This window comes from Sitophilus oryzae, unplaced genomic scaffold (assembly GCF_002938485.1).
Source record: "Sitophilus oryzae breed Bouriz unplaced genomic scaffold, Soryzae_2.0 scaffold_1274_pilon_pilon, whole genome shotgun sequence".
Taxonomy (NCBI): domain Eukaryota; kingdom Metazoa; phylum Arthropoda; class Insecta; order Coleoptera; family Curculionidae; genus Sitophilus; species Sitophilus oryzae.
Window position 1 is genome coordinate 3,663,679 of NW_022145920.1, and position 126,708 is coordinate 3,790,386.

The following is a 126,708-nucleotide window of genomic DNA, read 5'->3' on the forward strand; positions in this document are numbered from 1 at the left end:
TTATCTATTTTCAAATTGGATTTTAAAAAAATCATGAAATATCATTTTGTAGTTTAAGCGTTTTCTTGTCGCCTAATTACTTAGAATTCATATCATGTAGAGTTTGTCTGCTCCTACTTGCTCTTTACTTTTTTATAAACGGTTTTATCTATTTTTTTTTTGTTAAATTTAGTAATTCAATTTTCATCAACTTGTTGTCGACCGACTGATACAAAATTTGGTACACACCTTTAGTTTTGATGACAATTCAATTAGTTAGGTGCCTATATATTCATATGTATTCAGTATGTTCAAAATGGCCACCACCACAAAATGGCGTACTACATATTATTTTCAAACCCCATTATCCAGTAAAATTGTATGGCCGTATAGAGCATGAAAATAAAAATAATCCGGACAACCTGATTTTTTCAGGGTTTGTCAGCGACTGTCTTCTGAGTGTAAAATTAGAAAAATCGGAAAATCACTTTTTAGTGCGAAGCGAAATAAACGAGTTAAAGGGGGGTTCAATTATGATGAATCACCCTGTACGTGGATTTTTTTGTCTTATTTATTTTTTTCTTAGAAAAGGGTCTTGTTTTATAACTTTAAAAATAAGATAATCTTTAAATTATTTTTTTCAAAAATGATCTGGTGATCAAGATTTACCTAAATTACTAGTTTAAAAACTTACAATAGGGCATTTTGAGTTAGTTTAGAATATTATATATTGTCTGAAAATATATCCTTTATGATTTTATATTAGATATTACATTTTATTTTATTTATTTTCAAAATTATGGAAATAAAAAATATCCAAAATTTTCTGACCTTAATTTTGACCTCAAATTCTTGATCTACAACCTCAAAAACCTTTGGGTACTAAATTTCAACAAAATCGGATACATAGTAATAGCGCTGTGATTTTTGTCCCGTCATCCTATATAATTTATGCACTGTGCATCGGTTCAAAACGTCGAAAGCGTCATCATGTAGCCGGTCCCCAAATATGCCGAAATCGACCCACATTTTTCTTCAATATCAAATCGTTAGTCCACCCTGATGAAGACGTAAACGAAAGGTCGCGCGTTGTATCAAACTTTGCAGGGTAAAACCGTGTGCACCGTCGCTCGCATAGCCTACCCACCATATACCAACTGTGATACCAACAAAGTTTTGGTCCCGATCGGACGACATCAATTCTTGGCGTTTCTTACGTCAAAATTTAACTGTCACAATGACAGGTATCGTACACGGTCAAGATGGCCTTGACATGATATAAAAGATTACATGATTATTAAATTGCGAACAGATTCCGAGTTTCAACCCTCTTGCCTAATAGGGTTTCAGTTACCTGACGCTCCAAAGACCCATTAAATCGGACGATTTTTTCGCCATTGATGATGGATGGACGCATATTGCATGAAACGTCGTCAAAATATGAAAATATCATGAAAAGATACGGCTCTTTGAGCTCCATCTACATTCCGAGTTTCGGCCCCTAGCTCACATAGGGCCCGAGTTACGACGCTCCGTCTTAATCTCCGATCGTTACCACTTTTCCTGACGCGTCTCGTCTAGAGATAAATTATCATATCAAATAATATGATATTATCATATCATATTATCTCTAAAAGTATCAGGCCTTCAATTTTTACTCCCATCGCGTGTAAAGAAGTTTCACTTCTAAAAGATAATACCCTTTGAAACCTACACCGTTATAGTACTATAATATATCGTACTATATGTATAATATTATCATATTATGATAATAAAACGTATATTAAGCCGAGGATACATGATACACGTCACAAATATTAGCATTCTTTCTCATTGTAGCCATTCGCACCATTTTGCTGTCAGCTCACACGTTGGACGACCAATTATTCGCGGCTTGCACTTTTCTTTAGCCGAGAACTACTGGCGAATGGTTCCCATTCGTTCGCATTGTAGCCATTCGCACCATTGCTACCCGCTCGCACCAATAAAGTAGCATGACAACGGTGACACATTTGAACGAATCCTTTTCAATCGCTTTAAGACCGGTTTACACGCTACGCAAAATCGTGGCATCGTCTGGAAACATTGAACTATATAACTAACGTAGTTCATTGTCTGGAAACGTTGGTCTGCGTCTAGGGCGTCGGGTATCCTTTATGACGTCATCAACCTCCACTTGATGACGTCACGATCTTTTTACGTCAAAGCTGGCATCTTCTGGCGTCTGGCCTTGTTATTTCGTATGGTGCTGCTGTGTGGTGCCGGCTAAAGCCATTCAAAAGGTGCTTTGAAAATGTTTTCATAGAAACACAAAATTCTCCATAGCAAGAAAGTTTAGTGAGCGATTTTTACTATTATTTTTTTGATAAAAATTATATAAGCTCTAGACTCCACACACCGACTTAGTTTTCCTAGTTTTGCTCCATCTCCTCTCCAAAGGGGAATGTGTCTTTAAATGTCCAATTTGGTCCACCCTGTACAATGATAAAAAACAACTGTGTATGAATAAAATCTTAAGGCTGCCATTCACTAAACGATAAACGAGCAAACCGATCGAGCGACCTAGTCGCTTTCAATCAAATTGTCGAAAGATCTCCATGTTAGTGCGTCATTTCAATCAAATTGAAAGCGATATTGTGGTTACCAAGAAATCTTTTGATTTACAGTGCGGAAGGTGAATCGGGTTGCAATTGCCAGCAATTTAAAGAGGTTGTACGAGGATCGCCCAATCAGTGGACGTCGGCAACCGGGTTGCTCAACTACTTTTATTATTTAGTACGTGAACAGGAAAGTGTCGGTCCGTCGCGGACGGTCCGGTCCATCTAAAATCTGAAAGCGATGTAAATCATCCGGACGGAGCATACGCGACCCATATGAAATTGTTCATATAAACTCATGGTACTTGATCGAAGTCGCGGACGGTCCGCTCCATCTGAAAGCGCTGTACCTCTACTAAAAAACAGCATCTGAAATTAACCAAACTTCCAAGAAATTTAAAAGCAATTTGGTTGCTAGGAAATCGCCCACTGAATGGGGGCCTGTAGGAAAAAGTACTATTTACTATTTCAGCTATTGCAGAATATTGCTATTATTTATATTTTACTAGTTTAAGCCTGGCGCATTTGCCACGACATCAGGAAAAAAATACCTTTTTTTTAATTAAATGAAAAACAAAAAATCCGGCGACGACAGTTTTTAGAAGAGCCAATTAGCTATTTTTTAGTAAAAAAGGCAACTTTCTAAAGCAAGTCGTTACTTCAGTAGAGACGACACAGATAAACATTAGCATTTTATAGGTATACTAGTTGAAGCCTGGCGCATCCGCCACGACATCATGAAAAAAAAATACTTTTTATTTTTTATTTTTAATTAAATGAAAAACAAAAAATCCCGCGACGATTTTCTAGAGCAAGTCGTTACTTCGGTAGAGACGACACAGATAATCATAAGCATTTTATATAATATGTAGATTATTTTGATATTATGGATATTATCAAAGGATATTATCATTATTATGTAGAAGATAGGGATTCTTGATCCAACTTTAAATTAATTTTGTACCATCTATCTCTATCACTTTGTACTTTCTTACTCTGTAAAAAGTACACTATAATTTTGTGAATCACAAATTAATTTTCCAATTGATAGATGGCAGTATAAAATATTCATGCTCTCTCCCATAGATTATAATTCTCTTGCTACAGGTGACATTGCGTCTTGCGTCATACGTCAATGCGTGCGTCGTAGTTGCAAAATGTCAAAGAATCATGTCAAAAAATTGTCAAAAAGTCAATAAGTATCAGATCTGTGTATCAGATTATATCAGTATTTATATTAGTTTAAACCGTTATTTTGTATTCTTTTCCAAGTGTTTCTCGTATTTAGTTCCTGTTTAAAACTGATACTATAAAATCCAACTTGATTTATACATGATCAATTCCATATAAAGGATAACAGGTACAGTTGCATAGGTACAGTTGTTAAGTGAAGGTTTATGAATGTGACTCATGTTTACTAATCTGACATTTGTAGTTAACAACGAACATACTCTTTCGCGATAAAAACATCTCTCCCTGAAAATAAGATCAGTTTGTTGATTCTCGCTACAAATTTTTTAATTTTAGAAACATTCAATGGTAGTGTAGAATACTGTTATGACAGTTTCATTGTAAGACTCAAGACAGCTGATAAAATGAGTACAATTATTGAGCCTCCAAAGTTCGGAAGCAAAGACGAAGAAATTGATTATTGGAGAAATCTAGCTCATGAATATATGCAAGAGTAGGGACAGATTGTACAGATTTGTTGTATACTTAATATGTTTTTATTTTTGTTTAGAATTGATAGAGTTCAGAAAGATGCAGACGAATTTATGGTCGAGTCAAAACAGCTTGAGAAAGAATATGAAATGACAATAGATCAGAATGAAAAGAAAATTAAAGAACTGAGTATATCAAACAATCGAACACAAAATGAAATTGATGCTTTAAGGGTTAGTTTATAAAGTTTATAATTTTTTTTTTAATTTTTCAAACATATTATAGGTTAAGCTTGAAATATGTTATAAAGAAACAACTAATCAACAAACTGAAATAGAATCACTAAAGGCAGAAAAGAAACAGCTGTTAACAAAAATTCGAGATTTAGAACAATTAAATGATGATTTGGAAAGATCTAGGAGAATAGTTGAAGAAAGTATTGCTGGTTTCGAACAGGCACTTAATTCAGCCCTAGAAAAAAATGCTATTTTAGAAAGTGAAGTTGATGAAAAAGAAAACTTGAAAGAAAAATTACAAAGACTTGCTGATGAAACAAGAGGTAAATTACATTATAAGCCATGTTTTCTTATTCATTTTTTTTAATATTTGTGTATATTTCACTTATAGATCTTCAGCAAGAATTACTTGTAAAAGAAAAGGAACGAGCACCAGACAACGAACGATTCTTAAATGGATTCATTGATAATAGACTCAAAGAGAATGAGACCCAAACATCACCATCAAAACGTAAGCTAAATCGTTTTAATAAAGCTTACAAAAGCTTTTCTGCATTTTGTCGCAGAAATACTTCTGCTTGAATTATTAGCATGTTTATGTATGTTTGTGATGTGTTTAAACATGTGATTCATCTTGCTAGTAGATGTTGCTGCCTTATTTAATTTTATTTCTGTTGGAATTAAATAAGGGTCAACATTTCTAACATACCTAATGCATCCAAAGCCTGAAATTTGCAAAGTGCTCTTACATAATAATAAAATATGTATAGTATTTTTAATACCTATTTAGAGGTACCAGCCGTTTTAGTAACTTAACTTATGCGGCTTCTTGCACCATCTGAACCCCCATGAAAAAAATTAGGTTATGATGTTTGTCGTGTCAAATGTGGATTCTGGAACTTTTAGTGCTTCGGACGCTTTTTGAATTGCCTTAAATCGAGATTCTAAAATAGTTACTACCTCGTTTTCAAAATAGTTTACTACATTAAGCATAAGTTTTTTGGGTTCATCAGAATATCGCATTTTTATATCTTGTTTTGCGTTATGACATTAACATGAAATCAAAATTTGACGTAACTTCAAAAACGTGACATCTAACAAATTATTAGTTATTGACGTTCATTTTTGTTGGTAATTTTTTGTTTCAACTGATTTATTAATAATAAATAAGGATGGTGTTATTCTAAATGGGTATTAAAAATACTATAGTTACTGCCGTCCAGTATCTAAAAATAAGACATTTGAGCCTTAATGTAGTTAAGTTTTGACAATAGTTCCTTATAGAAGCAATAAAATAAAACTAAAGTGCAATAAAACAAAAAGTGGATTTAATATTTTATGATGGAATTAAAAATTTAGTATACATATACTTGAATCTATGATGTTACATTAAAGATATTGTTTTTACTATTGTAAATAGGAAACATTTATTTTCTAAGAAAATAATAAAAATTTAATTTTGAAATTCTAAACTTTTTGATAGGAATATTCGAATGTAGGTTATTTTTCTATTATAATTTTCTCAGTAATTAGATTTATAACATCTTTTTCTAGTTAGTAAAAGTTCCTTAACATATCATTTTTAAGTTTTTAGTTTTTCTAGTGTAAGTAACAAGACTCAATTAAGTTGTTGTAGGACTTTTGTTGACTAACCACTATCTTACCTATTATAATAATTTTTGGGTGTGTGGTATAGTTATATCAATAATTATATAAAATCGTTAAGTAATATTTATTTAGTTTGAATTTGTGAATGGTTTGTATCAAAGTAACTAACATTCAAGCCGCCATATTATTAGGGCAAAGACATACATTTGGTTCATGAAAAATAAAGAGTATGACCTAATATTATTCCATTCTGTTAATGTAATTACTAAAAAATTGTTGATCTAACTCAATTTTATAATGAAAGCAAATAAAGAGTTTATTTGAATTAATAATTGTTTTATTTTTAGTGTTGAGTCTTGTACACTTGCATGACCTGACCTAGTTAACAGAGTCCTTGCATGTTTCCCCCTGATATTTCCTTTTGTTGTGCATTAATATAAAGGCAAATAAAAGAGAAAAAGACATTAAACTAAAGACAATAATAAAAATCGAACTGAATACTTATTTGCATGTTGAAATGAAATGTTTATGATAGAAAAGAAAAATTAATTTTTTTCTAGGAGAGTACCAGCCACCTCTTTCGCCGGCTTCAAGAGTAATGGCTATAAATATCGTCAGTGATTTAATTAGAAAAGTAGGGGTAAGTAAACTTTAATAGCCGTTATTGCTTGGTTAACAGAGTGTGAACATTTTTAAGGCTTATTTTTCTTTTTGGTTGGTATACAGTCAAATTATATGTCTTAATTATGGAGAAATGGATTTATAGTTTAATCTAAAAAGTGAATGTTTCTTTCAAATTTATTGTAATACAATATTATACGTTTATCAATGATGGATTTTATCAGTGATAAGTCAAAAGTTGCCACTGACTGACTCATTATTTAATATAAAAAATAAAAGTTTCATTATCTACATATATAAAATGCTAATGTTTATCTGTATCGTCTCTACTGAAGTAACGACTTGCTCTAGAAAGTTGTTTTTTTTTACTAAAAGATAGCTAATTGGCTCTTCTAAAAACTGTCGTCGCCGAATTTTTTGTTTTTCATTTAATTAAAAAAAAGTATTTTTTTCGTGAGGTCGTGGCGGATGCGCCAGGCTTCAACTAGTTTAATATAAAAAGCTTGCTATTTAAAGGACTTATTTCCGAATTTTTTGTGAATCAACATTTCTTAATTCAGATAATTTACCCTGTTTTCTGAGGGGATAGTTTATCTATCATACCTATAAGTCTTTAGCATGAAATATATGTCAGTATGGGGTGTTGTAAAATTGAAGGTGATTGTTGCGATTTTAGAAATTTAAAAAAGATTTAGAAAATAATGCTAAATTGCGTCAAAAGTTTAGGTGCTCAGACAAGTGCCGTTCCAAAAATGTATCACTGACGACTTTTGACATAGGAAAAAAAGGTGAAATCTTGATAATCCTTTATTATTTTTTCTGTTCCAAAAGCTCTCAATACTTTATTTGCTACCTATGTTATACCATCCTGGACAGTTCATATACGTGGTCTGTTTTAGTTTTAGTGCATGCGACAGATATAAATATAAATGACCGATTGACAAACAGAGAGACAAAATTAAAACCGACATACGATGCTGTTGCCGATTTTTACGTGTGTAGGTAAATGTAGTTGAAAAAAAATATATTTTAAAAACTTTCATGTATAGTACTAAAATGAAGATAATGTAAATATGTTTAAGCTAAATATAATCTATTACACCTGTAATAAAATGAGTAACTAATAGTGAAAAATAAAGTTCCAACCCTAGATGAAACCCAGGTTTCAAACACTAGGTATGAAATTTTGATGCAAAATCCGGCAATACCGGCAATAATATAAATGTATCAACCGAACTTTTATCTCTTGTCAATACATTAGATTTGTCATTAAGCTGTCTAGATCATTATCTTACACAAGTCTTTTTTTAATTGTCTTACACGTTAAAATTCAGACGTTAAAATCCAATTTCGATGACCAGATCAGTATATGAATCAGTGATGGTGAGGTAAATCTACCTATTTCAAAATTACTATCGATATACCGATTTTGTACGCTATCTACCAATTTTTTTTTTAATATTAAAGTAAACAAGTTGATATCGATTGATACACCCTGTACACTGAATTTGTTAGGTAATTGCCTTCAGGGATGTTCGTGGGTGCACAACAGATAGACCCAGAGATATAAGTGTATATCTCTAGTGCAGATTCCTGCATCATATGATACATAGCTTACACTGAATACAGGGTGTCCCAGGCTGAGCGTGCATTAGAAGTTTCTGGAGAACTGCAACATCTGGCTCGGAGATTTTTTGCACATCATAGTTTGACAACGGGATCTATCGATTAAAAATATTTTCAATGCACAGCAACTTTCTTATGTTAAATGGGTGCCCCCATTTTTTATTACATACTTAAATTCTCTGTAAAATTTTATGAATTTTGATATTAAACACTCTATATCTAACATTGACCGTTTTTGAGAAAAAAAATATTTAAAATTTTTGAACGAAAAAACTGCCTGTCAAAAATATGTGTATAGTCTAAACGTCAAATTTAGTGATTACCACAGCCACTGTGCCATAAAGAGAAAACATGTGGCTATCTATTTCAAAAATTAAATTGTTCGAATGTCATATAATAATGGCCGCAGCTGTCAGAATTGAGCGATTTAAAAATTATCATAGGTCATTTTTTTCAAATGGGAACCCACTCTTTTTATTTCACTAATGAAAAGGCTTTTTCAATTCGTTACTTTTTGACTATACATGTTCCTATACCTAAAATAAATCGTTTTTAAGTTATTTAAGATCTAGTTTTTTAAAGTGTATATTTTCCTTGATTTTAACCAGTAGCCTATGACTTTAAGCGTCAAGTGATGTAAAACAATACATCTGGCCATTTCATATTGTGACGCTTTGTTCAAAAAGCAGCATCATTTCCGAGCCAACTTTGCGCTGTTTTTTTTTCGATCATACGGAATATTATTAATAGTATCAACTATTAGATATCACTAAAGACAAAGCTAAAGAGCGAAAATACGAGATATATTTTTATAAATACACTTTTTAAACTCTTAAGCAGGCAGTATGTATAATATAGGAAATTCAAATAATTCGTTTTCTGACTGTAAATTTCTATAATTTTTTTCATCCAAAAATTTTAAATATTTTTTTTCTCAAAAACGGTTAATGGTAGGTATAGAGTGTTTAACATCAGTATTCATAGAATTTTACAGAGAATTTAAGTATGTAATAAAAAAATGGGGGCACCCATTTAAAATAAAAAGGTTGCTGTCAACTTCCGGTATTTCCGGAAGTGCCGCCATATTGAAAATATTTTTAATCGATAGATGTCGTCGTAAAACAATGATGTGCAAAAAATCTCAGATTTAGATATTGTGGTTCCCTAGAAACTTCTAATGCACACTCAGCGTGGGACATCCTGTATATTTATACGAACTTTTTTACTTATTTTTATCTGTTGAATATGCTGCCAAAGTTTCCGGAATACAGTTCGGACCACACTGTATAAAATTTTAAAATACATGAAAATTTTAAGGTCTCGTTATTCGTGCCTGTGAGTGTAGTATCTTTTCATATCGACAATATCCATAATCAAATTTACAACATACATTAGTATACAGGGTTACTTACCTTAAAATTTTCACGTATTTTAAAGTTTTATATATTGTATTCCAGTGGACCGCTTTTGATGATTTTTTAAGCAATTTGTAACTAAATTATTTGACTTTTTAGTAGCTCTTTCTAAATAAAAAATAAAAGTTTTCATCTGTCAATTATACGACTGAAAACAAAATGTTAATATTTTGGTGAAAGTTTGAAACACCCCATGGAATATACAAAGCGAGGAATTTAAAAATAATTTTATCATCTTGGTACGTCTTTTCCCGATAGTCTGTTTTTTTACACATCTCGATAGTTTTTTTTTGTTGGGTTGAAGATATTCGCATTTGAATAAAGATCCCATTAAGCCGGGTCCACATATGTAGCACTCTATTGTATCAGGATCATGTATCACGTATCAAGAGCTTGTATCGTAAGTATGGACGTTTATTTGGGCTGTGTCGACTGAATATGCATTTCGTGCCAAAGTAAGCGTCCATACTTATAAAATTCATACGTATCAGCGTACAAGCGTGCGTATCAGTGTATGTGGACGGCACACCAAATCACCTTGTATCGTCGTATCATGTTCATTAATTCTCATTTATATTATCAGGATGGAACCCTCGATGCCCCTTTGATGATCGGAGAAAAACCGCCTCAAGACGGGTCAAGGCGTATCAAGTCAATTGTATCGTTATACTGTATTAAAACACGCCCAAATGACAGATCGTGATACGTGTATCCGATACGCAGTGTTAAGATACGCGCCAAAATTCGGATTGGCATGTATCAGATACAGTATCACAAAGGTGTACCATATGATCGCGTTAATTCGGCGTCCAAACTAACGATCATGATACATGTTCGTGCAACGCGACGGAGATATGATACACCAAGATGCTACATATGTGGACCCGGCCTTACACGGCGCGTGGAGCGCCGATCCATGCTTCAGGCGCGTGGAGGGCCGCGCCAAGACGCGCCAAGGCGCGCCGCACAATGCGGCGGATGGTAATTCTAGCGGGGCAAAACCTCAAGAGCGATGTTTGGGACTTAAAATCTAAGAACGTAGCAAATAGCAAATGATTAATATATGTGTAGCATCCATATGGGTTAAATTTATTTATTTATTAACAACTTAATTTATTAATAAATAAATAAACACAAGATAATACAACTATTATATTATTCGTACGTGACACACAAAAACCGTACTGTAAACTATTGCTAAATAAATAAAATTATGATATCAGGTAAATACTTAAAAAATCTTTATTTTAGCCGTTATTTTTTAATTATTTTGCGATCTTGTAACACCCTGTATATTTTATTTTAAAAAAATCTATTTTATTTAAAAATAAATAAAATAGTTATTTTAATTTTAATTTTAACACTCTGTAATTATAAATTCATATATAGTAAGTATCTAAGACAATTTTTAAAACTTTTATTAAAACTAGTAATAATCATTTAGTTCTTATTAAAAATTATGAGAAATTAAAAAAGGCTTTTGCATATAGTCATGCTTTATTTAACTACAACATCATTTGGATGTTTTTGTCTTGAGAAAAATTGCCGAACGGACTATTGGTGTCATTCATTGATTTTTTAAACTCAGTGTCTTTCGATGGAGTTTCAATTAGGTTTCAACGATTACAGCAGCATCCCTACTCCCACTAGCCCTAAAGCTCATAATACTTGCAAAGCGTAATTCTTATTTTCAATGTCCTTCAATTAACCCTTTAATGATTCTTTGTTTCGTTATTATACTAGCCAATTGAAATAAAACTTTTGGGCGTCCACCTTTTAAGCTTGAACTCTAAAAAAACAAGGGAAAATGATCGCAGATGGGTCTTAACACATTTCTTTTCTTCGTTGTTGGGATCTAAAAATTGCATCTCGATATCCCACAAAACGGTCAAGAGATGATGTTGGTTCTAAAACGCCTTTTTTTCCTTGAGGGCTTCAAAAAATTCTTGGCAGCTGAACCGGTGCGAGACTCCTAAAAATTTTGTTTTTTTTTTCAACAATTTGGCAACACCCGGTAAAAATAAATATGGGCATTGAAACTACAAACATTCTAGCATCAAAATTGCTTAATACTTTTTGGTAACTATTGGTAACTCAAAAGATCTACATCATTCAACATATCGATTTTTGAAAAAAAAAATGGAAGTTTGATATCTGCAGAATAAAGGCACGAAGAATTTTAACGAATAATATACGTACAGTATAAAAGTACATACCTTTGGCAATCTCCAACATAATTTGGTTTTGGAATAGAATGTATATAAGCACTTGTAAATATTTTGTTTTCGTATGGCCTCTGCCTGGCTGAGTAACCTAGCCTAACCTAACAGAAAATGATCAAATTTGGTTGATAAAAATGATACGACCAAAAAATAATTCATGCATTTTTATATCAGTTGGAATGAACACTATTTATTCTTATCAGTACACATTTTTTGGCTTATTTTTACAAACAAACCGGTTTTGTCCCGCTAGACTTATCATCCACCACAGTGTGCGCCGATGGAACGACCAACCGGCAGGCAGAATACAAAAAATGTATTAAGCCGGGTCCACATATGTAGCACTCTATTGTATCAGGATCATGTATCACGTATCAAGAGCTTGTATCGTAAGTATGGACGTTTATTTGGGCTGTGTCGACTGAATATGCATATCGTGCCAAAGTAAGCGTCCATAGTTATAAAATTCATACGTACCAGCGTACAAGCGTGCGTATCATTGTATATGGACGGTACAACAAATCACCTTGTATCGTCGTATCATGTTCATCAATTCTTCTCAGCGAACCCTCAATGCCCCTTTGATGATCGGAGAAAACCGCCTCAAGACGGGTCGCGGCGTATCAAGTCAATTGTATCGTTATACTGTATCAAAACACGTCCAAATGACAGATCGTGATACGTGTATCCGATACGCAGTGTTAAGATACGCGCCAAAATTCGGATTGGCATGTATCAGATACGGTATCACAAAGGTGTACCATATGATCGCGTTAATTCTGCGTCCAAACTAGCGATCATCATACATGTTGGGGCAACGCGACGGAGATATGACACAGCAATTTGCTACATATGTGGACCCGGCCTTATATAACTTTTTAACATAGATTATCGGTTTAAATTGGGTTTAAATACAATCCAATAATTTATTCCCCAACTTTATTTTCAGTGCAGTTTATTAGATAACAGGGTGGAAAGCAAAATCATCTGGTTAAATTAAATTAAATAAGATAATAATACTTTTGTAAACTAGGTGTATTTATATTTATGTTCAAAAGTTAAATAATTTGTTTTTTACCTTAATTATGAAAATAATTAGAGTATAACGTATTTTCAGAAAGCCCATAACAAGGCAAATAAAATAAAAAAATAATACACTGGGTGTCATTTACAAATAGAAGTCAGATTTCGAAAATGAGAGTTACGAGCGAAACTAGTTAACGTCACTGGATTCTATATAAAAAACTCAACGAGACTAAGTTTTCACCTTTTCGATTAGGTAGCCAATATACGATGGGATCGAAAAATGCAACATTTTAAAATTCGCCCTGTATTTTAGGAACTAATAAGACTAGGACAACCATAGGACAACTCTTGTAGCATCTTTGGTTTCATAAAAAAGTAGCATAGTGATGTGAAAACCGCATCTTTAGCAGTATAAATGCAATAAAGAATATTCAAAAATACAGTAATTATTACTCATACATACATAAGTCACCTCAGCAAAATTTATCTAGTGTTCTTACCCTTTATATAACATTTAGAATAAATAATAATAATTATTTTAAACAATAACGTAAAATAAAAATTAAACAATATTTAGGTATTTATTTTTTATTTTCTGAAAATTTTTCAGAATAATATTTTAAGATTTTTTAAAAATGTATACAGGGTGTTTTGAAAAATCTGGTCATTGATTAATCACGATCCTGCTTAAAGCCCTTGACGTAAAAAGCTGATTTTTGGAAAACGGATTGACTTTAGCTACACACTAAAGTCAATCCGTTTTCCAAAGAAGGGATTTTTCGAAACTCGAATTCTAAGGGGATGAAACTACTCTGAAATATTAGAATATTTTTTATTTAAAAACCGGTGAGTTTTTCGGAAAAACTCTTAAAACACGTATATTTTATTATGTTGTTTTACATATTTTAAGGTTTTTTAAAAATATATACAGGGTGTTTCATAAAATATGACCATTGAGTAATCACTATTCTGCTTAAACTGCTGGACGTTTAAAGCTGATTTTTTGCAAGCGGATTGACTGTGGGGTTGAGGTTCGATAAGGAGGGGTTTCTCGAATCTCAAATTCCAACAGGGTGAAAACGCCCCTCAAATATTACAATATTTGTTATTTAACAAACAGTTAGTCTTTCAGGGGAAAACGCCTGGACACGCATAATTTATTTTGTTTTTTTTTACATATTTTGAATTTTTTTAAAAAATCATACAGGGTGTTCCCAAAAGTTGAGTAATTGATTAACGACGATTCTGTTTAAACTGCTCGACGTTAGAAAGCTTATTTTTGGCAAATGTGAGAAAATTTTATCCAGTTTGTATGTTAATGGAAATTCTTGTTTTGCTTTATCATCACCATTTGAAATTATTAATTCGACGCGAACAAAGTCCCGGGTACACGCTAGTTTAAGTGTAAAATTAATTCGAACTCTAGTGTGTAGTTGGTTTACTTATGAAGAATATACTACACATTTTCTTATATTGCTATTTTTTTACCGCAAATGGTAAAATCATAACTAAGAGCTTCTCGCCCGTCGAGTGATAGGCACCCTGTACACTGCTACGCAATTCAGGATCTACGCGGATCGAGGGGCAGGGCGTAGGTAGATCGCAATGTGTAGGTATAGAACGAGTGGCGGAATTTTGGCTTTATATCGCAATTTGTAAGCAGCGCTTATTTGTAAACAACCACCGTTTTTAGAGAGGTATTTTAGATAACAATCGATATTTAGAAATGTTTTGACACCCTGGAAATACTACCACCGAGCACGTCATTGTTGCAACTTGCAACTGCGTTAATACGCCTGGCGGTGACCGTCTCATAGTGATGGGCAAAACTGTTATTTTTAGATAACAGCTGAAACTGTTATAGTTATTTATAAAAAACAGCTTAAAATAACAGCTTAAAAATAACAGGTTTTTTTATTTTACTGCTAAATATCTGAAAGAGTATGAGACGGTCACCGCCGGGCGTATTAACGCGGTTGCAGAACTGCAGCAATGACGTAACTCGGTGGTAATGACACCGGTGTCAAAACATTCTAAATATCGATTGTTATCTAAAATACCTCTCTAAAAAAAACGTTTGATTGTTACAAATGAAGCGCTGCTTACAAATTGGCGATATAAAAAAAGCCAAAATTCCGGCCACTGTTCATATACCTCACACATTAAGATCTACCTACGCCCCTGCCCTCGATCCGCGTAGATCCTGAATTGCGTAGCAGTGTACAGGGCATATCACTCGACGGCGAGAAGCTCTTAGTTATGATTTTACCATTTGCGGTAAAAAATAGCAATATGAAGAAATGTAGTATATTTCTTCATGGGGCAACCAACTAATAATAATTAGAGTTCGAATTAATTTTACACTTAAACAGCGTGTACCCCGACTTTGTTCGCGTCGAATTGCTCAATTTCAAATGGTGATGATAAAGCAACAAGAATTTCTATTAACGCACAAACTGATAAATTTTCTCACATTGCCAAAAAATAAGCTCTAACGTCGAGAGCAGTTAAGTTAGAAATCGCATGTCAATTATCACTCAACTTTGGAACACCTGTGTTTAAAAATCAAAATCAAAATATGAAAAACAAAATAAATTTCATGTGTCCATTATCGAAAGGCTAACTGTTTTTTATAACAAATATTGTAATATTTGAGGGGCGTTCACCTGTTGAATTTTACATCATGAACCCTCCTTATCGAACCTAATGTCAATCCGTTTGTGAAAATCAGCTTTAAGAATCCATTTCACTCAATCGAAAAAGTAGCAAAATAAGCGTTCGGCATTTAACGTTTTATGTCAAACTGGCTAGGTATTTTTACACAAACGAAGAAGAAAATTAAAGATAAAGGATTATACTAAATCCGTCGTGTGGCACATTTTTAGATAACTTGTTCATTTTTAAGATTTTGATGGTCAAACATCAACAAAATAAACCTTATGTTTGGACTAAATTTTCTCGAAAATAAAAATATAATTTAAAATTCTGTTACAGGAGGGATATAGATTGAAGTTTTGTGATTACAGTGATATATAATTTATATGGTTTTGTAACAAATTGCTCGCTATTTTATGGCAAATGCTGAAGCTCTGCAAGCCCTAATCTAAGGAATTTAAAAATTATATTTTTTCGCTGAAAGCACGTGCGTTTGGAATTATGGGTGTGGCTTAACACGACAGGATCGGGCTAAGGTTTAGGCAGATTTCTGAAATCTAATACATATAAAAAATTGTCTTGTCACAGTTTTAGATACCGTACTCCTCCATAACGGCTTAACCGATTTTGATGAAATTTTATATGTATATTCAGTAGGTCTGAGAATAGGTTGTTATCTATTTTTTATACCCTAAATGACAAGATCCTGACATGAACCTTTCTCAGATCTGCAAAATTGAGTGTACAAAGTTGGAACAGAAAAACAGCGACAGAGTGGCATCGTTTAGAATTCGCGCACCATTCGACAAAAAGGACGAAATCATGGATGGAAATATATGGCCCAATGGAACGTGGATCAACAGATTCTACTTCCCATCAAACAAAACAAAACCGCAGGACTTAAGGAAACTACGGCACAGGTGTTTCCGACAACGAAGACGATTTTTTAAGCAGGACCATGATCGAGATACCATCAACATAATGCATTTTAATATTCAGGGGTTGACCCCAGACAAGCTGATAAGCCTGGAAGCAATTCTGGATGAATCAAAATCGATGTCTGCTGCCTGTCAGAGCATTGGACAGAGGAGTAGTATTAGCTCTTTGAGTTTTGGTAATTATAGAGTGGTTAGCTCATTTTGTAGAAAGGAGGAATTCAAGAGAGGTGGAGTCTGCATCATATTAAAAGCCGGCCTTGATTGTATAAATATTTCAGTGTGAAAGATCTGTATCGAAAAAGAATTCGAAATATGCTCAGTTAAAATAAATATTAATTCTCAAACATTTTTTAGTCTGTACTGTTTATAGATCTCCAAATGCAAATTTTGATATCTTTGTGAATGGATTGTCATCATTTTATGTACTTATTATGACAATCAAGTAAATTATATAATTTGTGGCGACGTGAATGTGAACTTCTTGTCTGCGGTGAATGATAACAGCAAATCAATACTGACCAACCTATTGTTGGAGTATAATTTAAAGCCTACGATTTTGTGCCAACTCGTATAACAAGTAATACCGAATCATGTATCGACAATATATTTACTGATATATTAGAATTTTCGACTGCAGACTAATGATAATGAACTTTCGGACCATACATATCAAATTTTAAAATTTAAAAAGTTAAACAAGCTCTTGTTTATCCTATGTCGGAGAAAAAGAAAATTTAATGCGAATTCGATTTTTACTTTTAATCAATTAATTTCTAATACTGACTGGTTTTCTGTAACGGATCTAAACATGGAGAGCTAATTTGATTTTTGAATCATTTTTAACAATTTCTTTCACATGTTTGATTTTTGCTTTCCCACTGCAAATGGTCAAATGAGGCCAAAATCAATAAAAATCAGTGGATATCAAGGGAAACAAAGGAACTATCAAAATTAGTAAAAGGAAATGGCCTCAATAAACAAACATATAAATAACGCTATGTATAACGAACGCTACCTGGCATGTACGAAAAGCTCTACCGGCAAAAATTAAAATATGAAAAAGAACGTTTAACGATAATCGTATATCTTCCTCAAAAATATAAATAAAACGGCATGGAGGGTCATAAACGAGAATAGACAAGGAGGTAGAAATAGTTTATCCGTATCGCATTTATATGACCCACTCTCCGAGAATGTTATTATTTCAGATACAAAAACAATTTGTAATAAATTAAATAAGTTTTTTGTCGATAATACCACACAAGACACAGAAAATCTAGTTTTTTAACAATAATTCTTTAAATAGGCCATTTTTTCTATATCCAACCAATCCTGAAAAAATTTTGAAAGCTATACACAGAGTATCCAATAAACGATCATACGGCGTCGATGGTCTTCCGGGCACTTTATTAATCGAAGTTGCGGAAATATCATATCCTTTGTCGGTGGTCATTAACCATAGTTTTGCACAGAGGATATATCCCGACATATTTAAAAAATCTCGAATTTTGCCAATCTATAAAGGTAAGGGGGATAAACGCGAAGCAAAAAACTATAGACCTGTAGCCCTTCAGAGCCAGTTTGCTAAAATTTTTGAATATTTTAATCAAAGGCTTTGTAAGTTGTTAGAAAAATACCATCTTTTATCTCCCCATCAAAATGGATTCAGGGCAAATTTCTCCACAGAAACGGACTTAATAATGCTACAAAAAATATTATAAAAGGCTTAGAAGAACGAAAATTTGTTTGTGGTTTGTTTTTTGATATGACGCGTGCATTTGACTCGGTGAATCATGAACTTTTAATTCATAAATTAAACTGCATGGATATTCGGGGTTCTCCTCTGATCTGGCTAAAATCGTATCTGTCTAGCAGAACTCAGTTAGTTGTGATAGACGGTACTAGATCTGAGATGGAAGTAATTAGCCTAGGAACACCTCAAGGCTCTTGTCTATCGCGAACGTTATTCAATGTATTTATTAATGATTTACCATAAAAAAATATCCACGTATGGTATACCAATCCAATACGCGGATGACTGTAACGTCATAATACAGGCAGATACCCACAGGGAGCTAACTGACAAATATAACTGGACAGTCCAGCAAATGCTGAGCTGGTGTTACCATAATGGACTTAAACTAAATACTTTCAAGTCTAATATAGTAGAGTTTGCTACAAAGAATAGATCCCTCGACTACAGCTTGTTAGTGAAGGCCGAAAATCGGTCTCTTGAGAGTGTCCACTGCAGTAAATTCCTGGGCGTACATCTAGACCAGAAGCTAACATGGACAGATCATACCAAGTCAGTAACTGCAAAGTTAAGTTCTGCTTCTTTTTTGATTAAAAACTTGAAGCATACAGTTTCTAGCGAAAAAATAAAACTGATTTATTATGGATTGGTACAATCTGTGTTGGCGTATGGTCTGGTGTACTGGGGACACTCCGGTGAGGTGGGTTCGGTTTTTGTGGCTCAAAAGAAAATAGTAAGAATCATGGCTGGGAGGGCAGAAAGACTCATGCAGGCCATGTTTTCAATCGCTAAATATTATGACTTTATATTCTTTTGTACTTATATTCAATTATTGCATTTACAATTAAGAATGAGGAAAATTATCCCGACGGCGGGGAAGTTCACAGTCACAACACCCGCTACAAAGATGAATTTGATATCCCATATACGCGCCTTACTGTAGGGCAACACAACCCATCAATATTTGGGAGAAAGTGTTTTAAACAAAATGAGAAGAGTGTCCGTAGAGTTTAACTCTCTAAACCTAAACAAAAAAAATAAGTTTAATTTAAAGAAATTTTTTATATCAAAGGAGCTATTACACTCTAGACGAATTCTTCCGGAATAGCCGGAAATTCCAGGCTTGTCAGCACATATATAATAATGATTCTTCTTTACATTGTTTTTGTTTGTGTATAAAAACATGTATAGTTGTTTTATATTTGTATTTGTATGATTTTCTGTCAAAAATTGTTGTTTTCTGTATATATATTTATCGACGATCCTATAATCTAAGTACCATGTATTTATATTAAAAGGAATTAATAAACTAAACTAAACTAAACAAGGGGGGCCCACCCCATTTTTTTAAATTTTTTTGGACAAAATTTTTAATTTTTGTTTTTTTTACGATGTGGCATTAAAAAATACATACAACACTAAATTTTCACTTTCAAATAGTTTTTTTTTTAATTTTTTGTTACGTACTTCTCCGTAACAGGCTTGACCGATTTTGATGAAATTTTTATATGTATATTCAGTAGGTCTGAGAAAATAGGTTGTTATCTATTTTTTTTATACCCATAAGTATGGCAAGGAGGGGCCCACCCCAATTTTTTTATTTTTGGACTTAAAATATTTAATTTTAGTTTTTTTACGATGTGGCATTAAAAAATACATTTAACACTAAATTTTCACTTTCAAATAGGTTTTTTTAATTTTTTTTTGTTACATTACTACTCCGTAACGGTTTGACCGATTTTGATGAAATTTATATATGTATATTCAGTAGGTCTGAAATTATTTGTTATCTATTTTTTATACCCTTAAGTGATGAGGGGGGGGCCCACCCAATTTTTTTTTATTTTTTGGATAAAATATTTAATTTTTTGTTTTTTACGATGTGGCATTAAAAATACATTTAACACTAAATTTTCACTTTCAAATAGGGTTTTTTTATTTTTTGTTACGTGCTTCTCCGTAACGGCTTAACCGATTTTGATGAAATTTTATATGTATATTCAGTAGGTCTGAAAATAGGTTGTTATCTATTTCTTATACCCTTAAGTGACAAGGGGGCCCACCCCAATTTTTTTATTTTTGGACAAAATATTTAATTTTTAGTTTTTTTTTACGATGTGGCATTAAAAATACATTTAACACTAAATTTTCACATTCAAATAGGGGTTGTTTTTTTTTTAATTTTTTGTTACCATACTTCTCCCGAATATCCGGAACGGCTTGACCGATTTTGATGAAATTTAATATGTATATTCAGTAGGTCTGAAAATAGGTTGTTATCTATTTTTTTATACCCTTAAGTGGCAAGGGGGGGCCCACCCCAATTTTTTTTATTTTTTGGACAAAATATTTAATTTTAGTTTTTTTACGATGTGGCATTAAAAAATACATTTAACACTAAATTTTCACTTTCAAATAGGTTTTTTTAATTTTTTTGTTACGTACTACTCCGTAACAGCTTGACCGATTTTGATGAAATTTTATATGCATATTCAGTGGGTCTGAAATTATTTTTATCTATTTTTTTTATACCCTTAGAAGTGACAAAGGGGCCAACTCAATTTTTATTTTTTGGATAAAATATTTAATTTTTGTTTTTTTTTTTACGATGTGGCATTAAAAATACATATACAACACTAAATTTTCACTTTCAAATAGGGTTTTTTTAATTTTTTATTTACGTACTTCTCCGTAACGGCTTGACCGATTTTGATGAAATTTTATATGTATATTCAGTAGGTCTGAAAATAGGTTGTTATATATTTTTATACCCTTAAGTGATAAGGGGGCCTACCCCAATTTTTTTTTATTTTTGGGTAAAATTTTTTAATTTTGTTTTTTACGATGTGGCAATAAAAATACATACAACACTAAATTTTTCACTTTCAAATAGGGGTTGTTTTTTGTTACCATACTTCTCCCGACTTCACCGTAACGGCTTGACCGATTTTGATGAAATTTTATACGTATATTCAGTAGGTCTGAACATAGGTTGTTATCTATTTTTTTATACCCTTAAGTGACAAGGGGGGCCTACCCCAATTTTTTTTCTTTTTTAGGTAAAATATTTAATTTTTGTTTTTTTACGATGTGGCATTAAAAAGTACATACGACACTAAATTTTCACTTTCAAATAGGGGTTGTTTTTTAATTTTTTTGTTACCATACTTCTCCGTAACGGCTTGACCGATTTTGATTAAATTTTATATGTCTATTCAATAGGTCTGAGAATAGGTTGTTATCTACCATTTTTGAGATTTTGATGGTCAAACAAAGTTGTATTTATTATACTTAAAAAATATTGATTGAAATAAATTTAATAGTTAATTTAATTATAAGCGATACTTTCTTATAATTTAAAAATAAATTTTAATTTAAGTTCAGGGTTTAATATTTTTTTCTTCAAAATTAATCGGTACCCCACATCGTTCAACACGTCATTTAAAAATATAAGGTTTATAAGACATGTCTATATTGGAAAGAGTATTATAAGTTAAAATTCCGTTCAATACAGACATAAATTAAAGGTTTTCTGATTACAGTTATATTTAATTTTATTTTTTTAATAAATATTTTTTATGCTGAATTGTGAAGCTCTGCAATTTGTTGTCTGTAGTCATATCGTCAGTTTCGGCGTAAGAATTATATGTTACTTGTTCTATTTAAGCAAACTGATGGCATATTCTATTTTTTCGGTATTTTTTACTTTATTCGATAGAAAATGACACTCTGAATAGAATGACATATCATATGTCAACTTTTGACATTTTCGCATATGGTTTATTTGAAATTATAAAGGAAATTATAACATGCGGTTCATAATGATAATTTGACTCAGTACTACCAAGTGTGAGGTATCAAATTATTCGTAAAAAATGCTTTTCCCAAATATGCTAATTAGCCACCCTCGTTCTATTTGAAAAAATTGAGATATGATTAAAAATACGATTTGAGCATTTTCTAACTGGCCAGGACAAGGCACTAAAAACATTAGACGATCAAATCTATTTTTCCAAGGCTACTTGATTGAAATTTAAAATTCAATTTCGTTTTAAGCGAAAATTTCAAAAGTTGACATATGATATATGATATGTCATTATATTCAGAATGTCATTTTCTATCGAATAAAGTAAACAAATACCGGGGGTGCCATTTAAGAATCAAAAGTTGTAGTCATTTCCGGTGAAACAAGAAGTGACCAAAAACAATTGAATACGTCAATCAATCCTAATTTATGTCATATACTAACATACCAAATCTCGTTTTTTTATCTGAAAAAATAAGAAAGTTATAGGGGTGAGCCACTTTTGAGACGCACCCGGTGTAGAAATTAAAATAGACAAAAATTTCTTTGAAAGTCAAATGTTGCCAAAGCTGGAGAATTTTTATTTTAATTGTCTTTATCGGAAATGAATAAAAATTCTTTTTTTTGAAACCTTTGAGCACACTTTCCTGATTAAATAAACGAATTGGCAGATTAAAAAAGCTTTATGTTGGTAGTCATGGCAAATATTACCGATTGCATTGAGATTTTTCTTTAAAAATCGGATATTTTATCACTTTCGACTGTAATATTTTTTTTCTATTTGACATATGACATTTTAAATTTTGCTCTGAGTTTTTAAAAAAAAATTAAATTAAATCTGCGTTTTGTGTACGTAAAACTGCGATTTTCATTGCAATAAAATATGAAAACCACTAAATAGTAGGAATCAGCGACTTGTCTCATTATACTAATCAATTAATTTGAACAGGTAAAAGGATTACAGGGAGCCCCTTTTGTCATTAAACCACGCTAGATCGAAAACATTGTTGCCTAAGTATTGTCGCTTTTATTGAAATACATAATATACCGTATGATCGAAAAAAAAACGGCGTCCAGTTGACTGGGAAATGACGATCAACAATATTTCCCATGCATATATAAATTTACATATAATAAAACAATAATTAATAATAACCGTCTATCAAAGAATATAATCGAAATTATATTACCATAGAAACGCCCCTTGATTTTTAAGACTGAAAAAATTCAACAATATACAAACGGTATGGAAATTTGGAAAAGTATAAACGGGATTAACCATTTTAGAACAAGCAAAATTTTTTATGAAGAATACATTTTTCTCAAAATGTCAATAATAAAAAAGTTTTTCCACTTGTTTTTCCACAAATCCGGGGACATTCTGTAGAATTATATAGAATTATTTATGTAATGGAATTATATTATTATTATTTTTATATTTACGGTAAATAAGAATAATTAAAATTATTCTGGTTTATGATAAATTATTCAGCTCTATTGGCAAAAAAAATACTGACTATGGAATTTTAGCGATCATATCAATTTTATTATCAATGAATTTATTAAAAAATCTTATTAAAATAGGTTACAACATAAGATACCTGTTTGTCTAGATGTTAATTTGTGATGTTTGCCCTTTTTTCCTATTTTATCACATATCAAAAATATTATAATATCAAAACCGTTCTATTTATCTAGTTTTCTTTTTGTTAATATAATATATTAATAATTGTTAATATAATATATATACAATTATTAATTAATATATTAAGCATACATCATTTTGCCTTTTTCCGCAGCATTTATGATTATGATAGTTTTTAGGTTTCGTTATAATAGGATTTAAAAAGCCTATCATTTTTGTTTATAGTTTTTCTGCAAATTAAAGAGTCGATAACTAAATAATTTATAACGTACTGAATTAACTAAATTTCAAACTGCAGGTACAATACAATAATCAGAAATAGGCCTACGGAACATCGCGTCCGCCGTGTCGCCATATAAAATCAAAGTCTCGGGCGGCGAGGCCCGAGTGGTCTCGCGCGCGGCCTATTCGTAAACTTAATTTAGGATAACAAGAAAAGTATTAGCATTAGAAAATTGTACCAAGTTTCAAAAACTTTTTCAATATTTTTACTTTATTTCATACGCAGATACTATGTAAAAATTCCTTCAAATAAAAAAGTTTCTCGCTTACCGAAAATCATGATACAATAAAGTTAATGTTTGAAGTTTAATCCATTTTCCAAAAAAAATACACTCACTATGGAATTTTAATTACCTCAGCTATCACCGCCTATGTGTTCTCAATCGATTAAAAAAAAGAGTTTGTGAATAAGTTGATTAGTTTAGGAGTTATCGCGTAGGAAAGATAAAAAAACATGGTTATACATTTTTGACATTTTGCTAGTTAAAAAATTTCTGACACCCCCAAAAAGGTCGTAATTAGTTATTTCACATGCACAAAGGCCTAACTGATAATCCTGTATAGATATCATGTAGTTATACCTCCAAAAAAATTTTTGACACTTTTGATATCGTTTTTACTCCACTGAAATAAATATGGGAAATATTCAGATGTGATTTACACTGAATGCGTCCGACCAAAAATCAGGCGGTGGGGATCGTGAACGGACCGCCTTCCACAGCACACCCGCTCTACCCGACCCCTGAGACCGACCCGAGCGGTGTAGCGCAAATGGACTCTTAAACGCCCAGCAGTTTAAGCAGAATATTACTCAATGGTTATATTTTATGAAACACTCTGTATATATTTTTAACAAATCTTAAAATATGTAAAACAACATAATAAAATATACATGTTTTAAGAGTTTTTCCGAAAAAATCACCGGTTTTTAAATAAAAAATATTCTAATATTTGAGAGTAGTTTCACCCCCTTAGAATTCGAGTTTCGAAAAATCCCTTCTTATCGAACCTCTACTCACTAAAGTCAATCCGTTTTCCAAAAATCAGCTTTTTACGTCAAAGGGCTTTAAGCTTGGGATCGTGATTAATCCATGATAGATTTTTCAAAACACCCTGTATACATTTTTAAAAATCTTAAAATATTCTGAAAATTTTTCAGAATAAATAAATACCTAAATATTGAAACTTAATAAGTAAGTACTGAAACATACAGCGCCATAATATCTCGACCTCCGCCCGTTATGCTCGTAATAGGTTGAAAAACAATGTAACTAAAACAACTGAATCGTTATTCTCCAACCTGTTTCGACCCTCCATCGACAATCGACCGATGCAGCAGCGTTCCTTTCCCACTCCGATTATCTCGACCACCGCCCTGTTATGCTCGTAACAGGTTGAAAAACAACGTATCTAAAATGACTGCTTCTCCAACCCGTTGCGAGCCTCCATCGACAATCGACCGATGCAGCGGCGTTCCTTTCCCACTCCTGTTATCTCGACCGCCAGGCGTTATGCCCGCAACTGTTTCAAAAAACCTGCTTCTTTTATATCCTATTATTTTTAAGCTGTTTAAATACGACCATTGACGGTATCGACCGAAGCAGCTACGTTCGCCGTAGCGCTTTCCCCACTCCGTTGTCCGTTGTCTCGCCGCCTGTTCAGACGACACTAAAACTCGAAAACCTCAGGAAGCATTCGGATCCTACACGGAGAGTTCGGTTTTGTTCGGCGAGAAGCGGGAATTTTGAACATTATGAATAATCGAGAATCGAATAATAATCACAGACAATAATTTTATTATGCGAAATTGCTAACAGTAGTTGACTGTTTTGGTTGTTCATTTTGTTTTTTATAGTTTTTGACTATTTTTAGAAATATGGCTATATTTAAAAACTGATCTGCATTCATATAAAACATACAAATGCCATTAAAGTTACGAAATGTAATTTGTCATTATTTGCTCATTTTAAAGAAGGAAGGTGGTTAATGTATATGGCTGATATTTCGTTATATACATATATTGCCTACATCAAGTGATTTTAGTCAAAGTTGCATTGATTATTGGTGTAAATTAAAAATTGTTTCATTTGCAGATTCATGATCACTATCTAATTTGATGCATAAGTGAGAACCATAGCTTTACTTGGAGAGAGCTCATTATTCTCAAATTCTACTCTCAAATCTTTTATTAAAATATCAGTTCTTAAATTGAATCACATTTTCATGGGGAAATAAACGTTTTGGGAAAATTTGTTAGCTTAATTACTGTAACATATTAGAAATAAAAAAACAAATTTATATTCTACTTTTATTAGAATGTTGCAGTTTCGATTACGGCCTATAAAAAGAAACTGCAAGAAACTTATGGCTGTTCTATGTCAAGAAAATACAATAATTACAACAATACAATACAATAATTTTAACAATAAACAATACCACATTGTACAGGTTAGTAGTAAGTAGTACAAAATAAATATAAAACCCTTACCCCAACAGTCAATACATATTTACTTAAGTAAGACCAAAAACAAAATAAATAAAGCCTTAAACCAATAACCTCTTTCACTTTGTTGGGAATAATTCTTGCTTATCCATTTTCCTTTTATGGCTCATTATATGGTCTTTTTATTGAACTACTGGCCTTCTCTGTTCATTTAGAACAATAATTGCTGACGTGTCCTAAAAATAAAAAGAGACTATTTGGCATAGTGTTTTTTTTTCATTTCTATTTTACCTACCTGGCTGATTTACTATGATTACGATAATAATTGAAAGTTTTTTTCCACGCAGTCATTATATTTTCTTGGCTTGGCGAATGCATAATTTATCTTGATCTTCTGTTTTTCATACCACAGTTTATAACTTTCCTTTGTAGCAAAGTCATAGGTAAAGTTATGTGTTTCCATTTTCAATTTATTACTTCATGGTGTTTACCTTCAAATGTTGTTGCAATATACTGCAACTTCCACAAACTATATAGACTACCATATTTAGAGTACACAGTGGGCAAATAATACGTTTCTTCTTATTATAGTGTTTTTCACAAAATTAAGTGAAACAACACAAATTAAAAATAATCCAGTCTGTAATATTAATTTTCTAAACTAGTTCTAAACTTTTCTTACTAGTTATATGAATCGCTGGATCCCCAAAACGCATTCACAAATTGTAAATCTTCTTTAAATGCTTTTAGTATTTTTGGTATTGTTTAAAAATACAGGAATGCTGTTGAGTTTTTACCTTGTTTTTTAAATAGGCCATATTTACTCTGATATTTATAAAAGTGCCGTTGTTTACAAAGTCCATCAGCGGCAAAGATCAGCTGAGTTTGACGTAGACCGCGGTTGCGCGGTTCAGCTTCCGAGTATTTTGTCCTTAGAGAAGGAAAGAGAGATTCCCTTTCCTTGTCTAGGGTATCGTGAGTTTTAGTGTCGTCTGCCTGTATCGATGGTTGACGAAATAACATGTTTTCCATCCATACTAGTTGTTTTTTGGAATTGCTTCGAGCAGCATAGAATTTCGTGGTGATGCAGAGCGCCGACTTCGTTTTTCGTTTCACGAGCGGCCGATCTCTACGTGTCGTTATTTTATATCTGTTATTTTTTAGAAGTAGTAACGGTTGCGTTATGTTATTTATAAATAATTGTTATAAAATAACAGATAGTTAAATAACAACCCATCACTACCGTCTCATACTCTTTCAGATATTTAGCAGTAAAATAAAGAAACCTGTTATTTTTAAGCTGTTATTTTAAGCTGTTTTTTATAAATAACTATAACAGTTTCAACTGTTATCTAAAAATAACAGTTTTGCCCATCACTACGATTTACAGCAATTTTGGCATTGATTTTGGGTCCTCATCAACATAAAATAGTGTTTACTGATTTTGTAATGTTACTGTCATTGAAAAGTCATATTATTATTGTTTGTTAGCGTTTACTCTAGTAGAGACGGTTTTACGTTCTGAAGTATCGGCTGTTGTTGATTTAATTGATCAAGGTAGAGATCAACTTTTGGACTTAAAACCATATCTGCTCAACAGACAATAATAATATGATTTTTCAAAGATAGTGACATTCAATAAATCATACACACTATTTTATAGGTCTGTTGACTAGGACCAAAAGCAAAGGCATGGCTTTAACGTAAAAATTCTAAAAAAAATATTACTGTGTTATTATATTCGTGGCTTCTTTAAAAGCGAATATCTAAAAAAAATAAAGCTATTGATATGAATCAAAAAGTAAACTATCGAGAAAAGAGACGTCTAGATAACAGAACGATTTTGAAATTTCTTGCTTTGTTTAACGTACTCCACAGAGTGTTCCAAACTTTCACCAAAATAGCAACATTTTGTTTTTCCTCGTATAATTGACAAATGGCAACTTTCATTTTTAATTTCGAAAGAGATACTAAAAAGTCAAATAATTTACCTACAAATTGCTTAAAAAATCATGAAAATCGGTCCACTAGAACACAATATACAAGAATGGTCCGAACTGTATTCCGGAAACTTCGGTAGCGTATTCTGCAGATAAAAATAAGTAAAAAAGCTCGTATAAATGTATATCCTAAAATGCTTAGTTTCGGAGATAGAGGATGTAGAAGTTTCATTTTATTTCGATTTTTTCCAAATCAGGGGTGGAACTCTGAAACGAAATAGCGATCGGTAGCGATGAGGAATACTGTCGCTTGCCATTTAGTTTGCACGGCCAAGATCAGTATTCTTTATCGATACCGATCGCTATTTAGTTACAGAGTTCCAGCCCTGGTAGTTTTTTGACATGAGAAATTTGAATTTGATGTCAATATAACTCCTATTTGTAGAGGGCGACATCTGCATATTTTTTAACTGGTTTGAAAGAGTAATAACTTTTCGTCTGTACCTGTATAAAACTACTGAGTAAAAACATATACATTTACGATATTTCTTACGTAAAAAAGGTCTCTTGGTAAAAATCGCTACGAGAAATGGTTCTGGAGATATTTGGAATTGAAATTATCAGTACCTGTCATCATTGACATAAATTAAACATGTTCACTAAATTAAGTTATTATACTGAAATCACAAATTTGAAATATTTTTGTGCCAAAAATTCAACAGGATGCTGTTTTATCATCATTTTTTCGAAGAAAAATTTATGATTAATTTAAAAAAATAAAAATTTCCCAAATTTATTATTATCTACCCGACGCACGTGTTTATTTTTTTGTCAATAATGACATGTGTTGACTATTTCCATTCTAAATATCTTGAGAAAGGTTGCTCGTAGCGATTTTTCCCAAGAGACATTTTTTACATAAAAAGACACGGAAATGTATAATTTTTCACTAAGGTAAAAAAAAGGGACAAAAAGTTAGTATTTTTCAAAATAGTTAAGACACATGTAGGTGGCGCCCCCTACAAATAGGAGTCATATCGACATCAAAAAGAAGTTTCTAGAAAACTACAATATCTAAATCGGAGATTTTTTGCACATGACTGTTTCAGAACGAGAACTATCGATTAAAAATATTTTCAATATGGCGGCACTTCCGGAAATACTGGAAGTTGACAGCAACTTCTCTGTAAAATTTTATGAATTTTGATATCAAACACTCTTTATCTAACATTAACCGTTTTTGAGAAAAAAATATTTAAAATTTTTGGAGGAAAAAAACTGCCTGTAAAAAAATGGTAAGCCTAAACGACAAATTTATTGATTACCTCAGCCACTGTGGCATAAAGAGAAGACATGTGGCTATCTATTTAAAAATTTAATTTTTTCGCGCGCGTTTGTCATATAATATTGACCGTAGCTGTGATCGAATTGAGCAATTAAAAAATTATCATAAATAATTTTTTTCAAATGGAAACTCACTTTTTTATTTCACTAGTGAAACGGTTGTTTAATTCTTAACTTTTTGATTATACATGTTCCTATACCTAAAATAAATCGTTTTTAAGTTAATTGAGATTTAGTTTTAAAGCGTATTTTTTTCTTAATTTTATCTAGCTTCTTTTGACATTAAGTGTCAAACCATCAGACAATTTATTTCCTTCTGTCAAAAAACTAATTATTTCAATTTCATATATTATAAATACTGCTGGTAAAACTTTTTAAAGTGTAGGTATTTATAAAAATATATCTCGTATTTTAGTGATAGCTAATGGCAATATGACATGGCCAGATATAGTTTTACATCGCGTGACGTTTAAAGTCATAAGCCTACTGGTTAAATAACAAAAAATATACCCTTTTAAAACTAAGTCTTAAATAACTTAAAAACCAGTTATTTTAGGTATAGGAACATGTATTATCAAAAAGTAACGAATTAAAAAACCTTTTCAGTAGTGAAATATAAAAAGTGGGTTTCCATTTGAAAAAAAAATGATTTATGATAATTTATTAATCGGTCAATTTCATGACAGCTACGGTCAATATTATAGGACATTCGAACAATTTAATTTTTGAGTTAGATAGCCACATGTTTTCTCTTTATGCCATAGTGGCTGTGATAATCACTAAATTTGTTGTTTAGGCTATAAAACATTTTTTGACAGTTAGTTTTTCTTCCTCCCAAAATTTTAAGTATGTTTTTTTCTGAAAAACGGTTAATGTTATGTATAGAGTGTTTGATATCAAAATTCATAAAATTTTACCTAGAATTTAAGTATGTAATAAAAAATGGGGGTATCCATTTAAAATAAGAAAGTTGCTGTCAACTTCCGGTATTTCTGGAAGTGCCGCCATATTGAAAATATTTTTAATCGATAGATCTCGTTGTAAAACAGTGATGTGCAAAAAATCTCTGATCTAGATATTGTAGTTCACTAGAAACTTCTAATGCACGCTCAGCCTGGGACACCCTGTATATTTATACGAACTTTTTTATTTATTTTTATACAATTTTAAAATACATGAAAATTTTAAGGTCTCGTTATTCGTGCCTGTGAGTGTAGTATCTTTTCATATCGACAATATCCATAATCAAATTTACAACACCCACTTTTAAGATGGCACAGTTAGCTATCATTTTGATTTAATAGTTACTTGTAGTATTGCCATTCTCCCATGTAAAATATGTTCACATCTTTATTTGGACATCTCTCAAAATCATTTACAAGGTGTACTATATCAGCAGTAAAGTAAAAATGGTGTTAGTTTGTGTCAAAAATTACCTCAGAAATATTTCTTGGACATTTTAGGAATATCATGCATTTCATTATTCATTCTCGATAAATATAAAAAATATTTCCCCAAATGGGAGATAATCTTCAAAATTAAAAAAAGGCAAATATTATTAATACTTTAACGACTTTTAAAATGTGTGCTTTTGTGTAAAAAATCTAAATTGTATAACTTTATAATAATTAATGACTTTTATTAATTATACATTATTAGTGTATGGAAATAAGTTAAAATAAGCCATGTCTCCTGACATTCATAAAATTTGACAAGAGAAATACGACTTAGTAGACGGTAGTTTTGGTTTCTGTTAGAACACCACTATTTAAAGACAAAATTAGACTGCTTATACCGCACACAAATTTTTTCCAGCATGGCATGGGGTTTTAGTATTTGATGCACGATACCTCTTTTGTTGTGCTTTTTAGCTGACCCGGTTCCTTTGTTCAAATTGTGGTCAAATTAAATGTACCATGTGCAAACCGGACCGTACGCGGCTTAATAGGAATAGTTGCAATTTGTAGTGTTTGGTATGGTTTGGGTGAATAGTAAGTTTTTATTTTATTTTTTTTAGTTTATATTAACCTTTAACTACAATAGTTGAAACACAGAATTATTTTAATCTTATACTAGCTATCTACAGGGTGGCGCCTCTCATACGCCGCGAGCGGAAGCTCCACAGGGGAACGACAGTTTGTACAGAAATGAAATTTTGTTAGGTTAATTCAGAGCACTTTTTAAAAATATAAAGAGTTCTACAGGGTGTCCCCAAAAAAGTTACGTATCAAAGTTTGGCTACGTTGTAATGGAACACCCTATTCCGGGTGCGTCTCAAAAGTGGCTCACCCCTATAACTTTTTTATTTTTTCAGATAAATAAATGAGATTTGGTATGTGTGTATATGACATAAATTAGGATTCATTGACGTATTCAATTGTTTTTGGTCACTTCCTGTTTCGCCGGAAATGACTACAACTTTTGATTTTTAAATGGCACCCTCAGCATTTTTTACTTTATTCGATAGAAAATGACATTCTGAATAGAACGGAATGGAACTCGTTTATTTAACTGAAAAAATAAAAAAGTTATAGGGGTGAGCCACTTTTGAGACCCACCCGGTATATTAATTGATTTTCGAATTCGGGGAGAAAAATAAAGGTGAGTTTTATAAGGTCAGTTTTATAAGAGATAATATGACTAAAATGTAAGGTTTTTGACATATTTAACATTTTCTAGAAATAACGAACAATTTTTAAGTTACTGGAATTCACCCGGTATAGCCTAATATGTAGTTAAATTAACTATTGTACTTTAAATCAAATTAAAACTTGATCCAAAAAGTTATACAGGGTGAGACAAAATTAATATTGAACATTGGTCGCCTTTGAAAGCATGTTACTCTTTTATTTTAAATAGAACACCCAGTATATTATTCTGATATTCAATGGAGAATTCATGTCTCATCAAAATACTATTAAGGTTGCCTACCCCTCCAACAAAGATTTTCCTAGATATTTTCATTTACATGATTTGATCTGAGTAGATCTCTATTATACATATTTGATAAAATCTAGGTGACTGTGATATGCCTGACGTTACTTCAACATAGCTGTCTAATTAGTCCAACTTTAACAACAAGTTATCATTTTTTTGTCAGTTAAAATAAAAAATTTCTCAGAAATTTGCCTAAAACGCAAACTTATCCTACATCAGAGAGAATTAATATGATTCTATTAATCGGTGAATGCAGTGTGCATTCACCAATTAATAGAATACTTAAGTGCTCCTAATTTTATCTAGTCTGTTTTTTTTATGGGAACATGTTAAAAACAGTGTTTACAAAAGTCGACCAACTATTGTCAACAACTTGAGAGAAATTATTGTAGCTGCTTTTCGAGGTAGAAGTCCACATATGCCGTTTAAAATGAAAAGATTCTTTTGAAAAGACAATCATTTTAGCAGTTAACAAGAAAGGAAGCATTTTGAGCATTTGATTTCATCTGGCTAATTTTTGTCACATAATTATAAGTTTATATCTAGTTTTAATTCTGTAATAATTAAAATATGTTTTAAACGTGTTTGTTTTTATTACCGTTGAGTTTTTTACTCTACAATCGTTAATTTTTGTTAAATTAACAAAAGGTATCTCACACAGCCACCTAGATTTTATCAAATAATAAAGATCTACTGAAGCAAAATCATAAAAATTAAAATATCTAGGAAAATCTTTGTCTGAGGGGTAGGCAACCTTAATAATATTTTGAAGATATATAAATTCCCCATTGAATACCGGAAAAATATACTGGGTGTTCTATTTAAAATAAAGGAGTAACTTGCTTTTAAAAGTGACTAATGTTCCGTATTAATTTTGTCTCACCCTGTATAACTTCTCGGGTCAAATTTCAATTTGGTTTAACATACGATGGTTACTGTAATTAAATATCAGGCTATACAAGGTCAACTAAATTTTGGGTAGCTATTATCAAAATTTAAAATTTACTCTTCATTTTCACAAAATGTGAAATATGTCAAAATCCTTAGATTTTAGGTATATGCTTCTTTAATAAAACTCAGATTTATTTTTTTCTAGAATTCCGAAAATCAATTAATATATAGGGTGTTCCATTAGAAAAAAAACACTTTGATGTATAACTTTTTTTGGGGACACCCTGTATAATTCTATATATTTTTATAAAATGCTTTCAGTTAACCTACATATGCTGCCAAAATTGCATTCCGATATAAACTACCGTTCTCCTTGGAGCTTCCACGGCGTATGAGAGGCGCCACCCGGTATAAGAGCTATCCATTACGATTAATTATAGTCTTATATGTTTAACTACAGTCAATCAAATATTATGTACCATGCGAGATCATACATCTTCATATTCTTTACTGTCTAGTTCTAGTTATTAAAAACTAACGTACAATATGATCGAGACAAAAAACGGCGTCAGCGATGGCTATGAAATGATTTGAATAAAAAGATTAAGGAAGGTGTGTAATACTATCCATGCATTTCTATATGGTAGACGGAGGTGGGGCCTAGGGTGGGGATCCTTGACAGTTCTTTTTGACGATTCGTTTGACACATTTGAATTTGATTTGACATTTTGTGGATTTACTGAGCTTCTCTGCTGAGCTTATTTTATGTTATTTATAATTTATTCTATAACTGGTAGAATAGACATAGTAAATTTTTGTCACAGAACTTAAATTAACAGTGACACTATTGCGAATTATCGAAAAAGACTGTAAAGTAGTTGGTTGTGTAACGTGCGGTTGATCTCGGTCAAAAATCGACGGAAATAATGGAATAACTTTTCACTAGTAAGTAACTATACTAAGAGCTGGGGGGCAAAGGTTAGTCTTGGGTCGATATTTCCGTATGTAAAAAGAGTACAATGGCGTTTATAATGTACTGAACAAAGAGAGAACAGTAAAAACGTTGCCAAACGTATGAAATAAACCCAGAAACTGTGCACATTGCTAAGAGACGTGGAGGAGGATATAGCAGGTTCGTCGCGGTCGACGCAATCAGTACCATATCAGTACTTAAAATTCTAGGGAATAGTGTACATCATGTGTTGAGCTTCACGATTTAATTACGTCTCGTAATACCATATTTGTTTATTTATTAACGAGTCGTTGTAATTTTCTCTATAGCTTGTAAATTTTTAAGTGCAAGTTAGAAACACTTGCACTTTTGGTAGAAAGTGGAATTGAGTTGGTGTTCGACAGTGGTCGCGCTATTAGAACTCTTACTTCAAAATTCGATATCTCGAAATTCGTTAAAAATAATTGATTGTAGTTTTTTTCAAAACTTTCTTAATATTTCTGCTATATTTTCTCCGCAGGCAGTATGTGAAAATTTTTATAAATAAAAAAGGTAACCCGACTTCTGAAAATGACAATGCACTAAAAGTAAATGAATGGGTTTCTTTTAAATTCTGAATGGAAAAAAACAATCCTATCGATTTTTTTCTTATTTAAACATCTTGTAAAAGATCCGAACTTCAACATAAAAAAGTTTCAATATCTAAAGTAGTTCTTGAGTTATCGCGTGTTATGTGTTAAAAGGTTGAGTTTTTAAATTTTCGCGATTACTGACTTTTCCTCGTTATCAAAAAAAATGGACACCCTAATGATATCCTTATAATTCCATTTCAGATGCTCAGAAACATATATCTAATATACTGTATAAACATATCTTATCTACCTGTCTTTTCGAAAATAAAAGTCTTTTAAAAATAAACGAGAATAGAGAATAGAGAAAGGCGTACCGAATAAATGTGGCAACGCCGCAACAGCACACCGTCGCATTTCTCTCACTCCGCCTTAACAAAATCCCTATGCGATTTATTACTTCCACACATGTAAATACCAACCCATAAGTAGTAAGAGTTGCCAGCACGGTATAATTTTTATATTAATTATTGACAACGTAAAATAAAACAACATATTATTGAGTCTACCCTACATCATATTTTTACACGTTTTAAATAAAATTAGAACAGCACTGATAAACCAGAATTTAAGTCGACCATTTTTAGCCCCCATCGCGCTCGACATAAGTTTTTTGATATGCTCCTTCCTTAATCCTTTTATTCAAAGGTAAAATTATATGGGGAATATCATCGATATTCATTACCAAGCCAACTGGACGCCGCGCCGGTTTTATTTTCGATCATACGGTATCTACATTTCGTCGCGTGTACATAATATGGTGCCTTCAGCGGGCTATTTTCACAGTTCGTAGTGAAGGTTGTATGAAACAAGTCCATTTTATGCAGACGTCTTTACTAAATAATCGTCTAGTATAGTCTATCCATTGCATAAAAAGACGAAATGAATAAAGTAAGGAGTATGGTAACCTAAACAGTTTTCTTCTTAATTCATAGGTTTACTACTTATATCAATTATAAAACTACTTGGGAAAACTAGTGAGAAGTCATTATTTTGATATGTTTTAAATTTTGGTGTGTTTGGCATTTATATCTCATTTGGAGGAGATTTTTTTAAATATATTTTAATTAAGATAATATCTGAAATAATTATATACATTTTTGCAGGGTTTAGAACGTCGTTTAGATTTTAGGGATCTCCAAACTAGTGAACTGAGGTAAGTAAATTTAATTAGTTAATAATTTTGTTTAAAACATAGTACAGACATATATATATATATATATATATATATATATATATATATATATATATATATATATATATATATATATATATATATATATATATATATATATATATATATATATATATATATATATATATATATATATATATATATATATATATATATATATATATATATATATATTGTTGTTTTAATGTTCTAAAGTCGACATCAGATAGCACTGATTTAATTTTGTATAGTATTTCCCAAGTCAATTGGAAATTCTGAGACTCTTAATTCCTTTGTTCAGATGATGCCAACAAAGACAGTGCCGAAATTAAGTCCCAATTTATTCCTACTAACTAGATAATCTATACTTATATTTTTAAATCAGATATTTATATCAGCAAAAATTGGAGTATGTCTACTAGCCTAACATAAATTAGAGGTAATTAATTGTAAAGGAATATTTCCTATGAATTAACTAGCTAATTACCAAAATCTTATTATTACATATGAAATAACAACGATCTTCATTTCCAAGCCAACTCTGGCGCCGCCGTTCCTTGTTTAATCACATAATATTATATTAAATTGTTTAATGATAGAAATTTCGTATTATTAATGCACTGGACCCAAAATCCGTAAATATAAGGATTAATCCGTAGTTCTGGCAACACTGCCTCCGGCAACCAACCACTCGAATAAGTTTTCTCCATATTATGTTACAGAAAAATTTATTTGATACTTTTTAAAGAACTTCTTAAATTGAAGCAAATTGTTCACATTTCAAATTTAATACTTTATAGGCCAGTAAGCGAGGATGAAAATAGGGTATTACCTCCGAATTCTTGACACCCGCACCGATTGACGACAAATTTTAACAGTGAATAGAGATATATGTAAGAATCAAAAGTTACGTAGTAGCGATGTGTGCTTTCACCCTGGAGGTGAGCGCCACCCCTTCTCGGGGGTGAAAAATAAATCACCCATTTTAATTCATTAATCACCAAAAATCAATAAAGGGATGAATTCTAAGCAAAAAATGTTCTATAACATTTTTTCACAAAATTGATATTTTCCGAGTTATTTGGGATTGAAATTGAAGGTCCTTTTTTGTAATATTTTTGCTTTCTTTCAATTTTTCTGTAGATCTCTTTATTTCGTAGATATTAAGTGTTTTTAGTTTGACTTCCACCTTCTTTGAGCCCTTAAAACCCAAAAATCTCGTGAAAATGAAGAGTTCAAGACTGTTCCGATTCAACTGTAGAGGTTAATTTGTAGCTCGTGTAATTTCCTACAAATTGATAGTTTTTATTTTTATGATTTTAGTCATAGATTTTGTTATTAATTTTTTTCTGAAAAAATGAGCCGACCTTTTTATTTTTATCATAACTCCGCGAGTTTTTGAGCTACAAACTTGAAAATACCTTAAAAAAAAGACATTTAAAATGTCTTTTCAAGCACTTTAAAAACGGCCATATTCATTTTCTTCGAAAAATGTGTTCTTTCGCCATTATTTTACGGTAAAAGGTTGCAATTAAGTTTTCGAAAAATAAAAAATCACTTTTACAGAGCGATAACTCGGCTATTACTACACCTACGGTAATCAGCAAAAAATGAATCGATTCGTTATTCCAAAAGCTTCATTTTTGGTTTATATGAGTTTTGTGATAAAACGCAAGACTTTCGAGTTTTTTTATAAAAGATGGCTGAAAAATATGCAGTTTTAGATGAAAAATCAACATTTTCAATCCTAAATAACTAGGAAAATATTAATTTTCTAAAAAAACCGTTATAGAGAATTTGTTGCTTAGAACTCATCCCTTTATTGATTTTTGTAATTAAAATGGGTGATTTATTTTTCATCCCCGAGGAGGGGTGGCACTCATCCCCAGGATGAAAACACCCATCGCTACTTTGTAACTTTTGTTTCTTACATATATCTCTATTCACTGTTAAAATTTCACGTCAATCGGTGCCGGTGTTCGGAATTCGGACCTTAAAACCCTCGCTTACTGGCCTATTATACCAAAGATAATTCTACTACGAATAGATAACCCACGTAAATGGGACGGCTGGAACCGGCCAGAAGACATCAATGCACACGTAAACTTTAATATTTCGTGCGGAAACCCTCGTGAACGAGACGCGGCGTTGCCAATAACTGTATTTTAGAAGACATCTATATATTTAATTAGAAAATTATATTGAATGCATTTATCTTTAGAATTTTTTTGGAAATTTGATACAAGTTAACTTGAAATAAAAAAAAAACTAAAACTAAACATATTTTAATAGATAACACTCATTTTTACAAAAAGCTACATAACAACATTTGACAATCAAAGAAACAAAATAAAAATTTGTCGAGTCAAATCTAAAAATTAGTTAAATGAAAAGTTTTAAATATATTGACTTATAGATGAGAAAAAAATTTATGTTTTTTTCATTTTGATATTTATAGTATATACAGAGTGTCCCATTTTCGTGTGTTTTACAGGGTTTCTCATTTATGAGTAGAGGTACAAAGATGAGGTTTTCATTATTTAGTATTTTATTATTTTTTCGTTTGATTTGCCTTCCTATGGGATTTCTAAAAATATAATTTAGGTAATCTATATTTATTTTTATAAATAAGGTAAAAAATGCATTATATTTAACTTTTTCACATACGCGGCTTGTTTGAATTGCGTAATCAACACAATCGAATATTTATTCGACTTTTGTTTCGACGAAACAAATTTTAGATGTTGGTTATTCCACGCTTCTGTGTGTAAACTTATTGCACAAGTGCATCAACAATTTCTGTAACTCTGATTGACACCCGTGTTATGTAAAAATTACTCAAGTTCATTTTCAGTGCAGTTTATTAAGATAACACCGTAGAAAGCATAATTATCTGATTAAATAAAATAAAATAAAATAATAATATTCTTTTAAACAAGTTTATTCATGTTAAAAAGTTAAAAAATGCATTTTTTACCTTGTTTGTGAAAATAAGTATATTATATTTGTAGAAAGCTCATAACAAGGCAAATAAAATAAAAAAATATACAGGGTGTCCCTTTAAAAACTACCGAACTTGAAACAAATTACATATTAACATTGGTTTATATTTTTTTCGAATTTCGATAAAACTGTTAAAAGAAAGAACATGTGTGATTCATTTAATTTTTATAACAGAATAAAAATGTACTATACAGGGTGTTTCAAAAACATGTGCCATCTCTTGTGGGGAGATTCCTCACATAAAAATAAGACTTATTTCTCGTATCAACATAGGTCCGATTCTGCTTTGTTTCGTAGCTACTGGGTGTTAAAGTCTTAATAATCTTTCGATTTATTATAATTTTCTTCCAAGTACTTTTAGTGATTTGAATTAAATTTTTGGGGTAAAAGTTACTATAAGTGTTACATATTTTAATGCTAAAAAAGCGTCAATAAATTCATCAGGGCGTGCAAAAAAACATGTGCGCCTCCGACTTTTTTTTGATATCAAAACTGTGTAGGCCGTTTAATCCCAATTAAAAGGCATCTCTTGATATTTTGTCCAATTCGGCCTCCTTAATGAGATAAACGCAATTTTATTAATCACAATAATTAATAAAATTAAAATAAAAATAAAAAAATAATAAATTATATATTTACCTAATTTATTATTAAATATTATTACTATGTCATTATTCTACTAGTAATAATACATCAAACTAATCCAACATACAGCTATTTCAAATAAAAAAATATTGGTTATTAAGATAACAACAAAAAACCTAATTTTAAAAAATTTTAACATCCTGTAACTCTAAAACTATGCATTTCCATACCCATGTTTATAGGAACTTTTTTTCATATTTTTTGATGAGAATATCGTTTTGCGTTTATCTCATCAATGAGGCCGAAATCGACAAAATATCAAGAGACAACTTTTAAATCGGCATTAAACTACTTACCTACACTATTTCGCTAACAAGAGAAAAAAAGTCAGTGGCGTACATGATTTTTTAAGAAAATATTCCAGTGATAACCCATATGCACGTCCCTGATGAATATGTCCACACTCTTTTCGCATTTATTAAATTTTACCCTGAAAATTTAATTCAAAACGCCAAAAAGTACATGGAAAGAAATAATATAAGAAAATTATAATAAATCGAAAAAATATTAAGACTTTAACACCCTGTAGCTACGAAACAAAGCGGAATTGAACCTATGTTGATATGAAAAATTAATCTTATTTTTACGTAAGAAGTCTTCCCACGAGAGATGGCACATGTTTTTTGAAACACCCTGTATAAATACACTTTAAACATACTGGGTGTCCCATTTAAAAAAATAGTTCATACCAATAACGGTGACCTTTTGGAACTATAATGACATTATTGATTATAATAAACAATAAAACTTGACTAAACCCCCTAAAATTTGTTTTTTAATGAATGTTCTATACAAAAATAGAAAAGTTATAGCCTGGCAAAAATGGGACAAAATAAAATGCTAATACTGTACATTATTTACATCAGACAATAAGTAATTACTGGTTAAGTTAAGTATCTAAAAACGAAATCTACAATTATTCTAAAATTTATGCTAACAAATTAAATAATTTTATTTTACTAAACAAATCAGAAATAAGACAATCTAATTTTTCATAATAAACAAGATTTGGCGGTAACAGTGTAAATAGTAAAAAGGGAATTTTTTGCAACAAGTAACTAAAATCAATTTTTTTGAAATGAATTGTTTCGTATCCCCAGATGAGGCGGATCTAGATTGTAAAGCAGAACCAACACAAAAAAGGCCCTAAAATATCTCATTAACGGGTTCAAATGAACTAGTAAAATTGTTATTTCTGTAGGGTAGATATGCTAAAATTCTACTTATTTTTTAAACTTTTTGGTTTTTGTTTGTCATTTTTTTTAACTTCTTTCCATTTGCAAAATTTGAAGATATTAGTAATAATTAAATAATTCATTAAAAAAAGTTTGTGTGGGTAGCATGTTTTTTCCTTACTACCTAACCAAATCGAAATCTCACTTTTCGCAATAATTTTGCTATTTATTTTAAGACCTAAATATTCTTGTTCTTTATATTCATTAAAATATTTTTTCGACAAAATAAACATCTTTTGGACTAAGTCCGAAATTTCTGTACATGGCACAATTAGGAAAAGTCTGTCCACCTCATAATTTTTGTTCAGTAAAAAGTTTTTTTTTAATCAAGTTGATGAGCAATAAGGTCTTGGTTGTGAAATTTTGAACTGCACTCTAAACAAATTTATCTTGCATTCTTGGACTATCTAAAACTTATCTTGCATTTTTTTTAGAAGACAATCCCCGTGACAATCCAGCATAATATTCAGTCACGCCTCTGCTTACCCGAATTTAAAATCCAATGTTCGCATATACTTCGATTTTTATAAGGGAACCTAAACATTTTTAAATTAGGATTGTCCCTCCTTGATAGTCTGCAATTGTAATATTGACATACATTGTCCGACATATTTTTAAAACACGAAAACTTAAATCAAAATATAATAATTCAAAATAATAAAGCAAAATCCACAATTCAAAATATAAAAAACGAGCACACCACGAAGTCACAAATTACCTATAACAGATGCGAAAGAACACCGAATTACGCGTTCAGGTTTCTGTGACCTTCAGAAAGAGTTCATAGACAATCCGCATCAATGTATAGTTTGGGTTATTATTTGTTTGGGTGAAAATAATCTGCACCAATATGTTATCGAGGCATACAAAAAGGTCCACAGACTTCGAGACATACGAAAAATCAAGTCCATTTAGCGTGTGTCGCAATTTTCACACCTTAAAAAATTAGTTTTTTATAGCTATAGCAACTGCAGCGACTATGAAAAAAGCTGTGTGAATTTCATAGAAAATAAGGGCACCTGTAATTCATTTGAGAATGTTATAAATCGCTAAAAGAGGTTTCAAATCTCTTGGATTTCTATTAATATTAAATAAATGTTATTAAAAATTGAACTAAAATTGTTAGTATCATTAAAAACAATTCAAATTCAAAAATTGTATCAGTCAAATTTCCTCATTTAAGGTGAATATTAAAGTAAATATAAAAACAGCTCATTCTAAGCTCTACTTATCTTTAAGAAAAATTTAAATCATTGTTGCAATTGGGCCTTAATGCCATTTCGAATGAACAATAGTATTAATAATGTACATTATAATAATAATAAATTTTATATCATAGTGTGTATTAAAACTACCAAAACACTTTTAAATTGGTATATATTAACAACTTTTGTTTTTTAATCCAAAAAAAAGTTACCAATTTTCTCAATCAAAATATTTGTGGTCCTGAAAAGGACCTTCGTTTTCCCATGTTCGTCAAGGTAGGTAATGGGTAAACGGTAAAAAAACAGGATAATGAAATTTAAAAAATTACAAAAATTGTTCAAAAGTGCCTCCCTCTTGCATTAAACAATAACCCAAACGATCATAAAATCCCCTCCTCACATTGGATAACATATCAGGGGTGACAGTGTCAAAGGCATTAAATATTTTCTGCCTTAACTGCTCCAAGTTTTGAATTTCTTCATGGCCGTAAATTTTAGATTTTATGTACCCCCATAAAAAGAAATCATTCACCGAGAAGTCAGGTGAAATTAAACGTCAGTCTAAACAAAACTGTCATTTTTGAAAACTTGTCAAAATTTGGACACACGCTAAATGGACTTGATTTTCCTATGTCTCGAAGTCTGTGGACTTTTCTGTATAATCTCACAGTAATTTAATAGATTGCTCGTCATATTATATCAGCTCGTAGGAGATTAGGAAAAAAAAAGATATTTATAGTATAAAAAATTAATTTATTTAACAAAATTTAATTAAAGATGTGACAAAATAGTTACATTTCTATTGGTTCTATCGGACTTTTTTCGACTATATAAATCTTTATTTTTTGTAAACTTTAATGCATAAAATATTTTCAATCTAATAAATAATTTAATGATGTAAATTAGAGGAAATTTCTCACATGGGTGGTCAAATTCTATAGTTTTCATTATATCAAACAGCCTCTGAATGTTTTCTTCAGTGCAAAACTCATCAAAATTTAATATAAATAATTTTCCAGCCTGTAAATAAAATGAACAAATTTTTCCACTTTCATGATCAAAGGCTTTTAAATGGGTAAATAATTTCGAGTTATCCAGAGATTCGGATTCTTTTGCAAATTTTAGACAAATATCACATTGATGTATTTGAAGACTCTTTTTAATGATGTAGTCAAACATAATTAAAGGCATTTTGAGTTGAAAACATTTCTCAGAGGCTGTTTGATATAATGAAAACTATAAAATTTGACCACCCATGTGAGAAATTTCCTCTTATTTACATCATTTAATGATTTATTAGATTGAAATATTTGATGTATTAAAGTTTACAAATAAAGATTTATATAGTCGAAAAAAGTCCGATAGAACCAATAGAAAGGTAACTATTTTGTCACATTTTTAATTAAATTTTGTTAAATAAATTAATTTTTTATACTATAAATATCTTTTTCTTCCTTATAAATAAACACATTTGCATCCCATTTTAAATAAGATATACAAATTACCAAAACTTAGAAATAACAGTTCAAAGTTCAACAAAAATCCTACACGCGTTTTTAAAAAGAAACATATAACCACGCACTATGTCATTCCAGCAAGCGAATACGACACAGCATAGGTTTCCGGACTAAACGACTGGTGTATTTACACCACTCAATAGGCGTGTCGGGTTTGCCGAGCGGTTTCCGATGCAGTCGCTTTCTTTCGCATCTGTTATAGGTAATTTGTGACGAAGTCTTCACAACGAGGTGCGGGGGAATACGGAAGGCTTTGATGATCGCCGTCGGACCGCCGCGTGTGCCGGTAGCATTTGGCGTACGATTTGGCAACATAGACAAGGAAGGAATCGCTTTTTAACGTTGCGGCGCCTCGATGGATCCCGGCTCAAAAAGCCGGGCTCCTTTTTGGTTCCAAAAATTTTACACGGATGGGTTTTCTATTGTGTTAACTATAATATTCTTTGATTATACAAATTAGTTTTGGAGTTATGAGAGATACAAAAATACTAACTTAGGCGAAAATTTAAATTAATCCGGTCCTATGAAGCCTTCATAAGATTTTCGGAACACATTTTCTAGAATAATTATTTTTTAATTCACTGCCAATACACCATGAGCACTATTATTACAGTTAATAAACACAACTGAGACGATTAAACCTGTTTTAATCATCTGCTGATGATGCTGCTGAAACGCACACTCAGTGTTAAAAGTTAAAAAAAAATCGCTGTATTGTGGTGAATTAGTGTTTTATTTTGCTGTTGGAACACAAAAGGTTCGAACTCAACTGTATTATTTATCATTATTTTTATAGGAGATCGAGACACTCTTCCGTGAATGGTTCAGCTACCAGTATGAATGGCATATCCAAATAGGATCGACTAACCTTTACTTATTAAAATGAATTAAACTCAGCTACTAGTCCAGCTTGGTGTAAAACTTAAAAAAAATAGATATATATTTCGGCGTCCTTTGGTGTATAAATAATCATGTAAAAAATATTTAGATACTTAAAAACAAGCAGTATTATACAATCGATATTATTTCCATGATAATAACAATGGACTGAACACTTTGTGATTGAATTTAAGAATATTTGTAGTCCATGTATGTATTCGTTGCAACCAACAACTAATATTTTAACCATTAGTTATATTTTATTTAAAAGGCCGTAATAGTCTAAGAGCTAGCAACGTTTTCGAGAAAGTATTTTAAGACGTCTGGCTCTTTGATATATCTTCTACTATGCTCTCTGGAACAGCATGCGGCCCGTCTGGCTGCCGATACCCATTGCGTTCACTACTACGCATCGGAAGAAGATCCTATATTTTTTATTAATTTAGTCCTATAAGTTCTAGTATTGAATATAAATAAGTGAATAAGTTCGTAGAGTTTCCGACCACGAACCGATGATTCAGAGTTCGAATCCGGGTCAGGTCAAAGACTTTTTTATTTTATTTTAGTTTATATTCTGATAGTAAATTATTAAATAATTCTTGTAATTAAATAAAAACAAATATTTAATATTTTACTATCAGAATATAAACGAAAATAAAATAAAAAAGTCTTTGCCCCGACCCGGATTCGAACTCTAGAATCATCGGTTCGTGGTCGGAAACTCTACGCACTGCGCTATGGAGACATGTTCGATTTCTATTCAATGCTAGAATTTAAAGGACTAATGAAAATATAGGATCTTCTTTCAATGCGCAGTAGGGAACGCAACGTTTATCGGCAGCCAGACGGGCCGCATGCTGTTCTAGAGAGCATAGTAAAAGATATATCAAAGAGCCAGACGTCTTAAAATAGGTTGTAATCTCTCGTACTATAAATAGGTTGTAATTGTTTTTATTGTGACAATATACATTAATTAGATAGGGATGAAATGTACAAAAACAGTTCTGATTACGACATTGATGTGATTTTTTTTGTAATATTTATAATGTATTTCGGCTATTTTCATTCCTGAATATTTTTTACATTGTTATATATTTACTCCAATGGTGTACCTAGCTACTGGTGGAGAAATTTAATTTATTTTAGAAAGTAAATGGTGATATCTTTTTATTCCTCTAATATGGTGCAAAATATTATTAGGAATAACAGGCTGAGAATATTTATATTGTGATTATATTTTTTTATGTCCTGTTATTGACATAAATTAAATAGAGATCTTATGTTCCCGCATTTTTGCAACGCTATGATAAAAATCCTGAAAAAAAATATATTAACCCAATATTACAAATTATTGTTCGTCTAATGTTTCCTGTTTATTTAATAAATTGTCGTATATATTTTATAGTTAGATAATGTAATAATTCAGAAAGATTTAGTAATAATTTGATACAATAAATTATTATAAATTATTTAAAACGCATACATTTTTTTTTAAATCTATGTACGGTGTATAAACCACCCTTCAATAACTTAATATAATAAATACTTTAAGCTGTGTTAATTTTTTTAGCTTAGAAAATTATTTTCATACTTCGAATTACTTGTAGCCCTTAGGATTAAGATATCATTAAAAATAAATTAAGAAATATAGAAAACAGGTTTTGTTAGAGCCTTCCAGTTAAAATAACTTTTTATTAAAAAATTATAATTAATTTTTTCTATATCTTAGAAACACACCTAATGATATGATTTTGCTATATTCTGGATATTTTGATAAAAAGTTCAGAAATAAGAAAGATTTGGTATTATAAAAGTTTATATTTAATAAAAGTGACTTCCTGTCACTTTCTAAATTTTTAGATCTGATAAAGTCAAAAAATTAAAATCATCCAATTATTTCCTTCAAAACTAATATATGTGTTTTAGTTAGTTTAATATTGGTGTGCGGTTTATAATTATGTTAAAGATTATTTTAACACACAACATGGACAACAGCTAATATTTTTTGGCTTTTAAAGTAGTAATATATTTTATTTCAAAATTTCATAATCGATTAGGTACAAAGCATAGCCATTTTTAATATATATCTGTATTCCATTTTTACAATGTGTCCTTTTATTTATTGTTAATTTTTATTGTTTAGGTTTAAAACAGATGAGTTATTCAGTCCGTGTTATACATTTGCTCTCATCAATTTTGTTTTTAAATAAAAATACCTGATAAAAGAATAAATAAAATTGTAAATAACAAATCTTGTTTTATTTTTTTAATCTGTGACTCCAATTACTATATTATATAATATTCACATTTAATGTGAAGAATGTTATATATTTTCCTATTTATTTTAAATCAATTTTCCAATAAATATGTGATAAAAGTTAGGTGTTAGACTTGATTCACTGTGATGTTTGTCATTAAATGAAAAGGCTCTAATACATTCAAGCAGAGGGGGAGATACTAATTTAAGATCTGCCCTCATATTTTTGCTTCCTGTGGAATGTTTATAACTTACAAGAACTGATCCTAAAATATAAACCATAATATTGGATTTTTTATATACTATTATTTAATACATAGTCAAATTAAAGGTCCAGAAATGCTTCCTTTTGAATTATACAGGGTATCAAACTTAAAAATAAATATTTTTTTGAAAGTCTTAATAATCTTATAGTCGATTTTGTTAAAATATCTTGTTAATTATAATTTAACTCTAATTCTATTTTTATTGTATTGGACACAACTCAAAAGACAACATTTTTGCATTTGTTTAAGTAAATTATCGTAAAAATTAATGCAAGCAACATACGAATACAAATCATTACATTACCATTATCATTCATACCCAAAGAAACGAGTAACGAATTTAAAACCATTCGATTACTTTGATTACTATAACTATTTCTAGTACCTATTTATCATTTAGTTTATCGTATCGTACTTATACGTATACCTAATATGGATGTATTATTGTATCATAAAAATGTAATTAAATGCGAGTTCTATGAAAATATAATAGTCATATCTAGTCCTATAATATTATCTAGGGTATTTGATACGAATGCAAAACGAAATAACGGAAAGAAAAACGAAATCGCGTTAAAAGAAGTAACGAAATCACACCTAAGGTTAAAAATTGTCAAGGGCCGGAACTGGTTGCAGTGAAGGGAGAAGACATCTCTAAAGGGGCGGCCATCACTGTCTTTCTGCCGAGGAGCAAGGGGAAAGACACCACCTACCTGCTGAGCCTTATCCAGGGTCAGAACTTCAATGTAAGGACATTGAGTTGGCGAGTCATCAACTCGGGGGATGAAGGTCATGGTCAGGTCCTCACAATAGGAATTGACCTTAAATCCAGTGAGACAATAGAGAAAGAGGGACCTAAGGGGACATATCCTCTATTATAGATACGGGACAACAACGGTATCAGGTCTAAGGAGAGACCAGGTTAAAGAGGTAGAGAAAATGGAGACAGATCCTTCAGCCTACAGTCTTCAGTGTACCTCAGCCGGAGCCAAGCTCCTCAACTGTGAAGGGCACGGAGGGCCAAACTCCAACCGTGGAAGGGTGTGTACCCTCGTAGGAAGAAAATCTGTTGTCAGAGGAGGATGGGAAATAGCCAAGTAACAATTAGTAACGAGTAATCAAAAGTAACGAAAATCAACATCACTAACGCCAATATTAATATCACTGCTAAATTTCTCTCTCAACAAAATCAACTAAAAGGTTAAAAATAAGTTCTGTTTTTGACACCCTTTATATTCAAAAGGAAGTAGTTCTTGGCCTATGTTTATATAAACTTTTCATCTTAAAACCTTTCCAAGATTCATCCAAAGTTTGCCTACATACTTAACCCTGTATCTGATATATTTACCTGCCATGCTTGGGCATCCAAAAACCCAGAGTAGTGTTAAGTAAAGTGGAATATTACTAATTAATTTAGTTACTCTCTTAAGAACCCCAATTACAATTACAGTCACAAGTCTGAACTGAAATAGAAAGCTTGTATAAAAGTAGGTACAATTTCTATTAAGTATAAAAAGGCAGTATAAAAAGAAAATTAAAAATAATTTGTATTCTCATAACAATACTCACTGTAACAAATACTGTGTAGTACAATGTAGTAGTTGGCAGCAAAAATAAAAGAATAGTAAATGCTAATGTCCCAATAAATAGTTGATTTGAAGAATATTCACATGAATCAACTCTGCCTCTTAATGGGTTAAATTTTCTACCAATAAAAAGTCGCCATAAAGTACTTAATCCTCTAATTTGTAAATGAAACAATCTAAAAAATAGCATCAATAGCATTTGTGAAATTGATAATTTATATACTAATATGTACCTAGCTGCATATACATAAATACAGTAAATATGAAAAGTAGTTACTGAAATGATATCACACAACAAAGCTATTTGATATGAAATGCCAAATATCCCAGGAATTAATAAAATCTTAAAATTAGCTTCTAAATGAGGCTGTATTGCTTCCAAAAAAACTCTCCATAAATTTATGTGGTAAAAGAAAAATCGTGCCAGAGAATGGTTGAATGCGTAATTTAGTTTTAAGCCAATTGGAGATCCCATCAGATAAATCAACAAGTTTCTTAGTAGGCTTACCAAATCCTTCAATATATCAAACATTTATAATTTAGCCCATTTTGAATCATTCATATTATATATAATAAATTTACCTCAGTGATTTGTTCAAATTTAGTTACAATAGCATATTTATATTTCAAGCAAAAATATATAAATGCACAGCCCAATATAATATCTATTATTTTAGCTACAATCTTGTTATATATTTTAAGAGATATAACTTCCTGATTCCTTAAAATGTTTACAAATTCATCTATATTTCTACAACTCGTATAAGTGTATGATAAAATAGCAGAATTGTTTATTATGGGAAAAAATTTGGAAAATATCTAGAAAATATATTATATCTACATATTGAATTAACTGAATATCATTTAAATATAGTAATACATACCAAAAGTAGAAAACTTGTAATAAATGAAATGCAACTCAAAACTTTAACAAATTGTTGTTTTAATATACTTTGATTTATATTTGAAGATTTTGATATCCCTTCAGAGAGTTGTTTGATATGTATCCCATACTTTTTTTCTGAAAAAGTTATATTGGTACTTTTAAAAACAGCATAATCGTAAACTAATTCAGTTATTTGATGAAAATTTGTTTCTTTATCATTTAGGTGAATCTTATTAGTTCCATATTCAAATAAAATTGTATTTTCAAAGAAAAGATTCGGAGTTAAAATTTGACTACAATAGCCGATAACATCTTTAGACTTATCCTTAACTTCATCACTAGTAATATAATAAACTTTCAAACATCCATAATCTCTGTATAGTCCTTCTATGAAACCAGTTTTATTGGTGGACAACGAATTGGGGATTAGTATCAAAGTGTTCCTATTCATTTTTCCAAAAATGTATATGAATAGAAGACATTTTCTACAAATACAATTTAAAATAAGTGCAATATCAGAGACAATATTCACATTTACCAGAACCAAACAAAAAAACTTCAAACAAAATGAGAAACGAGGTTAAGTAGTAGTATATTAGTTTAATGGCCACAGCTGCTAGGGCTATCCATGGGCTATCCGGCCGGAAGGTAGAATTAACTACCTACGGTTGAGCGTTTATGATGACACACAGACGAGGATCGCTATGAAGCGAGCGGGAAATCCCATACCCCGACTGTTGAGTCTGTTGAGTCGAAGAAAATGTTGGCAAAGGAAGATCCTGCAAAATAAACAAATTTAATAACAATTTCATTTAAAATGTCAAAGATTAATTCCACAACTATCTAAGAATTCGCCTATAATATTAACTACAATTGGATGAGCATGCAAAGCGGAGGTAAAATTATGAGGGGATGTTTTGTAAAAGCCAATAAGTGATTTATATAGTTTATCTACTAAAGCGGGAAATTTATTGCATTCAAAAAAGATGTGGTTTAACGTTCCAATTTCTCCTCACTCACATAAGGAATCTGCATTTACACCTATACGATGTAAATGGGACGGAATTAGACAATATCCGCTTCTTAATCTGAAGAAGGTTGTCAATCTTTTCTTTGTAAAATCTTTACATGATCTAAACCATATGCTTTTGTAAGGAAAAGTAACAATTTCTGCATAATTTTTCCCTTTTGTACAAGAAATCTCCTTCCATCTGCCTTTCCATAACGACCAAAACTTTTCCTTAAGAATTGGAATAAAATCAGTAAACCAACATTTAATCTCAGCATCTCGACCATTTGTCTTTCCAATATTTGATAATTGATCAGCTTTATCATTGCCCAAAATATTCGTGTAACTGGGTAGCCATGCCAATGAAATTCGAAATTGTTTTTCCCCCGACTGTTGAGGTGAAGAAAATGTTGGCAAAGGAAGATAAATAATAGAGATATCAGAGATATAATATAAGATAATGGCAATTAATGGTAATTCACAATAGGGTTGATATAGGTATAAATATATTACACTATCGACACGGCATATAAATCACACGGCAGGCTAACTCTGCCCAGATCCCATTGTTTTAAATTTCTATAAAATTTGACCTTGAAAACACCATTATGGGTGCCGGATTAAAACGCATCAAAAAATTTCCCAGAAAATACAAGGTTATTATACTCTAAAGGTTACCTCACCTAAGCCCAACCAATCATAGCGCGTGACGTCAGCCCGAGACCCAGTTCCTCTTTGTCTAGCCTAGAAGTTATATGGATTTTGTCTCTCTCGTACTAACAGTTTAAATTTGTATTTTGTCGTCTCTTTAAAATAATGCAAAATACAAAAAGATTGGTATTATTTTGTAATGATTTATATTTTTCTAAAATATAAAAAATTAAATTATTTTCATATAATTTAAATGAAATGTGTAAATGTATTAAAACGTATAAAGTTAATTAATTTTGAAGATTTTGTAAAAGGATCTTATCGTGAATAAATCTTGATTTTCTTTTTCATAAATATTTTGGTATATATTTATAAAGATAGATACAATAAATAAAATTTAATATTTTGAAATTATTATCAATACCCTTACAATTTTTATTTAGTAATATCTGAATTTGTATAGTTATTGGAATAAATAAATCAAAGTACCTAATCAAAGCAATAAATTATTTATTTGTAATATAAATGATGTACATGCAAATTTAGTACAAATAGTTTTAAACAATTCAGAAATACCAATTTTACGACATGTATATAAATAAAAATAGTTTACATTGTAAAAAAAATTCTTAGCATTTCTTGTACATATTTACGTATTATTTTCTTTAAACTTAAAGTTTAAATTTAGAACAAAAGTTGAATTTAAAATTTATAAATAAACTAACCGACTTAGTATTCTACTGTTTTATAGGACTTTTCTGCTTCAAGTGTGGTTGAGATTTTAAAAGTTGTTTTTGTTATTTCTTAATTTTTTGGTCCTCTGCCATCAATAATTCTTCCTTTAGAGATAGGATAGTTTTCAATTCATTATATTTTAACAATAATTCATCATACATTGGATGACCAACACAAGTAATAACAGCTCCAGATGCTACGGTACTGTGTTCCTTGGCAACATTACCTTGCTTTCCTCGAAATTTTTCATTAGTAATTCCTCCACCGCCACTTGTGTTCTTCTTCTTTGTTCAACTCTTTTTGCCTCAATGGATCAATTTTGTCAGGTGGACTGACTGTTTTTTACTTTTACATAAGATTCTACTCATACCTATATAACTAAAAATATTATATTACAAAAAAGCCAAAAAGCTTTGAATTATTTACCAATTGCTTTTAATGTTTTTCTTAGTTTCCAAGTCCTAATAATTCCTCTTACTTGAAGATCTCTTTCATAATCGTCATCGGTAAAATGATCTGAACAAATCCTACAAGTTTCTACATTCCATTTTCCATCTCTACAACTCTACACCCTTTGAATCTGCACCCATATTTGAGTAATTTCGGTATTCTTCGGGAAAGCATGAAATTTTTCCAAATTTTTAGCCTTTTCTAGGCTATTTTGACAAGTAGTAATTGTACACCGAGTTCACAGCATTCTAAAAATATTAAATCTTATTGTTTTTTTTTCAAAAAAAAATAGTTATTAAAAATTAGTATAAACATGCCGATAAATGTTTCTCTAGGCTGAACATTTATATAAGTAATTATACTCACTTAATCTCAGCATCTCGACCATTTGTCTTTCCAATATTTGATAATTGATCAGCTTTATCATTGCCCAAAATATTCGTGTAACTGGGTAGCCATGCCAATGAAATTCGAAATTGTTTTTCCCCCGACTGTTGAGGTGAAGAAAATGTTGGCAAAGGAAGATAAATAATAGAGATAATATCAGAGATATAATATAAGATAATGGCAATTAATGGTAATTCACAATAGGGTTGATATAGGTATAAATATATTACACTATCGACACGGCATATAAATCACACGGCAGGCTAACTCTGCCCAGATCCCATTGTTTTAAATTTCTATAAAATTTGACCTTGAAAACACCATTATGGGTGCCGGATTAAAACGCATCAAAAAATTTCCCAGAAAATAAACTATTGCTAGACAGGGTCGTATTAAAAAAATACTGTAAATGACTGAAACTGAATTTTATTTACACAATACTTTTATCTTTTGAATCGTTAACCGCGCATACTCCTCAAAAAGTAAAAATGAAAAAATCAATTAAACATTTAACTTTAGAGAATAGACAATTAAAATTAAAAAACATGCCAGGAGTAAGAGTTACAAACAAGAATTAAAGAAATACCCAATAAATTATGTATTGAACAATCTAAAGAGGCTACGTACAAATTATGTCCATCAATGGACATAGCAAATTTTGTTAATATTCAAATTGCACAAATTAACAAATCAGCTAAAGGAAGAAAAGTAACTGATGAATTTAAATATAAATGTTTGGCTATATTTTTAAAAGCCAAGCCGTCAAAAAAAAAATTGAGCCGTCAAATTTGACAGCTGTCAAAAAAATTTCAAAGTTGTCCGATTTTGATAAAAATCGATATATAGGATGGCCATGGGCTAAAATGAAAGAAAAAAAAATTGAGCTGTCAAATTTAACAGCTGTCAAAAAAATTTCAATGTTGTCCGATTTTGATAAAAATCTATATATAGGATGGCCATGGGTTAAAAGGAAAGAAAAAAAATTGAGCTGTCAAATTTGACAGCTGTCAAAAAAATTTCAAAGTTGTCCGATTTTGATAAAAATCGATATATTGGATGCTCCCTACCCCATAGTCGGTTTTCATTTTATTTGTCTCACATTTGAACTGTCAAATTTGACAGCTGTCGTTTTTTAAGTTCTCCTTTTTTATGAAAATCGATACACATATTATTAGCACGGCATATAAATCACACGGCAGGCCAACTTGCTTTGGCGGAAACGCTACGCGCATACCCTTGCGCACGCCGCCATTATGGGTGCCAGCGACACAAATTAACCAGTGTCGTAGTCAGTCGTAGTCTTTGTCATCGACAACGTACAGTTACGGCAGCTTTGAGTCAGTAGCGTGCGGCTTAATTTATTTTATTCTTTTCTTGAGTGATATATTTTGTTTTTTTTTATTTTTGTTTATTGTGTGATATATTTGGTTTTTGTAGTTTAGTAGTACAATGGAAGTCTGAAATTCTTTTAGTTTTAATACTCAGTCATTGTCTACGGCATTCAAAGTAATTTTTATTATTAGGTATCCTGCAAAATGACAAACAAGATTAATTTCTAAATTACTGTTTTTCTGATTATCCGCATCTATTTTTAATTTTTATGGATAGCTCATGACAATTCAGAGAGAAAAGAAAAGAGGTCTCGTTTTTTTTTATAAGGTCTGCCGTTTTTAATAAGATGTTTGCCAGATCATTTTGGCAATTTTCAGTACCCGTATGTAATATTCGGACACAAAGTTTTTAAATGTTCTTCTAAACTGGATGAATTTATCCTGGATGGGAATAATGACAGGTTTACAAGATATTGGAATTAGAAGAATTACAAGATAAAGTTGTACCAGATTTTTATGAGTGCAACTGTACGCTCAAATCGCTTGTCGGTAAGCTTTTATATAATATAAAATTGTGTAATGACATAATAAAAGTTTTAAAGAAAAAGTTTATTTTTTCTTTTTAATGTATTTAAATAAAAGCTTGTTTTTAAAAAGGTTTTTTTCTTAAATTTATTTTTTACTTTTTAAGTTATGCTGGTTTCTCAGTGCCATACACTTAAACTCAATTCTTTTTCTTAAATAACTACCTATGGGCATCCTAATAACACGGTATATAAATCACACGGCAGGCTAACTCTGCCCAGATCCCATTGTTTAAAATTTCTATAAAATTTGACCTTGAAAACACCATTATGGGTGCCGAGTCAGGGCCGGATTAAAACGTACCAAAAAATTTCCCAGAAAATAAACTTTTGCTAGACAGGGTCGTATTAAAAAAATACTGTAATTGACTGAAACTGAATTTTTTTTACACAATACTTTTATCTAAACAAATGAATCGTTAACCGCGCATACTCCTCAAAAAGTAAAAATGAAAAAATCAATTAAACATTTAACTTTAGAGAATAGACAATTAAAATTAAAAAACATGCCAGGAGTCCAGGAGTTACAAACAAGAATTAAAGAGATACCCAATAAATTATCTATTGAACAATCTAAAGAGGCTACGTACAAATTATGTCCATCAATAGACATAGCAAATTTTGTTAATATTCAAATTGCACAAATTAACAAATCAGCTAAAGGAAGAAAAGTAACTGATGAATTTAAATATAAATGTTTGGCTATATTTTTAAAAGCCAAGCCGTCAAAAGAAATTTGAAAACAAGTTTCTATTTAAATACATTAAAAAGAAAAAATAAGCTTTTTCTTTAAAACTTTTATTATGTCATTACACAATTTTATATTATATAAAAGCTTAGCGACAAGCGATTTGAGTGTACAGTTGCACTCATAAAAATCTGGTACAACTTTATCTTGTAATTCTTCTAATTCCAATATCTTGTAAACCTGTCATTATTCCCATCCAGGATAAATTCATCCAGTTTAGAAGAACATTTAAAAACTTTGTGTCCGAATATTACATACGGGTACTGAAAATTGCCAAAATGATCTGGCAAACATCTTATTAAAAACGGCAGACCTTATAAAAAAAAACGAGACCTCTTTTCTTTTCTCTCTGAATTGTCATGAGCTATCCATAAAAATTAAAAATAGATGCGGATAATCAGAAAAACAGTAATTTAGAAATTAATCTTGTTTGTCATTTTGCAGGATACCTAATAATAAAAATTACTTTGAATGCCGTGGCCGTAGACAATGACTGAGTCAGACTGAGTATTAAAACTAAAAGAATTTCGGACTTCGACTACGACTGACTACGACACTGATTAATTTCTGTCGCTGGCACCCATAATGGCGGCGTGCGCAAGGGTATGCGCGTAGCGTTCCCGCTATGTTCCCGCCAAAGCGAGTTGGCCTGCCGTGTGATTTATATGCCGTGCTATCGACTTGCGTCTAACCCTATATCTCTGGTCTACCCTTACCAAAGCCCTTACCGTGCAACGTGGTGCAACTCTCCATCCCACAGTTCCCGCCAAATTTAAATCACTTTATTGTCTATTATTATAAACTTGTAAGTTTCGAGAGTATTAAGTTCTCAAGTAATAGTAGCATAATTTAACTTAACTTTCAAAAACGTACAAATGATAATAATATATAAAGCCGCGTACACATCTGGCGAACGCATGTGGCCGAAGCCATTCGACCAAACGCCTTCGGTAAATGTGTACGGCCCAACAAACGGCAGCGAACGCATGTGTTTGCATTCGCGAGAGTTCGCTCACTGGGTGGTACATCAAAAGAAAATTGAAGAACGAATTCGTTTGGCTGTGTTTAGTGTGTACGCTTTCAGCGCTTCAAGTGTCGAACGGCGTCGTCGCGATTTAATATCCGCCTTAATCCGCCTCACTAATAATAATATACAATGCACTTGCAATAATTATTTCCTCATCGGACGCCCGGGACGCCATATTTACCACTTACCGGTTTTATTCACCGTAATGTGGACGGCAGAGCAAATTTTCCATCGAACGCCGAAAACATCGAATGAATTCGGTCGAATGGCTTCGGCCACATGCGTTCGCCAGATGTGTACGCGCCTTAACAGTTCTACAATTGATCGGGAATTTTGGGTGCAATCTATGAACAAAAAAAACTTACACCAGAGACTAACCAAAACGCAATCAAAATACACCTACGGCGTATTTTGATCGCTGTTACGAAATTGAAAACCGGACTGTCGCTACTCGTCGGTTTACTTTACTCTGGCATTACTTTGTTCTGCCGTTCCAATAGGCATGCGCCTGCGGCGGGCCTGCCGGTTGTTTTATATGATAGCCGTGCCTTTACCGTCTATTCTACATTATATTTTTACACGTTTTAAATAAAATTACAAAGGCACTGTTAAACCAGAATTTAAGTCAGCCATATTAATCTCCCATCGCGTTCCACCTTTCATCCAAAGTTTTTTTATATGATTCTTCTTTAACCTTTTTCATAGGTAACGAAACGGTAGCTTTTATTTAAAAAAAAATGTTTTTGTTTCATGTGAAGAAAGTTTCTCGGAGGAATAGATTCATTACCAAGTGAAACGTCTATGTAATTAGAAGAATGAAATATCATTATTATACATTATAAAATTTATTCCAAATCTAATATTTTATTTCCTGTATCAAAATTACTTAAATCTATAATTGACTTATCTACAAAATCCTTTTTTAATAAAGTTATTCCAATATCTTGTCCTTTATAGGTAGTAATTTTTACTTTAAGCGGGTCCACATTAGATCTAAAAGAAAAAATGTCATAATATAGAAAAATTAAATTAAGTAGTTGCTTACTGGAAATAGGCTAAAAAGTTTTTATAAATAATATGGTTATCAAAAAATGTTTGTACTAAATTCTTATTACAGGACTCTTTAGGTTTATAAGCACACAAATGAACTTTGACAGCCTAAAATTTAAAGATATAGTTAATTTTAAAAATGCATAAAATGTTACTTCTAAAAAACCTGAAAAGGAAGAGTAACAAACTCTTCTTTCATCATTCTTAAATCTTTCAGTTGTACACTGAAGTATTCTCCAAAATCCAGTGTGTATATCTAGAAAAATATTACTAAAATAAATATTTCTGAAAATAGTACAGGATTTGGCTGCAGGATTATCTCATCACATCATCATCATATCTCATCACATCATCATCATCATCATCTCATCACACAAAATCTAATTTTTTCATATATTTGTAACTGGGGCAATACAATTTTAACAGGGTACCAATCAAAAATTTGCCTCCAATATGTTTAATTAAAATAATATTAATTGATAATTAAATTAATTGATTTTGGAGACGACATTACGTATATATCAAATTAAAGCTATTTTTATTCTGTGCATGAAAAAGTTGCCGCTATTAGGGGTTGCCACGGTTCAAACAGTAGTAAAAACCTAGCAAGGGGGGTAACAGTGAAATAGTAAAATTGGAAATTGTCATTCCTGTCATCTACTGACGACGAAGTATGGCCGCCTAGACACGGACCAAGGTTATTAAAAGATAAGGTTGTCTCGTAACTCGATCCGCCATTATCGGAAACGTGATCTACTACGTCATAGGAATGCTACCACTCATAGATGAAGGCATAAAAACTGCCGACAGTCCGACAGTGCATTTCCGAATCGATATTCATTGAGTACGTTCCACTAAGTACTGTCAATGTATGTAAATAGCTTGTAAATAGTAAATAATTGTCAAAATCACAGAAGAGAATTCAAAAAATCTGTCTATAAAATATGTCTTTGGCGACAGTTGAAAATTTGGTGCATCGGAAATCGGAATGTGTCTAGTTCAGACGAATAGTGGAATGCAATTTTACAAAATCGCGATCGTAAAAAACGAAAACTTAGGCCACGTATTATTGGCTATGAGAATCTATGAAAAATTTTATCTTTAGTCTTTTGTCTAAGTGTTAAAAATTGCGCCAAAATTCCTCAACGTCCACTTCGATCCTAATATTCAGATGGGTCGTTGAGCTCGGCGTGAGCGAAAATAATGACGTCATTAGTGACGTTTTCGCCGCGACCACAACGTCCGCGATCGTCATGTGGGAACGACCGAAGACATATTTTGAGCATTATGAGCGCTTAAGGTGGGTTCATACAGCCAAATAAAATAAAATAAGAATAAAATAAAATAAGAAATAAGGAATTCTTATTTGTGTGCGTTCATACAGTCAAATAAAATAAAATAAGAAATATATATTTGCTCATGCGCAGTACGATGAGGCTGGATAAAAGTTAACTTTTACGATTGTTTATAGTAAAATTATGATATCAAAAAACTCTTTTGCAGTTTTTTTTTAATTAATTTGTAATCTTGTGACACCCTCTATAGTCTATTTTAAAAAAATATATTTTATTTTGAAAATAATAAATAAGATAGATATTTTAATTTTAATTTTAACACTCGGTAATTGTAAATTCATATACAGGCCCGGCAATGGATCTCTAGGCATAGGAATTACCTGCATTGGAATGAAACGCCTATAAAAAGTCTATGCTTAAACAGAGATGGACAACAACTTCCCCGTTTCCACTTCCACTACGACTGTCTACTTAGACAAACTCCAATAAGATAACAAATTTTGGAAATTCCGCCACCTCCCATCCACTCATGATACCCATCTCCCTGCCCTTTATTTATCGCCATTATTTTATTTCCCTTCCCGCGCCTCCGCACCTCGCTATTCCGACTCCCGTCAGTTCATCACAGAGTTGCCAGGTTACGATCTACCGATTAAAGAAGCTACCGATCTACCGATTTAAAGAAAAATCCAACGATATATTCAACTGCGTCTTTAGTTTTTACAATAGAAGCACTTTTAAAAAGCTGACTTATTTGACTAAAAATTAAGCGACTGCCGCGTTGGAATCTGTATAATCTGACTTTATTATTGTTTCATTAAATTTTATTTAGTAATAACACACATACAGGTCATCGTTCTGTCTAGTTGCAGAGTTACAGAGATATTCCTAAAATCCTTATTACTCCTTATTAGGCGCGGTATTGGCGACATGCCCGAAGAAGTTGATATCTTTTGAAAAGATTTTATTTCATTCATCTACTAAAAGTTGAACCCATATTTTCCCCAAAAATGTAAACAAAAAACAAAATTTAAGTTAAGAAACAACCTAAATTCGGACAAATATTTTAGTGATTTTCCGTAAAAAAATATATTAATATGAAAAAAGAGTTGAGAGTTGCTACAGCTTTCCCATTGAAATGAAATTAATTTTAGATATCACTGATCAAAATTTGTACAAAGGTAAAAAGTGACTGCTACACTAATTTGTGACTGCTATCCCTACTTGTTATAGTTTTATATGTTTTTATTAATATATTAATATTATTTAATTCAATATTTTTTTTAATATCAAATAATATACCTAGCTATTTCTAATTCTTGTTATATTTATTATATTTGTATTTTATTTGAGTGATCTATTATTACGACACATAGGAATGCTAATTTTGGACTTAAATATTATATTTTATTTCGTTTCTGTACTTTTAATTTTTGTTGAAGATCTACCGAGAATTTTGTTCTCGTATGGAATTATAATCTAACCAACCCGGCAACCCTGTTCGGCTACTCCTTATAAAGTTTTTTTCGGCCTAATTCCTTTGTCACAGCCGCGGCTTTGTCAAGCGCCGCCGCCGACCGACTGTGTCGGGGCGACTGCTAGGAAGATCGTACAGTATTGCCATTTCATAGAATTGCACTTGCTATTTTAGAAATGATTTCAAAGTTTTGCATGTTACTTTTCGTTTTAGAAAGAAGTTATGTGCCTAGAGAAAACATTCTTAAAATTGTTTCGTACTTTATTTAATATTTCATTAAGTAGGCAAGATAATGGGATTAGAAGATTTAGGATTTTGACAAGCCAACATAATTTCGATTTAATTGAATGGCAACACTGTCCGTCCTGTTTCTATTTTTTCGATTCTGTTCTATTAGTAGGCGGTAGCCCCCACACAAGCGTCTTAAAGACCCGCCCGGCGCCCCCTCTCGCAGGGGCTCTATCGTCGTATCACTTCTATGATCACTTCCCCTATACAATGGTAGGGAAAAGACACTTTATCCGTCTCTGTTGCACTGCAGTGTATTTTGCAGCCTTACCATCTTTTTTGATCGCATTGAAAACCTCCTATTGCTAATATTCCTTTGCCAGCAGTGTATAGTAAGTATCTAAGACAATTTTTTAAACTCAGCGCCTTTTGATGGAGTTGTTTTGTTTCTATACTATCAGATTGAAATGAATCTTTTTGGGCATTCACCTGTTAAGCTTGAACTCCCTGTGACTGTGACTACCTGTGTTGGTAACTAGTAAAGTAACTCAAAAGATCTACATCATTCAATAATTGAAAATATAAAATTAAAATAATTAAAATTAAAATTAAAATTGAAAAAAAAGTGAAAGTTTGATATCTGCAGAACAAGGGCACGAAGGATTTTAACAAATAATATACGTACAGTAGAAGAGTACATACCTTTGGCAATCTTCAACATAATTTGGCTTTCTAATAAAATGTATAAGCACTTGTAAATATTTTGTTTTCGTATGATCTCTGCCTTGCTGAGCAGAAAACGACCAAATTTGGTTGATAAAAATGTATCGAAATACAAAGAATATTCATGCATTTTTGTATCAATTGGAATGTCTACTATTTATTCTTATCAGTACACATTTTTTGGCTTATTTCTAACCAAACGCTTTTGTCCCGCTAAATTCATCTTCCAACGCACTGTGCGCTCGTCCGTCAAATGCAAAAATAACTGTCACTGTCTACAATCTTTAGCGCCAACTTCAACTCGGTCAGTAGATGACGTAAAAAAACTGACAGTGCAGGAAGATAGGAATCAAACTATCCTTATCTCTATAGTATCCTTGGGTGAAACCACCCCTCAAATATTACAATATTTTTTATTGAAAAAACGGTCAAGTTTCCGAAAAAACGCTTAAACAGGTATATTTTATTTAGTTTTTTTACATATTTTAGGATTTTTTTAAAATGTATACAGGGTGTTTCGAAAAATCTGGTCATTGATTAATCACGATCCTGCTTAAAACGCTTGACGTAAAAAGCTGATTTTTGGAAAACGGATTGACTCTAGGGTGTAGAGGTTCGATAAGAAGGGATTTTTCGAAACTCGAATTCTAAGGAGGTGAAACCACCCCTCAAATATTAAAATATTTTTTATTTAAAAACCGGTGAGTTTTTCGGAAAAACTCTTAAACACGTATATTTTATTTTGTTGTTTTACATATTTTAAGATTTTTTAAAATTTATACAGGGTGTTTATAAAATATATTCTGCTGAAACTGCTTGACGTTTAAAGCTGATTTTTGGCAAACGGATTCACTGTGGGGTGTAGGGGTTCGATAAGGAGGGATTTCTCGAATCTCAAATTCCAAGAGGGTGAAAACGCCCCTCAAATATTACCATATTTGTTATTAAAAAACGGTTAGTCTTTCGGGAAAACACTTGGACACGCATAATTTATTTTGTTTTTTACATATTTTGATTTTTTTTAATAAATCATACAGGATGTTCCATAAAGTTGGGTAATTGATTAACTGCCAAAATATAATAATATCGCCCTATTATTTTTTCTCATGCTGACATAAATGTTGTTGAGAAAATTTTATCCAGTTTGTATGTTAATGGAAATTCTTGCTTTGCTTTATCATCACCATTACAAATGATTAATTCGACGCGAACGAAGTCATGGGTACACGCTAGTAAAATATATAAAATATATATTACGTACATGAAAAATCTTGGAGAAAACGACGAGTAGTAGGTAAATCCAATGTATATGAAAAATAGGTGGTAAATAAACACTATTTCTACATTTTTTAAATACAAGAAAATTTTGTCATATCTCTATGATCGGCGATTTTTTTGAACATGGAAACAATTGGAAAATTAGTTCTCCAGGCGACCATATGGTGGCGTTTCGCGTTTCCACGATTTAGTACAGAGTTGACACACTTCTTTCTAGTTTTTTATTTTGGTAAGAACGTCTTTATATGTGTCCGGCAAAACTATCTCGGGCATCTCTAGCTCCTATAATTTGAGGAAAATATTTTAACTTCTAAACGGTGGTTCAAAAAAGTGTGAGTGGATCGGGATGAGTTTTTTTAAATGGAACACCCTATTTCTATATATCATTATATTATTGCATTTTTGGCTTCCTTTCCGATCACTTTACATAATCCTAAGATATTATTAAATATGTTTTGATAATTCCAAAAATATTAATAAATAAATATTTTTTTTTAATAAATATTAAAAATGCAAGAAATGTTCTGAAATCAAAACTATACTAAGTATTTACTATAGTTGGTCGGTACTTTGCTAAAAATATCCTAATCTTAAACCATACAGGGTGTTCAAATTCTATGCCATACATTCAAAAAGGAAACACCCTATATAATATTATTATTCCTTTTTTAGATGAAATTAAAAAATGATTTTTTTTTGTACCTATTCGAAGTATTTCAAAATCTGTATCCTTGTATATCAGTCTGGTATTTTACCGTTGAAAGAGTTGTTTTAGATGTTTTAATTTTCCATCTAACAAAGAAATAGTATACAGTGTGTTACATTTAAAAAAAATCAAAATTATTTTATATTTTAGAAAGTTGGGCATAAAATTTTGAACGCACTGTATGGTTTAAGATTACGATATTTATAGCAAAGTAAGTACAGACCAACTATAGTAAATATTTAGTAGAGAGTTTGAACATTTATTGTATTTTTAATATTTTTATTAAAAAAGGCGAAATAATAAAATAGACAGAAAACTATAGTGGAGGAAATAGAGCGCCCAACTGAAGTGGTATGAACATGTGAGAAGGATGGACAACACGTGGCTGCCTCAGAAGGTACTAAACTGGCTTCCACGAAAGAGAAGGAAACGGGGAAGACCAAGGACAAATTGGATGGAGGGTGTCAAGGAGGCGATGAGCTCAAGGGATCTGCGTGACGGAGACTGATAAGGCCGAAACCAATGGCGACTAATAACGACATATATTTATAAAACTCACCTTTATTTCTTTTCCCAGGATCCGAAAAGCAATTAAAATATAGGGTGATCCATTACAAAAAACACAACTTTGATATGTAACTTTCTTTGGGGACACCCTGTAGAACTCTCTATATTTGTAAAAAGTGCTTTGAATTAACCTACATAATATGCTCACAAAATTTTATTTCAATACAAACTGTCGTTCTCCTTGGAGCCTCCGCGGCGTATGAGAGGCGCCACCCTGTATATGTATGTATATTAAAAAAGGCCGAAAACACATTTTTTTTATTTATTTATTAATATTTTATGAAACTATCAAAACCTATTTATTAATATCTTAGGATTATGTAAAGTGATCAGAAAAATTATGAAAGCCATAGATGCAATAATATACAGGGTGTTTCATTTAAAAAAATCATCCCGATCCAGTCACACTTTTTAAGCCTGTAGAAGTTAAAATATTTTTCTGAAATACATCCTGACATATACTTTGGGTTGGCCCTTACACAAAATTCCTTAAGATTTTTATTATAGAAGCTAGATGTCCGACGTAGTATTGCTGTAACCCCCTTTAAAATCGTTCCTACTACTGTTAGAACCGTGGCGACCCATATCCCCTATTTGCGGCAACTTTTTCATTAGCAACCTTATAACATCATGCACAGAACAAAAATAGCTGTAACTTGAAATATTTATAAATGATCAAATGACAGGGTGTCCCACTAAGAATAGCTCTCGGCTGTATCTCGGAAAGTATTAGCCGTAGCGGCTGCGGAAAAAAATATTTAAAACTAAAGAGGCTATGGGAAATTGCTGGAAATTATTTTCAAGTTTGTAAAACGGCCGCTAGGTGGCGCAACTGCTATAGAAAATAAGAAAATAGATTTTTTACAGAATTTTGCCTAGATAATGGGTACTATAAATAATAGCTTCATAATCTTCAGTAAATTTTGGATCTTTTTTATTAGAACCATTTTCCCCTATCTACCAAAATAAAGTGGTGGGGGAAGGTTAGATCTGTTTTTATTCGAATATTAATAACTCTGGACTGGATGATCGGAATCCAACAAGCGAGGGCTCGTTTAAAAGAGCGTTTCTTACTCTATATTGTACCATATAAACAATAATAATAAGCTTTTGAACGTAGACGTTAGGGGGCGTTGTCTTATAATTTAACAAACATTGCCCGTTTTTTCAAAAAAAAAATAAATGCAATAGTATATGTAATTTTAGCTGATAGTAAAGAGTATTAAAAGCTTAAGAAGTCAGCGAAAACCGATGAAGGCATGGTAGGCTTTGGAAAAAAGTTGCTTTTGACGTAATAGTATAAACGTCAAATTCTTATTAGATCAACATTTTGATAGTCTTAGCAGCGTTTTTTATATTTTGGTTGCTTTTTCAAAATGCCAACAACTTCAACTACTTCAAATAATAAAGCATTTTGAAAAAGCATTTAAAAGATAAAAAAAACGCTGCTAAGACTATCAAAATGTTGATCTAATAACAATTTGACGTTTATACTATTACGTCAAAAGCAACTTTTTTCCAAAGCCTACATCGTTCATCATCGTTTGTTGTGCACTATTATTAATTTCTTAATTATTAGATATTAGTACATCTGGTATTATGGTATTCTGGTATTTCGTCGATTTTAAAATAAACTAACTGTTTCTATCTTATTTTTTTGTTAGAATGGGCCTAATCAAGAGGGTTACTGATATTGTATTGTAAAAATAAGGTAATTAAGGGCTTATTTTTTGGTATTGATTATAATTTTGCTAATATCTTCGGTTTGAAAGAAGATATCAAGATGCGATTTTTGCTAACTTTTTAAGCTTTTACTACTTTTTACTATCAGCTAAAATAACACATACTATTGTATTTAATTTTTTTGAATGCGCGCTATGTTCGTTAAATTTAAGAAAGCGCCCCCTAGCGTCTACGTTCAAAACCTTATTATTATTATTTTTATGGTATAATATAGAGTAAGAAACGCCCTTTTAAACGAGCCCTCGTTTGTTGGATTCTGATCATCCAGTCCGGAGTTATTAACATTTAAATAAAGATGGATCTAACCTTCCCCCACCACTTTATTTTAGCAGATAGGGGAAAATGGTTCTAACAAAAAAAATCCAAAATTTACTGAAGATTATGAAGCTATTATTTATAGTACCCATTATCTAGGTAAAATTCTGTAAAAAATCCATTTTCTATAGCAGTTGCGCCACCTAGCGGCCGTTTTACAAACTTGAAAATAATTTCCAGCAATTTCTCATAGCCCCTTTAGCTATAAATATTTTTTTCCGTAAGCCCTACGGCTAATACTTTCCAAGATACAGCCGAGAGCTATTCTTAGTGGGACACCCGGTACATTATGAACCTAATGTCTACAGAGTCAATTAATATTATTTTAATTAAACATATTGGCGGCAACTTTTTGTTTGGCACCCTGTTAAAATTGTATTCCCCCAGCCATAAATATATGTAAAAATTAAATATTGATTAAATACGTGATGAGTGTGATAACCCTGCAGACGTATCGTAGACTATAATTTTAAAACTTTTATTCTTAAAGTTTACGAAGAAGAGGCACCAAATTGTACAAAATTACTGACCTTTATAGAATCTCTAAAGTCCTCAAAGTCCAACACCCTTGCTCTTACCCACAAATCCAATGATTTAGAATACACCACTACTAATTCTCCTAAGGATGGGTATAATTTAAAACCGTCATAATTTGATATGGTTCTTGGTTTGTTCATAAAATCTATTAAATTTGATAATTCCTTATCCACTTTTGCACCAACTAAAATATCATTAAAAACATATTTTTATTGACAGTTCTTTCCAGTTAAAACAAAAAATATATTCTATTCTAATTTAATTATACCAGATTCTTTGAATTCTTTGAAAGGCTTAAGTCAGATTTTTGTATATTTTTATGCTAAATTTTTAACCTTTTTAAACCGATAGGAGGCAGCCCAGCAGCAGAATAAAAAGCAATGTTCAATACCCCTAGTAAATAAAATGTTAGTTTTTCAGAACCGGTTTTGATTATGTGTTGTTACGCGTGCGTTATCAGTCTATTGGCTTTCAAGTGAATCCCCGACTCCGTTATGTAGCCCAAAAGACAAGAACGAAAGAAATTTACAATTTATCATTTTCATAAAAAAGTTAAAAACAACTACCCCAACAGGAACTCAGGAACAAATATGAACAAAAAAACATTGAAAATAACATAACATCGAAATCAATTATTTTTTTATGTTAATTTCGTTGTTAATTTCACAAACATTATTTTCCTTTGAATGTTTATTTAATAAAAGTAGTTTGTTATTTGGATTTATAACCGTTATTAACCTGTTTATAACAACAGAAAGTTATTATCGTGCGCGTTCGGGGAACATGGCTGACTGACCACTGAGAATCCCGCTTAGCGGCGCCGGCGGCTGGCCGATTTTGTGTGTAAAAATAGACTGTTTATATTAGGGAAGTCGCTTACTCAGCCACTTAGCCGCTGACAGTTCCTGAACGCGCACATTATTATAAAATGTTTGGCAAAACTGTCGCGCTTTTTCATTATGAGGATTTGACAAGGCTGTCAATACATTACAATTAGTGTTAATTTAGCAATGAGCGCGTTCAGGTTGTGATCGATCTGCGGCTATATAGGCTGCCATATATTTATTAACTATTTCGTATTCGTATTCACTAAGAGTGGGTCCCGTGGGACCCTCCACTGCGGCCGCGAGGGCCTGTTATTTTATTTATTAACTAACTTTTGGTAATAAATATTTGAGTGGCTGATTAAGCGACTTCCCTAAACGGTCTATTTTTACACACAACAATGGTCAGCCGCTGAGCAAAATTCTGTGCGGTCGGTCAGCGGCTGTTAGGGCCGGTTAACAATAAATTTTCACTTAAAGATACTTACAAAATTCTTCTCTTCGGTCAATCTCAGTCTGCAGTTGTTTTTTCTACACCGGGTGCGTCTCAAAAGTGGCTCACCTCTATAACTCATTTATTTTTTCAGATGAAAAAAAAACGATATTTGGTATGTTAGTTTATGACATAAATTAGCCTTGATTGACGTATTCAATTGTTTTTGGTCACTCCCTGTTTCGCCAGAAATGACTAAAACGTTTGATTTTTAAATCCACCCCCTCGGTATATTTCTACTTTATTCAATAGAAAATAACATTCTGAGTAGAATGGCATATCATATGTCAACTTTTGACATTTTCGCTTAAAAAATCGTATTTAAAATTACAATCTAGAGTGCCATGGCTGTGTTAAAAACACTAAGCACTAAGTTATTAATTTAAACTAGGAGCCTTGGAAAAATAGACTTAATCGTCTAATGTTTTTTGTGTCTTGTCCTAGCAGGTTAAAAGATGCTCGAATCGTATTTTTAATCATATCTCATATAAAAATCAAAAGTTGTAGTAATTTCCGGCGAAACAGGAAATGACCAAAACAAGTGAATATGTCAATTAATTCTAATTTACGTCGTATACTAACATACCGAATCTCGTTTTTTCATCTGAAAAAATAAATGAGTTATAGCGGTGAGCCACTTTTGAGAGCCGCTAATCTTATAGAGCTATATAAGAAATAGAATTCCCACTTCGGCAATCTCGTTCTGGTATATGTGATCTTTGAAAACATTAGTATTTATTTAGTTGCAAGCAGTTGCATTATTTTTCTATACGAGTTTAAGAAAATTTTCCTTTCTTTGTCACAATCGTTTGTGTGAAATTTTTCTTTGTGTGATTCCTCTAACGAGAAAATTCTACGATTTTGCTACCATTTTCCGTGTATTACTACATATTAAACCCGGAACAATCAAAACCACCATTTGTGATTGATATCTTTCCCACTACTATTAATAAATTAATTTAATTGATGAGGCAAACTAATAAGCTTTTTTTATAATAAGGATATCGGGATGCTCTTCAGCTTCTTGCGAATGAATATTTGCCTTATTTAATTTTAGTGCATATCAGCCAATAATAACAAATAAAGGGTGTAGATAGTAGTGCAGTAGAAAAAGTGCGATTTTGAGCGGTCAGTCCAAAACTGTCAATTTTGCTGGCCCTTGACTCAAAACAGTTTTTTTAGAATAGAAGGGATATTTACAAAAAGTTGTTAGCTTTTGAGTTATAAGTAAAATACCACGGACAAATCAGATTTATATTTTTTTATTTTATTTTGTTTAAGATTCTTTCACGAAAATTAATTCGCAAATCCCAGTTTCGAATAGAGCACCCAAGGAATATATAGAATAGAATAAATCAAAACTATCCCAAAGCTTTCGTGCTAAAGATTTTTTGAGCATAATTTCAGTAAGTTATAATAGGATACGTCAAGGATATAGTAGTGTTTATACTGTCACATATTCTTCCCTAAGCGGTGTGTAATGGCTAATTTAATGTGGAAACTGATAGTAGCGATTAATTATTGATCTGGTTATTCGTTACTATTTGTTTAGATTATAGTTTTTAAATAATTTAGTTGCTGTCGTGGCGCCCCTCGCACGGGCGCCACGACAGCCGGCGCCCCGTGCGGCCGCCCGGCCCTGGCGGCTATGTTCCCTGAACGCGCACAATTTCTCGCCTATTATTAACATGAAAAATCTGACATCATCTGACATAGAGCTGGACTCGCCCTTGAATAACTAAGAATGTATTAAACCTCAAGCTTTATTGAAAAATTCATGAAATATGTTTATTTGTTAATTTTAACAAAAAAAAATACATAAAAAATATGAACTTACTGCTTTCATCATTAACCGGATCGTTAACAATCTGCACAATGTAGGTACAAGGATCGACAAAGGCAGTTACTAATATTTGTCGAATTTCTCCCTTTTTTGGTAAAACCATCTCTTTCTTGGTTGTGTTAAAAACTTCAACTTTGTCAGTTGTGTATCCATCTTTAAAAGAAAAACATAAAATATGATATTACTGAGGCACTAGTATTTATACCATCCTGGAGACTTTATCTACATGATTTGTATTTTAATGCATGCGACAGAGATAAATATAAATTATAGGTTGATAGACAGAGAGACAAAATAAAAAGCAGCATACAGTGCTGCCGGTTTTAAAAACTTTCATGTATACTACTGAAATAAAGATAATATATCCAAATAAGCACAACAACAAGAATTATTTCAATATAGTCTGTCCAACGGCAACGATACAATTCATATAGTTACAGTCTATAATTTTTATTTTGTATATAGTTTTTTTCTATCAAGTTTTAATACTGTCTGTCGAAATCGTCCCATTTCTCGTTGGACAAACCTTAATAATCCAGTAAATAAGGACACGAAAAGAGACCCAAACCTCGGCTTAATTCGTCGACCATGACTTTTTAGGCGGATTATGGACCTTTTAGGGAGTAGCTTCAGTAGCTAAAAAAATGTAACCGATCGGCCGGCTTTGACCGAAAAAATGGCCCCAAATGGCCGAAAAATCAGTTTTTCGCAAATATCTGCCAAAATATGCAATTTAGAAAATTTTTCTTCAAATAAAGCTTAGGTTATTATCTACAAAAAAGGTTCTGACACTTTTTTCGTAAAGTCCCAAGAAAACGATTAAAAACGGCCCTAAAGGGTCAAAGAACGGGGTTTTCGCCAATATTGGCCGAAATATGGCATGTAGTTGATTTTCATGATAGCCAAATGGAAGAATTTAGCTAAAAATATGATCCTGACACTTTTTTACGTACAGTTGTTCGTAAAAAGAAACCAATTTGACTATTCGTAATTATGCAATTTTCTTTTGTTTACGACACTTTCGGGAAATCCCCTAAAAAGCGGAAAGGGCCACTCACGCATTAAAACAAATTTTCGAAATTTTCTGAGTTGCTTAAAGAGACTCTAAGAACAAATGTTAAAAAAAATATTGACAAATAAGCTATTATTAGTGAAAATATGAATAAGATTGTAAAAATCTAAAAATTTTTAGACCAAGAAATGTTTGCCCGTTTTTTAGCAAGTTGCGATTGCGGTCTTAAAAAACGCAGCTGTTTGCCATTTTTTTCTCATCTCTAAGAGTAATATTACATTATCCAACTATGCTATACCCGCTACACTCTTAGGATACCCACCATACAATACATCCCATCCATACATTCTACACTGTTAGTGCTGTTTCAGATGGTCCGCTCTGATCGTCCCTGTTAGCTCGTTTTACATGGAGAGGATCGTCCGTTGGTTGAACAAGTACCATGTATTTAATAATAATAATTATAATAAATGTCTTTATTTAATTCAATTGAAAAATAACAAATAATTACATAATATGTTTCAAGACGGCGAGATCTAGCATAGCTACCCCATCTAATCGTCGCAGGTAAAGCTACGTTTACACGATGCAAGTTTTGCTTGCACAAGAACTTGATTGCAAGTACTTGCTTAATGTAAACTGTGTTTCAAGTAATTGCTCAACTGATTGTACATGAAAAATTACTTTGCAAGTAAAGTTGATCGACGGTCTAGTTTTCTTGCACGCTAGGACTTGCAGAGCGAAAATTTGACATGTAAATACATTGTCAAGTTCTTGCATTAATAAATTGGAATATTTCTCACGGTTTCCTAGATACCCTATATTAACAACCAAAATGGTCCACCCTGTACAGATGTGATACGCAGTAGTAAACCGCAGTAGTCTACCGGCAACCACTAGAATCACGTCCACACCAAATCAAACATCTCGTTGATGTACCGACAAGCCACCGAACCCTGGCCAACGCCCTTGGAAAGCGTTGGAATGCACTGGAGCATGTTCGCCGCTGCTGTACACACCGGTTACAACGCATCCAAACATCTGTCCAAACGCATCCAAACATCTGTCCTTGGAATGTGTTGGACCTCCGGTCTCTACGCGGATTAAGCTGGACGCTGGACTGATTGTTTGCGACTCCTGGAAGTTTAAATTATTCGCGTCCACACACGATTCTTGGACTACCATTGATATATTTAATTTTAAGGTTGGTTTCTCCGGCTGCTAATCTCTCATTGAGGCGTTGTTTTGTCTCTCGATATTCTTGGAGCTGCTAGGGTGTCTTGTCGGAGCTGATTGATAGGCTGGATAAATTTGGTTTGTTCCTTAGAATCTTAGTATTCAGGAGAACCTTATGTGAAATTTGAGAAGAACCACAAATCACCTTTATTGGGCGTGATTTATTCTGCACAAATTTTCCAAGACGAAAGATTTTGATGCTGGCTGGATCAACGTTGTTATTTGGTACTGTAGAATTCAATACATTCATTGTAGTAGCTTTGTCTTGATCGCTTATGGATTAAGAGTTAGAGTCCGGTTGCCTAAAGATGATAAATCTTTTCCCGATCGTGAATTTTGATTGATTTTTGATCGATCGAATTGAGATTCAATCACCAAGAATCATTTGTATGAGTATTTTCACATGGGCGCGGATGATCCGTCCGGATAATTTCGTCCGATGGCCATCCGTCAAGCCCTTGCTTCGACGGATCATCCGCGTCCATGTAGAAAAAATTCATATATGTTGTAAACTCATGGTACTTGTTCAACCAACGGACCGTCCACAGGTAAAAGTACTCAGCCGGACCTTAAAAATACACACGATGATCCGCGCGGCCGGTCCGCTCCGTGTGGATACTAATCCCAAAGCAAATTATAAAGTGGAAACCTGCAGGGAGAAGAAAACCGGGTAGACCAAAAAGAAATTGGCAGGAAGAGATTGACACGTTTATGGAGGAAAGATCTCTCGGAGACGGAGCATGGAGAGACAGACAGGCATGGAGGCATGGCATCGGAAGACGTAGAACGTTTTAAACCGATTAACGTACAGGGTGGTCCGAATAGTATTCCGGAAACTTTGGCAGCATATTCTGCAGATAAAAATAAGTAAACAAGTTCCTATAAATGTATGTCCTAAAATGCTTAGTTTCGGAGATACGGGGTGAGGAAATTTCATTTTTATTTCCATTTTTTCCAAATAATTTCTGAAGTAACGTCAATATTTGCATAAAAATTGGTGTCTGGGAGTTTTTTGACATTAGAAATTTGATGTTGATGTCAATATGACTCCCATTTGTAGGAGGCGCCACCTACATCTGTTTTAACTGTTTTGAAGAGTAATAACTTTTCGTCCGTACCTGTATAAAACTACTGCATTTCCATGACTTTTTACGTAAAAAGCTTCTCTTGGTAAAAATCACTACGAGCAACCGTTCTCAAGATATTTAAAATAGAAATAGTCAATACATGTCATTATTGACCAAAAATAAACACGTTGACTACATATTACTTGACTGAAATAATAAAAATTTGAGAAATTTTTATATTTTTTTAATTAATCAAATTTGTCTGCAAAAAATGACGATAAAACAGTTTCTGTTGAACCTTTGGCACAAAAACATTTCAAATTTATGATTTCAGTCTAATAACTATAATATTTAGTCAACATGTTTAATTTATGTGAATGATGACAGGTATTGATAAATTCGATTTCAAATATCTCAAGAACCATTACTCGTAGCGATTTTTACCAACAGACCTTTTTTACGTAAAAAGGGCAAAGTACTGTATAGTAAAGATAAATGTATATTTTTACTTAGTAGTTTTATACAGGTACGGACGAAAAGTTATTGCTCTTCAAACCAGTTAAAAAATATGTAGGTGGCGCCCTCTAGAAGTAGAAGTCATATTGACGTCAATATCAAATTTCTCATGTTAAAAAATACCCAGACACCAATTTTGATCCAAATATTGACGTTACTTCAAAACTTATTTGGAAACAATAGAAATAAAAATGAAACTTCTACACCCTGTAGATGTTTCATGCGCTCTGCATATAAAAATAAGTAAAAAAGTTCGTATAAATGTATTTTAGGACATACATTTATACGAACTTTTTTACTTATTTTTATGTGCAGATTATACAGCTGAAGTTTCCGGAATACAGTTCGGACCACCCTGTATATATAGCCGTGAAATTAAAATGAATTAATATTGCATCATCTAAGTGGATTATACTCGATACACTGTTAGGATACTACAAAAAAGCCACAAGCAAACAAGTTGAACCCAAGGTTTTAAACCTTCATTATTTTAGAGGAAAAAAATCACCTTTTAGTAAAACATGGTCCAACTTGCAATTTGCTCCTTTAAAACAAGTACCATCTGGACGAGAAAATTTACAAATACGAGCTTCGTCGGTTGGGTCATAACCCCATACAAGCTCATTTAAATTATTAGCAGTTTCCATTTTATCTGTATCTGCTAAAAACATATCCAAATTCATGTCATCAACATCTAAAATAGATTTTTACTCATACACTTATTTATTATCATATAAGTTTTAGGATATACACTGATTTGGTTCATCTCCAATCTCTACTCCTAAATCAAATTCAACTAGCAATGCGCCTAAACTCGTGCCATCTCCGTTATGCTGTATTAAGTCTACTGCTACAGAATCACTGAAAAAAAAAAATCAATCACATACAAAAACAAATTAAAAATATAATATACCCCTGTGGCATGCTAAAAATAATTTCGAAAAAATTGTATTCTGATTTAGTATTGTCAACAGGTAAATTAGCAATATTATCTAGACCTTCAATGCTTACGCTAGGCCATTCTGTAATTTTATTTGAAACTGTAGATCCTGGAGGATATAGCTAAAAATTAACGTTTTAGTAGTTTTCTTCTATACTCTAATAGGTATTCCTAAAGTTGTGTAATTTAACAGCTGGTAAAAACTCATATAAAGTGTCATATTCCAAAAATCCTTATATTAATATAAATTGTCACATAAAAGCGACTCCACACAGTCAACAAATACACGAATATTTGTATGCTTGTTTAAATATTTTTGTAAATTACTATTAAGTCGGAAATGAAAACGTTTCAGTAATTGTTGCAGCGGTATTTTTGCTACTGGATTCAGCTCGAAAAAGAAAATGGTAGATGTTACCCCTGAATAGAGATCGGGGAAGTTAGCAACTCATTGAAAGCAGGAATTATAAAATACGATCCTGCTTGGGCTGCTACAATCCTGCTTCAAATCCCAACACAGCCACACCTACCAATTTTGAGCTATACTATACTTTTATTTTGGTTGCTAACTTCCCAGTTGGCAATACATGAGAAGCAGGATCTCCAAAACTGGTTCCTGCTTGTGCTGCTATACCCCTGTTGCATCCTGCTGTAAATTTCATCCCAGCAACACTTACTGTTTTTAAGATACAGCAAGTTTAAGTCTGATTGGTGACGTCACACATAGCAACACAATAAAAGCTGATGGCTGAAACAAGGTCCTGCTTTGGCTGCTATAATCCTGCCTCATCCTGCTTCAAACCATACACCAGCCACTCTTGCCGTTTTTGAAAAACATACATACATAAAGCAAAAAAATAGCAGCCTAAACTGAAACTTATCAAGTTAAAAAAAAATGAGCGAGTATATAAACGCTCAACTTGTAGATTGTACTTTAGTTTATAATCATCTGCTTATGATGCTGCTAACATGGTTAGCGAAACGCGCGTCCAGTGTAAAAGTAAAAGTGTTTTGGTGTATTGTGGTGATTTAGTGTTTTATTTTGCTAAAAATAAACATTCTTAACCTTAATGTGCGTCTGATTACCAAGAAACGATTCGTTCTATTTTAAAAACGACAAGGGGGTTTGAAGCAGGATAAGGTAGGATTATAGCAGCCAAAGCAGGAACATGTTTCAGCCATCCTGCTTTTATTGTGTTGCTATGTGTGACGTCACCAATCAGATTTAAACTTGCTGAATCTTACAAACAAAAAGTGTTGCTGGGATGAAATTTAGAGCAGGATGCAACAGGGGTATAGCAGCGCAAGCAGGAACCAGTTTTGGCGATCCTGCTTCTCCTGTGTTGCCAACTGGGAAGTTAGCAACCAAAATGAAAGTAACTATAGCTCAAAATTGGTAGGTGTGGCTGGGTTGGGATTTGAAGCAGGATAAAGCACGATTGTCCAAGCAGGATCGTATTTTATAATTCCTGCTTTCAATGAGTTGCTAACTTCCCCGATCTCCTGAATAGAAGCAGGAACAGGTAAGTTATTTAAAAGGAAATAAACCTTTGAAAAAGGGCTTATCCAGAAATAGCGTTTCCAATTCTCGGGATCGGAATCCCGTTTTGAAATCCCGGGATAAGAACATAATCCCGGGATCCCGGAATTGACTAATCTAACGAAATATTTAATAAAAATATAGTTACATATTATATAAAAAAGAAAATGGGAAAAGATTTTTTATTAAAATTGACAAAACAAAGTAGTGGTAAGTAAAAAAATACAACTTTTGTAGCGAAAAAAACACGGACATATAATTTAGATAGTGACGTTCTGTTTAGTATAAATATAATTTTAGAAAGACTAAAGTGTAAAAACTCTAAACATTTTAGATTGATTGCTTTTACATTTCTAAAGATTTTCAGGATCCCGGGATTTTCATTATTTTCAGGAATTGACTAATCTAACGAAATATTTAATAAAAATGTAGCTACATATTATATATAAAAAAAATTAGAAAAAAGTTTTATTAAAATAGACAAAACAAAGTAGTAGTAAACAAAGAAGTAGTAGTAAGTAAAAAAATGCAATTTTTGTTGCAAAAAAAACACGGAAATATAACTTAGATAGTGACGTTCTATTTAGTTTAAATATGATTTTAGAAAGACTAAAGTGTACAAAGTCTAAACATTTTAGATTGGGCTTTTAAATTTTTAAAGATTTTCAGGATCCCGCGATTTAATATCGGGATTACGGTGATAAACATACACCGTTTGGAAACACTATCCTGAAGGATAAAAAGACCGACGTGGAAATATGAATCGCTTTTAGTTATTCTCCTTGAAAGTCAGAAAAATAGAACAGATTTTTTAATAAAATACAATTTTTTAAATATAATGCTTAGAAAATGCTTAGAAGAAAAGCTATTACTGCAAAGGAACGATTAACTACAACACTTCGATTTCTGACAAATAATGATAGTTCAAAAGTTCCCGCTCCAATATCACCGAAAATGACTACATATTTTTGATTTTTAAACGGTACCCTCAATGGGCGCGTTCAGGGAACAGCCGCTGACATACAGCGTAGAATTTCACTGACCAGCATCTTACGATATTCCCTAAACGGCACAAAGCAGCAGAAAGAACAAGAAACAGTAGCTGTATCATGCGTTCTCTGTCCACTATAAAAATTTGCGAGAAATATAAATAAATCTTCGTTAAATCGGTCTATAATCGATCTTTAGTCTTTAGAATAAAAATTATTTTGAAAAAGAAATTACTACTGGCTGATTATTTAATAATTGAAAATATATTATTTGACAATACAGTATGTACATATATAAAATGCTAATATTTATCTGTGTCGTCTCTACTGAAGTAACGACTTGCTCTAGAAAATTGCTTTTTTACTAAAAGATTAAATTTTTAATTAAAAAAAAATAAAAAGTATTTTTTTTCCTGATGTCGTGGCGGATGCGCCAGGCTTATTGAACTAGTTAAACATTAAATTTCTAAAAAAATAACAATTTATAAATAATTTTACCTATACACCTAAACACAAATCACAACTTAAAATAACAGGAACTGGCAGTTCGACCAAGTCACCTTTTACGCATTTTTTTTCGATGGTATGGTACAAAAAAAATTACTGAAGGTGTAAATACCCTACAATAAAAAAAAACGATGTCAGGGGTGATGTGAAGGTAAAGATTGCTGTTATTTTATAAGTAAACTTATATAGGGAATATTATCGATCGTCATTTCTAAGCCAACTGGGCGCAATTTTTTTCAGAAAGTAGTATTTTTTTAATTTCATTGTATTTAGAAAATTCGACTTGAGATGGAAATTAAGTTGAATTTTCTTTCTTTCTTTAACTTCTTCGATCTCTATTTACAACCGACTTTTTTGAACGTTTTAGATTAACCTACTGCTTTGTAACTTTTTTGACAACAAATATCTCCTATTTTTTAAGGATTCGATTCAACAAACCATAAAAAGTAAACAATAAACTGAGAAAATTAAAGTTATTTTACATTAATTAACCACAGATAAGGAAATAGATTAACTGTTGCCGTTCGCCAGAATAGACCGTTTAGGGAAATCGCTTACTCAACCACTCAGCCGCTGACCGTCCCTGAACGCGCCCAATATTTTTTTATTTTATTTGATAGAAAATGACATTCTGAATAGAATAGCATATCACACGTCAACTTTTGACATTTTCAATTTAAAAAAAGTATTTTAATATTTAATCAAGGAGATTTGGAAAAATAGATTTGATCGTGTAATGTTTTTCGTGTTTTATCCTGACCTGTTAAAATAAATCGTATTTTTAATCATAACTGATTTTTTCAAATGGAACGCAGGTGGCTCATTAGCATATTTAAAAAAAGCATTTTTACAAATAATTTGGTACCACATACTTGGTATGTCGAGTGAAGTTGACGTTACATTTAATGTCGTGACACTCTAGACTGAAATTTAAAACAATTGTTTTAAAGAGAAAATGTCAAAAGTTGACATGTGATTTTATTCATTTCAGTCATTTTATTTAGACTATAATTTTCTATCAAATATAGTAAAAAATACCATTTTACAATACTATTTGAGTACCATTTAAAAATCAAAAGTTGTAGTAATTTCGTATGATAGGAAGTGACCGAATGTAATTGAAAACATCAGTCAATCCTGATTTATGTCTTATACTAACATACTAAATCTCGTTTTTTATCTAAAAAATAAAATAGTTATAGAGGTGAGCCACTTTTTTAAAACACCAAACATATGATTTCTAATATTTATTTCGATATTATAATGAATATTTTTTAAATGATTTTGGATAAATCGAGTTCATACAAAATTCTACCAGGTATTAACATAAATAATTCAACTTTGAGAGTACCCTTATAAGTTGTCTGCCCAACGAGAGAATATATGACAGTAGCAGCAGTTGTGTCTCATTTGAAATGAAAAGTAACTTTTATTTCCTATAAATTTTTGAATATCGTCTGCTAAAATCATCCCTTTTCTCATTGTCCATACTTACTAAGGGAAAATGACATTTTATGGCTAAAATTGGGATTTGAGAAAGATCTTGAGTTAACTCCCTTAAATATTTATAAGAAATAGTATGTTCATAACCGTAATCAACAGCTTGCACTTCAACATTATCTGACTCATATTCCTAAATAAATTTAAGAAATGTTTATTAAAATAAGTAATGCTAAAATTATGTATACCAATTTCCAATTAATTACTGACAATCTAAACCAATCTTTCTTTTCAATAACGTATCCACAGCAAAAATTTCCAAGTGCTAAAAAGGCTTCACGTTTGGTCCTATATTTCGAGTTAGTTTGTTTGAATGTTTGATTAAGGTTATAGGTAACTCTGAAAAAAGGTTCAGTTGCGAAGGTCATGAATATAAAGCAACGTCCAAGCTAGCCGTTGCGCGCGGAACAACGCGTGCAAGTTAGAGCACGCTTTCCTTTCCCTACGGGTGTCGGTACATCAAAGGGAATGAACCATAGACTTAAAATAAAATATAGACTGAACATCTCATTCATAAATAGCTGGAAAATGCGGTCAGACAATGTCCTGTTATTATTGTGTTGTTGTTTTAGGTTCTAACGAGTGCGTTAAAAAATGCGTTAATACAGCCGAGGACAGAGCGGCAACAAAGCTTTACTGCACACGTGCGACGCGTACTACAAGATAATAAATGAATGAATAGGCGACCTCACGTCTAATCGGTGTTGCCATATTGTAAAGAACTTATCCTTTTTAAATAGTATCCGATTTATAATTTAGTAGTATAAGAACTATTTAATACATCTATGGAATATTAAAACCTACTTTAGTATCCAAGTCTATGTCTGTGATGAAATATACATGAGCAAAAAGAAATTTCACAGCAAAAAGAAGAGTTCGCCAGAGTTCCGTTCGGCGCGGAGCGCCTAGCTTAGACACAGCTTAAGACAAACAATTAAAACTTACAAATCCAAATTTTTGGAATTCGTCTCACTGACAATTTGTAAATAAAATTCTGATGGGGATACAATATGAGCAAAAGTACAAATTGTACCTTTGGATGGAACTTGCATTGGTTCAAGGGCTAAAACAATCAAGAAATGTATATTAATATAAACAAGTCTTACTATGTCAACGATTTACTATGTCTTTCATTTGTATTCTTCAGTCCTTTATTTTTCTTAGATTTCTTTTTCTTTATTGAAGATACATCAGAATATAAATCATTTTTAATAGAATCTGAGGCCTCCATAGGAACAAATCTTAAACTTTCTAATTTGTCATCTTTATGTTCATCTCTCCTAATAAATAACATAATAGGTTTAAATAATCTGAATAACATATTGGGGCAAACTAATTTAAAATAATAAGGAAGCTAGGAGGAATAAATAACATATAAAAGTATAACCGTTGATTGAAAGAATTGGGAAGATACGCAACCTAATGGGCAAATTCGTGACAATGTTGATTTGGTTTCCACTTACGTTTTAAATGCTGTATAGTGATTTTCTCTAACTCGGCCAGCGAAAGAATATCGAAGACGGTGTGGAACTGAAAGCGACACTGTTGCCCTATGATAATGTGGAATATCTGTAATACATTTGACAAAAATATCTTTGGATGAAAAATTCACGTTTATGTAAACATTTATTTGTGTTAAACATAGAATAAACAACAATAATAAAAATTATTGTTACGGATTCCGTGGGTCCACTATCACTAATTTAAACTCACGATAAAATACTTAACGAATTTATTTTTCTAACAATTTACACACAATTTATACTAATTTAACACACACAACTAACTATATATAAAATTCCTTCGCCAAATTGTCCGATTCGCAATTTAAAACGCGGTATTTTCAAACTTCAAACTGCTGAACTGCCGATTACGCGCATTATATATGCTCTGGTGACTGTTTCTGGCACGTTCTAAAATTATCGGTAACTTTCTGCCATCTACCAGTAAATTCTATTGCTTGATTCGCTTACTTGTCGACTTGATTAAGAGATGGTGCCTCAACAAAAAAATGTCTTCAGATTTCTTGACAATGTAGGCAACTAGCAATACACGTTTTAGTTACTCGCTTCTCCGACAGATGTCATACACCTTGACATTATTTTATAGGTACTGTATATTTCTTATGATCGAAAAAAAAGTTGTTTAGTTGGTTTGGAAATGAGGATTATTGACATTTACCATAATGTTTTACATATGAAATAACAGCGATATTTATTTCCAAGCGAACTCTGACGCCGTTCTTTGTTTAATCATACATATAATATTATATTAAATTGTTTAATGATAGAAAATCCGTATTATTAACGTATGTACGCAAAATCCGTAAATCTTCGGATTAATCCGTAATTCTGGCAACACTGTCTTCGGCACGATATACCCAACTAAAGATAGGATGTTGCGCAGGGTGGGCGGTCCTTAATTTGACGTTTGACGTCACTCACAGAGTTGTTCACATTTTTGGCTATGATAGCGGTGTGCTTTATGCTGTTTGTTCAATCTCTTACATTTTTTTATACATTTTTAATAGACTATATTTAAATATTAAGCGATTAAAAGGCGGTATGTAGTTGTGGGGTGTAATTCCGACAATCAGGCTAAACGGAATTGCACCTGTTCCACCAAAATTGTGACAAAACCCTTAAAAAGAACATAACTTGTACTTCTTGAAGGAAATTTAAAACGTTTAACGACAACCTGCTATGCTTAATCTATTAATTTTATATTCCTAAATTATAAAATTAACCATTAAAAAAATCTTTTGTATTTAAAATTTTATCTAAAAATAAAATAAACGCGTTTGCCGAGAAAATGCCGTACACGGGCCTATCTCCATAATAGAAATCACTCTGAGTGACGTCATACGCGCGGCAGCCAGAAACTGTTATTATTATACCGTATGATCGAAAAAAAACGGCGTCCAGTTGACTTGGAAATGACGATCGATGACATTCCTCATATAATTTTACACATAAAATGACAGCGATCTTTATTTCATAGCCATCGCTGACGCCATTTTTATTCGATCATACGGTATTATATAGGCCAGTTCAATTTTTATTAAAAGCGAAATATTACATTAGTATCTATGGGTATTTGATTTAGTTTACAAAATACTCTAGGTGAATTTAAATATCTCAACTTTTAGGTGATCTAAATGTTTTGCATTGATTTTGATTGGGATACTTTTTAATACCTACTGCATATACCGTATGATCGAATAAAAACGGCGTCAACGATGGCTATGAAATGAAGATCGCTGTCATTTTATATGTAAAATTATACGGGAAATGTCATCGATCGTCATTTCCAAGCCGGTATTTTTTCATACGGTATTACTTGGATCCCGCAATATTATGTAAGCAGTGGTATTGAGGAATAAAATTGGTGGTGGAAAAAAATATAGGTTTGAAGTTTGATTAAATAAAACTTCACTTTAACCCGACGTTTTTGTGTTTTCATTTGTGTATTTAATTTCCGCTAAAGCCAATCTAAAAGCAAATTTTTAGCTCTACAAAATAACCTGTGTGAAATTTTACTGTATCTTGCACCATTTTCAGGAAAATCATGACTGATACTCTAAAAAACAACAAAAAAACAATAATCATATGTTTTAATAGCTAATTTTTAGAAAGTTCAAAAATTTTATACTCTCATAGTATGAAATAAACCATAACAAATATCTTTTGTATTTAAAGTTTTTCTGTAACTCTAAAAATTAACGCGTTACAGAAGAAAAACGTACAAAATGAGTATTCCGGTAATATAAATCAAGCTGTGAGTGACACGTCATGAGCGCCGCGAACCAAAACTGAACCACGGGAGCATCCGGCCCTGGTCTTCGGCAACCAACCACTCTGTCGACTGAAAGCAGGACTACGGTACAGTATTCTTTATCCGCTGCGCTGTAAACGACTATCTGCGCGTAGCGGCACAGAGTTAAACTAGATCTCAGACAAGTTGACTAGCGGCGACGGTATCGCCAGCTACATCTCGGGGAGGTTTTGTGCCACGAAATCGCCCAAAAGGTTGCGCATCTTCTTATTTCATTAATCAACGATAATAGGGTGAAATAATTAACATATTAAAACAAACTAATTAAAATAATGAGGAGGGGATACATAATATATAAAAGTATAATAGTTAAACAATTATATATTATTTGATTTCATTTTGAAAAATGTAAGGGTAGTAATCGCCATTTTACAAAAAGGTTTTAATTAAAAACGGCGGGGCGTCCAGCTGGCTGGAAATGACGATCGATTACATTCCCCATATAATTTTACATATAAAATGACAGCGATCTTCATTTCATATCCATCGCTGACGCCGTTCATCCTCATCATCATATCGTCGCCTTCGTTACCTCGATCAAAGTGTCTTAACTGACATTTTGAAAATTTTGCAGTAGGGCGAAAAAAACATCTTTTAGTGATCTAAAGATTATTTTTTTATATAATGGAAAATAAATTTCTTGCAGTTTTTAGGTATATAATAAAATTATATAAGAGTTTCTTGCCTTGAACTGCTAATATATGGTATACATATATGGCTATATATTATATTAGCAGTTCAAGGCAAGAAACTCTTAGATTATTTTTTAGATATTCCATTTACTTTGTCTCCTACAATATAGGGGCCTTTCCCGTTACAGTTAAGACAGTGAGACGTAAAATACGTTTTTTTTTCGCTCTACTGTAAAATTTCCAAAATGTCAGATATGACAGTTGTGTGGTCACTTGTGTGACCTTTGAATAAAAAGATTAAGGAACATATCAAAAATCTTAGATCCACCGCGAAGGGGCTCAAATATGGCCGACTTAAATTCCGGTTTATCAGTGCCGTTCTCATTTTATTTAAGTGTAAAACTAAAAAAGGAGCTCTACGGCGAAAGCTCTACGTGCTGAGCTAATGGAGACTTACTCGACTTTTATTCAATACTAGAATTTAAAGCGCTAAGTAAAAAATAGAGGATCTTCTTTGGATGCGCAGTAGTGAACGCAACGGGTATCGGCAGCCAGACGGGCCGCATGCTGTTCCAGAGAGCATAATAAAAGATATATCAAAGAGCCAGACGTCTTAAAATACTTGTTTTCCCGACGTTGCTAGCTCTCGTACTATTACCCTAGAGTCCTTTTTACGCCCACCATGCATGAATAGGATAGCATTATGCTCCTTCCTTAATCTTTTTATTCAAAGGGTGTGACATATTGTATAATATATACACAGTCATATAAAATAGTAACAGTGAATCAGGCATCTGCAGATCCTAAAATATTTATAAGAAAAGAAAAAATGAAGAAATTAAAATTTCGTTTCAGTTCATTGGCATTTACGCAACAAAAGTAAAGTTTTAAAAATCAAAGTTATAAGCATAATTGGCAATTGCGAAAATATTTCCTTTCAATACTACGAATTTATAAAATCATCAAATCAGCACTAACGCGGTCATCGCACCGGTCATCGCACCGATAGACCAATAATGCTGATTCGATGATTCGACGTAACGAACCAATAAATACAAAAATGTCACCTGTTGGGGGGGACAGTCGATAGTCGATAGTAAGTTCGATAAGGTCGCGGTCGAGATTCCGGCATTGGCGTTACACTACCCTGACACTACCCCTCGAGCCAGTGATGATGTTCGTCCATAAATATAATATGTAAGTACACATTTAGTTTTATAATTATTTTATTATTCGTAGATTAATTAAATTGATCATTAAGTTAAATTGAAGTATTTATTATTTGCTATGCCCCTAGTCATAACCCACAAAATGGGGTGTGACATATGTGGTGGAGGCGCCGGTTTTTATTATGTGGTGGATAATACTAAAACATATACGAAATGAATAATTTTTTAATACTTCGATAGCAACAAAGAAGCTCGCACTTTTATTTTAATTTAGTGGACTCTAAAAATATACATAAACATAGTTGATTAACTGCAGGACGGACTCGCCTATTCCTATATTAATTTCTTGTAAAAATACATTGGAGATGGTAAAATCCCTCTTATCCACTCATATTTGCTTTTTATTGTCATTATTGCAGTGGCGGTTCGTGACCCGTGTGACTGGGTAGGCGACAAAATTTTAGTTGCGTCTATTTGCCCCCCCCCCCTCCTCTTAAATTTAAATAATACCACAGAATATCTAGCTACGCAACAGAAGCCTCGTTACATGTTTCTTTACTGCATAGGTAGCAAAAGGAGCAGGCTTTAATAATCACTCCATATGGTAATATTTTGATGTGAAGTTTCGAGACTACATAATATTGAGAATAATTTATTTATTTTATTTTCTACAAACAAAAAACGAAGTATTTTGATGATATATTGCCATTATTAATTCATATCGTAATACTTCCTGATAAAGCCTACCTTGAGAATTTTATTATTTCAGTTATTTTTAAACTGTACAATTTAACCTGTTGGTTGAATATCATTATCAAGGATGACACTGACCTAGAAAATATTATTCTTGTTAGGAATATTTTGAAATATGAGTGCTGAAGGAGGCGACCATATTTATTTAATTCGTGTTACAAATACTGCTGACTTAGTTAGAACTGCATTTAAAAAGTATTAAAATAGATTAAAAGCTGTTTTTCAGTTTGCCATGTTATACTGAGAATTAAATCTTATGAGCTAGTTTACAATCACTTCCTGATGTTTATTGTATAATTGAATGCTGAATTTTCATTATATTTCGGCGACAATATAATAGCACCTTGTTCTACTATTTATGATACCACTTCCTTTTGACGTTCGATTGTGTTCATACCAAGTTCATATTCGAGAATATGATAAAACGGCGTTAGCGATAGCTATGAAATGAATTCATGTCATTTTATATGTAAATTTATTTAGAAATGTCATCGATCGTCCTTTTCCAGCCAACTGGACGCCGTTTTTTTCAGAAGCATATCAAGATACCATAATATAGTACTATATTACGATACATGGCGTTCGATTGGGCTTAAACTTGGTATACTATATCTTCAGTGACATTGTAATATCATGGTACCATGGAGCATATAAAGTGGTACCTTCTATAGTACCATAATATCACTACGCAAACTAAAATCTAAATTCCGTATTACGGCAATAGGGAAAAAACTTGATATAAAATCTTTTCGGTGACATTGTACTATGAATTGTACTATGATGCATATCATCTGGTACCATAAATAGTACCATATTATGTAGATGGCGTTCGATTGGGTTTAAATTTGGGATCGTACGTATCTTCGGTTATTATCTTATGGTACCATGGAATAATAAGAATTTCCATAATTTAGTACCATATAATCTAGAATTTCCTGGCGTTCGAAAAGACTAAAATTTGTTATACTAAAACATCTTCATTACATTGTAATTCTGATCATACTCATGATGCTATATAAATAAAAGTACAATCACAGCAAGTACCATATTTCAATACCAGTCAGAGGCGTTATGATTTTCAAGCTCATATTTGACTATATCATTTAGATTCGAACTGACATTGCATTATTATAGTACCATGATTATTAAACTTATAATTCATAACTAACGTTCAGATTAATAAATATCACTATCAATCGTCCTGTATATTATTAATTTTAAAGGTAGGAAAATATTTTCTTAGTTAACATTATAACAGAAGTGTATATTAAAAATGAGGATGTTTTTGTAATAATATACTTAAAACTATTTTAAACGTTGGAATAATTTTATAAAATGCGCAGCCAGAGGAAGAACAGAAAAGAAACACATACTGAATTATGAAATATGCACAGGCAGGGATGACTATTCAAGTCCTCCCTGAATCTGGCAATATGTGCATATTTAGAGAGCTATAAGGCCGTCGACGACCCGTCGATCCAAAATAGAATGTTCAAAATTACTAATTATATTCTGATTATGATATTGTCGCGCCATCTAGAATGCAATTTGTGCAATTTTGCTCTTTATTTCAGTAGTTTTCTGTTGCGTAAAATAGATTAATTTCTGTGATAATACCCTTGTTTATATATTAATAGTTAGTCAATTTTCCTGTATAAGTCAATGCTACCAATTGGTTGCAGAAATAAATGGAGAGCTACCTTGTTTAACAAGAAAGCGAAAGGTTTTAGACTATAAAACTGGAACAGATAATACACGTAAAAAGGGGCGGAGACTATTGAATTTGGCAAAGAAGTAGGGACTAGGAATTCTTCGAATTTAATTCTCGGTAAAGAATAAAAATATCTTATCTGATTCGAAGAATTTATACCTCAAAGCGTTATTTACATTTTAAAGTTTTGGACATGGATTTAAGTTTAAATTTTCATGGCTACTTGTTGGATAAAAAGTATTATATTACAAATATAAATATTTTTTTTTAGATGGATAAAAAAGGTAAAATAATATGAAACTATACCTACCTACGTCTATTTGTAAAATTGTGGCGGATTTAACATAATGTTTTTTTAAATGTAACATCCTATTTTATCGTAGATTCAAACGTAAAATTCTATTACTTTTTCACGTATATTTCTTGTATAATGTATTTACCTAAAACTAGTTTTATAATATTTCAATTTGTTGCATGAAGAAAAAAATTAGATTTAGTATATGAAACTATTTAAGGTAATTACAGGGTGGTTCAATACCTATCTCTATCCCCTGGGGATAAAATAAATGAAAAATATCTGAATTCTTTCAAATAGAATAAGCCTATACTGAGTGTTTTTTGGAAAGCGGTTCTCTCTATAACTTTTTAGTTTCTTCAAATATAAAATCAAATGGAATATTGAAAAATTGGAAAAAAGTTAGTAGGTATATGACATAAATCGAGATTGATTCGTATTCCGTTAGTTTCATGTCACTTCCTGTTTCACCGGAAATGTATACGAGTTTACAACATTTGATTTTTAAATGGTACCCGCGCAATTTCTGGATACTTATCAATTTGATACGAAAATGACATTCTGAATAGACTAGACATTAATTATATAGCAACTTTTGAAAAAAAAAATTAAAAAAAATAGCATTTTAAACCCAAATCTAGTGTCATGGCTGAGTTAAAACCAATTAATTTTTAATCAAGGAGCTTCGGAAAAATTGATTTGATCGTCTATATATTTTTTGTGTCTTTTACGCCCAATCATATAAAATTTTTATATTCTCCCTTGGTACCACACACTTCGTATATCGAGTCAAACTGTCGTTACCTTTACAACCGGTTACATGTTGATTTTTTTATCATAGCACTCTAGATTGTAATTTAAAATACAATTTTTTAAGTAAATATGTCAAATATTGACATTAAATCTTCTATTTTCAATGTAATATTCTGTCAAAACTGCCAATAAAAAATACCGACAAGGAACACCATTTAAAGAATCGACGTATGGAGTCATTTCCGAAGGAGAAACAAGAAATAACCGAAACTAATTGAATACGTCAATCAAGCCACTTTTTAAAAACACCTTTGTATATTATAATTTTTGGTGATGCATTTTACAAAATTCTTCAATTTCTATTAATAATGTCATCATAACTATATAAATTACTTTAATGATATAATAATAAATAATTTTTATTTTGTCATGGCAAAACTTGTTATAGTTCGAAAGATGAATTAAACGCCAATCCAGATGAAAAATTCAGAACAGATTGCAAGCTGTATAGAGTATAGATGTAATTAATATAGCTTACCAAAACAAAGAGCTTTTCAAAGTGCAGGGAACGGGAGGCATGTGTGCATTCGTTAGGTTTATGATGTGAAGGTGGATACTACAATCAAAACTTCAGTTTTCAGCCTCCGTGAGCAGCCGACGAGATTTGTGGGTGGGTGTTTTATGAACGAAGTCAGTGCAAAGTATTGAAACTTAAAAACTATATAGGTATTGTGCAGTTCACGTTAGTGCCAGTATTAACAAATGTTGAAAGGTCTATATGTAAACGGCTACTAGAAATCCTTAAAATATATAGGATCAGCTTTTTTTCTGTTTTTTTTACAGTGTAGCATCTAACTCCAAGTATTTTTACATATATCTTTTTCTTCACCTACTTAAAACACTCCTACCAAATTTGGGTTAAGCACAACTTATTGAAACAACTAACAATTATGTAACATAGGAATAATTTTTTTTGCAAATACTAACGTTATTTATAAAAAAAGTGATAGAGGTTTAGGCAAGAATCGAAAATGGAATTAAAGTTATATAAAAAACAGTTTTAATATTAAAAACATGTTACATTATATCCGCCACATTTTTTGAAGCACCCATTATACTCAAAAATAATATTTGAACTGTGTCTCTTAAGATTCTCTATACCCTTTTTTGAATTCCCAAAACAAACGAGATAAGTAACTTTATTTATTTCCTGATATCTCATTTTATAATATTTCGGAAGAATCAATCAGGTATCTTATTTTTATAATTATTTCGATTGAAAGGAAGTATAAAAATAATTCAAGTTTAAAGGGATTTAAGGGATATGTAAGTAAAGTTTTACGATAAAAAAAATAAGTCATAAGGTGGCTTGGAAATGAATATCGATGTCATATATTTGTAAAATCATAAATCAGCACTAGACGCGGTTTTTTTCGCTCATACCGTATAGAAAAATAATTTAATAAAACAAATTCGCATTTATTAATATATGTATACAGATTTCACATGGTATAAAAACATTCGATTATAATCTCTGAAGGTCGATACCATGCGGTCGACCAATGGTTGGTTAAACACTACCCTACGACACTTAGCAGTCGAGCCAGTAATAATGTTAATAAATATGAATATAATAAACAAACTTATTTCTTTTGGATTTTATAATTATTTATATGTGTTAGTGGTTTTTAAATTGATCACTAAATTCTTTAGACATATGATTATTTTTATGCCCCTAGTCATAACCCACAAAATGGGGTGTGAAAATGGGGTGTGTATAATATATACACAGTCATATAAAATAGTAACAGTGAATCAGGCATCTGCAGATCCTAAAATATTTATAAGATTGGGAATACTTTTTAGAAAGTTTCATTTTCACCAAACAAAACTACGTATGTATAATAAATTGCAGTATAATCAACTATAATGCATGATATAAACTGGTGGCGACAAAACTAGATGTTGGGTTTTTCTCGATTATTTCATAGAGAAGTCCCTTATTTATGTGTTATTATTTTCCAACTTTGTTATGAAAATAATTTTAAATTTGTATAATCGATATTTATACAGTAATGTCCTCTTTACAAATACATATAGTTTTCAGCTGCAGCGATAAAATAAATAATATTTACTGATATGTATCGAAAAAAAAAGTAGGAAATTATTTTTACTACATCTAATTCTTAATTTTTGTCGTCAAGATGCAATATGTAGATACATCCATTTTAACGACAAACCTACTAATAAATATTGCGAAAAACAAAAAATCATACATATTCTCATAGTCCCAATTACTGAGAACAATCGCCTATAACTATATAATTTGGGATATAGATCTTTACAAAACAAAATCCTCTTATCCACTCATATTTGCTTTTTTATTGTCATTATTGCAGTGGCGATCTAGCTACGCAACAGAAGCCTCGTTACATGTATAAAAACTGTAGGTAGCAAAGGAGACAGGCTTAAAAAGATTTGTTGATTTATGATATAAAATACAGTGTTCCATTTGAAATAGCATAAAAAAGGGCAATAAAGTTTTGACTCATCCTGTATTCTACAAACAAAATAATAAAAGAAAATTTAATCAGTATAAATAATTTAGGAATTTAGCATATTTATATAATTATATGAAAATATTACATACATACATTACCTTAAATTAGTTCCAGTAAAAATAGATCCATATTACTTATTTTTAACTTAGAAAGGGCTTTAAATATATATCTTATTATATAAACAAAACAATTTGATGTTTGATGGTCAAATTGAACTCTATACGATTACGACATTATAGTATTTTCTGGAATGACAATTTAATACAAATTCACCAAGAATTATGAAAAAATATAGCCTTTCTTTCGATTATGTTCATACCAAAGTAAATATTGTATAATCTACGAATCAACCGTTAGCGATATCTATAAATGAATACCTCACTGTCATTTTTACGTAAATTTATATGCAAGCATATCAATTTACCATAATATGAGTTGACTGAAAATATAAACATAGCGTTCTGATATGAAGCTTAATCTAAACACAGGGTATCTGTAGATAAACAATGTAATATCACGTTATTAATGGAAAAATTATAAAGTACACAATATATCTGACATATTCCAAAACAGCAAAGTAAGAACATGAAACATAATTTATAGCATAAAATCAGTATTTTTACGTATTTTTAAGTCAATTGTAATATCATGGTTTAATCTATCTATCAATCTATCAAATTTAATGTTTATTATTAAACTTATCTCATGGCGTTCTATGAGGTAAAATTCTGGGATAAAAAATTCTTCGGTGATAGAGTGATATTAAAACCAATTTATATGAATTTAGAAATAAATATGAACAGTATTACTCACCTGTAATACAGATGCTTTTGTTTAATTAAATATGTTTTAAAATATTATCCAGCAGGTACAAAATAATATGACACATCACGTATGCATAACACATAAAACTCACAGATGACATTGCATTATTATGGTACCATGATTATTAAACTTATATTTCATTACTAACGTTCCAGCATTAATAAATATCACTATCAATCGTCCTGTATAATAGGTAGTTTGTAATCCAAAATTCAAAAAATACTGTTTTAGTTTCATTATAACGAAGGACGAAAAAATTTATTTTTTGTAATTTAGATATGCATTAAAACTATATTTCAACTCAAAAGCTTAAAGGAATTATTTTTAACATAACCTAAACGAAACGAAATCAGAAGTCGAGAAAGATAAACAAACTGAATTATACAGAAACGAATATGACTTTTTTGCCAATTCTTGTCCTTTTTGAAACAAACAAGGATAAAGCTATTTTCGTAAAACATGCGTGAAACGATGCTAATAAAGCCGAATAGATGTGACCTCGCGCCCTTCCATTTTTGAACGATGGGCGGGTTTAAAGGATTCCCCTCAAAGAAAATCGTAGGGGAATACAAAAATGCAGAGCGGGCAAGGCGCCATCTACAAGACAGGATTTTACTAAGCCCTCATTGTATATCTATTTATACATAATCAAGGATAATACCCAACCCAGTTGGTAAATATATGTTATCTCTGGGTTAAAAACATAGCTCAAGAATATTTAGGACAAAACTAAAGCAAAAATTACAGCATTCAACGTAATGCATTATGTCATTACGTTTTGAACAAGTATATGTTTTTTTTATCTATTACTATACATCATAGACTTTTATTTTATTTTTATTTATTTACGCAAACTTACAAAATTGGTAGTATTGAGAAAAAGAATAATTTTGTTTTATATATTAAATTGATGAGTCGGTCTCTTGATAAAGAAAAGTGATTTAATATTATATCAGTAAAATCATCAGATTGTTGAAGAGCTGTAAAAAGATCTTATTAGATTGAAAGTAAGGCAAGTGGCGATAAACGTTTATTTTTTATGGAATCTCTACTAAAAATTTTAACGCATTTCAAACATGAAGAATTTCTCTCAACCCAAGTACTTGTAAATGGTGTAGTAACAATCAAAACAAACGATTTGAAAGCCTCTGGAAATATATTTCCAGGATTATTCTCCTTAAATTATTTTCTAATCGAAATTATCTATCATATCTATTATTAATATCTGCAATTTATTCATTAATTTATGTTGGTCAATAACATTTTTTGTTTGTTAAATCAATATTAAATGCGTTGGAAATGTACCAATATAACAAGTTTGTTAAATCAGATAATGCGTTGGACATTTTTTATAGGATCCTTTAAATTTCGGAATTATTAGAATAAAAAATAAAAATAATTGAAACATACGAGTACCTATCTGCAAACCTTATTTCTAAATGTATAACAATGTTATGTAGTATTTCATAAAATAACATTTATTAACATATCGAACAGAATTAGCAAACTGAGACTTTTCTTTAATATCTGTTGTATCGTCTTCTTGCACCGAATAAAATAACGCGCTTTATTTCGGATTCTTTTATTTCTGTGGTGTGTTCTGAAATACAACCGGTTATATCATGTTGAATAAGGTTTCCAAATTGTTTTAAACGTTTTTTGAATTTTCATATAAAAGTTTTAAATGCTATGTATAATGAATCATATGAAATATCCCCTTAACGAAATATGATATATCCCCTTATTAAATATCGGGAATATCCCCTTAAGTTCTAAGCCTACTGAGCCTCCACGACTCCATGCGAAGGCGACCGGAGATTTCGCCTAAGCGCCGCCTTAATACGATACAACTCCAACTTAGTCGCGTCGCTACCGCACGATGAGTTAGACGGGGACAGAAGACTGCCGTCCGTCGTGCATCGACTCTTTCACCATCAAATAATTAGTAATAATTCATATTTCACAATCGAATTAATAATTCGAATTATTTAGTAGTATTATAAATTTAACCTAAAAATAAATTCGTCCCAGCTAGTGCTCGTCTAGGGGCTATTTTAAATAAATTCTGAACCATTGCCATACCTATATTCTATTACTGAATAAAAAAAATATATATTCTTTATTCAATGTATTCTATTAACTGTGCCGAAGCCGTTTAATAAATTAAACCATAATTTAAAGTTTTAAATTTAAAAGTGCCGAGTTTATGATTGTTTCAATTCCTATTGAAAAGCTCATATCTAAAATAAAAGCTTCTTCTAAAACGATATAAGTAGGTATGTCCTTGTTTACGTGCGGTTCGTATTTCTTTTTATTTTATCAGTTGCAATCAATAATTATTTAGATAAAAGAAGGAAATTAATTTTAGTGTTCGGCAGGTGTTCGGTGAAAAAATTTGGGTGAGATGGAAATGAACCAAATAATAGTAGTATTCTTTGGTTCTGAACGAAATGAAAATTTTCACTTAAACTGATTTATTCCTACGTGGTATAGGAAATAACAATGATTTCTGGATTTTTCTATATCGGATCGTTCCTTTCTTTGTCGATTCCCTTTATAAATCAGTTTAAGTGAAAATTTTCAGTTCGTTCAGAACGAAAGAATACTACTAATAATACTATACTAATTACAAATATTCGTATTCGTCCATAAGAGGTTATGTTTTATGTTCATTTCTGTTCATTTGTAATTCGGTTACCACAGATATAATATAAAATACTACTAATTTTTATCTCGATTATATCGAAAAAGATAATTCGAATTAGTTAGTTTTAATTTACTATCGAATTAGTCGTATTATTTAATTCGAATTTTCCCAACATTAACTCCAACGGTCAAAATTATTTTGTTTTCTAACGCAACGGCACAGTCAGTGTACACCAGCGGTAGTGAATATTTTAATATACAAGACCACAAATATTAAAATAATATTGATTATTACAACACACTTCCGTGTATTAACAGTATTTTTATGTATTGGCAACATTAATAGATGTATTAGCAACATTAATAGTAAATAATGTAATGTAAATTAAACCGCTTAAATTCTGCCAAACTTTTAGGGTAGGCGCCGCCCACCTTACCTACCCTGACGAGCCGCCACTGCATTATTGTTGCAAATCCCGCATGTTTTCATAGGCTTTTTACACAAGTACAATATTACTACTGACGTCTTGTCCATTTGAAATCCTTACCTAATTTTAACAAAATAGCATACCTAATAATTACCAATTTAAGCTGGGATGGCAAATTGCTGTAGCAAAACCCGCAATATGCATCATACTGAGACACAACCTGCTTTATCAGAATTGCTGTTTTTTCTGTTTAAAAATTAAGTACCTATTAATTTTTATTTCTAGAAAAACCAGATACAATACAATGATTTCACTTAATGAACACGTTTTTTGTAAAATAACGCTTCAAACATTTGCTAAAATAGTTTTTGCATATTATCTCGAAACAACGTTTTTGGGATAAGACGGGTTTTGCAACTTTACGCCTCATTTATTTTATTATATATAAATTTCGTAATCATAAATACTACATACAAGGTGTTCAAAGTTTAATTTAAAGTTTTTAAACTATAAAGTATTTTTCTTGTTTTTTGAACGGAACACCCTGTTAAATAATTTTCTTTTAGATGCTTTTTTAAGAGATGTAATTAAAGAGTTTCGAAATTGTAAACTGTTTCGCAGATATTTCAGGTATTATTACAGACGACTCCTTCAACAGTAAATTTTTATCATTAAGGCTTCAATAATTACTTCACTAATCACATTAAAGCCACCTAATGATTTAAGCCCCGTTCTCAGAACCATCTCAGAACTGCGTCGTGTCGCTGGCTACTGGCTACACAGTTTCACATTTCAAACAACCAATGAGAGCTGTACTAAATTTAAAATTGACAGCTGTTTGAATTTTGTACAAATCTGATTGGTTCTTTTGATGTGTCGCTGTTCTGAGAACGGGGCTTGTCCTGTATTTTGTGGTTGAAAGATATTTGAAAATATAATATAAAAATAATTAAATATTATAGAAAGTCATGTTATGGGCCCTTTTAACGTTAAAATGCAAAATTAAAAAAATGAGAAAAAATGCACGAGGTATCTTTCATAAAAATTTACTATTGAAAGAGCTGTCTATTATAATACGTGGAATATCTGCAAAATCTAAAATCACAGTGATAACATAATTATGTAATAATTTAATTAAGGCAATTGACTGTTGGTTTTCTGACTATTCACTTTATTTAAACCCCACCAAAACAACGCTTATGCGTTTTCATCATGCACAGAGGTCTGTTAATGAATTGGAGGTCACATTAGATAATAAAAATATTTCTTTTAGTGAGACTTCTTGGACTTTACATTGACTCCAGCCTTAACTGGAAAGCACATTGTGCTCAACTCGTACATAAAATAGGCTCCCAAAGTTATGTCTTAAGACAACTAAAATCAGTCCTAACATCAGATCAATTAAAACAAGTTTATTTTGCGAATGTTGATGCAAGAATGAGGTACGGTGTCTGTTTTTGGGGTTGGTCAACTCTCTTTCGAGATGTTTTCATTGCTCAAAAAAGGTGTATATGGTCTCTGGCAGGTATAGCGCCCTCACAGAGTTATAGGGACTACTTTAACAAATTTAGTATTTTAACCCTTCCATCTTTATTCATATATGAAGTGTGTCTATACGGTTTTCTCAACTATGATAAATTTAAGAGAAATTGTAATGTACATAGTTTTAGTACGAGAAGCGCCTTGGATTTGCATATAAGCATCTAATCTAAGGTGGCTTCTTGATCACCACACAATATAGGACCTTATATGTTTAATAATCTTTTAATCAATTCTGTTGGGAATGAACTTTTATAGTGTGGAGGAATACCTGCAAATTGTAATATGAGACCTACATACGTATATGATAATTTTATTATGATCTGTTGTGTTTGTTTTTGTATATTTTGTATTATATATTTGTGTAGCTTTAAAAATTTATTGACTATTCCTATACAATTGTACACTGTTTTATGGAAATAAATAAATGGGATAACAAAAATGGGATCGAGGACCACATTTTCCATATATCAAAACTAAATAACTTTACAATTAGCAAAAAAAAATATAGTGTAGAATTGTGTCAGATTTTAGCATATTTTAGTCTAAAATATCAATTGTCTCATTTTCTTACATTTTCACATTATTTGTTGTCACAAAAAAAAATGTAATATTTACTGAAATGTGAGCTAAACTTCTATGCTCACATGAGATGGTGAGATTCAACTTGACCCCCTCTCACGTCACTTTTTTACTGCTGTTAACAGAAAATATATACCAGAATGATTAAGTTAAGTAAAAAAAATCTTTAAGTTAAGTTAAATAAAAAATAATATAAAATCCTTTAGTTACCTTTTTAACTCTACAAGTTTATTTATAACTGAATTGTCTTCAATACAATTATTCAAACCCACTGTAATAGCAGGATTGCTATTCTCCAACCAGATATTAACTTTGCTAAAAGCAGAAGATGGAGCTGTACTATCTGAAAACCAGCCATAAATTTTAAATCAGAATGCACAATAATTATTTTGTACCTACCGGTAAGATAATTTTCAGTACCACTATATTTTCTAATTGCTCCAGTAGTATTTTTTGGCAAGATTGAAATCTGGTTTATTTCAGTGTTATTGTTTAAAATTTCATGTACTGGTTCTAAATTGCTTATATCATTACAAGGATTGTTTATTGTGGATATTTCATCTACATTTTTTTCTATAACATCTTCACTAAGTTTGTTGGTTAACAAGTCATTAACAGGTATTTCATGGTTTACCGATGAATTTGGAACATCTTGAAAAGAATGATTTTTGGTATTATCATTAAACTCAAGTTTTGTACTCAAAACTTTCATGTTCTCTCGTATTTTTTCAATTTCCTGCAAGTTGCAGTCAATTTGACCAGAATTCCTCAAAAGACAGTCATTAGTAGAAACTGGTAAAAATTGTTTACTCTCATCATTTGTACAGTTTGTGGTGATACCCTTTGTACATTTTCTGTCAGGAACAACTGAATTTTCTATTACAGTTGACGATAGTACATCTAAATTGCCTAACGTTCCATTTTTACCATATGTATGTCTATTTTCATCAAATGATATTTTAAGCACAGTATTTTCTAAACATTTTCTTTGATCGTCATGATACTGAGAATCGTTTTTTAAAAAGTTCGATAAAAGTGATTCATTAAACTTAGACTTACTGTTTTCATCAGACAATCTAGACTGTTTACAGATATCTGGATTTGCAAATGATAAATCATCTTCTAAAAATTTGAGTACTGAATGATTTAGTTCTGTGAATAATGCCATAGTTTTAGTGATATATTTAAGAACCAACTCCTTTTCAGCAAGTGAACTATTGCAATGCTCTGACAAAACTGTTACTTGTCTTGTTATCTAAAAAAATAGTATGGCGGGTTTATAAGCATATTTGATAATACATTGCTTTACAACTTACATTGCACAAAACTTTTTCAATGTTACTGTTTAAGTCATCCTTGTCTTCTATAAGATCTCGACAGTAATTTTTAATTTTCCTCATACATTTATAATGTAACTTTATACTAAGAAAACATTTATACATTCACAAAATACAACAAAGTCTAATAATATAATTTGAAAACAATGAATATTGAATTAAAATTGAAAAAGTTAAGCGCGACCCCTTGTGTCAAAATTAGATGATTAAATTTTCGCAATTTTTACACCATTTGATGACTGGTGGCGCCTCTAGTGTTTGTTCGGGCGGTTGGTCTTTTACTCCCGCTTATGGCCATTAAAGAAAAAGTTCTAAAGGGGGATGTTTTGTGGTGAAATGAGTCAAAAAACATAGGTTACCGTCAATTTATATGTTTTCAATTTCAAATACTCGACGCCCATTGGTCGTGACGAAATCGTCTTCCTCGACAAAATACGGCACGTTTTGGGCCAGTCGAATATCCTTATTCTATATATCCTTGGTGACGTAGCTTTCCACGGCGACTACGACAGCGGCGATTTGACGCGATCGAACAGCAGGGTTGTTAAGTAGTTTATGAAGCAAAAAACTACGCCAAAACTACGCGTAGTTTTTTGTATTAACTACGTTTAAAAATTAAAAAACTACACAAAAACTACCTACAAAAATATAGTAAAACATAAACAATTTAGACTTTAAACAAAAATCAAGCCAAATTCTTATCATGGAAGTATGAAGTTATATTATAGGTATTTGTATAAGTTAAACAACATCAAAAAAAAAGACAATTTTTTTTTGAACAAAAGTGTATTTTCTATGAAATACAAAGTAACATTGAACACAAAACAAACTATAAATTCTTATGGAGAAATTCTCCATAGACATTCTCCAGGAGAATATATGATTTTTTACATCTAAAGGCGCAACTTCATAATTCCCCTCTTCCCAGAAGGTATGGAGACATCGACGTCTTCCAACCATTTTTAACTACTAAGTATCAAAAATATCACATAATAAGGAACAAATTCACAAAATATAGATTTTTTATTTCTTTAAATTGATCAACAAACAATGTTTTTAGGTTATGTGTATGGGTTATGCACGGGATTATGTTTTCACTGCTATTTAAAAAAAACTACATTAGTTACATAAACTACACATTTACTACTCGACATTTAAAAAACTACTTGTGACATGTAGTAAATGCAGTTTATTAATTACTACGTGTAGTTTAACAACTCTGGCACAGAGATATAGAAGGGATCCAAACTAAACCACTTCCATACCATACCTCTGCCCATGCTCTGCCCTAGCAGCAAAAAGGAGACGTTAACCCCGTTAACCTGACGTTAATTTAAAATTTATATTTATCCCCGCACGAGAATTGGAGCATAGAAATGGAGTCTTGAGAGATGGGGAGATTTCAGGGAGATTATTGTCTTTGGGACAATAGTTTAATTAGACAGTATAGACAATAGACACTCGTCATATAGATCGCGGTTCGGATTCCGCGTAAACAATGTAGGCCTTACGTCCAGATTAGCCCTGGCAGCCAAAAGGAGACAACTTAAAATTTACATTTTACTCTTTTGCTATCTTCATTCTGTTATTTTTATATGTGTCAAACAAAAATATCGTTTTTTAAAAGTTATAAGAAAATTTATAAAACTTTATACAAATATTTTTATTTTGAAAAGAACCTTTAATTATAAAAATAAGTTTTTACTTAAGTTTTAATGAGAATGAGTAAACATATGTATACTACTGTAAATTATTCTGATAAGGAATTTAAAGAGCAAGGAAATCGTCTGTATAATTTGAGAAAATACGAAGATGCTATTAATTGCTACACTAAAGCAATTGTAAGCTATTACAATGTTAAATGAATATTTTTATTATAAGTATTCGTTTATTCTAGATTAAAAACCCAGATGTTGCTCAGTATTTCACAAATAGAGCACTGTGTTACTTAAAACTATTAAAATGGGAGCAGGCCTGTACTGGTATGGGATATTTAAATTTCTATACTATATAATACCGTATGATCGAATAAAAACGGCGTCCAGTTGGCTTGGAAATGACGATCGATGACATTTCCTATATAAATTTACATATAAAATGACAGCGATCTTCATTTCATAGCCATCGCTGACGCCGTTTTTATTCGATCATACGGTGCCTATCTGATTTGATATTCCGAGTTATATTCAACATTAGTGTTTTTAGATTGTCGAAGAGCATTAGACATGGATCAGAGTTTAGTTAAGGGACATTTTTTTCTAGGCCAAGCTTTGCTCGAAATTGGCAGTCTTGATGAATCAATAAAACATTTACAAAGAGGTTTGTATAAAATTAACTCTTGAAATATTCATTATGCAATTATATTTTAATTTTTTAGCCTTAGATTTAGCAAAGGAGCAAAAACTAAATTTTGGAGATGATATTGCATCCCAATTAAGAACCGCTAGAAAAAAGCGTTTTTCTTCTCAAGAAGAAAAACGTATTTTACAAGAAATTGAATTACATACATATCTAAATAGGTAAAGCTTATAGAAATGTATAATTAGGTTTTATTTTATACTTCTGTTTTCATGTATTATGAAAACACTATCTAAAATAGTTTACATTATTTTGCAGATTACTAAGAGATGACAAAGAACAACAAATTAACAGGATAAAAAAGGAGGAAATTGACAATGATACTAGAAATAAGAAAATATTAGAAACTGAGGAAAAATGTGTACGATATTAAATTATTTGAAAATATTATGTTACATAATTTTAGTTTGTTTGTGTGTTGTTTTTAGGATACCTATGTTAATGAGTTAAATTCCTTATTCCAAAAAGTAGACGAAAGACGTAGGGTAAGTAATATACTATATTTTATAGGCCCTCGCGGCTGCAGTAGAGGGTCCCATGGGACCCACTCTTAGTCAATACTGTGAGGTTCTCTTCCTTTTTGAGAACGCTTACAGACGCCGAGTTGCCTTGGTTTAGTACTCGGGCGCCACTCTCAAAGTTTATAGTGTTTGAGAGACCACTAGTGCCAGTACGGGTAGCTTTTATACAGTGGAGATACCAGGGAGTGATGAGATGAAAAGAAAATAAAACACACAATTAACTATAACGTAACACTAGGTTTTTATTTAACAAATTAATTATGTACGAAAGTAATCAAAGAAAGTTTACGTTCTCGAATTGTAACAATAGTAAAATAAAATGAATGTTTAGAACCTCGTAAAGCAAAATTTACAATAACAACCGTGTACCTCTACAGTTCTGATTGATTATTCCCAATACGCAACTCTCTGACTGACTCTATCACTCGAACACAAGACGCGTTCCCGAAGTGACGTTCCGTTATACACAGAGACGCGGTTCCCGGATCGGCGACGATATTAACAGCATCCTGTTAGACACGACGACGCGAGTTCCAGATCGGCGTCGGATTTAGCGGCGTCCCATTGGACACAGACACGTAGGTACCGGAGCAACACACTCTACAGCGACGCGACTCTCTAAACGGCGGCGACGTCGTTACAGGCGTCCCGATGGTCACAGCAACGTATTTATCGGAGCGGCGTCCTTTTAACAGCGAAACACGGACCCCGGTTCGGCGTCGGAGTTAAAAGCATCCCGTTGGACATGGGTGCGAGTCCCGGATCGATCTCGAAGTTAACAGCGTCCCGTGGCACACAGACGCGAGTCCTGGATCGGCGTCGAAGTTAGCGACGCGCCGTCCGTTGGGCACGGACGCGGGTACCGGATCCGCGTCGAAGTTAGCTACGCCTCGGCGAGTGGTACACCGTTCACATTAGCGCAGCACGGACACACCGCCCGGTCAGGACAGCCTTGGGATTTCGGCGAGATCCCGTCCAGCGTCACTGTTGCAGGGTGCCGTCCGGACGACACACCTAGAGAAAAGCGGGCGCGACAGAACCAGCCTCGCGAGTTGGGCGAGATCCTGTTCAAGCAACATAAATATTCGCTACCCGTGTGTTTACTGTACTACCTTAACCGTTAGCTGCCTCACTCTGTCACTTTAACAAAAACAAAAGAAATCGTTCCTCGCGTTCGCGCGATCCGGTCAAATAGCCCACAACCTCCGAAGAGGACACCGTTTAGCCTATCTGAGCGAATATAAGTTTTGCTATCTCTTTGCGTTCGCGCGATTCGGTCAAATAGCCCACAACCCCCGAAGAGGACACCGTTTGGCCTATCTGAACGAATATAAGTGTCGCTGTCTCCCTTATCCCTGTAACGCGCTTAGGCAGTAGAGTAAACGCTAATAACAATAAAAAGAATACGACCTACCCTCGATCACTTCGGCGGTTGGTGCTTACCTTGCAAAGTACGGCGGCGATCGGCGGCTGGTAGCTGGTTACTCGGCGGGGCACTCCGGGCTCGAACTCACAGTTCACTTTCAAGAAAAAATTGTAAATATTGGAAAGTGAAATTGACGTTTAAATTTGACACTGTTGACAAGTCTACTGCTACTAGCGCCCCCAATATCGCTTGTAGGAACTACGGACTAGATTGTCACGCATGGCGGGAATTTCAAAAAAATAAAAAAATTCAATTCTTCATTTAATTTTAATTATGACATATAATATATAAAAACACATAAAAATACATCATTTTTTAAAAATATGTTTAATATCAATATCAAATATACAACAGAAATTAATTTCACCACAATAAATTAATAAAATTAAAAGAATAATGTTACAAGTAGATCAAGAGACAAAATTAATTATAACAAAACTGAAAAAAACGTCGTCATAGATGGCTTAGAAATGAAGCATAATTTTGAAAGTAAAATTATATGGGAAATGTCATCGATCATCATTTTTAAGCCAAGTGGACGATTATTTCAAACATACAAGCTGAGTTCGTTCATAGTGCTCTGAGAAATCTAGATAAACAAAGAATAATAAATTAAAAGTATTCCAGGGGAAAAGAGAAGAAAAAACCTGTATCGTCTCTGATATCTGTCAGGGTATTGTTGAAAGTGTCATCTTTTTGCTCGAAATTTTCAAGTCGATCAAAAAGATGACATTTACAACAATACTTTACCGTAACTTTCACAAATAGCAGCTAGAGAGAGTACAGGTATTGCCTCTCTTTTCCTCTGGGATGCTTTATATCTGTTGTTCTTTGTTTATCTATATTTCTCAGAGCATAATGCCGAACACGACTACAGTATATAATAATTTCAATATCCTAAGTGGAAAGAAAAAAGATCACCTTTCTATTTTGTACTATGGTCCCTTTCTTCCGATGGCTCATCTCGTTGATATTTAGGAAGGTATCCATAAAATATATATTTTACTATCGGTGCTGGGATGAAAAAATATAAAATTCAATTTGATTTGATGATCTTTTCCTGTCACCTAAATCAGGAGAATAACAATGAGCATGTTAAGATGAAAAAAATTATTTATCAAGACTTTTACCTACACGTTAGTCCGAGGAGTTTTATCAAAAACCTATATTTGCCTAAATAATTTATGTATTAAATTTGCAAAGCAAACTGCAGCGTGTAAACAAAAGAAATAAAATGGCGACAAGTCAACGTCAACGACCCGACAAGGAGAAAAGGGGTGTTCGAATAACAGATTATGGGTCACCAAAAGTTGTTTTTGTCTCCTTTCAACGCACACTTTAGAAAGAAAAAGAGATGAACTGGAATACTGAAAGAACGTCAAGGTTTTATCTGTCACTCTTGTCAATAATTTATCGGTAAGGAAGATTCCTAGAAAATCGCTTGTAGTCAAGTTTTCAACCATTGCCAGTTCTCCCATAAGAAGTGTCATCCAAGGGGGTGACAGTGAAATAGGAAAATTAGAAACAGTCATTAGTGTCATTCCTGTCATTCTCCTCACGACAAGTATGGCCGCCTAGACAAGGACAGCATTGTTTTTGTCTAACTATTGTCTAACTTCACAGTTTAGAATTGACAGATTTCAGTTTCAGAGACAACTTCAGATTTGTTCTAGAACAAATTCGAAAATATTCGACGCCATTTTAATTCATTCCGTTTTGAAAGTTCAATTTAATATTTCGGCTGAAATTTATAATTATAAAGGTAATAAAGTATATAAAATATGTATTACATGAAGAATCCTGGAGAAAATGACGTTTCTGCAGTAATAGGTATGTCCCATGTATATGAAAAATAGGTAGTAAATAAACAGTTTTTACATTTTTTAGATGCAAGAAAATGGTGTTATAATCTCTTTGATCGGCGATTTTTTTGAAAATGGAAACAATTTACAGCAAGGTAAGATCATTTTTAACTATAGCCAACATTAGTTATCTCCAGTATGTGCGATTTATTGTCAATAATGCAATAAATCGGACTGATAATCTGATTATGTTATCCGACTAAAAGTCTCTTTTTGCTTCTTTTTGATTTATAAGCCAGGTCTCTTTGGGAATAATGGACGCTTTTTTAAACAGTATATTTATATTTTATACCTAAGATATCAATATTAAATAAATTTAATATTGATATTTTTACATTGTTAATTTTAGTATAAAAAAATGTGTTTTTCTGTTTTCAGGTTTTGGTATACCCAGGTTTTTGTATAAGGCTCCCGTTTTCATGTCCCTGTGTCCGTTTTCTGTCCTTGAAGTCTGCGAATACGTGTGTTACCCGTGTGTTTATTTACAAATTACTGTAAGTCATGCTTATACCTTAACTAATTTACGTTAAAAGTACATATAATTAACTAATTGGTATTGAAACAATACAATCCTCTATATTCTTATATTTATTTAGTCACGTTGTTCCATATTTCAAATAAATATATGTGAATAAATTATTTTTGGTTTTATTTATGAAAAGAAAAATACAAAATACGTTTGAACTGAAAGAGGGCCCGCCATTGAATAACCGGAAACGGAAATGAAAATTAAGCCATCATGTCCTTATCATGTCAACCTGTCAATTGGAAAATTAGTTCTCCAGACGACAACGAAGGCTTTCGGTGGCGTATCGTGTTTCCCACGATTTAACACAGAGTTGACACTTCTTTCTAGTTAATTATTTTATGAGTGTCATCCACTAGCCACAAACTGTCGTTTTGAACTGCTGCAGCCAAGGTACTCGACTGGCGCTCCCTCCACTTAGCATGCACTAGCAGAGTAGGGCGATCGGCGCGGACTGTTTGTTTTCTCGCATTAAAACTTAGCGACCAAAACCGATCAAAACTCTCTTACAATATGGCAATTAAATATTTAACTTATTTAATTTAACAATCGGAACACTAATGAAGTTCATTACAATAATGATTTAATAATTAACAATAAAATACATTGACTGTCATTATTAAAAGAAAATGAAGTCCCTTTTATTCTTGTATAATATTAATTAACACAATATACAGGGTCTCCCAGGAATAAGTGCAGAAATTTTTATGAACTTCATTAGAATACAATATACTAAAATCCTTAAAAATCACAGAATAATATCTCAAATTTGTCGACCTTGAATTCATATCTTCTCACAATTAAGTCACAATCCATAAACTTAAAATAAAATGTTTTGTATCTGTCACAATTACTTTTATGAGTCACGAGATTGAAAAAATGTGTTAGTGAATTTTATTTGAAGAAATTTTTAAATACACTGAGAAAATAATTTCTTTATATTTCTGTTATTTTATTGTGGCCTTTTTTGTTTTATTAATTTTAGTAAATACAAATTCAAAAAACCATAATAAGGGGAAATAACCAGGAATGGGTATTTAAGCGTTTAATGTTTCTGTACATTTTGATTTTTACAATAGTTATTAATAGAGGAGAGGAGCTGTTGTTCCATGGCAAGAGTGTAAAACCCATGATACAAAGAATACAAGGTATGATATTGCGCAGGTTGGTCACTACGTCACAGGTGATAAAAGGCACTGTTGGTCGGCAAGCTCTGCGCGCCAATTTCAAATTGTCAAACAGATTGTGTCATCTGTGAAATTTGATTGTATCAAAATGTGAAAATAATTTTTCAAATGTCAAACTCGATGTCAAAACATAACTTTTGGGGTTATGTCCTAAATCTTCCCTATTTTAGGTCTTTTTTTATTAGTGGCAATTGAACAATATGGATATTTTTTTGTATGGCGTATGACGTCACAGGTGGTATGCGCAAACTTAACGAAATTGGAGCCGCTATCGATCATGCCTTTTTTCTTTGTACCATGTGTAAAACCTATTAGTCCCCCATACACCAGGAGATCCCACCTGCGGACCCGGCCTACGGGTTTGGTCCTTTATGTACCAAAACTGTTGTATTTTGGTTTGTGGACTTGGCCTGCCGATTAGATTTTGCCCAATTAAATATTCTCCTTTGGGAGGAAAGTTCGACTTTTTATAGCAGTTTTGTATATATGGTAATCGCAAAACAATTTCCGATGCACGTGATCAACTTTGAGTGACAAGCGATGGCGACAGCGCTGCCAGATTGTGATGGATTTATGAGATGAATCTTAATTTAAAATTGACAAACAACATAATATATCATTTTTTAAAGAGTTACGCTTTATTTTTAATTTAATAACATATATTTGAGTAATTAATTGATTTATTTGTTTTATAGCTTATTTTACTTATTACATATTGGCAAAAACTAGTCCATTATGAAGATTATTATAAGCGTTATTATGGGTTATTTATTTATTGATGTACATCTTACAACGCCAGAAGTTGTAATAACAAGTAAGAGGGTGCTATTAATGTACAAACTAATAATCACAGAATTTAATAAAATTAACTTTGAAAGTGGTATCATGTGCTTATCAATCAAGCTTACTTTTCTAACTGCAGTCAAGGGTAATAAAGAACCTTTATTGTCACGTTCTCGTTCAAAATAGTTTTAAAAAAATCAACAGCTCAAGAAAAGACTACAAGCTCTTTTGCTTCATATTATATCTGCATTCCTAATATATTTATTATGAATGCAGATCAGTTTTTAAATATAGCCACATAATGTTCAAAATTCCCGCAAAGCGCTTCTCGCCGAACAAAACCGAACTCTTCGTGTAGGATCCGAATGCTTCCGAGGTTTTCGTGAGTTTTAGTGTCGTCTCACTAGGATAATTGTCAAATAATAAAGGACAACATTGCCGAACTTCTGGTTAAAGCGATAATTCTGGTTTAAACTAATTTTTGCAGCTCTAAATAAAATATTTGTTAGAATCATTTGCTGTATAAAGTAAAAGAAAGAGCTGCTCGGTATCTTAAATTATACAACAAATTTGTCGATATAATTGATGATGTGCATCGGAAAATGTTTTGTGATTACAATAGATAAATGTTTATCAGTATAAAAACTGTGGAAAGAAAGAGCGTTATAAGTCCGCCGACTTTATCCTTCATTTGTTTTTTAGATCTATTTCTACAGTTTTCGCGGACTTGGCCTGTGACAGACTTGGTCCGCCAAAGGCTTGGCCTGCCACAGACTTGCTCTGGCCCACAAACACAAAGATTTCATCCGCAGGCCAAATCCGCGAGCCAAATCTTCTGGTGTATGGGGGACTATTGAGACGCACTACTGATTTAGGTTAGAGGCCAGATGAGATCGGATACAGTACGTCTGCTGGATCTGTGTCTCTGAAAGGAATGCGGACAAAAAACATTTAAATAAACAGCAATATATTTTATACGTCGACTTGACGAGTAACGTCACCGCAAATCGCTCCGCCCACTCATTTTATTGGCTACTTGCAAATTTGTCGAATTTTTATTGATGGGACGCGTCGTCTAATTTTTTACTAAAAACATCGAGAGAATATCGTTTCCCCTCTCACGGATACCCCGTAGCTACAGAACGGACAGACATACTGTATTTAGTAAGAGTAGATTTAGACACTCACCATGTCGGTAGGTCAATATACGCGAAGACCGCAGTTCGGATTCCGCGTAAACGAAGTAGTAGTAGCAAAAAAGACACGTTAACACCGTTTCTCGATAGATCACCGACGTTAGACGATGTGACTATATGGATAGATATATGGAATGCAAGACGCTTGCGGTCTTGCATTTTTTCGCGTTTTTTATTTACGTCTCTTTTTTGATAGATAATAAAATATAAAAAAACAGATTTTAAAAAAATTACGAAATTTTTATTTACTTGAGGCGTCAAGTTGCAAACCCCGCCGAAAATAATTTTAAAAAAAATGGCCTAATGACATTAATAGTGGACCCTGAAATCTACATAAACATAATCCCAAACTGCACTAAAAGTCACTTATTCCTATATAAAATTCACTACAAATTACGTTACTGCAGAAAAATTCGTCTTATCCAATTATATTTGCTTTCTATTGTCATTATTGTTACAAATTCCGCATTTTTTCATAAGCTTTTTACACAGGTATAATATTACTACTGACGTATTTTCAAATCCTTACTAAATTTTAATAAATCAAGTTAGGATGCAAATATCGTACGATCGAAAAAAACGGCGTCCGAAAATGACGATTGATGACATTTCCCATATAAATTTACATATAAAATGACAGCGTTCTTCATTTCATAGCCATCGCTGACGCCTTTTTTTATCATGTTGTATCAAAACCCGCAATATGCATCATACTGCAACAAAACCCGCCTTATCCGAATTATTTTTGTGCTTTTTCTGTTTAAAAGTTAAATATTAATTTTTATTTCTGAAAGAATGAAATACAAAACAATGATTCCACTCAATGGACATGTTTTTTGTAAATTAACGGTTCAAACGTTTGCTAAAGCAGTTTTTGCTTATTATCTCGAAACAACGTTTGGAATAAGACGGGTTTTGCAACTTGACGCCTCACTTATTCTTTCCCATATAATTAATTTATTAAATAAGAAATAATAATAAAAGGTTTCTTCATAACTATTGCCAGCGAATATATGATTTAGTATGATAGCATCCAACATTAAGCCATATGGATATGTAGAATGTAGAATGTTTAGAAGGGGAGTTAATCACCGAGACCTTACAGATCTATCGTGTGTTCCCCTTTCTTGAGTTATAACGAGTTATAACTCATCATACAGTCTTGGGCTTTAACAAAAGCCAAGCAACAGCCTAGCTACGTTGAAACACCGGTTCCCATTAGAACACCGAAGTTAAACGATGTAAGACGATACTGGTGGATGGACGGGTGACCGGTTCGAAACTCTGTATCGTGCTGTTGTCCAAGGGAAAAGTGTAAAATCTATTGACATACACTGCTGATTCCCGCCGGTTTGAGGCCGGATGAGATCGGATATCTCGTTAGTAAGAATTGATTTTGACACTTCCTAAGTCGGTAGGCCATTGACCATGATATGGCCGAGGACCGCGGTTCGGATTCCGCGTAAACAAAGTAGGCCCCGTCCAGGTTAGCCCTGGCAGCAAAAAGGAGGCGTTAACTGAAATATTTACTTTTTTAACAAAAGCCAGCATCTGCGACGGCTCCACTGAGGCCAGCTCTCCATCCTAGACATCAGTTGTACCAAAGTTCATGGCACGAACTTATCGGCGCAGTCACTGATAAGGTGTTCTTGGTGTTTCCCCATTTTTTCCACAGAATCTGCATTCGCCGTTGTTCCTCAGCTTCAGCCTATTGAGGCGTTCGTTGAGGAGACAGTGTTCTGTTAGAAACCCCGTGATAATCCGAAGATTGTTTTTAGTTAAATCAAGGAATTTTTCTCGGTCGTAAGTTCTGATGAACCTTTCGAGTGTGTTAGGCCGTTGAGGACTCCCATTCCAGGTTACGGATGGAGTCTTTCAGGTTCTCAGTTCCGCCTGTAGTTGGTCTCCCGCTTGGAAAAGCAGAACGGTTTTGCTCCAGATAGTGGAGTGTCGCTCCTTTTCTAGCTAGATCATTTGCTTTTCTTTGCTATTTATTCTTAACTATCTATTCCTTTGGTGAGCGGACACCCAGAGTAGGAGGACTTTATTTTCTTTACCTAATTTATTCAGCTTCTCTAGGCATTCTTTGACCAACTTCGAATTGATGGTTACTGAGTTTATCGCGTTTAGTGTTGCTTGACTATCGGATAAGATGGCTATTTCCTGTTTTCGATAGTTCCAATCTAAGATAAATTGTACGCATCTTTCGATAGCGTAGATTTCTGCCTGAAGGATGCTGGGGTAGGTGCCAATTGATTCGGAGTATTTAGTTTTCGGCCCCACGCTTTGGAAGCATCAGTATACCACGTTATGGTATGGTCTTTTAAATGCTGAGAAAACATTTCTCCCTTCCAATCCTTTTTATTATTCAATACTACAGTGAGGTGTTTCTCAAAGTTGTAGATTATTGGTATGTCATGCATACTGGGAGGTGGAGACGTGGAATTTTCTTTTTGATGATGTTCCAAGCCCCTGATCTGAAAAATTTCCCAGTACTGTTTCCGTCAATGACCATTCTAATCATTGTCGTCGGTATGCTGTTGGGCATGTTCTCACGGCACATGTGATGCAGATGCATGCCAGTCTCTGTACTTTGCACAGGTTTTGCCTTGCTGTACGTTGCTCTAGTTTTTATACCAAGCAACTGCTCTATAAGTAATCACGGGTCTTACTATTGTTACGTTTTTTGTCGGTTCCGTGTAGATAGAAAGTCACAATTTATTTAAACATAATTTATTTAACACTAATTAACAAACAATATCGATTAAAAAAACTTAAAGAACTATTTATGACTTATTTACAATTTATCTAACTATTTATCTAACAGAAATTTATTTTGAATTAGCGCGGCGCGGCGATTGTAACTGTACGCGTCGACCGGTTGTTTTTCTCTGTCTTCCTCAGGCCTCAGGCGTCTGCTTATATATGAGATCAACAGACAGTCCAGACATATCTCGAAAATTCTTAGCGGCGTTCTTCGAACGTCTGTGGGCGTATGAGTCATAGCCAAGTGGCCAAGCATAAGGCCGAGTTCACACGGTACGGGTCCGCAACACTGCCCCCTTCTTAGGTACATGCTCGTCCCGAGATGTACACGGTGAATGAAGGTATTTGCAAAGCTGGCCCCTGGTGCATTGAGAAGTCTGGTAGAAAAACAGTCTACAGTTTTCTCGCCGGATCTCAGCTTTGGGTTATAGCAGCAAACGAGGATCTCGATTCCCGTAAATCTAAACAAGACTTCAATCATGTTCCGGATCGTACGCCAACTCAAACCATCGAGTCCACACGCCAGCTTCGGAATGGCTAATCGTGTAATGTTATTGTTTAGCAGTGCTTCTCTCAGTTCAATCAGGGTCTTTCATAGATTGAGATAAGTCGGTTTACTCGGGGACCATTCCATATTCCTCGGGCCACACAGTGAGCGAGCGAATAATCAGGAGGCACGGAAAAGAGGTCTCGTTGTTCTTCTTTGGTTACACCATAGCGAGCCTTCTCACTGCTGTTGTATCGGGCCATGAAATTGCCAAAGGACATCTCCGAATCAGGGGGATCAAAGCTGCAGGTTCTCACGGTCCCAGCACGATCTTCTATTTCGCCTTGGTAGGGGCTCAAACGATTGAAATGGACGATCCTTGGTTTTCCTTTTGGCAATTTCCTGATACGGTATACGACGTCATTAATTCTATCCATGACTTCGTATGGCCCTTCCCACGAGGATTGTAGCTTCGGAGATAACCCACAACGTCTCTGCGGGTTGTATAGCCACACCAACTTCCCTGGTTGGTATCCTCCATGCTCAGCTTGAATGTCGTAGTGTTCCTTCATTCGGTCACTAGCGCTTTGAATATTCAGGCGGACTCGCTGATGGATGTCGTCCATCCTTTGACGTAGTGTGTGGACATAATCTTCTCCAGCGACATCTTCTCCCGGTCGGCAACCGAACTTCAGATCACAAGGTAGGCGCACTTCCCGTCCCATAACGATGCTGGCTGGAGTTTGCTCTGTAGATTCTTGGACGGATGAACGGTAGGCCAACAGGAACAGGTGAAGAAATTTGTCCCAGTCTCTTTGGTGGTCAGAGACTACTTTGCCCAAATAACGGTTGATGGTTCTGTTCATGCGTTCAACCATCCCATCGGATTGTGGGTGCAGAGCAGTCGTCCTGGTCTTGCGGATGTTAAGGACTTCACAGACGCCTCGGAACAGATTGGACTCGAAGTTTCTTCCTTGATCTGAATGAAGCTCCATGGGAAGCTCCAAACCTGCAGATCCATTCTTCAACAAGGGCATCGGCAATGGTGGACGCTTCTTGATTTGGCAACGCGTAGACCTCGACCCATTTGCTGAAGTAATCCATTACTACCACAATGTATTTGTTGTCATCGTTTGTCTCCGGGAAAGGACCAGCCACGTCGATCGCTATTCGTTTGAAGGGACTGCCTACATTGTACTGGCGCATTGGAGCTTTACCGCGCTTTTGTGGACCATTGATAGCAGCGCAAACGTCACATTTCTTGCACCAAGCCCTGACGTCTTCTTTGCAGTTCACCCAATAGAACCGTTCTCGCAGCTTGCCAAGTGTCTTGGTAACACCAAGATGTCCACCGCTGGTTCCATTGTGAACTTCCTCCAAGACTTCCGGGACCCTATTCTTTGGAATGACGATCTGCCTTCTCTCTTCTTGTCCCTCTGGTCTCTCAATCACACGGCGGAGTAATCTGTCATCTATTACCAAGGAATTCCACTGGGCCCAGTACGACTTCACGTTCGGCGAATATCTGCAAACTTCCTCCCACGTTGGTCTTTGGTCCGCGTTTTTCGAGTTAATCACTAAACCTAATTCTGGGTCACTGATTTGGTCGTTTGCAAGATCTTCGGGTTGCCAAGTATCGTTAACCACAGTTGTTCTTATGAGTTTCGCTTCTTTCTCTTCTGCTCGGGAACAATGTTTACAGTCCTTAGCGCAAGGTCTTCTGGAAAGTGCGTCGGCATTTCGATGGATTGCTCCAGCTCGATGTTCTGTGTCGAAGTCAAATTCTTGTAGTCGTTCGATCCATCTAGCTACCTGCCCTTCAGGATTCTTAAACTGCAACAGCCATTTTAAAGCAGCATGGTCTGTTCTTAACAAGAACTTTCTTCCATAGAGATACTTGTAGAAGTGTTCCACTGCTTTAACTACGGCTAGTAATTCTCGTCTGGTCACGCAGTAGTTCCTTTCCGGCTTTGACAAGGTCTTACTAAAATAACCAATTACTTTTTCTTGGCCATCGTGGATTTGAGACAGAACAGCGCCTAATCCAACATTGCTAGCGTCGGTATCTAATATAAAGTTTCCGTTGCCAAGAGGATAGCTAAGTACAGGCGCACTAGTCAGGGCTTTCTTCTATCTTCGGAATGCCTCGTCAGAATCTGAGTCCCAAGAGAAACGCCTCTCGCCTTCGGTAAGTCTGGTCAATGGTTTTGCGATGGTGGTGAAACCCTGTACATAACGGCGATAATATGTGCATAGCCCCAAAAAGCTTCTGAGTTCATGTTTGTCTTTGGGTATCGGTCACTCTTCCACTGTCTTGGTCTTCTGTGGATCTACCGCAACTCCTTGGGAGGAGACTACATGGCCCAAGTAGTGTACCTTTTCTTGACACAGATGACATTTCTTGGGGCTAAGTTTCAAACCAGAGCTCGCAAGTCGCTTGAAAACTTCTTCCAAATTCTTCAGATGATCGTCGAAGGATTTCCCCATCACTATAATGTCATCCAGGTACACTAAACAGGTGGTCCAGGATAGTCCCTTTAACACAGACTCCATTAGTCTTTCTAAGGTAGCTGGCGCGTTGCACAATCCAAAAGGCATGACGGTAAATTGCCACAGTCCGGAGCCCACCGAGAACGCTGTCTTCTCCCTGTCTTTAGGCGCCATGTCGACTTGCCAATATCCAGTCTTCAGATCCAAGGTAGAGAATATTGTCGATCCCGCCAACGTGTCTAGAGTATCGTCTATCCTCGGCAGGGGATAACTATCCTTCTTGGTAACATTATTGAGCTGCCGATAATCAACACAGAACCTGGTGGTACCGTCTTTCTTCTTTACTAGTACTACCGGCGATGTCCACGGCTATTAGATGGTTGGATGACACCCTCTTCTTTCATTTCTCGAAGGATTTTGTCAGCTTCTTCACGTTTGGCGAGCGGAAGTCTTCTCGGATTTTGTTAGATTGGTCGTGCATCTCCGGTGTCAATTTTATGTTGTACTAAATTGGTACGACCTCTATGTCCTGCTTCTCCTTTATCAAACACATCCTGACACTTGATTATTAGGTTTTTCAATTTTCTACTATCCTGGGAAGAATAATCCGTTAACATTTACTAGCGCCTTCACCATTTTGTCCGGCATTTTCGAAGCCGAAACTTTGGAGGTTTCCATGCTTCGAATAATTGAGGAGGTCGAACAACAGTACCCTCACAGGGTTCCCTTCTTCAAGGACACCGAATAATAATTAGTGTTTATTACTCTCACCGGTACAGTCTTCTTCGCTCGTAGCAGGGCTTTTCCTACAGCGACCCCTCGTCCTATTTCGCTGTCATGGTTCCTTGGCTCCAACAGAATAATCCTCCCATTATTCATTTTACCTTCCAGGCAACCATCCACAAATATCTCACAGCGCTCAGGGATCGAAACATCTTCTGCTACTACCACACGAAGCGTCTCCTCACATTTTCGATGTAGAACTGCTTCTTCATTTATTTTCAAAATTCCCTGTTTGAAGTTTAGTTCAAAACCTCTAGTGGTCGTGATGTCCATTCCGAGAATAAGTTCATCTTCGATATCTGCTACTAATACTGGATGTTCAAAACTGGTGCTCCCAATTAGAAAATTAAGGTTTACTTCTCCATGGACAGCAGCGGAGCCCCCTGTAGCAGTACGTAGTTGCCATTGTGTTGTTTTAACCTTCTTCGATGTTTTAAGAATGTCCGGTCTGATGATAGTTTTCGTCGCACCTGTATCCAACAGCATGGTCCGGAACTCTCCATCAACAAAACCACCACAAAAATGCTGTTGAATTTGTGTTGTAGCGAGGCGACTTGAGCCGTTTTCGTTGGGGCATGTTGGGTACAGGTCGACGTGTGCCCTTCATTTCGACCCTTAGTAGTTTTCCGACCTCGACGAAGCCGGTTCTTCATTCTTCTCCTTTCAACGGCTTCGCACGTGTCCTACCTGCCCGCAGTTCCAACAACGAATCCACAGATAACGAATCGGTCCCTTCTTGCCTATGTACTGGTCCATTACTTTCCGAACAATCCCTTCCACGGATTCGTCGGAAAGAATTGACTTCCTAAAGACCGCGAACTTTGTCTCGCGGCCTCGAATTCTAGGGCACGTGCTAAAGCATCCACCAAATGCGTTGGGTGGGCTAGGAGAAGTGCTTGTCTTGTCTCGTTGTCACGTAAGCCGTCGGAGAATGCCTGTACTGCCAACCGCTCCATAACATTCTCGGGCGTAGCAGGGTACGCAAGGCGAACGAGGCAGGCTACGTCGGCTTCAAATTCCTGCAGAGACTCGTTTGATTTCTGAATGCGATTTTTGAGCTAGGAATTGTAGACATGCTCTCTAAATGAGCCTGGCCGTACCTCATTTCTAAATGTCGTACCAATTGCTGATAATCTCCCTGTTCCGATGGTGAGAGGGTCTGCAGGACGTCAGTCGCATCTCCCCGCAGTGCGATAGTCAAAGCGGTAGCTTTTTTAGCGATTGTCCAGCCGTTCGCTCTCGCAGCGGCTTCAAATTGGCAGAAGTAGTTGGCCCATGCGGGTTTTCCGTCAAATTGTGGAGGCTTCATAACTGACTTTGAGGTATACTTATTTTCGACTAGTTTCGGGTCATCCGGTGTTTCTTGACATTTTGGTGAATTTGTCTTTATTATTTGTTCTTTCAAAATTTCTATCTTTCTATTTACATCGTCCTCAATTTGTATTATCTTGTCCGTAGAATTCTCTATAATCTTTTCTTCTAATTCCCTGGAATTTTCTATTATCTTGTATAAACTTCTAAATTAAGTATTTTATTATTAAAGCTGGCATGTATGTTTTTAGAATTTTCTGCAATCTTATTTTCTAAAATATTAATTTTATCGTTTAAACTTTCTTGCAAATCCTGGGAATTTTCTATAATTTTATCACTTAAAGTTTCTTGCAATTTTTCAATGACGAGTCAAGGTCACCTTCCAGCTCGAAGTAAAATGTATCAGGATCCTCACCTTCCTCCACCAAAACGTCTCTCAGTCTAGCTTGCAAAATCCTTTTTTCCATCTGTCTCGCACTTTCTCTCTTCCAATATGCATTTCAGTTCTGACACTTTCAAGTCTTTCAACAATTTTTTCAGAGCCATTGTTAGTCTTTATTCTTCTAGTCTATCACACACGCCACACTTGACACCAATTGTTACGTTTTTCGTCGGTTCCGTGTGGATAGAAAGTCACACAATTTATTTAAACACAATTTATTTAACACTAACAAACAATAACGATTAAAAAAACTTAAAGAACTATTTATAACTTATTTACAATTTATCTAACAGGAATTTATTTTGAATTAGCGCGGCGATTGTAACTGTACGCGTCGACCGGTTGTTTTTCTCTGTCTTCCTCAGGCCTTAGGCGTCTGCTTATATATGAGAGCAACAGACAATCCAGATTTTTCTCGATAATTCTTATTCGTTCTAGAACGTCGGCGTCGCTGGGCGTATGAGTTATAGGCGAGTGGCCAGGCCTAAGGCCGAGTTCACACGGGTCCGCAACACTATCATGGTATACATCCAGCGCAAAATGTTAGGGGCGCAGCCCCATCTATTTCCCGCCAGTCTCTGGATATCATGAGAGCCTTTGAGCCATATTGATATAAAAACTCTTTTATCGAAACATACCTAATTTTGCTGTATTAGATAAGGTGCTGGTATTTTATGATCCATATAAATAAACATGTTAAAAAATGACTTATTTGTTCAAAACTTTTGTTTTAATTTACGAAAATAGTGTTTTCCCGACTTCATTAAAGTTTTATTAATAATAATTCTGCGTGTGTGTGTTTTGAAACTGGACTGCACAGCCTCTGCGCCTATAAACCGTCCCGTGCTCTTATTAATAGAATATTTATGTAGAAAGTGTCAATAGAAAAAAACTTAAAAAAATGCGAGACTTGTAAGCCTGGTTTTTTGCTCATTTGCTCATTTGCTCATTTGCTCATCACTAAACGTCTGGAAACTTTTTCGTGCTCTTGTTCCTGGGCAAAAGTGTAAAATCTATCGATACCCACTGTCATTCACGCCGGTTAGAAGCCGAATGAAGTCCGATATCTCGTGAGTAACAGTCGACTGCGGTTCGATATTAATCAACATATCAGAATTATAACAAATACATTTTCCACTTTTACAAAATACTTCGACGAGTGTGTGTTGAGACTCAGCAATTCGTCTTCACTTCAACTGCAGTAATGATGTTCACGCTGTGAGTCCTTTGACCTTCACGCGAAAAAAACTACAATTGAGCGAGTGCCGGGCAATGGCAACAGCATGAGCAGTGGCATCTCAAGATTGCGGCTGCTTCTGCCGCTGCCCGCTTTCCTACACAAAAATACTGGTGTAGCATCGACGCCAGTATACACATTCATCCTTCACTTTTCAACGAAAAACAGTAATTAGAGGGAACGCCACTGTCCATGCTGGGTGCCAGCATGAGCAGTGGCAGCGCAAGGAAGTGTTTATAATCTCATGCTGAGGCTGGACTGCTACCTAACTGGACTGAGTGAACCCACATTCGACTCTCCCCACACTCTGACTTTACCTCGACTACACTCACAACCAAACTTATATAGAATCATCTATTATTTTTGATAACGTAAGAAAATGTTGTGTTTATGAATAAAACTCAGTCCTTACCAATGGCTTTTAATGAAAAATAATCCTTATACATAGCAATTAAAAAAATTAATCAGTTCCAAAATAAACACGATGGATTTTTGGGTTTCTGAAACCAGCAAAACCAAAAAGAAAATTGATAATTTTAATAATTCTTGTTGCCACCTCTAGCCCTTATGCAAGCTTCTATCCGCGCTGGCATGCTTCTTATTGAATTATCAACGTATTGCATTGTTCGTGTTATTACGAGTTTCGTGGTCCAGGCGGTTAAGCCAAGACCCCCCCACACCCTCTACCCGCGAGACATGCCCACAGACAGTAGAAGGTGCCTGGTTTAAATGTCTTGGTGCAATTCCCTGGCCACTACAGCCAGAGACAAGACAATGAGTGAGATGCTTCTTGGACTGAGCCAAAGTGCTAGAGGAGATTCTGCCAGCACCTGACAAGGAGCTTCCCCACCAACGACAAGGTCTTGCATCTCCTAGGGGAAGTGACGACATCATAGGTAAATAAATGATTTTAGTACTGCAGAAAGATAATGTCAAAAGGTACTGGTTTAAAAAAAATAAGATTCAAGTTAATTAATCAACTTTTGAGATATAAAATTCAGTACCTAAGTGTTATTATTAATAAAATATTTTGTTTTATTTATGTTGTGTATATTTGTTTTGAGGTATGTTTTCCCATGCTGCTAATGCTGCATCAATAAGAGGATCATCTCGACGAGCTCTAACCCTTCTTTTGAGCTGGTCCCACAATTTAAGTGTTTGATAGGGTACAGATCTGGTGAACATGCAGGCCAGTCTAAAACTATGACTCCTTCCTTTTCAAGACATTCTCTGGCACTCTGCTGGTATAGGGAGGTGCATTATCGTGCATGAAGTTAAAATTATCCCCAATTGCAGCTCTCGAAAGACTAACGATTAATTCTAGCACTAAATCAACATACCTCCGACCCGTTAAAGTTTGTTGAAGTGGTAACAATGGAGTTTTTGCTCCCAGCATAATACCTCCCTAAAACATTACAGTTCCTTCTTTATATCTCAGCAGCCTGGGGTCTCGCTCGTCTTTCTGGAGCTCTGAGAACCCGAATTCGATGGTCATCTGATCTTAGGCCAATTCTGATCGCATTCGAAAAAAGAACATTTTACCAATTCTCAGTTGTCCCGTTTTGATGTTGAAGGCATCAATTTAGCCGGTCAATTTTATTTTGCCGAGATAACTGTGAGATCCGTAACTCTCTCCTGCTGTAAAACCCTCGAGCACGAAGCCTTTTTCTTATGGTTTCAACTGAAACGTTCACATCTGTAGCTGTCAGAAGTTGTCTTTGTAGCTCTGGATGAGAAACATTGGGATTTCTTCTAGCAATTGGGCACACAAGGCGGTCTTGTTGTTCAGTTGTGACTGTTTGGCGACTTTGTCTGGGCCTGTTCTTGTGTGTTCTTTTTTCCAAGTACCTTGCATGTTTTAGATACAACACCTTGGGTAACGTCTAGTATCTCTGCAACGTCTCTTTGGGGCATTCCTTCTTCAATGAGAGCAATAATTCTTCCCCTCTATACATCTGTTAATCCAATATGACATTTTTTTTAATTTTTAGCCGACCATACCAATAGGTATAGTAGGCTATTAAGATCGGCAAAAAAAAAGTTTTTTTAATTTCACTCAAAATGAGTTATTTGGGTCATAAATGACCTAAATACAAAATATTTTCATGGTGTCTGTCTGTCTGTCCGTCTGTAACACGATAACTCAAAAACCGCTGAACCGATTTTAACCAAATTTGGCACAAAAATACTGTGGCACCCGAGAATTTGGCCATTAGTTTTTGGTGGGGATGGAGGGCTGGTAAGGGGGTACGGGAGGGGGTTAAAAATTTTAAAAAATCGTAACTCCAAAATTACAGTAGCTAGCGAAACGCGGTTTTCAAATTAAGATTAGGAATAATATTTGCAACAAAATTTGTAATTAAAACAAACATCAAAATCAGTCAAAGTCGCAGTTTTCGAGATATTAACATATTTTAGTATGGGCGGCTATACGTGCCTCCCGGCGCCAATTTTTTTGGGTCGAATGAAAATTTCCGGACAATCATGATTTAATACTGAACACAAAATTCAAAAGAAAACAAAATCGCAGCAGTCGTTTATTTTTTATTATCATGTTTATTTACAACAAAAAGCCTTATCTTAAAGTTGTGTACCAATGTTTGTCCTTGCAAGAAATTTAGTCAGAAATAAAGAGTGATTCCATATAAGTTTGGTTGTGTGTATACCTTGGCTTATCTCCACACTCGACTACACTATATTTTGACTTACTTCGCTAGTAGTGTATAGGCCGTTTAATATAAAACTAAAGTTTTTTTTTTAGAAAAGAGAAGTTCCTGATTATCTATGTGGCAAAATAAGTTTTGAAATTCTACAGGAGCCAGTTATAACACCTAGTGGTATTACTTACGATAAAAAAGATTTAGAAGAGCACTTACAAGTAAAAATACTTGATGTAAATAAGTTTTATTATATTAATATTTTTACATTTTAGCGTGTAGGTCATTTTGATCCTGTTACTAGAGTTAAACTTACACAGGATCAGTTAATACCAAATTTTGCCATGAAAGAAGTTGTTGACGCATTTTTAACAGAAAATGAGTGGGCACTGGACTATTAAAAGTTTTTTGTTTGAATCCGCAATTTCCATCTAAATAAGAATGTTTCATTAGAAGTTGTTTTTACTTATATTTGTTTTGTTAGCATATTTGTTCTAATTTTCTTTCAAGTAAGTTGATTTACCAATTACCGAAATTACAAATTATGATGTAAAGCTATTGGTTACAATGTGATTTACAAGGATATTAATCATTTGATTTTATAGTTTATATATTCTATTGATGTATAAGAATATTGATACGGATTGTTTATTGAAATAAACCGATGTTTGCACTTTCTTTATTAAATTTGATTTTACTTATCCACTGAAATATTTTCACAACGTATAGGGTCCAGTGGCGGCTCGTCAGGGTAGGCAAGGTAGGCGGGTCCTACCCTAAGATTTTGGCAGAATTTAAGCGATTTATTATTTACTATTAATGTTGCCAATACATAAAAATACTGTTAATATACGGAAGTGTGTTTTAATAATCAATATTATTTTAATATTTGTGGTCTTGTATATTATCAATCATCGAAACCTGGTCATTTCTAGCTGCAATGGAGGACGCGAGAATTGACAAGGAGATACCATCTCTCCCAAGTTATTTACACTGGCACTGGAAAATGTCTTCAAGAAATTAGAATGGGAAAATAGAGGTCTAAACATCGATGGGGTACACCTTAGCCATCTGAGGTTCGCAGATGATATTGTCTTGCTGAGCACCGACATTCAAGAACTGAACACCATGCTAAATGAGCTAAATGACCAATCCCAGAAAATTGGCCTTAAAATGAACTTGAAGAAGACCAAGATAATGAGCAACAATATCCATAACATTACCGTAGACAACGTTATTATTGAAAACGTAGACCATTATATATATTTAGGTCATAAAATCAAGCTGGGCAAGCCAACATACGGAGATCAAACGCAGGATCCATTTGGCATGGGTAGCATTTGGAAATATGAGCGATATTTTCAAGGATAAAAAGGTGCCCATGAACCTAAAGAAAAAGGCTTACGACAGCTGCATTCTACCTGTGCTTACGTATGGCTTAGAGACTATGGCAATTACCCGAAAAACAGCAGAACAACTACGAGTAGCACAAAGAGCCATGGAAAGAATTATGTTGTCAATACGTCAAAAAACAAAATTAATAGATGTCGTTAAAAGAGTGGCAAGACAGGATCCAGACCGATGGCCCCAAAAAGCAATCCTATGGAGACCTAGGGGAACAACAAGAAGTGTGGGCCGACCAAAAAAGAGATGGGTCGATGACGTCAGGGCAGTGGCGGGAAGACAATGGATAAGATTGGCTAGAGATCGCAAAGCATGGAAAAACCTAGAAGAGGCACTCGAAATCGCAATCCAACACTGGATGGAACGAGGCTGAGAAAGAAGAAAGAAGAAGATATTAACATATTCACTACCGCTGGCGTACGCTGACCGCTGACTGCCGCTGCGTTAGAAAACAAAATAATTTTGACCGTTGGAGTGCCTTTGTTCGGCGATTTCTACATCGCCTACTATCAGAGTCGATGCACGACGTACGGCAGTCTTCTGTCTCTGTCTAACTCATCGTGCGGTAGCGATGCGACGTAAGTCGGAGTTGTATCATATTAAGGCGGGGCTTAGGCGAAATATCCGGTCGCCTTCGCATGAAATCGTGGAGGCTCGGCCGGTAGGCTTAGATGTTAAGGGGATATTCCGGATATTTCATAAGGAGATATATCACATTTTGTTAAGGGGATATTTCATATGATTCATTATATTATGTAGCATTTAAAACTTTTATATATATAATAACTCTTTATTTATAGCACCTGGCTAGCATAAAATAATACAAATTAATAACAAAATTATAACAAATACTCACAAGCCATATTAAAATAATCACACAAGCCATATTAAAATAATTAAAGTCCATACCTATCACAGCGCAATTGTTTGTTTAACATATTCAATACATTTTCTTTTAAATTGAGACAATGTTCCACATGTTTTTATATGTTCTGGCAGCTCATTATACTGCTTTATACCTTTATAATATAAACTATTTTGACTATAATTGGTGTTTGACATATTTAAATAAAAATTGTTCCTAGACCTTGTATTATGATTATGGATGTCCCTAACAAAAGTACAATTATTAAGATGTTTGGGTAATAGATCATTCAACATTTTGTATATAAACACCATTGTATTATGTGTTACCGTTTGTCTTACACTTAACAAATTTGTACTTTTTAACATATCCAGTCTACTTGTAAATTTATTACATCCTATGATTGTTCGAAGGGCTTTGTTTTGCTTTTTTTGCAATACATCAATTTCAGAGTTATTCATTAAAAACAAAAGTGTCGAACAAAAATAGAGATGTGGTGCTATGATGGTTTTATATGCTGTCAGCCTTGCCTATATACTGAGCTCTTTTGAGACCCTAGCCAGTACATTTGTTTTTTTAGCTATCTTATTTGTTATATATTTATAATGTTCTGAGAAAGTCAAATTATTATCTATTATACAGCCCAGGTATTTGATTTGTGATACAGTATCAATGATAACATCATCTATTTGTAAAGCCCTACTGCCCAATAGTGGGCTTTTATTATTCTTATGTCTAATAATCATAGCTTTAGTTTTATCTATGTTAAGTTTAAGCGAGTTGTTTTTTAGCCATTCAGATAAGTTATTTAATTCATCAATGTCCTTAGTATATTGTCTAAATCAAAACCTGCAAAATAGATTACTGTATCATCGGCAAACATTTGAACATTACATTTTTTTATAATATTTACAATATCATTAATATACAGTATAAATAATGTAGGGCCTAACACGGTTCCCTGTGGCACACCATGTTCAGTTTTTTCTGGAGTTCGGTTGATTAGATACTCATTGAACCACTTTATTATTCTTGTACTGAAACCAAATTTACTTAGTTTAAGCAGAAGTAGTTGTCTATTAATGGCCTCGAAAGCACGCCTGAAGTCCAAAAACACCACACCAATCATTTTTCCCTCATCAATTGCACTTTTCCAGTTAAACAGGACATTTTGAAGCGCACTTTCACATGAGTTTTTATGTCTAAAACCCAACTGATACTCACTCAGAATGTTATTTTCTTCAACATAATGCACTATTTGTTTATTTACACATAACTCGAGCAGTTTTTCATATGGTGGTACAGTGTTGATTGGTCTGAATTCCTCACACTTTATTGTTCCACTTTTCTTTTCGATGGGAACAACTTTGCTTTCTTTCCAATTACGTGGGAACGATCCTGTTTCCAGACTGCAATTAATTGTATTTAGGAATTTGTCACCAATAGTTTCGAATGCTGCTTTTAATATTTTAGTTGTAATACCATCAATGCTGCTTTCAGTATTCTTCATGCTAGTTAAAGTTTGTCTTAGTTGTGACATTTCTATTTTATTAAAATTCTCCATTTTGCAGTCTACTTTTATGTGTTCGATACATTCTTCTTCTTAATTTACAATTACTTGAACACTCTGTGTGAAATATTGATTAAAATGGTTACTTATATTATTACCTGTAACAGTGATGTTTTCAAATAGTATTTCTTCTTTTGTGCCATTATGATTTTTAGTGTTTAGTAGTTTTTTTAATGTATTCCACATTTCAGTTGGATTATCTTTGGACTCATCTATTTTTGAATTATAATAGTGTTTTTCTTCGAAATCCTGATTAATGATACTATTTGATTCCTTTTTTGCTTATATTCTTCCCAGTCTTCATTGTGTTTACTTATTACAAATCTTCTATATAGTAGATCTCTTTCTTTTATTTCATTATCTATGTCTTTATTCCACCACATCATCTCCCGCTCCAACTTTTATTAACTTCTGACGTTCTGGTGCAAATTCATCTAGTGTTGTAATTAGGTTTCTTGTTAGATTATCCGCCAAGATGTCTACATCTGAAGCGTTCACTTGCCAATCCTGGTCCATTAATTTAAGTTGGAAGCCAACTTTATCCATTTGCTTATAATTTCTTATGGCTTTTTTTTGGTACACTTCCTTGTTTTCTAAACCAAAATTTGCAGATATTATTGAGTGGTCCGTTATTTTTGGAGTCAGTCGGATCTCATATTCAAGGTCTTTCTTGTTGGTAATTAGAAGGTCTATTATTGTTGAAGAGGTATTTGTGATACGGGTAGGTTTGTCAATCAGTTGGTAAAGACCATGGTTATTCACAACATCTGTCAACTTATTCGCATAGAAATTATTACCTTCTAGATTAATATTGAAGTCCCCTATCATTATAAATGTAGCATCCATACTTATAGTATCCAGTATTTCATCGAGCCTGTCCAAGAATTCTGCATTGCTTGCACCTGGTGAGTGGTATAGACTGCAAAAATAGAACTTCTGTTTCTCAATTATAGTTTCAACTCCTATTATCCATATGTTCATGTTATCCTCAATTTTTAGAATTTCCTTATACTTATAACCATTTTTGATGTAAATTAGTGTTCCCCCTGTATGGTACACTCTCTGATGTGTTGTATATTGCATTATATCCAGTTATATTGATTTCGTTAGGTTGAAAGTCTTCGGTGATATGTGTCTCAGAGAGGCAGATAATGCTTGGCTTATATTGATTTGCTATCCATGTTAGTTCAGTTTTGTGTGACTTAAGGCCTTGAATATTTAATTTAAAGAAGGCATCCATTTTTCTCAACGAGACCTGGTTCAAATTAAAAAAGTAGAAAAACTACTTTGAGTCTTTTTTCTACTTTTTTAACTTGAATATTTAGATACATTATAATCGGTCCTGTTCTGGATGGTTCCCTAGAAAATTTCTACCTGGCTGGTTCTGCCTGCGTTCATATGATCGATAATTGTTATTCCTTGATGAATTATAGCCTTGAGCATTGTTTTCATTATAGTAATTGTTGTAATTATAGAATCGCCTGGTCCCTTGAGTGCTACGTTCTTCGTTCCCCTGGCGATGATTGTTGTCATATCGCCTGGGCTCTTCATTATTGCTACGATCACCATTTCTTTGATGTACAGACTTCTGTAAACTCATACTCACGTCTTTACGGAAGTTGTATCTTCTGAAAACAATGTGAGCAGGCCAGAATCTAGGATCGTTGAGGGTTTCATAATGGCTCAATTCTATTCCGATTTTAAATGAGTTAGTTTTTCCTTTCGTTTGAAGTTGCTGAACAACCAGATCACTATCATTCATATTGACTTTCCTTTTTATAAAATTCTTAACTGCCTCTTCTTTGGATTTTTCGGTTACTCGCCCGATGTATAGCCACATCCTACCTACTTTTTCCCTAAAATCCTCCAATCCGTCGTTTCCAGATCCTCTGAGGACGGCCCCCGTAGAAATAGTTGAGGGACAGCTGAGGGACGGCCCCCGTAGCTAATCTCCTTATTAGGCTTCGTGAGATCCCGAAGCTTGGAGCTGTAGAGAGATCCAAGTGCATCACTTACCGCGACCCGAACAGCCTCCGCAGTCACCGGAATACATTCACTCCTTTCAGAAAGCCCACCCTCATCATTAGGTGTTAAGGAGTGCTGTATAGCATGGGCTTTCTGAGTATTGAGTAGCTCCTTAAATGCTTCCAATCTGTTAGTCAGGTTTTCCTTCATATCATCTAACTTCTGGGTGTAAGCGTTAGCGATTTCATCCTTTAATGACAAGACCGATGCCGTGAGCTGGACCTGCAGTTTTTCCAACTGGTGTTCCATGTGGTTGTTTGGGCTTGTGGGGCTTCTCTCATCTTCACCATGCTTATACATTGGGAGCACGCGAATAAAAGAATACGCCCTTTCGCCAGTTGAGTGACCCGAGTCTCCGAGGAGGATAGTCCTGAGCATGGTACACAATGGGTGTCATTGCAGAAATCACATATTATTTTCGCCTTAACCTCTTCCGCCGAAAGCATTTTATCGCACCTGGAGCAGGACATATCCTATCATATGCACTGAATTGGGATTCTGAATTATATGAAAATTCAAAAAACGTTTAAAGCAAATTGGAAACATTTTTCGGGCTTGTCCGAGATTATTATAAATGATA

General features: G+C 33.0%; 4 protein-coding genes and 2 long non-coding RNA genes across 10 annotated transcripts; 2 read left to right on the plus strand and 4 right to left on the minus strand.

Annotated features, from left to right (window-relative positions):
- The first annotated feature begins 3,714 nt into the window (after window positions 1-3,714).
- Window positions 3,715-45,219, plus strand: LOC115874376 (nuclear distribution protein nudE-like 1-A). Of its 3 annotated transcripts, XR_004048829.1 has the most exons (9): window positions 3,715-3,936; window positions 4,104-4,260; window positions 4,318-4,471; window positions 4,524-4,797; window positions 4,866-4,985; window positions 6,643-6,722; window positions 31,669-31,788; window positions 36,313-36,362; window positions 44,782-45,219. XR_004048829.1 is itself a non-coding variant. In XM_030889522.1 (8 exons), exons 2-8 carry the CDS (start codon window positions 4,172-4,174, stop codon window positions 44,840-44,842), a joined length of 828 nt encoding a protein of 275 aa, XP_030745382.1. In that variant the 5' UTR covers window positions 3,715-3,936; window positions 4,104-4,171; the 3' UTR covers window positions 44,843-45,217. The 3 variants fall into 3 exon arrangements, 2 of the variants coding, with proteins under 2 accessions (XP_030745382.1, XP_030745383.1); XM_030889522.1 differs by lacking the exon at window positions 31,669-31,788 and having other exon boundaries at window positions 44,782-45,217; XM_030889523.1 differs by lacking the exons at window positions 36,313-36,362; window positions 44,782-45,219 and having other exon boundaries at window positions 31,613-31,788.
- On the minus strand, window positions 26,693-27,300 carry LOC115874377. Its single transcript, XR_004048830.1, has 2 exons — window positions 26,809-27,300; window positions 26,693-26,749 (listed from the first exon to the last, which is right to left on the minus strand). It is a non-coding gene; the product is annotated as an uncharacterized LOC115874377 (long non-coding RNA).
- Window positions 45,220-46,100: 881 nt separating the features above from the next.
- LOC115874378 (phosphatidylinositol N-acetylglucosaminyltransferase subunit GPI1) lies at window positions 46,101-50,512 on the minus strand. 2 transcript variants are annotated; one of them, XM_030889525.1, is made up of 7 exons: window positions 50,398-50,512; window positions 49,858-50,344; window positions 49,556-49,792; window positions 49,207-49,487; window positions 48,957-49,149; window positions 48,736-48,850; window positions 46,101-47,387 (listed from the first exon to the last, which is right to left on the minus strand). In XM_030889525.1, exons 2-7 carry the CDS (start codon window positions 50,308-50,310, stop codon window positions 47,209-47,211), a joined length of 1,458 nt encoding a protein of 485 aa, XP_030745385.1. In that variant the 5' UTR covers window positions 50,311-50,344; window positions 50,398-50,512; the 3' UTR covers window positions 46,101-47,208. The 2 variants fall into 2 exon arrangements, with proteins under 2 accessions (XP_030745385.1, XP_030745384.1); XM_030889524.1 differs by lacking the exon at window positions 50,398-50,512 and having other exon boundaries at window positions 49,858-50,391.
- A 2,087-nt stretch (window positions 50,513-52,599) lies between these two features.
- LOC115874310 lies at window positions 52,600-53,060 on the minus strand. The gene is made up of 2 exons (XR_004048812.1): window positions 52,681-53,060; window positions 52,600-52,632 (listed from the first exon to the last, which is right to left on the minus strand). It is a non-coding gene; the product is annotated as an uncharacterized LOC115874310 (long non-coding RNA).
- A 4,553-nt stretch (window positions 53,061-57,613) lies between these two features.
- Window positions 57,614-98,354, minus strand: LOC115874380. 2 transcript variants are annotated; one of them, XM_030889527.1, is made up of 16 exons: window positions 98,212-98,310; window positions 97,955-98,150; window positions 97,295-97,546; window positions 97,106-97,238; window positions 80,290-80,447; window positions 80,113-80,230; window positions 79,356-79,506; window positions 79,163-79,300; window positions 74,605-74,753; window positions 74,443-74,552; window positions 74,200-74,385; window positions 69,855-70,013; window positions 66,694-66,884; window positions 57,998-58,087; window positions 57,827-57,939; window positions 57,614-57,774 (listed from the first exon to the last, which is right to left on the minus strand). In XM_030889527.1, the coding sequence occupies exons 1-16, from the start codon at window positions 98,293-98,295 to the stop codon at window positions 57,627-57,629; spliced, it is 2,376 nt and encodes a 791-aa protein (XP_030745387.1). In that variant the 5' UTR covers window positions 98,296-98,310; the 3' UTR covers window positions 57,614-57,626. The 2 variants fall into 2 exon arrangements, with proteins under 2 accessions (XP_030745387.1, XP_030745386.1); XM_030889526.1 differs by having other exon boundaries at window positions 97,295-98,150; window positions 98,212-98,354.
- A 1,462-nt stretch (window positions 98,355-99,816) lies between these two features.
- LOC115874381 (E3 ubiquitin-protein ligase CHIP) lies at window positions 99,817-120,946 on the plus strand. Its single transcript, XM_030889528.1, has 8 exons — window positions 99,817-100,073; window positions 100,130-100,214; window positions 100,438-100,551; window positions 100,610-100,751; window positions 100,849-100,951; window positions 101,019-101,075; window positions 120,369-120,485; window positions 120,540-120,946. The coding sequence occupies exons 1-8, from the start codon at window positions 99,948-99,950 to the stop codon at window positions 120,663-120,665; spliced, it is 870 nt and encodes a 289-aa protein (XP_030745388.1). The 5' UTR covers window positions 99,817-99,947; the 3' UTR covers window positions 120,666-120,946.
- The last annotated feature ends 5,762 nt before the right edge of the window (window positions 120,947-126,708 follow it).

Coding starts and splice junctions, on each gene's coding strand:
- LOC115874378 (XM_030889525.1), bottom strand. CDS start 50,310: ATGAATAGGAACACTTTGATACTAATCCCCAATTCGTTGTCCACCAAT. Junction 49,793..49,857: donor TTACAAGTTTTCTACTTTTG/GTATGTATTACT, acceptor TATATTTTCTAG/ATATTTTCCAAATTTTTTCC. Junction 49,150..49,206: donor ATTTATGTATATGCAGCTAG/GTACATATTAGT, acceptor GCTATTTTTTAG/ATTGTTTCATTTACAAATTA.
- LOC115874376 (XM_030889522.1), top strand. CDS start 4,172: ATGAGTACAATTATTGAGCCTCCAAAGTTCGGAAGCAAAGACGAAGAA. Junction 4,798..4,865: donor ACTTGCTGATGAAACAAGAG/GTAAATTACATT, acceptor TTTCACTTATAG/ATCTTCAGCAAGAATTACTT. Junction 36,363..44,781: donor CTCCAAACTAGTGAACTGAG/GTAAGTAAATTT, acceptor TTATTTTTATAG/GAGATCGAGACACTCTTCCG.
- LOC115874380 (XM_030889526.1), bottom strand. CDS start 98,337: ATGTATAAATGTTTTCTTAGTATAAAGTTACATTATAAATGTATGAGG. Junction 74,754..79,162: donor TAAAATGTCATTTTCCCTTA/GTAAGTATGGAC, acceptor GTTAATTTTTAG/CTATATCCTCCAGGATCTAC. Junction 74,553..74,604: donor ATTTTTAGCATGCCACAGGG/GTATATTATATT, acceptor TTTTTTTTTCAG/TGATTCTGTAGCAGTAGACT.
- LOC115874381 (XM_030889528.1), top strand. CDS start 99,948: ATGAGAATGAGTAAACATATGTATACTACTGTAAATTATTCTGATAAG. Junction 100,215..100,437: donor ATGGGAGCAGGCCTGTACTG/GTATGGGATATT, acceptor TAGTGTTTTTAG/ATTGTCGAAGAGCATTAGAC. Junction 100,552..100,609: donor AATAAAACATTTACAAAGAG/GTTTGTATAAAA, acceptor TTAATTTTTTAG/CCTTAGATTTAGCAAAGGAG.